The sequence below is a fragment of the Cinclus cinclus genome, unplaced genomic scaffold, assembly GCF_963662255.1.
Source record: "Cinclus cinclus unplaced genomic scaffold, bCinCin1.1 SCAFFOLD_44, whole genome shotgun sequence".
Lineage (NCBI taxonomy): Eukaryota > Metazoa > Chordata > Aves > Passeriformes > Cinclidae > Cinclus > Cinclus cinclus.
This window is the reverse complement of record NW_026912222.1, coordinates 1,252,987-1,397,165: the sequence shown is the minus strand read 5'-3', so window position 1 is coordinate 1,397,165 and position 144,179 is coordinate 1,252,987.

Below are 144,179 nucleotides of genomic sequence, written 5' to 3'. Positions count from 1 at the left end.
CCCTTTTTATACCCCATGGTGCCACAAGGGATCATTAGATTGTTAGCCTGCATTGGGTCACAATGGTTCCTTGCTTCTCTTAACCTCTGTGGTGTCACAATGCATTCCAAGCCCTTTTAGGCCACTTGGTCTTACAATGAACCATTTGATTCTTGGCCTTCATGGTGTCATAATGGTTCCTTGTTTCTATTGGTCCCCATGCTGTCACAATTCATCCCTGGCCCTTTTACGCCCCCTGGTGTCAAATGGGATCCTGGGATTATTAGCCTCCATTGGGTCACAATGGATCCTTGCTTCTCTGAACCCCTGTGGTGTCACAATGCATCCCATGCCCTTTTAGGCCACTTGATGTCACAATGAATCATTTGATTCTTGGCCTCCATGGTGGCATAATAGATCCTTGCTTCTATTGGTCCCCGTGCTGTAACAATCCATCCCTGGCCATTTTAGGCCCCCTGGTGTCACAAGGGATCATTAGATTGTTAGCCTGCATTGGGTCACAATGGTTCCTTGCTTCTCTTAACCCCTGTGGTGTCACAATGCATCCCATGCCCTTTTAGGCCACTGGATGTCACAATGAATCATTTGATTTTTGGCCTCCATGGTGGCATAATTGTACCAGGTTTTAATTGGGCCCCATGCTTTCACAATCCATCCCTGGCCCTTTTAGGCCCATTGGTGTCACAAGAGACCATTAGATTGTTAGCCTCCATGGGGTAACAATGGTTCCTTGTTGTCTTAACCTCTGTGGTGTCACAATGCATCCCATGCCATTTTAGGCCACTTGATGTCACAATGAATCATTTGATTCTTGGCCTCCATGGTGTCATAATGGTTCCTTGTTTCTATTGGGCCCCATGCTGTCACAATTCATCCCTGGCCCTTTTACGTCCCTTGGTGCCAAATGGGATCCTGGGATTATTAGCCTGCATTGGGTCATAATGGTTCCTTGCTTCTCTTAACCTCTGTGGTGTCACAATGCATCCCATGCCCTTTTAGGCCACTTGATGTCACAATGAATCATTTGATTCTTGGCCTCCATGGTGGCATAATAGATCCTTGCTTCTATTGGTCCCCGTGCTGTAACAATCCATCCCTGGCCATTTTAGGCCCCCTGGTGTCACAAGGGATCATTAGATTGTTAGCCTGCATTGGGTCACAATGGTTCCTACTTCTCTTAACCTCTGTGGTGTCACAATGCATCCCATGCCCTTTTAGGCCACTTGATTTCACAATGAATCATTTGATTCTTGGCCTCCATGGTGACATAATAGATCCTTGCTTCTATTGGTCCCCGTGCTGTAACAATTCATCCCTGGCCCTTTTTATACCCCATGGTGCCACAAGGGATCATTAGATTGTTAGCCTGCATTGGGTCACAATGGTTCCTTGCTTCTCTTAACCTCTGTGGTGTCACAATGCATTCCAAGCCCTTTTAGGCCACTTGGTCTTACAATGAACCATTTGATTCTAGGCCTTCATGGTGTCATAATGGTTCCTTGTTTCTATTGGTCCCCATGCTGTCACAATTCATCCCTGGCCCTTTTACGCCCCCTGGTGTCAAATGGGATCCTGGGATTATTAGCCTCCATTGGGTCACAATGGATCCTTGCTTCTCTTAACCCCTGTGGTGTCACAATGCATCCCATGCCCTTTTAGGCCACTTGATGTCACAATGAATCATTAGATTCTTGGCCTCCATGGTGGCATAATAGATCCTTGCTTCTATTGGTCCCCGTGCTGTAACAATCCATCCCTGGCCATTTTAGGCCCCCTGGTGTCACAAGGGATCATTAGATTGTTAGCCTGCATTGGGTCACAATGGTTCCTTGCTTCTCTTAACCCCTGTGGTGTCACAATGCATCCCATGCCCTTTTAGGCCACTGGATGTCACAATGAATCATTTGATTTTTGGCCTCCATGGTGGCATAATTGTACCAGGTTTTAATTGGGCCCCATGCTTTCACAATTCATCCCTGGCCCTTTTAGGCCCATTGGTGTCACAAGAGACCATTAGATTGTTAGCCTCCATGGGGTAACAATGGTTCCTTGTTGTCTTAACCTCTGTGGTGTCACAATGCATTCCATGCCATTTTAGGCCACTTGATGTCACAATGAATCATTTGATTCTTGGCGTCCATGGTGGCATAAAAATCCTTGCTTCTATTGGTCCCCGTGCTGTAACAATCCATCCCTGGCCCTTTTACGTCCCTTGGTGCCAAATGGGATCCTGGGATTATTAGCCTGCATTGGGTCACAATGGATCCTTGCTTCTCTTAACCCCTGTGGTGTCACAATGCATCCCATGCCCTTTTAGGCCACTTGATGTCACAATGAATCATTTGATTCTTGGCGTCCATGGTGGCATAAAAATCCTTGCTTCTATTGGTCCCCGTGCTGTAACAATCCATCCCTGGCCATTTTAGGCCCCCTGGTGTCACAAGGGATCATTAGATGGTTAGCCTGCATTGGGTCACAATGGTTCCTTGCTTCTCTTAACCTCTGTGGTGTCACAATGCATCCCATGCCCTTTTAGGCCACTGGATGTCACAATGAATCATTTGATTCTTGGCCTCCATGGTGACATAATAGACCCTTGCTTCTATTGGTCCCCGTGCTGTAACAATTCATCCCTGGCCCTTTTTATACCCCCTGGTGCCACAAGGGATCATTAGATTGTTAGCCTGCATTGGGTCACAATGGTTCCTTGCTTGTCTTAACCTCTGTGGTGTCACAATGCATTCCAAGCCCTTTTAGGCCACTTGGTCTTACAATGAACCATTTGATTCTTGGCCTCCATGGTGTCATAATGGTTCCTTGTTTCTATTGGTCCCCATGCTGTCACAATTCATCCCTGGCCCTTTTACGCCCCCTGGTGTCAAATGGGATCCTGGGATTATTAGCCTCCATTGGGTCACAATGGATCCTTGCTTCTCTTAACCCCTGTGGTGTCACAATGCATCCCATGCCCTTTTAGGCCACTTGATGTCACAATGAATCATTAGATTCTTGGCGTCCATGGTGGCATAATAGATCCTTGCTTCTATTGGTCCCCGTGCTGTAACCATCCATCCCTGGCCCTTTTACGCCCCCTGGTGTCACAAGGGATCATTAGATTGTTAGCCTGCATTGGGTCACAATGGTTCCTTGCTTCTCTTAGCCCCTGTGGTGTCACAATGCATCCCATGCCATTTTAGGCCACTTGATTTCACAATGAATCATTTGATTCTTGGCCTCCATGGTGACATAATAGATCCTTGCTTCTATTGGTCCCCGTGCTGTAACAATTCATCCCTGGCCCTTTTTATACCCCCTGGTGCCACAAGGGATCATTAGATTGTTAGCCTGCATTGGGTCACAATGGTTCCTTGCTTCTCTTAACCTCTGTGGTGTCACAATGCATTCCAAGCCCTTTTAGGCCACTTGGTCTTACAATGAACAATTTGATTCTTGGCCTTCATGGTGTCATAATGGTTCCTTGTTTCTATTGGTCCCCGTGCTGTCACAATTCATCCCTGGCCCTTTTACGCCCCCTGGTGTCAAATGGGATCCTGGGATAATTAGCCTCCATTGGGTCACAATGGTTCCTTGCTTCTCTTAACCCCTGTGGTGTCACAATGCATCCCATGCCCTTTTAGGCCACTTGATGTCACAATGAATCATTTGATTTTTGGCCTCCATGGTGGCATAATTTTACCCTGTTTTAATTGGGCCCCATGCTTTCACAATTCATCCCTGGCCGTTTTAGGCCCATTGGTGTCACAAGGGACCATTAGATTGTTAGCCTCCATTGGGTAACAATGGTTCCTTGCTTGTCTTATCCTCCGTGGTGTCACGATGCATTCCATGCCATTTTAGGCCACTTGATGTCACAATGAATCATTTGATTCTTGGCCTCCATGGTGTCATAATAGATCCTTGTTTCTATTGGTCCCCATGCTGTCACAATTCATCCCTGGCCCTTTTACGCCCCCTGGTGCCAAATGGGATCCTGGGATTATTAGCCTCCATTGGGTCACAATGGATCCTTGCTTCTCTTAACCCCTGTGGTGTCACAATGCATCTCATGCCATTTTAGGCCACTTGATGTCACAATGAATCATTTGATTCTTGGCCTCCATGGTGTCATAATGGTTCCTTGTATCTATTGGTCCCCATGCTGTCACAATTAATCCCTGGCCCTTTTACGCCCCCTGGTGTCAAATGGGATCCTGGGATTATTAGCCTCCATTGGGTCACAATGGATCCTTGCTTCTCTTAACCCCTGTGGTGTCACAATGCAACCCATGCCCTTTTAGGCCACTTGATGTCACAATGAATCATTTGATTCTTGGCGTCCATGGTGGCATAATGGTTCCTTGCTTCTATTGGTCCCCGTGCTGTAACAATTCATCCCTGGCCATTTTAGCCCCCCTGGTGTCACAAGGGATCATTAGATTTTTAGCAAGCATTGGGTCACAATGGTTCCTTGCTTCTCTTAACCTCTGTGGTGTCACAAAGCATCCCATGCCCTTTTAGGCCACTTGATGTCACAATGAATCATTTGATTTTTGGCCTCCATGGTGACATAATAGATCCTTGCTTCTATTGGTCCCCGTGCTGTAACAATTCATCCCTGGCCCTTTTTATATCCCCTGGTGCCACAAGGGATCATTAGATTGTTAGCCTGCATTGGGTCACAATGGTTCCTTGCTTCTCTTAACCTCTGTGGTGTCACAATGCATTCCAAGCCCTTTTAGGCCACTTGGTCTTACAATGAACCATTTGATTCTTGGCCTTCATGGTGTCATAATGGTTCCTTGTTTCTATTGGTCCCCATGCTGTCACAATTCATCCCTGGCCCTTTTACGCCCCCTGGTGTCAAATGGGATCCTGGGATTATTAGCCTCCATTGGGTCACAATGGATCCTTGCTTCTCTTAACCCCTGTGGTGTCACAATGCATCCCATGCCCTTTTAGGCCACTGGATGTCACAATGAATCATTTGAGTCTTGGCCTCCATGGTGGCATAATTGTACCCGGTTTTAATTGGGCCCCATGCTTTCACAATTCATCCCTGGCCCTTTTAGGCCCATTGGTGTCACAAGGGACCATTAGATTGTTAGCCTCCATTGGGTAACAATGGTTCCTTGCTTCTCTTAACCTCTGTGGTGTCACAATGCATCCCATGCCATTTTAGGCCACTTGATGTCACAATGAATCATTTGATTCTTGGCCTCCATGGTGTCATAATGGTTCCTTGTTTCTATTGGTCCCCATGCTGTCACAATTAATCCCTGGCCCTTTTAGGACCCCTGGTGTCAAATGGGATCCTGGGATTATTACCTTCCATTGGGTCACAATGGATCCTTGCTTCTCTAAACCCCTGTGGTGTCACAATGCATCCCATGCCCTTTTAGGCCACTTGATGTCACAATGAATCATTTGAGTCTTGGCCTCCATGGTGACATAATAGATCCTTGCTTCTATTGGTCCCCGTGCTGTTACAATTCATCCCTGGCCCTTTTTATAGCCCCTGGTGCCACAAGGGATCATTAGATTGTTAGCCTGCATTGGGTCATAATGGTTCCTTGCTTCTCTTAACCTCTGTGGTGTCACAATGCATCCCATGCCCTTTTAGGCCACTTGATGTCACAATGAATCATTTGATTCTTGGCCTCCATGGTGGCCTAATTGATCGTTGCTTCTATTGGTCCCAGTGCTATAACAATCCATCCCTGGCCATTTTAGGCCCCCTGGTGTCACAAAGGATCATTAGATTGTTAGCCTGCATTGGGTCACAATGGTTCCTTGCTTCTCTTAGCCCCTGTGGTGTCACAATGCATCCCATGCCCTTTTAGGCCACTTGATGTCACAATGAATCATTTGATTCTTGGCCTCCATGGTGACATAATAGATCCTTGCTTCCATTGGTCCCCGTGCTGTTACAATCCATCCCTGGCCATTTTAGGCCCCCTGGTGTCACAAGGGATCATTAGATTGTTAGCCTGCATTGGGTCACAATGGTTCCTTGCTTCTCTTAACCTCTGTGGTGTCACAATGCATCCCATGCCATTTTAGGCCACTTGATGTCACAATGAATCATTTGATTCTTGGCCTCCATGGTGACATAATAGACCGTTGCTTCTATTGGTCCCCGTGCTGTAACAATTCATCCCTGGCCCTTTTTATACCCCCTGGTGCCACAAGGGATCATTAGATTGTTAGCCTGCATTGGGTCACAATGGTTCCTTGCTTCTCTTAACCTCTGTGGTGTCACAATGCATTCCAAGCCCTTTTAGGCCACTTGGTCTTACAATGAACCATTTGATTCTTGGCCTTCATGGTGTCATAATGGTTCCTTGTTTCTATTGGTCCCCATGCTGTCACATTTCATCCCTGGCCCTTTTACGCCCCCTGGTGTCAAATGGGATCCTGGGATTATTAGCCTCCATTGGGTCACAATGGATCCTTGCTTCTCTTAACCCCTGTGGTGTCACAATGCATCCCATGCCCTTTTAGGCCACTTGATGTCACAATGAATCATTTGATTCTTGGCCTCCATGGTGGCATAATAGATCCTTGATTCTATTGGTCCCCGTGCTGTAACAATCCATCCCTGGCCATTTTAGGCCCCCTGGTGTCACAAGGGATCATTAGATTGTTAGCCTGCATTGGGTCACAATGGTTCCTTGCTTCCCTTAGCCCCTGTGGTGTCACAATGCATCCCATGCCCTTTTAGGCCACTTGATGTCACAATGAATCATTTGATTCTTGGCCACCATGGTGACATAATAGATCCTTGCTTCTATTGGTCCCCGTGCTGTAACAATCCATCCCTGGCCATTTTAGGCCCCCTGGTGTCACAAGGGATCATTAGATTGTTAGCCTGCATTGGGTCACAATGGTTCCTTGCTTCTCTTAACCTCTGTGGTGTCACAATGCATCCCATGCCCTTTTAGGCCACTGGATGTCACAATGAATCATTTGATTCTTGGCCTCCATGGTGACATAATAGACCCTTGCTTCTATTGGTCCCCGTGCTTTCACAATTCATCCCTGGCCATTTTTATACCCCCTGGTGCCACAAGGGATCATTAGATTGTTAGCCTGCATTGGGTCACAATGGTTCCTTGCTTCTCTTAACCTCTGTGGTGTCACAATGCATTCCAAGCCCTTTTAGGCCACTTGGTCTTACAATGAACCATTTGATTCTTGGCCTCCATGGTGTCATAATGGTTCCTTGTTTCTATTGGTCCCCATGCTGTCACAATTCATCCCTGGCCCTTTTACGCCCCCTGGTGTCAAATGGGATCCTGGGATTATTAGCCTCCATTGGGTCACAATGGATCCTTGCTTCTCTGAACCCCTGTGGTGTCACAATGCATCCCATGCCCTTTTAGGCCACTTGATGTCACAATGAATCATTAGATTCTTGGCGTCCATGGTGGCATAATAGATCCTTGCTTCTATTGGTCCCCGTGCTGTAACCATCCATCCCTGGCCCTTTTACGCCCCCTGGTGTCACAAGGGATCATTAGATTGTTAGCCTGCATTGGGTCACAATGGTTCCTTGCTTCTCTTAACCTCTGTGGTGTCACAATGCATCCCATGCCATTTTAGGCCACTTGATGTCACAATGAATCATTTGATTCTTGGCCTCCATGGTGACATAATAGACCGTTGCTTCTATTGGTCCCCGTGCTGTAACAATTCATCCCTGGCCCTTTTTATACCCCCTGGTGCCACAAGGGATCATTAGATTGTTAGCCTGCATTGGGTCACAATGGTTCCTTGCTTCTCTTAACCTCTGTGGTGTCACAATGCATTCCAAGCCCTTTTAGGCCACTTGGTCTTACAATGAACCATTTGATTCTTGGCCTTCATGGTGTCATAATGGTTCCTTGTTTCTATTGGTCCCCATGCTGTCACATTTCATCCCTGGCCCTTTTACGCCCCCTGGTGTCAAATGGGATCCTGGGATTATTAGCCTCCATTGGGTCACAATGGATCCTTGCTTCTCTTAACCCCTGTGGTGTCACAATGCATCCCATGCCCTTTTAGGCCACTTGATGTCACAATGAATCATTTGATTCTTGGCCTCCATGGTGGCATAATAGATCCTTGATTCTATTGGTCCCCGTGCTGTAACAATCCATCCCTGGCCATTTTAGGCCCCCTGGTGTCACAAGGGATCATTAGATTGTTAGCCTGCATTGGGTCACAATGGTTCCTTGCTTCCCTTAGCCCCTGTGGTGTCACAATGCATCCCATGCCCTTTTAGGCCACTTGATGTCACAATGAATCATTTGATTCTTGGCCACCATGGTGACATAATAGATCCTTGCTTCTATTGGTCCCCGTGCTGTAACAATCCATCCCTGGCCATTTTAGGCCCCCTGGTGTCACAAGGGATCATTAGATTGTTAGCCTGCATTGGGTCACAATGGTTCCTTGCTTCTCTTAACCTCTGTGGTGTCACAATGCATCCCATGCCCTTTTAGGCCACTGGATGTCACAATGAATCATTTGATTCTTGGCCTCCATGGTGACATAATAGACCCTTGCTTCTATTGGTCCCCGTGCTTTCACAATTCATCCCTGGCCCTTTTTATACCCCCTGGTGCCACAAGGGATCATTAGATTGTTAGCCTGCATTGGGTCACAATGGTTCCTTGCTTCTCTTAACCTCTGTGGTGTCACAATGCATTCCAAGTCCTTTTAGGCCACATGGTCTTACAATGAACCATTTGATTCTTGGCCTCCATGGTGTCATAATGGTTCCTTGTTTCTATTGGTCCCCATGCTGTCACAATTCATCCCTGGCCCTTTTACGCCCCCTGGTGTCAAATGGGATCCTGGGATTATTAGCCTCCATTGGGTCACAATGGATCCTTGCTTCTCTGAACCCCTGTGGTGTCACAATGCATCCCATGCCCTTTTAGGCCACTTGATGTCACAATGAATCATTAGATTCTTGGCGTCCATGGTGGCATAATAGATCCTTGCTTCTATTGGTCCCCGTGCTGTAACCATCCATCCCTGGCCCTTTTACGCCCCCTGGTGTCACAAGGGATCATTAGATTGTTAGCCTGCATTGGGTCACAATGGTTCCTTGCTTCTCTTAGCCCCTGTGGTGTCACAATGCATCCCATGCCATTTTAGGCCACTTGATTTCACAATGAATCATTTGATTCTTGGCCTCCATGGTGACATAATAGATCCTTGCTTCTATTGGTCCCCGTGCTGTAACAATTCATCCCTGGCCCTTTTTATACCCCCTGGTGCCACAAGGGATCATTAGATTGTTAGCCTGCATTGGGTCACAATGGTTCCTTGCTTCTCTTAACCTCTGTGGTGTCACAATGCATTCCAAGCCCTTTTAGGCCACTTGGTCTTACAATGAACCATTTGATTCTTGGCCTTCATGGTGTCATAATGGTTCCTTGTTTCTATTGGTCCCCATGCTGTCACAATTCATCCCTGGCCCTTTTACGCCCCCTGGTGTCAAATGGGATCCTGGGATTATTAGCCTCCATTGGGTCACAATGGATCCTTGCTTCTCTTAACCCCTGTGGTGTCACAATGCATCCCATGCCATTTTAGGCCACTTGATGTCACAATGAATCATTTGATTCTTGGCCTCCATGGTGTCATAATGGTTCCTTGTTTCTATTGGTCCCCATGCTGTCACAATTAATCCCTGGCCCTTTTACGCCCCCTGGTGTCAAATGGGATCCTGGGATTATTAGCCTCCATTGGGTCACAATGGATCCTTGCTTCTCTTAACCCCTGTGGTGTCACAATGCATCCCATGCCCTTTTAGGCCACTTGATGTCACAATGAATCATTTGATTCTTGGCGTCCATGGTGGCATAATGGTTCCTTGCTTCTATTGGTCCCCCTGCTGTAACAATCCATCCCTGGCCATTTTAGCCCCCCTGGTGTCACAAGGGATCATTAGATTTTTAGCAAGCATTGGGTCACAATGGTTCCTTGCTTCTCTTAACCTCTGTGGTGTCACAATGCATCCCATGCCCTTTTAGGCCACTTGATGTCACAATGAATCATTTGATTCTTGGCCTCCATGGTGACATAATAGATCCTTGCTTCTATTGGTCCCCGTGCTGTAACAATTCATCCCTGGCCCTTTTTATATCCCCTGGTGCCACAAGGGATCATTAGATTGTTAGCCTGCATTGGGTCACAATGGTTCCTTGCTTCTCTTAACCTCTGTGGTGTCACAATGCATTCCAAGCCCTTTTAGGCCACTTGGTCTTACAATGAACCATTTGATTCTTGGCCTTCATGGTGTCATAATGGTTCCTTGTTTCTATTGGTCCCCATGCTGTCACAATTCATCCCTGGCCCTTTTACGCCCCCTGGTGTCAAATGGGATCCTGGGATTATTAGCCTCCATTGGGTCACAATGGATCCTTGCTTCTCTTAACCCCTGTGGTGTCACAATGCATCCCATGCCCTTTTAGGCCACTGGATGTCACAATGAATCATTTGAGTCTTGGCCTCCATGGTGGCATAATTGTACCAGTTTTTAATTGGGCCCCATGCTTTCACAATTCATCCCTGGCCCTTTTAGGCCCATTGGTGTCACAAGGGACCATTAGATTGTTAGCCTCCATTGGGTAACAATGGTTCCTTGCTTCTCTTAACCTCTGTGGTGTCACAATGCATCCCATGCCATTTTAGGCCACTTGATGTCACAATGAATCATTTGATTCTTGGCCTCCATGGTGTCATAATGGTTCCTTGTTTCTATTGGTCCCCATGCTGTCACAATTAATCCCTGGCCCTTTTAGGACCCCTGGTGTCAAATGGGATCCTGGGATTATTACCTTCCATTGGGTCACAATGGATCCTTGCTTCTCTAAACCCCTGTGGTGTCACAATGCATCCCATGCCCTTTTAGGCCACTTGATGTCACAATGAATCATTTGAGTCTTGGCCTCCATGGTGACATAATAGATCCTTGCTTCTATTGGTCCCCGTGCTGTTACAATTCATCCCTGGCCCTTTTTATAGCCCCTGGTGCCACAAGGGATCATTAGATTGTTAGCCTGCATTGGGTCATAATGGTTCCTTGCTTCTCTTAACCTCTGTGGTGTCACAATGCATCCCATGCCCTTTTAGGCCACTTGATGTCACAATGAATCATTTGATTCTTGGCCTCCATGGTGGCCTAATAGATCCTTGCTTCTATTGGTCCCAGTGCTATAACAATCCATCCCTGGCCATTTTAGGCCCCCTGGTGTCACAAAGGATCATTAGATTGTTAGCCTGCATTGGGTCACAATGGTTCCTACTTCTCTTAACCCCTGTGGTGTCACAATGCATCCCATGACCTTTTAGGCCACTTGATGTCACAATGAATCATTTGATTCTTGGCCTCCATGGTGACATAATAGATCCTTGCTTCCATTGGTCCCCGTGCTGTTACAATCCATCCCTGGCCATTTTAGGCCCCCTGGTGTCACAAGGGATCATTAGATTGTTAGCCTGCATTGGGTCACAATGGTTCCTTGCTTCCCTTAGCCCCTGTGGTGTCACAATGCATCCCATGCCCTTTTAGGCCACTTGATGTCACAATGAATCATTTGATTCTTGGCCACCATGGTGACATAATAGATCCTTGCTTCTATTCGTCCCCGTGCTGTAACAATCCATCCCTGGCCATTTTAGGCCCCCTGGTGTCACAAGGGATCATTAGATTGTTAGCCTGCATTGGGTCACAATGGTTCCTTGCTTCTCTTAACCCCTGTGGTGTCACAATGCATCCCATGCCCTTTTAGGCCACTTGATGTCACAATGAATCATTTGATTTTTGGCCTCCATGGTGGCATAATTGTACCCGGTTTTAATTGGGCCCCATGCTTTCACAATTCATCCCTGGCCCTTTTAGGCCCATTGGTGTCACAAGGGACCATTAGATTGTTAGCCTCCATTGGGTAACAATGGTTCCTTGCTTCTCTTAACCTCTGTGGTGTCACAATGCATTCCATGCCCTTTTAGGCCACTTGATGTCACAATGAATCATTTGATTCTTGGCCTCCATGGTGTCATAATGGTTCCTTCTTTCTATTGGTCCCCATGCTGTCACAATTCATCCCTGGCCCTTTTACGCCCCCTGGTGCCAAATGGGATCCTGGGATTATTATCCTCCATTGGGTCACAATGGATCCTTGCTTCTCTTAACCCCTGTGGTGTCACAATGCATCCCATGCCATTTTAGGCCACTTGATGTCACAATGAATCATTTGATTCTTGGCCTCCATGGTGTCATAATGGTTCCTTGTTTCTATTGGGCCCCATGCGGTCACAATTAATCCCTGGGCCTTTTACGACCCCTGGTGTCACAAGGGATCATTAGATTTTTAGCAAGCATTGGGTCACAATGGTTCCTTGCTTCTCTTAGCCCCTGTGGTGTCACAATGCATCCCATGCCCTTTTAGGCCACTTGATGTCACAATGAATCATTTGATTCTTGGCGTCCATGGTGGCATAATAGGTCCTTGCTTCCATTGGTCCCCGTGCTGTAACAATCCATCCCTGGTCATTTTAGGCCCCCTGGTGTCACAAGGGATCATTAGATTTTTAGCAAGCATTGGGTCACAATGGTTCCTTGCTTCTCTTAGCCCCTGTGGTGTCACAATGCATCCCATGCCCTTTTAGGCCACTTGATGTCACAATGAATCATTTGATTCTTGGCCTCCATGGTGACATAATAGATCCTTGCTTCTATTGGTCCCCGTGCTGTAACAATTCATCCCTGGCCATTTTTATACCCCCTGGTGCCACAAGGAATCATTAGATTGTTAGCCTGCATTGGGTCACAATGGTTCCTTGCTTCTCTTAACCTCTGTGGTGTCACAATGCATCCCATGCCCTTTTAGGCCACTTGGTCTTACAATGAACCATTTGAATCTTGGCCTTCATGGTGTCATAATGGTTCCTTGTTTCTATTGGTCCCCATGCTGTCACAATTCATCCCTGGCCATTTTACGACCCCTGGTGTCAAATGGGATCCTGGGATTATTAGCCTCCATCGGGTCACAATGGATCCTTGCTTCTCTTAACCCCTGTGGTGTCACAATGCATCCCATGCCCTTTTAGGCCACTTGATGTCACAATGAATCATTTGATTCTTGGCCTCCATGGTGACATAATAGATCCTTGCTTCTATTGCTCCCCGTGCTGTAACAATCCATCCCTGGCCATTTTAGGCCCCCTGGTGTCACAAGGGATCATTAGATTGTGAGCCTCCATTGGGTAACAATGGTTCCTTGTTTCTCTTAACCTCTGTGGCGTCACAATGCATTCCATGCCATTTTAGGCCACTTGATGTCACAATGAATCATTTGATTCTTGGCCTCCATGGTGTCATAATGGTTCCTTGTTTCTATTGGTCCCCATGCTGTCACAATTCATCCCTGGCCCTTTTACGCCCCCTGGTGCCAAATGGGATCCTGGGATTATTAGCCTCCATTGGGTCACAATGGATCCTTGCTTCTCTTAACCCCTGTGGTGTCACAATGCATCCCATGCCATTTTAGGCCACTTGATGTCACAATGAATCATTTGATTCTTGGCCTCCATGGTGTCATAATGGTTCCTTGTTTCTATTGGGCCCCAGGCTGTCACAATTTATCCCTGGGCCTTTTACGACCCCTGGTGTCAAATGGGATCCTGGGATTATTAGCCTCCATTGGGTCACAATGGATCCTTGCTTCTCTTAACCCCTGTGGTGTCACAATGCATCCCATGCCATTTTAGGCCACTTGATGTCACAATGAATCATTTGATTCTTGGCCTCCATGGTGTCATAATGGTTCCTTGTTTCTATTGGTCCCCATGCTGTCACAATTAATCCCTGGCCCTTTTACGCCCCCTGGTGTCAAATGGGATCCTGGGATTATTAGCCTCCATTGGGTCACAATGGATCCTTGCTTCTCTTAACCCCTGTGGTGTCACAATGCATCCCATGCCCTTTTAGGCCACTTGATGTCACAATGAATCATTTGATTCTTGGCGTCCATGGTGGCATAATGGTTCCTTGCTTCTATTGGTCCCCCTGCTGTAACAATCCATCCCTGGCCATTTTAGCCCCCCTGGTGTCACAAGGGATCATTAGATTTTTAGCAAGCATTGGGTCACAATGGTTCCTTGCTTCTCTTAACCTCTGTGGTGTCACAATGCATCCCATGCCCTTTTAGGCCACTTGATGTCACAATGAATCATTTGATTCTTGGCCTCCATGGTGACATAATAGATCCTTGCTTCTATTGGTCCCCGTGCTGTAACAATTCATCCCTGGCCCTTTTTATATCCCCTGGTGCCACAAGGGATCATTAGATTGTTAGCCTGCATTGGGTCACAATGGTTCCTTGCTTCTCTTAACCTCTGTGGTGTCACAATGCATTCCAAGCCCTTTTAGGCCACTTGGTCTTACAATGAACCATTTGATTCTTGGCCTTCATGGTGTCATAATGGTTCCTTGTTTCTATTGGTCCCCATGCTGTCACAATTCATCCCTGGCCCTTTTACGCCCCCTGGTGTCAAATGGGATCCTGGGATTATTAGCCTCCATTGGGTCACAATGGATCCTTGCTTCTCTTAACCCCTGTGGTGTCACAATGCATCCCATGCCCTTTTAGGCCACTGGATGTCACAATGAATCATTTGAGTCTTGGCCTCCATGGTGGCATAATTGTACCAGTTTTTAATTGGGCCCCATGCTTTCACAATTCATCCCTGGCCCTTTTAGGCCCATTGGTGTCACAAGGGACCATTAGATTGTTAGCCTCCATTGGGTAACAATGGTTCCTTGCTTCTCTTAACCTCTGTGGTGTCACAATGCATCCCATGCCATTTTAGGCCACTTGATGTCACAATGAATCATTTGATTCTTGGCCTCCATGGTGTCATAATGGTTCCTTGTTTCTATTGGTCCCCATGCTGTCACAATTAATCCCTGGCCCTTTTAGGACCCCTGGTGCCAAATGGGATCCTGGGATTATTAGCCTCCATTGGGTCACAATGGATCCTTGCTTCTCTAAACCCCTGTGGTGTCACAATGCATCCCATGCCCTTTTAGGCCACTTGATGTCACAATGAATCATTTGAGTCTTGGCCTCCATGGTGACATAATAGATCCTTGCTTCTATTGGTCCCCGTGCTGTTACAATTCATCCCTGGCCCTTTTTATAGCCCCTGGTGCCACAAGGGATCATTAGATTGTTAGCCTGCATTGGGTCATAATGGTTCCTTGCTTCTCTTAACCTCTGTGGTGTCACAATGCATCCCATGCCCTTTTAGGCCACTTGATGTCACAATGAATCATTTGATTCTTGGCCTCCATGGTGGCCTAATAGATCCTTGCTTCTATTGGTCCCAGTGCTATAACAATCCATCCCTGGCCATTTTAGGCCCCCTGGTGTCACAAAGGATCATTAGATTGTTAGCCTGCATTGGGTCACAATGGTTCCTACTTCTCTTAACCCCTGTGGTGTCACAATGCATCCCATGACCTTTTAGGCCACTTGATGTCACAATGAATCATTTGATTCTTGGCCTCCATGGTGACATAATAGATCCTTGCTTCCATTGGTCCCCGTGCTGTTACAATCCATCCCTGGCCATTTTAGGCCCCCTGGTGTCACAAGGGATCATTAGATTGTTAGCCTGCATTGGGTCACAATGGTTCCTTGCTTCCCTTAGCCCCTGTGGTGTCACAATGCATCCCATGCCCTTTTAGGCCACTTGATGTCACAATGAATCATTTGATTCTTGGCCACCATGGTGACATAATAGATCCTTGCTTCTATTCGTCCCCGTGCTGTAACAATCCATCCCTGGCCATTTTAGGCCCCCTGGTGTCACAAGGGATCATTAGATTGTTAGCCTGCATTGGGTCACAATGGTTCCTTGCTTCTCTTAACCCCTGTGGTGTCACAATGCATCCCATGCCCTTTTAGGCCACTTGATGTCACAATGAATCATTTGATTTTTGGCCTCCATGGTGGCATAATTGTACCCGGTTTTAATTGGGCCCCATGCTTTCACAATTCATCCCTGGCCCTTTTAGGCCCATTGGTGTCACAAGGGACCATTAGATTGTTAGCCTCCATTGGGTAACAATGGTTCCTTGCTTCTCTTAACCTCTGTGGTGTCACAATGCATTCCATGCCCTTTTAGGCCACTTGATGTCACAATGAATCATTTGATTCTTGGCCTCCATGGTGTCATAATGGTTCCTTCTTTCTATTGGTCCCCATGCTGTCACAATTCATCCCTGGCCCTTTTACGCCCCCTGGTGCCAAATGGGATCCTGGGATTATTATCCTCCATTGGGTCACAATGGATCCTTGCTTCTCTTAACCCCTGTGGTGTCACAATGCATCCCATGCCATTTTAGGCCACTTGATGTCACAATGAATCATTTGATTCTTGGCCTCCATGGTGTCATAATGGTTCCTTGTTTCTATTGGGCCCCATGCGGTCACAATTAATCCCTGGGCCTTTTACGACCCCTGGTGTCACAAGGGATCATTAGATTTTTAGCAAGCATTGGGTCACAATGGTTCCTTGCTTCTCTTAGCCCCTGTGGTGTCACAATGCATCCCATGCCCTTTTAGGCCACTTGATGTCACAATGAATCATTTGATTCTTGGCGTCCATGGTGGCATAATAGGTCCTTGCTTCCATTGGTCCCCGTGCTGTAACAATCCATCCCTGGTCATTTTAGGCCCCCTGGTGTCACAAGGGATCATTAGATTTTTAGCAAGCATTGGGTCACAATGGTTCCTTGCTTCTCTTAGCCCCTGTGGTGTCACAATGCATCCCATGCCCTTTTAGGCCACTTGATGTCACAATGAATCATTTGATTCTTGGCCTCCATGGTGACATAATAGATCCTTGCTTCTATTGGTCCCCGTGCTGTAACAATTCATCCCTGGCCATTTTTATACCCCCTGGTGCCACAAGGAATCATTAGATTGTTAGCCTGCATTGGGTCACAATGGTTCCTTGCTTCTCTTAACCTCTGTGGTGTCACAATGCATCCCATGCCCTTTTAGGCCACTTGGTCTTACAATGAACCATTTGAATCTTGGCCTTCATGGTGTCATAATGGTTCCTTGTTTCTATTGGTCCCCATGCTGTCACAATTCATCCCTGGCCATTTTACGACCCCTGGTGTCAAATGGGATCCTGGGATTATTAGCCTCCATCGGGTCACAATGGATCCTTGCTTCTCTTAACCCCTGTGGTGTCACAATGCATCCCATGCCCTTTTAGGCCACTTGATGTCACAATGAATCATTTGATTCTTGGCCTCCATGGTGACATAATAGATCCTTGCTTCTATTGCTCCCCGTGCTGTAACAATCCATCCCTGGCCATTTTAGGCCCCCTGGTGTCACAAGGGATCATTAGATTGTGAGCCTCCATTGGGTAACAATGGTTCCTTGTTTCTCTTAACCTCTGTGGCGTCACAATGCATTCCATGCCATTTTAGGCCACTTGATGTCACAATGAATCATTTGATTCTTGGCCTCCATGGTGTCATAATGGTTCCTTGTTTCTATTGGTCCCCATGCTGTCACAATTCATCCCTGGCCCTTTTACGCCCCCTGGTGCCAAATGGGATCCTGGGATTATTAGCCTCCATTGGGTCACAATGGATCCTTGCTTCTCTTAACCCCTGTGGTGTCACAATGCATCCCATGCCATTTTAGGCCACTTGATGTCACAATGAATCATTTGATTCTTGGCCTCCATGGTGTCATAATGGTTCCTTGTTTCTATTGGGCCCCAGGCTGTCACAATTTATCCCTGGGCCTTTTACGACCCCTGGTGTCAAATGGGATCCTGGGATTATTAGCCTCCATTGGGTCACAATGGATCCTTGCTTCTCTTAACCCCTGTGGTGTCACAATGCATCCCATGCCCTTTTAGGCCACTTGATGTCACAATGAATCATTTGATTCTTGGCCTCCATGGTGACATAATAGATCCTTGCTTCTATTGGTCCCCGTGCTGTAACAATTCATCCCTGGCCCTTTTTATAGCCCCTGGTGCCACAAGGGATAATTAGATTGTTAGCCTGCATTGGGTCATAATGGTTCCTGGCTTCTCTTAACCTCTGTGGTGTCACAATGCCTCCCATGCCCTTTTAGGCCACTTGATGTCACAATGAATCATTTGATTCTTGGCCTCCATGGTGGCATAATAGATCCTTGCTTCCATTGGTCCCCGTGCTGTTACAATCCATCCCTGGCCATTTTAGGCCCCCTGGTGTCACAAGGGATCATTAGATTTTTAGCAAGCATTGGGTCACAATGGTTCCTTGCTTCTCTTAACCTCTGTGGTGTCACAATGCATCCCATGCCCTTTTAGGCCACTTGATGTCACAATGAATCATTTGATTCTTGGCCTCCATGGTGACATAATAGATCCTTGCTTCTATTGGTCCCCGTGCTGTAACAATTCATCCCTGGCCATTTTTATACCCCCTGGTGCCACAAGGAATCATTAGATTGTTAGCCTGCATTGGGTCACAATGGTTCCTTGCTTCTCTTAACCTCTGTGGTGTCACAATGCATCCCATGCCCTTTTAGGCCACTTGGTCTTACAATGAACCATTTGAATCTTGGCCTTCATGGTGTCATAATGGTTCCTTGTTTCTATTGGTCCCCATGCTGTCACAATTAATCCCTGGCCCTTTTAGGACCCCTGGTGTCAAATGGGATCCTGGGATTATTACCTTCCATTGGGTCACAATGGATCCTTGCTTCTCTAAACCCCTGTGGTGTCACAATGCATCCCATGCCCTTTTAGGCCACTTGATGTCACAATGAATCATTTGAGTCTTGGCCTCCATGGTGACATAATAGATCCTTGCTTCTATTGGTCCCCGTGCTGTTACAATTCATCCCTGGCCCTTTTTATAGCCCCTGGTGCCACAAGGGATCATTAGATTGTTAGCCTGCATTGGGTCATAATGGTTCCTTGCTTCTCTTAACCTCTGTGGTGTCACAATGCATCCCATGCCCTTTTAGGCCACTTGATGTCACAATGAATCATTTGATTCTTGGCCTCCATGGTGGCCTAATAGATCCTTGCTTCTATTGGTCCCCGTGCTATAACAATCCATCCCTGGCCATTTTAGGCCCCCTGGTGTCACAAAGGATCATTAGATTGTTAGCCTGCATTGGGTCACAATGGTTCCTACTTCACTTAACCCCTGTGGTGTCACAATGCATCCCATGCCCTTTTAGGCCACTTGATGTCACAATGAATCATTTGATTCTTGGCCTCCATGGTGACATAATAGATCCTTGCTTCCATTGGTCCCCGTGCTGTTACAATCCATCCCTGGCCATTTTAGGCCCCCTGGTGTCACAAGGGATCATTAGATTTTTAGCAAGCATTGGGTCACAATGGTTCCTTGCTTCTCTTAACCTCTGTGGTGTCACAATGCATCCCATGCCATTTTAGGCCACTTGATGTCACAATGAATCATTTGATTCTTGGCCTCCATGGTGACATAATAGACCGTTGCTTCTATTGGTCCCCGTGCTGTAACAATTCATCTCTGGCCCTTTTTATACCCCCTGGTGCCACAAGGGATCATTAGATTGTTAGCCTGCATTGGGTCACAATGGTTCCTTGCTTCTCTTAACCTCTGTGGTGTCACAATGCATTCCAAGCCCTTTTAGGCCACTTGGTCTTACAATGAACCATTTGATTCTTGGCCTTCATGGTGTCATAATGGTTCCTTGTTTCTATTGGTCCCCATGCTGTCACAATTCATCCCTGGCCCTTTTACGCCCCCTGGTGTCAAATGGGATCCTGGGATTATTAGCCTCCATTGGGTCACAATGGATCCTTGCTTCTCTTAACCCCTGTGGTGTCACAATGCATCCCATGCCCTTTTAGGCCACTTGATGTCACAATGAATCATTTGATTCTTGGCCTCCATGGTGGCATAATAGATCCTTGATTCTATTGGTCCCCGTGCTGTAACAATCCATCCCTGGCCATTTTAGGCCCCCTGGTGTCACAAGGGATCATTAGATTGTTAGCCTGCATTGGGTCACAATGGTTCCTTGCTTCCCTTAGCCCCTGTGGTGTCACAATGCATCCCATGCCCTTTTAGGCCACTTGATGTCACAATGAATCATTTGATTCTTGGCCACCATGGTGACATAATAGATCCTTGCTTCTATTGGTCCCCGTGCTGTAACAATCCATCCCTGGCCATTTTAGGCCCCCTGGTGTCACAAGGGATCATTAGATTGTTAGCCTGCATTGGGTCACAATGGTTCCTTGCTTCTCTTAACCTCTGTGGTGTCACAATGCATCCCATGCCCTTTTAGGCCACTGGATGTCACAATGAATCATTTGATTCTTGGCCTCCATGGTGACATAATAGACCCTTGCTTCTATTGGTCCCCGTGCTGTAACAATTCATCCCTGGCCCTTTTTATACCCCCTGGTGCCACAAGGGATCATTAGATTGTTAGCCTGCATTGGGTCACAATGATTCCTTGCTTCTCTTAACCTCTGTGGTGTCACAATGCATTCCAAGTCCTTTTAGGCCACATGGTCTTACAATGAACCATTTGATTCTTGGCCTCCATGGTGTCATAATGGTTCCTTGTTTCTATTGGTCCCCATGCTGTCACAATTCATCCCTGGCCCTTTTACGCCCCCTGGTGTCAAATGGGATCCTGGGATTATTAGCCTCCATTGGGTCACAATGGATCCTTGCTTCTCTGAACCCCTGTGGTGTCACAATGCATCCCATGCCCTTTTAGGCCACTTGATGTCACAATGAATCATTAGATTCTTGGCGTCCATGGTGGCATAATAGATCCTTGCTTCTATTGGTCCCCGTGCTGTAACCATCCATCCCTGGCCCTTTTACGCCCCCTGGTGTCACAAGGGATCATTAGATTGTTAGCCTGCATTGGGTCACAATGGTTCCTTGCTTCTCTTAGCCCCTGTGGTGTCACAATGCATCCCATGCCATTTTAGGCCACTTGATTTCACAATGAATCATTTGATTCTTGGCCTCCATGGTGACATAATAGATCCTTGCTTCTATTGGTCCCCGTGCTGTAACAATTCATCCCTGGCCCTTTTTATACCCCATGGTGCCACAAGGGATCATTAGATTGTTAGCCTGCATTGGGTCACAATGGTTCCTTGCTTCTCTTAACCTCTGTGGTGTCACAATGCATTCCAAGCCCTTTTAGGCCACTTGGTCTTACAATGAACCATTTGATTCTTGGCCTTCATGGTGTCATAATGGTTCCTTGTTTCTATTGGTCCCCATGCTGTCACAATTCATCCCTGGCCCTTTTACGCCCCCTGGTGTCAAATGGGATCCTGGGATAATTAGCCTCCATTGGGTCACAATGGTTCCTTGCTTCTCTTTACCCCTGTGGTGTCACAATGCATCCCATGCCCTTTTAGGCCACTTGATGTCACAATGAATCATTTGATTCTTGGCCTCCATGGTGGCATAATTTTACCCTGTTTTAATTGGGCCCCATGCTTTCACAATTCATCCCTGGCCGTTTTAGGCCCATTGGTGTCACAAGGGACCATTAGATTGTTAGCCTCCATTGGGTAACAATGGTTCCTTGCTTGTCTTATCCTCCGTGGTGTCACGATGCATTCCATGCCATTTTAGGCCACTTGATGTCACAATGAATCATTTGATTCTTGGCCTCCATGGTGTCATAATAGATCCTTGTTTCTATTGGTCCCCATGCTGTCACAATTCATCCCTGGCCCTTTTACGCCCCCTGGTGCCAAATGGGATCCTGGGATTATTAGCCTCCATTGGGTCACAATGGATCCTTGCTTCTCTTAACCCCTGTGGTGTCACAATGCATCCCATGCCATTTTAGGCCACTTGATGTCACAATGAATCATTTGATTCTTGGCCTCCATGGTGTCATAATGGTTCCTTGTTTCTATTGGTCCCCATGCTGTCACAATTAATCCCTGGCCCTTTTACGCCCCCTGGTGTCAAATGGGATCCTGGGATTATTAGCCTCCATTGGGTCACAATGGATCCTTGCTTCTCTTAACCCCTGTGGTGTCACAATGCATCCCATGCCCTTTTAGGCCACTTGATGTCACAATGAATCATTTGATTCTTGGCGTCCATGGTGGCATAATGGTTCCTTGCTTCTATTGGTCCCCCTGCTGTAACAATCCATCCCTGGCCATTTTAGCCCCCCTGGTGTCACAAGGGATCATTAGATTTTTAGCAAGCATTGGGTCACAATGGTTCCTTGCTTCTCTTAACCTCTGTGGTGTCACAATGCATCCCATGCCCTTTTAGGCCACTTGATGTCACAATGAATCATTTGATTCTTGGCCTCCATGGTGACATAATAGATCCTTGCTTCTATTGGTCCCCGTGCTGTAACAATTCATCCCTGGCCCTTTTTATATCCCCTGGTGCCACAAGGGATCATTAGATTGTTAGCCTGCATTGGGTCACAATGGTTCCTTGCTTCTCTTAACCTCTGTGGTGTCACAATGCATTCCAAGCCCTTTTAGGCCACTTGGTCTTACAATGAACCATTTGATTCTTGGCCTTCATGGTGTCATAATGGTTCCTTGTTTCTATTGGTCCCCATGCTGTCACAATTCATCCCTGGCCCTTTTACGCCCCCTGGTGTCAAATGGGATCCTGGGATTATTAGCCTCCATTGGGTCACAATGGTTCCTTGCTTCTCTTAACCCCTGTGGTGTCACAATGCATCCCATGCCCTTTTAGGCCACTGGATGTCACAATGAATCATTTGAGTCTTGGCCTCCATGGTGGCATAATTGTACCAGTTTTTAATTGGGCCCCATGCTTTCACAATTCATCCCTGGCCCTTTTAGGCCCATTGGTGTCACAAGGGACCATTAGATTGTTAGCCTCCATTGGGTAACAATGGTTCCTTGCTTCTCTTAACCTCTGTGGTGTCACAATGCATCCCATGCCATTTTAGGCCACTTGATGTCACAATGAATCATTTGATTCTTGGCCTCCATGGTGTCATAATGGTTCCTTGTTTCTATTGGGCCCCAGGCTGTCACAATTAATCCCTGGGCCTTTTACGACCCCTGGTGTCAAATGGGATCCTGGGATTATTACCTTCCATTGGGTCACAATGGATCCTTGCTTCTCTAAACCCCTGTGGTGTCACAATGCATCCCATGCCCTTTTAGGCCACTTGATGTCACAATGAATCATTTGAGTCTTGGCCTCCATGGTGACATAATAGATCCTTGCTTCTATTGGTCCCCGTGCTGTTACAATTCATCCCTGGCCCTTTTTATAGCCCCTGGTGCCACAAGGGATCATTAGATTGTTAGCCTGCATTGGGTCATAATGGTTCCTGGCTTCTCTTAACCTCTGTGGTGTCACAATGCATCCCATGCCCTTTTAGGCCACTTGATGTCACAATGAATCATTTGATTCTTGGCCTCCATGGTGGCATAATAGATCCTTGCTTCTATTGGTCCCAGTGCTATAACAATCCATCCCTGGCCATTTTAGGCCCCCTGGTGTCACAAAGGATCATTAGATTGTTAGCCTGCATTGGGTCACAATGGTTCCTACTTCTCTTAACCCCTGTGGTGTCACAATGCATCCCATGCCCTTTTAGGCCACTTGGTCTTACAATGAACCATTTGAATCTTGGCCTTCATGGTGTCATAATGGTTCCTTGTTTCTATTGGTCCCCATGCTGTCACAATTCATCCCTGGCCATTTTACGACCCCTGGTGTCAAATGGGATCCTGGGATTATTAGCCTCCATTGGGTCACAATGGATCCTTGCTTCTCTTAACCCCTGTGGTGTCACAATGCATCCCATGCCCTTTTAGGCCACTTGATGTCACAATGAATCATTTGATTCTTGGCCTCCATGGTGACATAATAGATCCTTGCTTCTATTGCTCCCCGTGCTGTAACAATCCATCCCTGGCCATTTTAGGCCCCCTGGTGTCACAAGGGATCATTAGATTGTTAGCCTGCATTGGGTCACAATGGTTCCTTGCTTCTCTTAACCCCTGTGGTGTCACAATGCATCCCATGCCCTTTTAGGCCACTTGATGTCACAATGAATCATTTGATTTTTGGCCTCCATGGCGGCATGATTTTACCAGGTTTTAATTGTGCCCCATGCTTTCACAATTCATCCCTGGCCCTTTTAGGCCCATTGGTGTCACAAGGGACCATTAGATTGTGAGCCTCCATTGGGTAACAATGGTTCCTTGTTTCTCTTAACCTCTGTGGCGTCACAATGCATTCCATGCCATTTTAGGCCACTTGATGTCACAATGAATCATTTGATTCTTGGCCTCCATGGTGTCATAATGGTTCCTTGTTTCTATTGGTCCCCATGCTGTCACAATTCATCCCTGGCCCTTTTACGCCCCCTGGTGCCAAATGGGATCCTGGGATTATTAGCCTCCATTGGGTCACAATGGATCCTTGCTTCTCTTAACCCCTGTGGTGTCACAATGCATCCCATGCCATTTTAGGCCACTTGATGTCACAATGAATCATTTGATTCTTGGCCTCCATGGTGTCATAATGGTTCCTTGTTTCTATTGGGCCCCAGGCTGTCACAATTTATCCCTGGGCCTTTTACGACCCCTGGTGTCAAATGGGATCCTGGGATTATTAGCCTCCATTGGGTCACAATGGATCCTTGCTTCTCTTAACCCCTGTGGTGTCACAATGCATCCCATGCCCTTTTAGGCCACTTGATGTCACAATGAATCATTTGATTCTTGGCCTCCATGGTGACATAATAGATCCTTGCTTCTATTGGTCCCCGTGCTGTAACAATTCATCCCTGGCCCTTTTTATAGCCCCTGGTGCCACAAGGGATAATTAGATTGTTAGCCTGCATTGGGTCATAATGGTTCCTGGCTTCTCTTAACCTCTGTGGTGTCACAATGCCTCCCATGCCCTTTTAGGCCACTTGATGTCACAATGAATCATTTGATTCTTGGCCTCCATGGTGGCATAATAGATCCTTGCTTCCATTGGTCCCCGTGCTGTTACAATCCATCCCTGGCCATTTTAGGCCCCCTGGTGTCACAAGGGATCATTAGATTGTTAGCCTGCATTGGGTCACAATGGTTCCTTGCTTCTCTTAACCTCTGTGGTGTCACAATGCATCCCATGCCCTTTTAGGCCACTTGGTCTTACAATGAACCATTTGAATCTTGGCCTTCATGGTGTCATAATGGTTCCTTGTTTCTATTGGTCCCCATGCTGTCACAATCCATCCCTGGCCATTTTACGACCCCTGGTGTCAAATGGGATCCTGGGATTATTAGCCTCCATTGGGTCACAATGGATCCTTGCTTCTCTTAACCCCTGTGGTGTCACAATGCATCCCATGCCCTTTTAGGCCACTTGATGTCACAATGAATCATTTGATTCTTGGCCTCCATGGTGACATAATAGATCCTTGCTTCTATTGCTCCCCGTGCTGTAACAATCCATCCCTGGCCATTTTAGGCCCCTGGTGTCACAAGGGATCATTAGATTGTTAGCCTGCATTGGGTCACAATGGTTCCTTGCTTCTCTTAACCCCTGTGGTGTCACAATGCATCCCATGCCCTTTTAGGCCACTTGATGTCACAATGAATCATTTGATTTTTGGCCTCCATGGCGGCATAATTTTACCAGGTTTTAATTGTGCCCCATGCTTTCACAATTCATCCCTGGCCCTTTTAGGCCCATTGGTGTCACAAGGGACCATTAGATTGTGAGCCTCCATTGGGTAACAATGGTTCCTTGTTTCTCTTAACCTCTGTGGCGTCACAATGCATTCCATGCCATTTTAGGCCACTTGATGTCACAATGAATCATTTGATTCTTGGCCTCCATGGTGTCATAATGGTTCCTTGTTTCTATTGGTCCCCATGCTGTCACAATTCATCCCTGGCCCTTTTACGCCCCCTGGTGCCAAATGGGATCCTGGGATTATTAGCCTCCATTGGGTCACAATGGATCCTTGCTTCTCTTAACCCCTGTGGTGTCACAATGCATCCCATGCCATTTTAGGCCACTTGATGTCACAATGAATCATTTGATTCTTGGCCTCCATGGTGTCATAATGGTTCCTTGTTTGTATTGGGCCCCAGGCTGTCACAATTAATCCCTGGGCCTTTTACGACCCCTGGTGTCAAATGGGATCCTGGGATTATTAGCCTCCATTGGGTCACAATGGATCCTTGCTTCTCTTAACCCCTGTGGTGTCACAATGCATCCCATGCCCTTTTAGGCCACTTGATGTCACAATCAATCATTTGATTCTTGGCCTCCATGGTGACATAATAGATCCTTGCTTCTATTGGTCCCCGTGCTGTAACAATTCATCCCTGGCCCTTTTTATAGCCCCTGGTGCCACAAGGGATAATTAGATTGTTAGCCTGCATTGGGTCATAATGGTTCCTGGCTTCTCTTAACCTCTGTGGTGTCACAATGCCTCCCATGCCCTTTTAGGCCACTTGATGTCACAATGAATCATTTGATTCTTGGCCTCCATGGTGGCATAATAGATCCTTGCTTCCATTGGTCCCCGTGCTGTTACAATCCATCCCTGGCCATTTTAGGCCCCCTGGTGTCACAAGGGATCATTAGATTTTTAGCAAGCATTGGGTCACAATGGTTCCTTGCTTCTCTTAACCTCTGTGGTGTCACAATGCATCCCATGCCCTTTTAGGCCACTTGATGTCACAATGAATCATTTGATTCTTGGCCTCCATGGTGACATAATAGACCCTTGCTTCTATTGGTCCCCGTGCTGTAACAATCCATCCCTGGCCCTTTTTATACCCCCTGGTGCCACAAGGGATCATTAGATTGTTAGCCTGCATTGGGTCACAATGGTTCCTTGATTCTCTTAACCTCTGTGGTGTCACAATGCATTCCAAGCCCTTTTAGGCCACTTGGTCTTACAATGAACCATTTGATTCTTGGCCTTCATGGTGTCATAATGGTTCCTTGTTTCTATTGGGCCCCATGCTGTCACAATTAATCCCTGGCCCTTTTACGCCCCCTGGTGCCAAATGGGATCCTGGGATTATTAGCCTCCATTGGGTCACAATGGATCCTTGCTTCTCTTAACCCCTGTGGTGTCACAATGCATCCCATGCCATTTTAGGCCACTTGATGTCACAATGAATCATTTGATTCTTGGCCTCCATGGTGTCATAATGGTTCCTTGTTTCTATTGGGCCCCATGCTGTCACAATTAATCCCTGGCCCTTTTACGACCCCTGGTGTCAAATGGGATCCTGGGATTATTAGCCTCCTTTGGGTCACAATGGATCCTTGTTTCTCTTAGCCCCTGTGGTCTCACAATGCATCCCATGCCCTTTTAGGCCACTTGATGTCACAATGAATCATTTGAGTCTTGGCCTCCATGGTGACATAATAGATCCTTGCTTCTATTGCTCCCCGTGCTGTAACAATTCATCCCTGGCCCTTTTTATACCCCATGGTGCCACAAGGGATCATTAGATTGTTAGCCTGCATTGGGTCACAATGGTTCCTTGCTTCTCTTAACCTCTGTGGTGTCACAATGCATTCCAAGCCCTTTTAGGCCACTTGGTCTTACAATGAACCATTTGATTCTTGGCCTTCATGGTGTCATAATGGTTCCTTGTTTCTATTGGTCCCCATGCTGTCACAATTCATCCCTGGCCCTTTTACGCCCCCTGGTGTCAAATGGGATCCTGGGATTATTAGCCTCCATTGGGTCACAATGGATCCTTGCTTCTCTTAACCCCTGTGGTGTCACAATGCATCCCATGCCCTTTTAGGCCACTTGATGTCACAATGAATCATTTGGTTTTTGGCCTCCATGGTGGCATAATTGTACCAGGTTTTAATTGGGCCCCATGCTTTCACAATTCATCCCTGGCCATTTTAGGCCCATTGGTGTCACAAGGGACCATTAGATTGTTAGCCTCCATTGGGTAACAATGGTTCCTTGCTTCTCTTAACCTCTGTGGTGTCACAATGAATTCCAGGCCATTTTAGGCCACTTGATGTCACAATGAATCATTTGATTCTTGGCCTCCATGGTGTCATAATGGTTCCTTGTTTCTATTGGGCCCCATGCTGTCACAATTCATCCCTGGCCCTTTTACGCCCCCTGGTGCCAAATGGGATCCTGGGATTATTAGCCTCCATTGGGTCACAATGGATCCTTGCTTCTCTTAACCCCTGTGGTGTCACAATGCATCCCATGCCATTTTAGGCCACTTGATGTCACAATGAATCATTTGATTCTTGGCCTCCATGGTGCCATAATAGATCCTTGCTTCTATTGGTCCCCGTGCTGTTACAATTCATCCCTGGCCCTTTTTATACCCCCTGGTGCCACAAGGGATCATTAGATTGTTAGCCTGCATTGGGTCATAATGGTTCCTTGCTTGTCTTAACCTCTGTGGTGTCACAATGCATCCCATGCCCTTTTAGGCCACTTGATGTCACAATGAATCATTTGATTCTTGGCCTCCATGGTGGCATAATAGATCCTTGCTTCTATTGGTCCCCGCGCTGTTACAATCCATCCCTGGCCATTTTAGGCCCCCTGGTGTCACAAGGGATCATTAGATTGTTAGCCTGCATTGGGTCACAATGGTTCCTTGCTTCTCTTAACCCCTGTGGTGTCACAATGCATCCCATGCCCTTTTAGGCCACTTGATGTCACAATGAATCATTTGATTTTTGGCCTCCATGGTGGCATAATTGTACCAGGTTTTAATTGGGCCCCATGCTTTCACAATTCATCCCTGGCCCTTTTAGGCCCATTGGTGTCACAAGGGACCATTAGATTGTTAGCCTCCATTGGGTAACAATGGTTCCTTGCTTCTCTTAACCTCTGTGGTGTCACAATGCATTCCATGCCATTTTAGGCCACTTGTTGTCACAATGAATCATTTGATTCTTGGCCTCCATGGTGTCATAATGGTTCCTTGTTTCTATTGGTCCCCATGCTGTCACAATTCATCCCTGGCCCTTTTACGCCCCCTGGTGCCAAAAGGGATCCTGGGATTATTAGCCTCCATTGGGTCACAATGGATCCTTGCTTCTCTTAACCCCTGTGGTGTCACAATGCATCCCATGCCCTTTTAGGCCACTTGATGTCACAATGAATCATTTGATTCTTGGCCTCCATGGTGACATAATAGATCCTTGCTTCTATTGGTCCCCGTGCTGTAACAATTCATCCCTGGCCCTTTTTATATCCCCTGGTGCCACAAGGGATCATTAGATTGTTAGCCTGCATTGGGTCACAATGGTTCCTTGCTTCTCTTAACCTCTGTGGTGTCACAATGCATTCCAAGCCCTTTTAGGCCACTTGGTCTTACAATGAACCATTTGATTCTTGGCCTTCATGGTGTCATAATGGTTCCTTGTTTCTATTGGTCCCCATGCTGTCACAATTCATCCCTGGCCCTTTTACGCCCCCTGGTGTCAAATGGGATCCTGGGATTATTAGCCTCCATTGGGTCACAATGGATCCTTGCTTCTCTTAACCCCTGTGGTGTCACAATGCATCCCATGCCCTTTTAGGCCACTGGATGTCACAATGAATCATTTGAGTCTTGGCCTCCATGGTGGCATAATTGTACCAGTTTTTAATTGGGCCCCATGCTTTCACAATTCATCCCTGGCCCTTTTAGGCCCATTGGTGTCACAAGGGACCATTAGATTGTGAGCCTCCATTGGGTAACAATGGTTCCTTGTTTCTCTTAACCTCTGTGGCGTCACAATGCATTCCATGCCATTTTAGGCCACTTGATGTCACAATGAATCATTTGATTCTTGGCCTCCATGGTGTCATAATGGTTCCTTGTTTCTATTGGTCCCCATGCTGTCACAATTCATCCCTGGCCCTTTTACGCCCCCTGGTGCCAAATGGGATCCTGGGATTATTAGCCTCCATTGGGTCACAATGGATCCTTGCTTCTCTTAACCCCTGTGGTGTCACAATGCATCCCATGCCATTTTAGGCCACTTGATGTCACAATGAATCATTTGATTCTTGGCCTCCATGGTGTCATAATGGTTCCTTGTTTCTATTGGGCCCCAGGCTGTCACAATTTATCCCTGGGCCTTTTACGACCCCTGGTGTCAAATGGGATCCTGGGATTATTAGCCTCCATTGGGTCACAATGGATCCTTGCTTCTCTTAACCCCTGTGGTGTCACAATGCATCCCATGCCCTTTTAGGCCACTTGATGTCACAATGAATCATTTGATTCTTGGCCTCCATGGTGACATAATAGATCCTTGCTTCTATTGGTCCCCGTGCTGTAACAATTCATCCCTGGCCCTTTTTATAGCCCCTGGTGCCACAAGGGATAATTAGATTGTTAGCCTGCATTGGGTCATAATGGTTCCTGGCTTCTCTTAACCTCTGTGGTGTCACAATGCCTCCCATGCCCTTTTAGGCCACTTGATGTCACAATGAATCATTTGATTCTTGGCCTCCATGGTGGCATAATAGATCCTTGCTTCCATTGGTCCCCGTGCTGTTACAATCCATCCCTGGCCATTTTAGGCCCCCTGGTGTCACAAGGGATCATTAGATTGTTAGCCTGCATTGGGTCACAATGGTTCCTTGCTTCTCTTAACCTCTGTGGTGTCACAATGCATCCCATGCCCTTTTAGGCCACTTGGTCTTACAATGAACCATTTGAATCTTGGCCTTCATGGTGTCATAATGGTTCCTTGTTTCTATTGGTCCCCATGCTGTCACAATCCATCCCTGGCCATTTTACGACCCCTGGTGTCAAATGGGATCCTGGGATTATTAGCCTCCATTGGGTCACAATGGATCCTTGCTTCTCTTAACCCCTGTGGTGTCACAATGCATCCCATGCCCTTTTAGGCCACTTGATGTCACAATGAATCATTTGATTCTTGGCCTCCATGGTGACATAATAGATCCTTGCTTCTATTGCTCCCCGTGCTGTAACAATCCATCCCTGGCCATTTTAGGCCCCTGGTGTCACAAGGGATCATTAGATTGTTAGCCTGCATTGGGTCACAATGGTTCCTTGCTTCTCTTAACCCCTGTGGTGTCACAATGCATCCCATGCCCTTTTAGGCCACTTGATGTCACAATGAATCATTTGATTTTTGGCCTCCATGGCGGCATAATTTTACCAGGTTTTAATTGTGCCCCATGCTTTCACAATTCATCCCTGGCCCTTTTAGGCCCATTGGTGTCACAAGGGACCATTAGATTGTGAGCCTCCATTGGGTAACAATGGTTCCTTGTTTCTCTTAACCTCTGTGGCGTCACAATGCATTCCATGCCATTTTAGGCCACTTGATGTCACAATGAATCATTTGATTCTTGGCCTCCATGGTGTCATAATGGTTCCTTGTTTCTATTGGTCCCCATGCTGTCACAATTCATCCCTGGCCCTTTTACGCCCCCTGGTGCCAAATGGGATCCTGGGATTATTAGCCTCCATTGGGTCACAATGGATCCTTGCTTCTCTTAACCCCTGTGGTGTCACAATGCATCCCATGCCATTTTAGGCCACTTGATGTCACAATGAATCATTTGATTCTTGGCCTCCATGGTGTCATAATGGTTCCTTGTTTGTATTGGGCCCCAGGCTGTCACAATTAATCCCTGGGCCTTTTACGACCCCTGGTGTCAAATGGGATCCTGGGATTATTAGCCTCCATTGGGTCACAATGGATCCTTGCTTCTCTTAACCCCTGTGGTGTCACAATGCATCCCATGCCCTTTTAGGCCACTTGATGTCACAATCAATCATTTGATTCTTGGCCTCCATGGTGACATAATAGATCCTTGCTTCTATTGGTCCCCGTGCTGTAACAATTCATCCCTGGCCCTTTTTATAGCCCCTGGTGCCACAAGGGATAATTAGATTGTTAGCCTGCATTGGGTCATAATGGTTCCTGGCTTCTCTTAACCTCTGTGGTGTCACAATGCCTCCCATGCCCTTTTAGGCCACTTGATGTCACAATGAATCATTTGATTCTTGGCCTCCATGGTGGCATAATAGATCCTTGCTTCCATTGGTCCCCGTGCTGTTACAATCCATCCCTGGCCATTTTAGGCCCCCTGGTGTCACAAGGGATCATTAGATTTTTAGCAAGCATTGGGTCACAATGGTTCCTTGCTTCTCTTAACCTCTGTGGTGTCACAATGCATCCCATGCCCTTTTAGGCCACTTGATGTCACAATGAATCATTTGATTCTTGGCCTCCATGGTGACATAATAGACCCTTGCTTCTATTGGTCCCCGTGCTGTAACAATCCATCCCTGGCCCTTTTTATACCCCCTGGTGCCACAAGGGATCATTAGATTGTTAGCCTGCATTGGGTCACAATGGTTCCTTGATTCTCTTAACCTCTGTGGTGTCACAATGCATTCCAAGCCCTTTTAGGCCACTTGGTCTTACAATGAACCATTTGATTCTTGGCCTTCATGGTGTCATAATGGTTCCTTGTTTCTATTGGTCCCCGTGCTGTAACAATTCATCCCTGGCCCTTTTACGCCCCCTGGTGTCAAATGGGATCCTGGGATTATTAGCCTCCATTGGGTCACAATGGATCCTTGCTTCTCTTAACCCCTGTGGTGTCACAATGCATCCCATGCCCTTTTAGGCCACTTGATGTCACAATGAATCATTTGATTCTTGGCCTCCATGGTGACATAATAGATCCTTGCTTCTATTGGTCCCCGTGCTGTTACAATTCATCCCTGGCCCTTTTTATACCCCCTGGTGCCACAAGGGATCATTAGATTGTTAGCCTGCATTGGGTCACAATGGTTCCTTGCTTCTCTTAACCTCTGTGGTGTCACGATGTATTCCTAGTCCTTTTAGGCCACTTGGTCTTACAATGAACCATTTGAATCTTGGCCTTCATGGTGTCATAATGGTTCCTTGTTTCTATTGGTCCCCATGCTGTCACAATTCATCCCTGGCCATTTTACGACCCCTGGTGTCAAATGGGATCCTGGGATTATTAGCCTCCATTGGGTCACAATGGATCCTTGCTTCTCTTAACCCCTGTGGTGTCACAATGCATCCCATGCACTTTTAGGCCACTTGATGTCACAATGAATCATTTGATTCTTGGCCTCCATGGTGGCATAATAGATCCTTGCTTCTATTGGTCCCCGTGCTGTAACAATCCATCCCTGGCCATTTTAGGCCCCCTGGTGTCACAAGGGATCATTAGATTGTTAGCCTGCATTGGGTCACAATGGTTCCTTGCTTCTCTTAACCCCTGTGGTGTCACAATGCATCCCATGCCCTTTTAAGCCACTTGATGTCACAATGAATCATTTGATTTTTGGCCTCCATGGTGGCATAATTGTACCAGTTTTTAATTGGGCCCCATGCTTTCACAATTCATCCCTGGCCCTTTTAGGCCCATTGGTGTCACAAGGGACCATTAGATTGTTAGCCTCCATTGGGTAACAATGGTTCCTTGCTTCTCTTAACCTCTGTGGTGTCACAATGCATTCCATGCCATTTTAGGCCACTTGATGTCACAATGAATCATTTGATTCTTGGCCTCCATGGTGTCATAATGGTTCCTTGTTTCTATTGGTCCCCATGCTGTCACAATTCATCCCTGGCCCTTTTACGCCCCCTGGTGCCAAATGGGATCCTGGGATTATTAGCCTCCATTGGGTCACAATGGATCCTTGCTTCTCTTAACCCCTGTGGTGTCACAATGCATCCCATGCCATTTTAGGCCACTTGATGTCACAATGAATCATTTGATTCTTGGCCTCCATGGTGTCATAATGGTTCCTTGTTTCTATTGGGCCCCATGCTGTCACAATTAATCCCTGGCCCTTTTACGACCCCTGGTGTCAAATGGGATCCTGGGATTATTAGCCTCCTTTGGGTCACAATGGATCCTTGTTTCTCTTAGCCCCTGTGGTCTCACAATGCATCCCATGCCCTTTTAGGCCACTTGATGTCACAATGAATCATTTGAGTCTTGGCCTCCATGGTGACATAATAGATCCTTGCTTCTATTGCTCCCCGTGCTGTAACAATTCATCCCTGGCCCTTTTCATACCCCATGGTGCCACAAGGGATCATTAGATTGTTAGCCTGCATTGGGTCACAATGGTTCCTTGCTTCTCTTAACCTCTGTGGTGTCACAATGCATTCCAAGCCCTTTTAGGCCACTTGGTCTTACAATGAACCATTTGATTCTTGGCCTTCATGGTGTCATAATGGTTCCTTGTTTCTATTGGTCCCCATGCTGTCACAATTCATCCCTGGCCCTTTTACGCCCCCTGGTGTCAAATGGGATCCTGGGATTATTAGCCTCCATTGGGTCACAATGGATCCTTGCTTCTCTTAACCCCTGTGGTGTCACAATGCATCCCATGCCCTTTTAGGCCACTTGATGTCACAATGAATCATTTGATTTTTGGCCTCCATGGTGGCATAATTGTACCAGGTTTTAATTGGGCCCCATGCTTTCACAATTCATCCCTGGCCATTTTAGGCCCATTGGTGTCACAAGGGACCATTAGATTGTTAGCCTCCATTGGGTAACAATGGTTCCTTGCTTCTCTTAACCTCTGTGGTGTCACAATGAATTCCAGGCCATTTTAGGCCACTTGATGTCACAATGAATCATTTGATTCTTGGCCTCCATGGTGTCATAATGGTTCCTTGTTTCTATTGGGCCCCATGCTGTCACAATTCATCCCTGGCCCTTTTACGCCCCCTGGTGTCAAATGGGATCCTGGGATTATTAGCCTCCATTGGGTCACAATGGATCCTTGCATCTCTTAACCCCTGTGGTGTCACAATGCATCCCATGCCCTTTTAGGCCACTTGATGTCACAATGAATCATTTGATTCTTGGCCTCCATGGTGGCATAATAGATCCTTGCTTCTATTGGTCCCCGTGCTGTAACAATCCATCCCTGGCCATTTTAGGCCCCCTGGTGTCACAAGGGATCATTAGATTGTTAGCCTGCATTGGGTCACAATGGTTCCTTGCTTCTCTTAACCCCTTTGGTGTCACAATGCATCCCATGCCCTTTTAGGCCACTTGATGTCACAATGAATCATTTGATTTTTGGCCTCCATGGTGGCATAATTGTACCAGGTTTTAATTGGGCCCCATGCTTTCACAATTCTTCCCTGGCCCTTTTAGGCCCATTGGTGTCACAAGGGACCATTAGATTGTTAGCCTCCATTTGGTAACAATGGTTCCTTGCTTGTCTTAACCTCTGTGGTGTCACGATGCATTCCATGCCATTTTAGGCCACTTGATGTCACAATGAATCATTTGATTCTTGGCCTCCATGGTGACATAATGGTTCCTTCTTTCTATTGGTCCCCATGCTGTCACAATTCATCCCTGGCCCTTTTACGCCCCCTGGTGCCAAATGGGATCCTGGGATTATTAGCCTCCATTGGGTCACAATGGATCCTTGCTTCTCTTAACCCCTGTGGTGTCACAATGCATCCCATGCCATTTTAGGCCACTTGATGTCACAATGAATCATTTGATTCTTGGCCTCCATGGTGCCATAATAGATCCTTGCTTCTATTGGTCCCCGTGCTGTTACAATTCATCCCTGGCCCTTTTTATACCCCCTGGTGCCACAAGGGATCATTAGATTGTTAGCCTGCATTGGGTCATAATGGTTCCTTGCTTGTCTTAACCTCTGTGGTGTCACAATGCATCCCATGCCCTTTTAGGCCACTTGATGTCACAATGAATCATTTGATTCTTGGCCTCCATGGTGGCATAATAGATCCTTGCTTCTATTGGTCCCCGCGCTGTTACAATCCATCCCTGGCCATTTTAGGCCCCCTGGTGTCACAAGGGATCATTAGATTGTTAGCCTGCATTGGGTCACAATGGTTCCTTGCTTCTCTTAACCCCTGTGGTGTCACAATGCATCCCATGCCCTTTTAGGCCACTTGATGTCACAATGAATCATTTGATTTTTGGCCTCCATGGTGGCATAATTGTACCAGGTTTTAATTGGGCCCCATGCTTTCACAATTCATCCCTGGCCCTTTTAGGCCCATTGGTGTCACAAGGGACCATTAGATTGTTAGCCTCCATTGGGTAACAATGGTTCCTTGCTTCTCTTAACCTCTGTGGTGTCACAATGCATTCCATGCCATTTTAGGCCACTTGTTGTCACAATGAATCATTTGATTCTTGGCCTCCATGGTGTCATAATGGTTCCTTGTTTCTATTGGTCCCCATGCTGTCACAATTCATCCCTGGCCCTTTTACGCCCCCTGGTGCCAAAAGGGATCCTGGGATTATTAGCCTCCATTGGGTCACAATGGATCCTTGCTTCTCTTAACCCCTGTGGTGTCACAATGCATCCCATGCCCTTTTAGGCCACTTGATGTCACAATGAATCATTTGATTCTTGGCCTCCATGGTGACATAATAGACCCTTGCTTCTATTGGTCCCCGTGCTGTAACAATCCGTCCCTGGCCCTTTTTATACCCCCTGGTGCCACAAGGGATCATTAGATTGTTAGCCTGCATTGGGTCACAATGGTTCCTTGCTTCTCTTAACTTCTGTGGTGTCACAATGCATTCCATGCCATTTTAGGCCACTTGGTCTTACAATGAACCATTTGATTCTTGGCCTTCATGGTGTCATAATGGTTCCTTGTTTCTATTGGTCCCCATGCTGTCACAATTCATCCCTGGCCCTTTTACGCCCCCTGGTGTCAAATGGGATCCTGGGATTATTAGCCTCCATTGGGTCACAATGGATCCTTGCTTCTCTTAACCCCTGTGGTGTCACAATGCATCCCATGCACTTTTAGGCCACTTGATGTCACAATGAATCATTTGATTCTTGGCCTCCATGGTGGCAAAATAGATCCTTGTTTCTATTGGTCCCCGTGCTGTAACAATCCATCCCTGGTCATTTTAGGCCCCCTGGTGTCACAAGGGATCATTAGATTGTTAGCCTGCATTGGGTCACAATGGTTCCTTGCTTCTCTTAGCCCCTGTGGTGTCACAATGCATCCCATGCCCTTTTAGGCCACTTGATGTCACAATGAATCATTTGAGTCTTGGCCTCCATGGTGACATAATAGATCCTTGCTTCTATTGCTCCCCGTGCTGTAACAATTCATCCCTGGCCCTTTTTATACCCCATGGTGCCACAAGGGATAATTAGATTGTTAGCCTGCATTGGGTCACAATGGTTCCTTGCTTCTCTTAACCTCTGTGGTGTCACAATGCATTCCAAGCCCTTTTAGGCCACTTGGTCTTACAATGAACCATTTGATTCTTGGCCTTCATGGTGTCATAATGGTTCCTTGTTTCTATTGGTCCCCATGCTGTCACAATTCATCCCTGGCCCTTTTACGCCCCCTGGTGTCAAATGGGATCCTGGGATTATTAGCCTCCATTGGGTCACAATGGATCCTTGCTTCTCTTAACCCCTGTGGTGTCACAATGCATCCCATGCCATTTTAGGCCACTTGATGTCACAATGAATCATTTGATTTTTGGCCTCCATGGTGGCATAATTGTACCGGGTTTTAATAGGGCCCCATGCTTTCACAATTCATCCCTGGCCCTTTTAGGCCCATTGGTGTCACAAGGGACCATTAGATTGTTAGCCTCCATTTGGTAACAATGGTTCCTTGCTTCTCTTAACCTCTGTGGTGTCACAATGCATTCCATGCCATTTTAGGCCACTTGATGTCACAATGAATCATTTGATTCTTGGCCTCCATGGTGTCATAATGGTTCCTTGTTTCTATTGGGCCCCATGCTGTCACAATTCATCCCTGGCCCTTTTACGACCCCTGGTGTCAAATGGGATCCTGGGATTATTAGCCTCCATTGGGTCACAATGGATCCTTGCATCCCTTAACCCTGTGGTGTCACAATGCATCCCATTCCCTTTTAGGCCACTTGATGTCACAATGAATCATTTGATTCTTGGCCTCCATGGTGGCATAATAGATCCTTGCTTCTATTGGTCCCCGTGCTGTAACAATCCATCCCTGGCCATTTTAGGCCCCCTGGTGTCACAAGGGATCATTAGAGTGTTAGCCTGCATTGGGTCACAATGGTTCCTTGATTCTCTTAACCCCTTTGGTGTCACAATGCATCCCATGCCCTTTTAGGCCACTTGATGTCACAATGAATCATTTGATTCTTGGCCTCCATGGTGGCATAATTGTACCAGGTTTTAATTGGGCCCCATGCTTTCACAATTCTTCCCTGGCCCTTTTAGGCCCATTGGTGTCACAAGGGACCATTAGATTGTTAGCCTCCATTTGGTAACAATGGTTCCTTGCTTGTCTTAACCTCTGTGGTGTCACGATGCATTCCATGCCATTTTAGGCCACTTGATGTCACAATGAATCATTTGATTCTTGGCCTCCATGGTGTCATAATGGTTCCTTGTTTCTATTGGTCCCCGTGCTGTCACAATTCATCCCTGGCCCTTTTACGCCCCCTGGTGCCAAATGGGATCCTGGGATTATTAGCCTCCATTGGGTCACAATGGATCCTTGCTTCTCTTAACCCCTGTGGTGTCACAATGCATCCCATGCCCTTTTAGGCCACTTGATGTCACAATGAATCATTTGATTCTTGGCCTCCATGGTGACATAATAGATCCTTGCTTCTATTGGTCCCCGTGCTGTAACAATTCATCCCTGGTCCTTTTTATACTCCCTGGTGCCACAAGGGATCATTAGATTGTTAGCCTGCATTGGGTCATAATGGTTCCTTGCTTCTCTTAACCTCTGTGGTGTCACAATGCATCCCATGCCCTTTTAGGCCACTTGATGTCACAATGAATCATTTGATTCTTGGCCTCCATGGTGGCATAATAGATCCTTGCTTCTATTGGTCCCCGTGCTGTTACAATCCATCCCTGGCCATTTTAGGCCCCCTGGTGTCACAAGGGATCATTAGATTGTTAGCCTGCATTGGGTCACAATGGTTCCTTGCTTCTCTTAACCCCTGTGGTGTCGCAATGCATCCCATGCCCTTTTAGGCCACTTGATGTCACAATGAATCATTTGATTTTTGGCCTCCATGGTGGCATAATTGTACCAGGTTTTAATTGGGCCCCATGCTTTCACAATTCATCCCTGGCCCTTTTAGGCCCATTGGTGTCACAAGGGACCATTAGATTGTTAGCCTCCATTTGGTAACAATGGTTCCTTGCTTCTCTTAACCTCTGTGGTGTCACAATGCATTCCATGCCATTTTAGGCCACTTGTTGTCACAATGAATCATTTGATTCTTGGCCTCCATGGTGTCATAATGGTTCCTGGTTTCTATTGGTCCCCATGCTGTCACAATTCATCCCTGGCCCTTTTACGCCCCCTGGTGCCAAATGGGATCCTGGGATTATTAGCCTCCATTGGGTCACAATGGATCCTTGCTTCTCTTAACCCCTGTGGTGTCACAATGCATCCCATGCCCTTTTAGGCCACTTGATGTCACAATGAATCATTTGATTCTTGGCGTCCATGGTGGCATAATAGATCCTTGCTTCTATTGGTCCCCGTGCTGTAACAATCCATCCCTGGGCATTTTAGGCCCCCTGGTGTCACAAGGGATCATTAGATTTTTAGCAAGCATTGGGTCACAATGGTTCCTTGCTTCTCTTAACCTCTGTGGTGTCACAATGCATCCCATGCCCTTTTAGGCCACTTGTTGTCACAATGAATCATTTGATTCTTGGCCTCCATGGTGTCATAATGGTTCCTTGTTTCTATTGGTCCCCATGCTGTCACAATTCATCCCTGGCCCTTTTACGCCCCCTGGTGCCAAATGGGATCCTGGGATTATTAGCCTCCATTGGGTCACAATGGATCCTTGCTTCTCTTAACCCCTGTGGTGTCACAATGCATCCCATGCCCTTTTAGGCCACTTGATGTCACAATGAATCATTTGATTCTTGGCCTCCATGGTGACATAATAGACCCTTGCTTCTATTGGTCCCCGTGCTGTAACAATCCGTCCCTGGCCCTTTTTATACCCCCTGGTGCCACAAGGGATCATTAGATTGTTAGCCTGCATTGGGTCACAATGGTTCCTTGCTTCTCTTAACTTCTGTGGTGTCACAATGCATTCCATGCCATTTTAGGCCACTTGGTCTTACAATGAACCATTTGATTCTTGGCCTTCATGGTGTCATAATGGTTCCTTGTTTCTATTGGTCCCCATGCTGTCACAATTCATCCCTGGCCCTTTTACGCCCCCTGGTGTCAAATGGGATCCTGGGATTATTAGCCTCCATTGGGTCACAATGGATCCTTGCTTCTCTTAACCCCTGTGGTGTCACAATGCATCCCATGCCCTTTTAGGCCACTTGATGTCACAATGAATCATTTGATTCTTGGCCTCCATGGTGGCAAAATAGATCCTTGTTTCTATTGGTCCCCGTGCTGTAACAATCCATCCCTGGTCATTTTAGGCCCCCTGGTGTCACAAGGGATCATTAGATTGTTAGCCTGCATTGGGTCACAATGGTTCCTTGCTTCTCTTAGCCCCTGTGGTGTCACAATGCATCCCATGCCCTTTTAGGCCACTTGATGTCACAATGAATCATTTGAGTCTTGGCCTCCATGGTGACATAATAGATCCTTGCTTCTATTGCTCCCCGTGCTGTAACAATTCATCCCTGGCCCTTTTTATACCCCATGGTGCCACAAGGGATAATTAGATTGTTAGCCTGCATTGGGTCACAATGGTTCCTTGCTTCTCTTAACCTCTGTGGTGTCACAATGCATTCCAAGCCCTTTTAGGCCACTTGGTCTTACAATGAACCATTTGATTCTTGGCCTTCATGGTGTCATAATGGTTCCTTGTTTCTATTGGTCCCCATGCTGTCACAATTCATCCCTGGCCCTTTTACGCCCCCTGGTGTCAAATGGGATCCTGGGATTATTAGCCTCCATTGGGTCACAATGGATCCTTGCTTCTCTTAACCCCTGTGGTGTCACAATGCATCCCATGCCCTTTTAGGCCACTTGATGTCACAATGAATCATTTGATTTTTGGCCTCCATGGTGGCATAATTGTACCGGGTTTTAATAGGGCCCCATGCTTTCACAATTCATCCCTGGCCCTTTTAGGCCCATTGGTGTCACAAGGGACCATTAGATTGTTAGCCTCCATTTGGTAACAATGGTTCCTTGCTTCTCTTAACCTCTGTGGTGTCACAATGCATTCCATGCCATTTTAGGCCACTTGATGTCACAATGAATCATTTGATTCTTGGCCTCCATGGTGTCATAATGGTTCCTTGTTTCTATTGGGCCCCATGCTGTCACAATTCATCCCTGGCCCTTTTACGACCCCTGGTGTCAAATGGGATCCTGGGATTATTAGCCTCCATTGGGTCACAATGGATCCTTGCTTCTCTTAACCCTGTGGTGTCACAATGCATCCCATTCCCTTTTAGGCCACTTGATGTCACAATGAATCATTTGATTCTTGGCCTCCATGGTGGCATAATAGATCCTTGCTTCTATTGGTCCCCGTGCTGTAACAATCCATCCCTGGCCATTTTAGGCCCCCTGGTGTCACAAGGGATCATTAGAGTGTTAGCCTGCATTGGGTCACAATGGTTCCTTGATTCTCTTAACCCCTTTGGTGTCACAATGCATCCCATGCCCTTTTAGGCCACTTGATGTCACAATGAATCATTTGATTCTTGGCCTCCATGGTGGCATAATTGTACCAGGTTTTAATTGGGCCCCATGCTTTCACAATTCTTCCCTGGCCCTTTTAGGCCCATTGGTGTCACAAGGGACCATTAGATTGTTAGCCTCCATTTGGTAACAATGGTTCCTTGCTTGTCTTAACCTCTGTGGTGTCACGATGCATTCCATGCCATTTTAGGCCACTTGATGTCACAATGAATCATTTGATTCTTGGCCTCCATGGTGTCATAATGGTTCCTTGTTTCTATTGGTCCCCGTGCTGTCACAATTCATCCCTGGCCCTTTTACGCCCCCTGGTGCCAAATGGGATCCTGGGATTATTAGCCTCCATTGGGTCACAATGGATCCTTGCTTCTCTTAACCCCTGTGGTGTCACAATGCATCCCATGCCCTTTTAGGCCACTTGATGTCACAATGAATCATTTGATTCTTGGCCTCCATGGTGACATAATAGATCCTTGCTTCTATTGGTCCCCGTGCTGTAACAATTCATCCCTGGTCCTTTTTATATTCCCTGGTGCCACAAGGGATCATTAGATTGTTAGCCTGCATTGGGTCATAATGGTTCCTTGCTTCTCTTAACCTCTGTGGTGTCACAATGCATCCCATGCCCTTTTAGGCCACTTGATGTCACAATGAATCATTTGATTCTTGGCCTCCATGGTGGCATAATAGATCCTTGCTTCTATTGGTCCCCGTGCTGTTACAATCCATCCCTGGCCATTTTAGGCCCCCTGGTGTCACAAGGGATCATTAGATTGTTAGCCTGCATTGGGTCACAATGGTTCCTTGCTTCTCTTAACCCCTGTGGTGTCGCAATGCATCCCATGCCCTTTTAGGCCACTTGATGTCACAATGAATCATTTGATTTTTGGCCTCCATGGTGGCATAATTGTACCAGGTTTTAATTGGGCCCCATGCTTTCACAATTCATCCCTGGCCCTTTTAGGCCCATTGGTGTCACAAGGGACCATTAGATTGTTAGCCTCCATTTGGTAACAATGGTTCCTTGCTTCTCTTAACCTCTGTGGTGTCACAATGCATTCCATGCCATTTTAGGCCACTTGTTGTCACAATGAATCATTTGATTCTTGGCCTCCATGGTGTCATAATGGTTCCTGGTTTCTATTGGTCCCCATGCTGTCACAATTCATCCCTGGCCCTTTTACGCCCCCTGGTGCCAAATGGGATCCTGGGATTATTAGCCTCCATTGGGTCACAATGGATCCTTGCTTCTCTTAACCCCTGTGGTGTCACAATGCATCCCATGCCCTTTTAGGCCACTTGATGTCACAATGAATCATTTGATTCTTGGCGTCCATGGTGGCATAATAGATCCTTGCTTCTATTGGTCCCCGTGCTGTAACAATCCATCCCTGGGCATTTTAGGCCCCCTGGTGTCACAAGGGATCATTAGATTTTTAGCAAGCATTGGGTCACAATGGTTCCTTGCTTCTCTTAACCTCTGTGGTGTCACAATGCATCCCATGCCCTTTTAGGCCACTTGATGTCACAATGAATCATTTGATTCTTGGCCTCCATGGTGACATAATAGATCCTTGCTTCTATTGGTCCCCGTGCTGTAACAATTCATCCCTGGCCCTTTTTATACCCCCTGGTGCCACAAGGGATCATTAGATTGTTAGCCTGCATTGGGTCACAATGGTTCCTTGCTTCTCTTAACCTCTGTGGTGTCACAATGCATTCCAAGCCCTTTTAGGCCACTTGGTCTTACAATGAACCATTTGATTCTTGGCCTTCATGGTGTCATAATGGTTCCTTGTTTCTATTGGTCCCCATGCTGTCACAATTCATCCCTGGCCCTTTTACGCCCCCTGGTGTCAAATGGGATCCTGGGATTATTAGCCTCCATTGGGTCACAATGGATCCTTGCTTCTCTGAACCCCTGTGGTGTCACAATGCATCCCATGCCCTTTTAGGCCACTTGATGTCACAATGAATCATTTGATTCTTGGCGTCCATGGTGGCATAATAGATCCTTGCTTCTATTGGTCCCCGTGCTGTAACAATCCATCCCTGGCCATTTTAGGCCCCCTGGTGTCACAAGGGATCATTAGATTGTTAGCCTGCATTGGGTCACAATGGTTCCTTGCTTCTCTTAGCCCCTGTGGTGTCACAATGCATCCCATGCCCTTTTAGGCCTCTTGATGTCACAATGAATCATTTGATTTTTGGCCTCCATTGTGGCATAATTTTCCAGGTTTTAATTGGGCCCCATGCTTTCACAATTCATCCCTGGCCCTTTTAGGCCCATTGGTGTCACAAGGGACCATTAGATTGTTAGCCTCCATTGGGTCATAATGGTTCCTTGCTTCTCTTAACCTCTGTGGTGTCACAATGCATTCCATGCCATTTTAGGCCACTTGATGTCACAATGAATCATTTGATTCTTGGCCTCCATGGTGTCATAATGGTTCCTTGTTTCTATTGGTCCCCATGCTGTCACAATTCATCCCTGGCCCTTTTACGCCCCCTGGTGCCAAATGGGATCCTGGGATTATTAGCCTCCATTGGGTCACAATGGATCCTTGCTTCTCTTAACCCCTGTGGTGTCACAATGCATCCCATGCCCTTTTAGGCCACTTGATGTCACAATGAATCATTTGATTCTTGGCGTCCATGGTGGCATAATAGGTCCTTGCTTCTATTGGTCCCCGTGCTGTAACAATCCATCCCTGGTCATTTTAGGCCCCCTGGTGTCACAAGGGATCATTAGATTTTTAGCAAGCATTGGGTCACAATGGTTCCTGGCTTCTCTTAACCTCTGTGGTGTCACAATGCATCCCATGCCCTTTTAGGCCACTTGATGTCACAATGAATCATTTGATTCTTGGCCTCCATGGTGGCATAATAGATCCTTGCTTCCATTGGTCCCCGTGCTGTTACAATCCATCCCTGGCCATTTTAGGCCCCCTGGTGTCACAAGGGATCATTAGATTTTTAGCAAGCATTGGGTCACAATGGTTCCTTGCTTCTCTTAACCTCTGTGGTGTCACAATGCATCCCATGCCCTTTTAGGCCACTTGATGTCACAATGAATCATTTGATTCTTGGCCTCCATGGTGACATAATAGACCCTTGCTTCTATTGGTCCCCGTGCTGTAACAATCCATCCCTGGCCCTTTTTATACCCCCTGGTGCCACAAGGGATCATTAGATTGTTAGCCTGCATTGGGTCACAATGGTTCCTTGATTCTCTTAACCTCTGTGGTGTCACAATGCATTCCAAGCCCTTTTAGGCCACTTGGTCTTACAATGAACCATTTGATTCTTGGCCTTCATGGTGTCATAATGGTTCCTTGTTTCTATTGGTCCCCGTGCTGTAACAATTCATCCCTGGCCCTTTTACGCCCCCTGGTGTCAAATGGGATCCTGGGATTATTAGCCTCCATTGGGTCACAATGGATCCTTGCTTCTCTTAACCCCTGTGGTGTCACAATGCATCCCATGCCCTTTTAGGCCACTTGATGTCACAATGAATCATTTGATTCTTGGCCTCCATGGTGACATAATAGATCCTTGCTTCTATTGGTCCCCGTGCTGTTACAATTCATCCCTGGCCCTTTTTATACCCCCTGGTGCCACAAGGGATCATTAGATTGTTAGCCTGCATTGGGTCACAATGGTTCCTTGCTTCTCTTAACCTCTGTGGTGTCACGATGTATTCCTAGTCCTTTTAGGCCACTTGGTCTTACAATGAACCATTTGAATCTTGGCCTTCATGGTGTCATAATGGTTCCTTGTTTCTATTGGTCCCCATGCTGTCACAATTCATCCCTGGCCATTTTACGACCCCTGGTGTCAAATGGGATCCTGGGATTATTAGCCTCCATTGGGTCACAATGGATCCTTGCTTCTCTTAACCCCTGTGGTGTCACAATGCATCCCATGCACTTTTAGGCCACTTGATGTCACAATGAATCATTTGATTCTTGGCCTCCATGGTGGCATAATAGATCCTTGCTTCTATTGGTCCCCGTGCTGTAACAATCCATCCCTGGCCATTTTAGGCCCCCTGGTGTCACAAGGGATCATTAGATTGTTAGCCTGCATTGGGTCACAATGGTTCCTTGCTTCTCTTAACCCCTGTGGTGTCACAATGCATCCCATGCCCTTTTAAGCCACTTGATGTCACAATGAATCATTTGATTTTTGGCCTCCATGGTGGCATAATTGTACCAGTTTTTAATTGGGCCCCATGCTTTCACAATTCATCCCTGGCCCTTTTAGGCCCATTGGTGTCACAAGGGACCATTAGATTGTTAGCCTCCATTGGGTAACAATGGTTCCTTGCTTCTCTTAACCTCTGTGGTGTCACAATGCATTCCATGCCATTTTAGGCCACTTGATGTCACAATGAATCATTTGATTCTTGGCCTCCATGGTGTCATAATGGTTCCTTGTTTCTATTGGTCCCCATGCTGTCACAATTCATCCCTGGCCCTTTTACGCCCCCTGGTGCCAAATGGGATCCTGGGATTATTAGCCTCCATTGGGTCACAATGGATCCTTGCTTCTCTTAACCCCTGTGGTGTCACAATGCATCCCATGCCATTTTAGGCCACTTGATGTCACAATGAATCATTTGATTCTTGGCCTCCATGGTGTCATAATGGTTCCTTGTTTCTATTGGGCCCCATGCTGTCACAATTAATCCCTGGCCCTTTTACGACCCCTGGTGTCAAATGGGATCCTGGGATTATTAGCCTCCTTTGGGTCACAATGGATCCTTGTTTCTCTTAGCCCCTGTGGTCTCACAATGCATCCCATGCCCTTTTAGGCCACTTGATGTCACAATGAATCATTTGAGTCTTGGCCTCCATGGTGACATAATAGATCCTTGCTTCTATTGCTCCCCGTGCTGTAACAATTCATCCCTGGCCCTTTTCATACCCCATGGTGCCACAAGGGATCATTAGATTGTTAGCCTGCATTGGGTCACAATGGTTCCTTGCTTCTCTTAACCTCTGTGGTGTCACAATGCATTCCAAGCCCTTTTAGGCCACTTGGTCTTACAATGAACCATTTGATTCTTGGCCTTCATGGTGTCATAATGGTTCCTTGTTTCTATTGGTCCCCATGCTGTCACAATTCATCCCTGGCCCTTTTACGCCCCCTGGTGTCAAATGGGATCCTGGGATTATTAGCCTCCATTGGGTCACAATGGATCCTTGCTTCTCTTAACCCCTGTGGTGTCACAATGCATCCCATGCCCTTTTAGGCCACTTGATGTCACAATGAATCATTTGATTTTTGGCCTCCATGGTGGCATAATTGTACCAGGTTTTAATTGGGCCCCATGCTTTCACAATTCATCCCTGGCCATTTTAGGCCCATTGGTGTCACAAGGGACCATTAGATTGTTAGCCTCCATTGGGTAACAATGGTTCCTTGCTTCTCTTAACCTCTGTGGTGTCACAATGAATTCCAGGCCATTTTAGGCCACTTGATGTCACAATGAATCATTTGATTCTTGGCCTCCATGGTGTCATAATGGTTCCTTGTTTCTATTGGGCCCCATGCTGTCACAATTCATCCCTGGCCCTTTTACGCCCCCTGGTGTCAAATGGGATCCTGGGATTATTAGCCTCCATTGGGTCACAATGGATCCTTGCATCTCTTAACCCCTGTGGTGTCACAATGCATCCCATGCCCTTTTAGGCCACTTGATGTCACAATGAATCATTTGATTCTTGGCCTCCATGGTGGCATAATAGATCCTTGCTTCTATTGGTCCCCGTGCTGTAACAATCCATCCCTGGCCATTTTAGGCCCCCTGGTGTCACAAGGGATCATTAGATTGTTAGCCTGCATTGGGTCACAATGGTTCCTTGCTTCTCTTAACCCCTTTGGTGTCACAATGCATCCCATGCCCTTTTAGGCCACTTGATGTCACAATGAATCATTTGATTTTTGGCCTCCATGGTGGCATAATTGTACCAGGTTTTAATTGGGCCCCATGCTTTCACAATTCTTCCCTGGCCCTTTTAGGCCCATTGGTGTCACAAGGGACCATTAGATTGTTAGCCTCCATTTGGTAACAATGGTTCCTTGCTTGTCTTAACCTCTGTGGTGTCACGATGCATTCCATGCCATTTTAGGCCACTTGATGTCACAATGAATCATTTGATTCTTGGCCTCCATGGTGACATAATGGTTCCTTCTTTCTATTGGTCCCCATGCTGTCACAATTCATCCCTGGCCCTTTTACGCCCCCTGGTGCCAAATGGGATCCTGGGATTATTAGCCTCCATTGGGTCACAATGGATCCTTGCTTCTCTTAACCCCTGTGGTGTCACAATGCATCCCATGCCATTTTAGGCCACTTGATGTCACAATGAATCATTTGATTCTTGGCCTCCATGGTGCCATAATAGATCCTTGCTTCTATTGGTCCCCGTGCTGTTACAATTCATCCCTGGCCCTTTTTATACCCCCTGGTGCCACAAGGGATCATTAGATTGTTAGCCTGCATTGGGTCATAATGGTTCCTTGCTTGTCTTAACCTCTGTGGTGTCACAATGCATCCCATGCCCTTTTAGGCCACTTGATGTCACAATGAATCATTTGATTCTTGGCCTCCATGGTGGCATAATAGATCCTTGCTTCTATTGGTCCCCGCGCTGTTACAATCCATCCCTGGCCATTTTAGGCCCCCTGGTGTCACAAGGGATCATTAGATTGTTAGCCTGCATTGGGTCACAATGGTTCCTTGCTTCTCTTAACCCCTGTGGTGTCACAATGCATCCCATGCCCTTTTAGGCCACTTGATGTCACAATGAATCATTTGATTTTTGGCCTCCATGGTGGCATAATTGTACCAGGTTTTAATTGGGCCCCATGCTTTCACAATTCATCCCTGGCCCTTTTAGGCCCATTGGTGTCACAAGGGACCATTAGATTGTTAGCCTCCATTGGGTAACAATGGTTCCTTGCTTCTCTTAACCTCTGTGGTGTCACAATGCATTCCATGCCATTTTAGGCCACTTGTTGTCACAATGAATCATTTGATTCTTGGCCTCCATGGTGTCATAATGGTTCCTTGTTTCTATTGGTCCCCATGCTGTCACAATTCATCCCTGGCCCTTTTACGCCCCCTGGTGCCAAAAGGGATCCTGGGATTATTAGCCTCCATTGGGTCACAATGGATCCTTGCTTCTCTTAACCCCTGTGGTGTCACAATGCATCCCATGCCCTTTTAGGCCACTTGATGTCACAATGAATCATTTGATTCTTGGCCTCCATGGTGACATAATAGACCCTTGCTTCTATTGGTCCCCGTGCTGTAACAATCCGTCCCTGGCCCTTTTTATACCCCCTGGTGCCACAAGGGATCATTAGATTGTTAGCCTGCATTGGGTCACAATGGTTCCTTGCTTCTCTTAACTTCTGTGGTGTCACAATGCATTCCATGCCATTTTAGGCCACTTGGTCTTACAATGAACCATTTGATTCTTGGCCTTCATGGTGTCATAATGGTTCCTTGTTTCTATTGGTCCCCATGCTGTCACAATTCATCCCTGGCCCTTTTACGCCCCCTGGTGTCAAATGGGATCCTGGGATTATTAGCCTCCATTGGGTCACAATGGATCCTTGCTTCTCTTAACCCCTGTGGTGTCACAATGCATCCCATGCCCTTTTAGGCCACTTGATGTCACAATGAATCATTTGATTCTTGGCCTCCATGGTGGCAAAATAGATCCTTGTTTCTATTGGTCCCCGTGCTGTAACAATCCATCCCTGGTCATTTTAGGCCCCCTGGTGTCACAAGGGATCATTAGATTGTTAGCCTGCATTGGGTCACAATGGTTCCTTGCTTCTCTTAGCCCCTGTGGTGTCACAATGCATCCCATGCCCTTTTAGGCCACTTGATGTCACAATGAATCATTTGAGTCTTGGCCTCCATGGTGACATAATAGATCCTTGCTTCTATTGCTCCCCGTGCTGTAACAATTCATCCCTGGCCCTTTTTATACCCCATGGTGCCACAAGGGATAATTAGATTGTTAGCCTGCATTGGGTCACAATGGTTCCTTGCTTCTCTTAACCTCTGTGGTGTCACAATGCATTCCAAGCCCTTTTAGGCCACTTGGTCTTACAATGAACCATTTGATTCTTGGCCTTCATGGTGTCATAATGGTTCCTTGTTTCTATTGGTCCCCATGCTGTCACAATTCATCCCTGGCCCTTTTACGCCCCCTGGTGTCAAATGGGATCCTGGGATTATTAGCCTCCATTGGGTCACAATGGATCCTTGCTTCTCTTAACCCCTGTGGTGTCACAATGCATCCCATGCCATTTTAGGCCACTTGATGTCACAATGAATCATTTGATTTTTGGCCTCCATGGTGGCATAATTGTACCGGGTTTTAATAGGGCCCCATGCTTTCACAATTCATCCCTGGCCCTTTTAGGCCCATTGGTGTCACAAGGGACCATTAGATTGTTAGCCTCCATTTGGTAACAATGGTTCCTTGCTTCTCTTAACCTCTGTGGTGTCACAATGCATTCCATGCCATTTTAGGCCACTTGATGTCACAATGAATCATTTGATTCTTGGCCTCCATGGTGTCATAATGGTTCCTTGTTTCTATTGGGCCCCATGCTGTCACAATTCATCCCTGGCCCTTTTACGACCCCTGGTGTCAAATGGGATCCTGGGATTATTAGCCTCCATTGGGTCACAATGGATCCTTGCATCCCTTAACCCTGTGGTGTCACAATGCATCCCATTCCCTTTTAGGCCACTTGATGTCACAATGAATCATTTGATTCTTGGCCTCCATGGTGGCATAATAGATCCTTGCTTCTATTGGTCCCCGTGCTGTAACAATCCATCCCTGGCCATTTTAGGCCCCCTGGTGTCACAAGGGATCATTAGAGTGTTAGCCTGCATTGGGTCACAATGGTTCCTTGATTCTCTTAACCCCTTTGGTGTCACAATGCATCCCATGCCCTTTTAGGCCACTTGATGTCACAATGAATCATTTGATTCTTGGCCTCCATGGTGGCATAATTGTACCAGGTTTTAATTGGGCCCCATGCTTTCACAATTCTTCCCTGGCCCTTTTAGGCCCATTGGTGTCACAAGGGACCATTAGATTGTTAGCCTCCATTTGGTAACAATGGTTCCTTGCTTGTCTTAACCTCTGTGGTGTCACGATGCATTCCATGCCATTTTAGGCCACTTGATGTCACAATGAATCATTTGATTCTTGGCCTCCATGGTGTCATAATGGTTCCTTGTTTCTATTGGTCCCCGTGCTGTCACAATTCATCCCTGGCCCTTTTACGCCCCCTGGTGCCAAATGGGATCCTGGGATTATTAGCCTCCATTGGGTCACAATGGATCCTTGCTTCTCTTAACCCCTGTGGTGTCACAATGCATCCCATGCCCTTTTAGGCCACTTGATGTCACAATGAATCATTTGATTCTTGGCCTCCATGGTGACATAATAGATCCTTGCTTCTATTGGTCCCCGTGCTGTAACAATTCATCCCTGGTCCTTTTTATACTCCCTGGTGCCACAAGGGATCATTAGATTGTTAGCCTGCATTGGGTCATAATGGTTCCTTGCTTCTCTTAACCTCTGTGGTGTCACAATGCATCCCATGCCCTTTTAGGCCACTTGATGTCACAATGAATCATTTGATTCTTGGCCTCCATGGTGGCATAATAGATCCTTGCTTCTATTGGTCCCCGTGCTGTTACAATCCATCCCTGGCCATTTTAGGCCCCCTGGTGTCACAAGGGATCATTAGATTGTTAGCCTGCATTGGGTCACAATGGTTCCTTGCTTCTCTTAACCCCTGTGGTGTCGCAATGCATCCCATGCCCTTTTAGGCCACTTGATGTCACAATGAATCATTTGATTTTTGGCCTCCATGGTGGCATAATTGTACCAGGTTTTAATTGGGCCCCATGCTTTCACAATTCATCCCTGGCCCTTTTAGGCCCATTGGTGTCACAAGGGACCATTAGATTGTTAGCCTCCATTTGGTAACAATGGTTCCTTGCTTCTCTTAACCTCTGTGGTGTCACAATGCATTCCATGCCATTTTAGGCCACTTGTTGTCACAATGAATCATTTGATTCTTGGCCTCCATGGTGTCATAATGGTTCCTGGTTTCTATTGGTCCCCATGCTGTCACAATTCATCCCTGGCCCTTTTACGCCCCCTGGTGCCAAATGGGATCCTGGGATTATTAGCCTCCATTGGGTCACAATGGATCCTTGCTTCTCTTAACCCCTGTGGTGTCACAATGCATCCCATGCCCTTTTAGGCCACTTGATGTCACAATGAATCATTTGATTCTTGGCGTCCATGGTGGCATAATAGATCCTTGCTTCTATTGGTCCCCGTGCTGTAACAATCCATCCCTGGGCATTTTAGGCCCCCTGGTGTCACAAGGGATCATTAGATTTTTAGCAAGCATTGGGTCACAATGGTTCCTTGCTTCTCTTAACCTCTGTGGTGTCACAATGCATCCCATGCCCTTTTAGGCCACTTGTTGTCACAATGAATCATTTGATTCTTGGCCTCCATGGTGTCATAATGGTTCCTTGTTTCTATTGGTCCCCATGCTGTCACAATTCATCCCTGGCCCTTTTACGCCCCCTGGTGCCAAAAGGGATCCTGGGATTATTAGCCTCCATTGGGTCACAATGGATCCTTGCTTCTCTTAACCCCTGTGGTGTCACAATGCATCCCATGCCCTTTTAGGCCACTTGATGTCACAATGAATCATTTGATTCTTGGCCTCCATGGTGACATAATAGACCCTTGCTTCTATTGGTCCCCGTGCTGTAACAATCCGTCCCTGGCCCTTTTTATACCCCCTGGTGCCACAAGGGATCATTAGATTGTTAGCCTGCATTGGGTCACAATGGTTCCTTGCTTCTCTTAACTTCTGTGGTGTCACAATGCATTCCATGCCATTTTAGGCCACTTGGTCTTACAATGAACCATTTGATTCTTGGCCTTCATGGTGTCATAATGGTTCCTTGTTTCTATTGGTCCCCATGCTGTCACAATTCATCCCTGGCCCTTTTACGCCCCCTGGTGTCAAATGGGATCCTGGGATTATTAGCCTCCATTGGGTCACAATGGATCCTTGCTTCTCTTAACCCCTGTGGTGTCACAATGCATCCCATGCCCTTTTAGGCCACTTGATGTCACAATGAATCATTTGATTCTTGGCCTCCATGGTGGCAAAATAGATCCTTGTTTCTATTGGTCCCCGTGCTGTAACAATCCATCCCTGGTCATTTTAGGCCCCCTGGTGTCACAAGGGATCATTAGATTGTTAGCCTGCATTGGGTCACAATGGTTCCTTGCTTCTCTTAGCCCCTGTGGTGTCACAATGCATCCCATGCCCTTTTAGGCCACTTGATGTCACAATGAATCATTTGAGTCTTGGCCTCCATGGTGACATAATAGATCCTTGCTTCTATTGCTCCCCGTGCTGTAACAATTCATCCCTGGCCCTTTTTATACCCCATGGTGCCACAAGGGATAATTAGATTGTTAGCCTGCATTGGGTCACAATGGTTCCTTGCTTCTCTTAACCTCTGTGGTGTCACAATGCATTCCAAGCCCTTTTAGGCCACTTGGTCTTACAATGAACCATTTGATTCTTGGCCTTCATGGTGTCATAATGGTTCCTTGTTTCTATTGGTCCCCATGCTGTCACAATTCATCCCTGGCCCTTTTACGCCCCCTGGTGTCAAATGGGATCCTGGGATTATTAGCCTCCATTGGGTCACAATGGATCCTTGCTTCTCTTAACCCCTGTGGTGTCACAATGCATCCCATGCCCTTTTAGGCCACTTGATGTCACAATGAATCATTTGATTTTTGGCCTCCATGGTGGCATAATTGTACCGGGTTTTAATAGGGCCCCATGCTTTCACAATTCATCCCTGGCCCTTTTAGGCCCATTGGTGTCACAAGGGACCATTAGATTGTTAGCCTCCATTTGGTAACAATGGTTCCTTGCTTCTCTTAACCTCTGTGGTGTCACAATGCATTCCATGCCATTTTAGGCCACTTGATGTCACAATGAATCATTTGATTCTTGGCCTCCATGGTGTCATAATGGTTCCTTGTTTCTATTGGGCCCCATGCTGTCACAATTCATCCCTGGCCCTTTTACGACCCCTGGTGTCAAATGGGATCCTGGGATTATTAGCCTCCATTGGGTCACAATGGATCCTTGCTTCTCTTAACCCTGTGGTGTCACAATGCATCCCATTCCCTTTTAGGCCACTTGATGTCACAATGAATCATTTGATTCTTGGCCTCCATGGTGGCATAATAGATCCTTGCTTCTATTGGTCCCCGTGCTGTAACAATCCATCCCTGGCCATTTTAGGCCCCCTGGTGTCACAAGGGATCATTAGAGTGTTAGCCTGCATTGGGTCACAATGGTTCCTTGATTCTCTTAACCCCTTTGGTGTCACAATGCATCCCATGCCCTTTTAGGCCACTTGATGTCACAATGAATCATTTGATTCTTGGCCTCCATGGTGGCATAATTGTACCAGGTTTTAATTGGGCCCCATGCTTTCACAATTCTTCCCTGGCCCTTTTAGGCCCATTGGTGTCACAAGGGACCATTAGATTGTTAGCCTCCATTTGGTAACAATGGTTCCTTGCTTGTCTTAACCTCTGTGGTGTCACGATGCATTCCATGCCATTTTAGGCCACTTGATGTCACAATGAATCATTTGATTCTTGGCCTCCATGGTGTCATAATGGTTCCTTGTTTCTATTGGTCCCCGTGCTGTCACAATTCATCCCTGGCCCTTTTACGCCCCCTGGTGCCAAATGGGATCCTGGGATTATTAGCCTCCATTGGGTCACAATGGATCCTTGCTTCTCTTAACCCCTGTGGTGTCACAATGCATCCCATGCCCTTTTAGGCCACTTGATGTCACAATGAATCATTTGATTCTTGGCCTCCATGGTGACATAATAGATCCTTGCTTCTATTGGTCCCCGTGCTGTAACAATTCATCCCTGGTCCTTTTTATATTCCCTGGTGCCACAAGGGATCATTAGATTGTTAGCCTGCATTGGGTCATAATGGTTCCTTGCTTCTCTTAACCTCTGTGGTGTCACAATGCATCCCATGCCCTTTTAGGCCACTTGATGTCACAATGAATCATTTGATTCTTGGCCTCCATGGTGGCATAATAGATCCTTGCTTCTATTGGTCCCCGTGCTGTTACAATCCATCCCTGGCCATTTTAGGCCCCCTGGTGTCACAAGGGATCATTAGATTGTTAGCCTGCATTGGGTCACAATGGTTCCTTGCTTCTCTTAACCCCTGTGGTGTCGCAATGCATCCCATGCCCTTTTAGGCCACTTGATGTCACAATGAATCATTTGATTTTTGGCCTCCATGGTGGCATAATTGTACCAGGTTTTAATTGGGCCCCATGCTTTCACAATTCATCCCTGGCCCTTTTAGGCCCATTGGTGTCACAAGGGACCATTAGATTGTTAGCCTCCATTTGGTAACAATGGTTCCTTGCTTCTCTTAACCTCTGTGGTGTCACAATGCATTCCATGCCATTTTAGGCCACTTGTTGTCACAATGAATCATTTGATTCTTGGCCTCCATGGTGTCATAATGGTTCCTGGTTTCTATTGGTCCCCATGCTGTCACAATTCATCCCTGGCCCTTTTACGCCCCCTGGTGCCAAATGGGATCCTGGGATTATTAGCCTCCATTGGGTCACAATGGATCCTTGCTTCTCTTAACCCCTGTGGTGTCACAATGCATCCCATGCCCTTTTAGGCCACTTGATGTCACAATGAATCATTTGATTCTTGGCGTCCATGGTGGCATAATAGATCCTTGCTTCTATTGGTCCCCGTGCTGTAACAATCCATCCCTGGGCATTTTAGGCCCCCTGGTGTCACAAGGGATCATTAGATTTTTAGCAAGCATTGGGTCACAATGGTTCCTTGCTTCTCTTAACCTCTGTGGTGTCACAATGCATCCCATGCCCTTTTAGGCCACTTGATGTCACAATGAATCATTTGATTCTTGGCCTCCATGGTGACATAATAGATCCTTGCTTCTATTGGTCCCCGTGCTGTAACAATTCATCCCTGGCCCTTTTTATACCCCCTGGTGCCACAAGGGATCATTAGATTGTTAGCCTGCATTGGGTCACAATGGTTCCTTGCTTCTCTTAACCTCTGTGGTGTCACAATGCATTCCAAGCCCTTTTAGGCCACTTGGTCTTACAATGAACCATTTGATTCTTGGCCTTCATGGTGTCATAATGGTTCCTTGTTTCTATTGGTCCCCATGCTGTCACAATTCATCCCTGGCCCTTTTACGCCCCCTGGTGTCAAATGGGATCCTGGGATTATTAGCCTCCATTGGGTCACAATGGATCCTTGCTTCTCTGAACCCCTGTGGTGTCACAATGCATCCCATGCCCTTTTAGGCCACTTGATGTCACAATGAATCATTTGATTCTTGGCGTCCATGGTGGCATAATAGATCCTTGCTTCTATTGGTCCCCGTGCTGTAACAATCCATCCCTGGCCATTTTAGGCCCCCTGGTGTCACAAGGGATCATTAGATTGTTAGCCTGCATTGGGTCACAATGGTTCCTTGCTTCTCTTAGCCCCTGTGGTGTCACAATGCATCCCATGCCCTTTTAGGCCTCTTGATGTCACAATGAATCATTTGATTTTTGGCCTCCATTGTGGCATAATTTTCCAGGTTTTAATTGGGCCCCATGCTTTCACAATTCATCCCTGGCCCTTTTAGGCCCATTGGTGTCACAAGGGACCATTAGATTGTTAGCCTCCATTGGGTCATAATGGTTCCTTGCTTCTCTTAACCTCTGTGGTGTCACAATGCATTCCATGCCATTTTAGGCCACTTGATGTCACAATGAATCATTTGATTCTTGGCCTCCATGGTGTCATAATGGTTCCTTGTTTCTATTGGTCCCCATGCTGTCACAATTCATCCCTGGCCCTTTTACGCCCCCTGGTGCCAAATGGGATCCTGGGATTATTAGCCTCCATTGGGTCACAATGGATCCTTGCTTCTCTTAACCCCTGTGGTGTCACAATGCATCCCATGCCCTTTTAGGCCACTTGATGTCACAATGAATCATTTGATTCTTGGCGTCCATGGTGGCATAATAGGTCCTTGCTTCTATTGGTCCCCGTGCTGTAACAATCCATCCCTGGTCATTTTAGGCCCCCTGGTGTCACAAGGGATCATTAGATTTTTAGCAAGCATTGGGTCACAATGGTTCCTTGCTTCTCTTAACCTCTGTGGTGTCACAATGCATCCCATGCCCTTTTAGGCCACTTGATGTCACAATGAATCATTTGATTCTTGGCCTCCATGGTGCCATAATAGATCCTTGCTTCTATTGGTCCCCGTGCTGTAACAATTCATCCCTGGCCATTTTTATACCCCCTGGTGCCACAAGGGATCATTAGATTGTTAGCCTGCATTGGGTCACAATGGTTCCTTGCTTCTCTTAACCTCTGTGGTGTCAGAATGCATTCCTAGCCCTTTTAGGCCACTTGGTCTTACAATGAACCATTTGAATCTTGGCCTTCATGGTGTCATAATGGTTCCTTGTTTCTATTGGTCCCCATGCTGTCACAATTCATCCCTGGCCCTTTTACGACCCCTGGTGTCAAATGGGATCCTGGGATTATTAGCCTCCATTGGGTCACAATGGATCCTTGCTTCTCTTAACCCCTGTGGTGTCACAATGCATCCCATGCACTTTTAGGCCACTTGATTTCACAATGAATCATTTGATTCTTGGCCTCCATGGTGACATAATAGATCCTTGTTTCTATTGGTCCCCGTGCTGTTACAATTCATCCCTGGCCCTTTTTATACCCCCTGGTGCCACAAGGGATCATTAGATTGTTAGCCTGCATTGGGTCATAATGGTTCCTTGCTTCCCTTAGCCCCTGTGGTGTCACAATGCATCCCATGCCCTTTTAGGCCACTTGATGTCACAATGAATCATTTGATTCTTGGCGTCCATGGTGGCATAATGGATCCTTGCTTCCATTGGTCCCCGTGCTGTTACAATCCATCCCTGGCCATTTTAGGCCCCCTGGTGTCACAAGGGATCATTAGATTGTTAGCCTGCATTGGGTCACAATGGTTCCTTGCTTCTCTTAACCCCTGTGGTGTCGCAATGCATCCCATGCCCTTTTAGGCCACTTGATGTCACAATGAATCATTTGATTTTTGGCCTCCATGGTGGCATAATTGTACCAGGTTTAAATTGGGCCCCATGCTTTCACAATTCATCCCTGGCCCTTTTAGGCCCATTGGTGTCACAAGGGACCATTAGATTGTTAGCCTCCATTGGGTAACAATGGTTCCTTGCTTCTCTTAACCTCTGTGGTGTCACAATGGATTCCATGCCATTTTAGGCCACTTGTTGTCACAATGAACCATTTGATTCTTGGCCTCCATGGTGTCATAATGGTTCCTTGTTTCTATTGGTCCCCATGCTGTCACAATTCATCCCTGGCCCTTTTACGCCCCCTGGTGCCAAATGGGATCCTGGGATTATTAGCCTCCATTGGGTCACAATGGATCCTTGCTTCTCTTAACCCCTGTGGTGTCACAATGCATCCCATGCCCTTTTAGGCCACATGATGTCACAATGAATCATTTGATTCTTGGCCTCCATGGTGACATATTAGATCCTTGCTTCTATTGGTCCCCGTGCTGTTACAATCCATCCCTGGCCCTTTTTATACCCCCTGGTGCCACAAGGGATCATTAGATTTTTAGCCTGCATTGGGTCATAATGGTTCCTTGCTTCTCTTAACCTCTGTGGTGTCACAATGCATCCCATGCCCTTTTAGGCCACTTGATGTCACAATGAATCATTTGATTCTTGGCCTCCATGGTGGCATAATAGATCCTTGCTTCTATTGGTCCCCGTGCTGTAACAATCCATCCCTGGCCATTTTAGGCCCCCTGGTGTCACAAGGGATCATTAGATTGTTAGCCTGCATTGGGTCACAATGGTTCCTTGCTTCTCTTAACCACTGTGGTGTCGCAATGCATCCCATGCCCTTTTAGGCCACTTGATGTCACAATGAATCATTTGATTCTTGGCCTCCATGGTGGCATAATTGTACCAGGTTTTAATTGGGCCCCATGCTTTCACAATTCATCCCTGGCCCTTTTAGGCCCATTGGTGTCACAAGGGACCATTAGATTGTTAGCCTCCATTTGGTAACAATGGTTCCTTGCTTCTCTTAACCTCTGCGGTGTCACAATGCATCCCATGCCCTTTTAGGCCACTTGATGTCACAATGAATCATTTGATTCTTGGCCTCCATGGTGACATAATAGATCCTTGCTTCTATTCGTCCCCGTGCTGTTACAATTCATCCCTGGCCCTTTTTATAGCCCCTGGTGCCACAAGGAATCATTAGATTGTTAGCCTGCATTGGGTCATAATGGTTCCTTGCTTCTCTTAACCTCTGTGGTGTCACAATGCATCCCATGCCCTTTTAGGCCACTTGATGTCACAATGAATCATTTGATTTTTGGCCTCCATGGTGTCATAATGGTTCCTTGTTTCTATTGGTCCCCATGCTGTCACAATTCATCCCTGGCCCTTTTACGCCCCCTGGTGCCAAATGGGATCCTGGGATTATTAGCCTCCATTGGGTCACAATGGATCCTTGCTTCTCTTAACCCCTGTGGTGTCACAATGCATCCCATGCCATTTTAGGCCACTTGATGTCACAATGAATCATTTGATTCTTGGCCTCCATGGTGTCATAATGGTTCCTTGTTTCTATTGGGCCCCATGCTGTCACAATTAATCCCTGGGCCTTTTACGACCCCTGGTGTCAAATGGGATCCTGGGATTATTAGCCTCCATTGGGTCACAATGGATCCTTGCTTCTCTTAACCCCTGTGGTGTCACAATGCATCCCATGCCCTTTTAGGCCACTTGATGTCACAATGAATCATTTGATTCTTGGCCTCCATGATGACATAATAGATCCTTCCTTCTATTGGTCCCCGTGCTGTTACAATTCATCCCTGGCCCTTTTTATTGCCCCTGGTGCCACAAGGGATCATTAGATTGTTAGCCTGCATTGGGTCACAATGTTTCCTTGCTTCTCTTAACCTCTGTGGTGTCACAATGCATCCCATGCCCTTTTAGGCCACTTGATGTCACAATGAATCATTTGATTCTTGGCGTCCATGGTGGCATAATAGATCCTTGCTTCCATTGGTCCCCGTGCTGTTACAATCCATCCCTGGCCATTTTAGAACGCCTGGTGTCACAAGGGATCATTAGATTTTGAGCAAGCATTGGGTCACAATGGTTCCTTGCTTCTCTTAACCTCTGTGGTGTCACAATGCATCCCATGCCCTTTTAGGCCACTTGATGTCACAATGAATCATTTGATTCTTGGCCTCCATGGTGGCATAATAGATCCTTGCTTCTATTGGTCCCCGTGCTGTAACAATTCATCCCTGGCCCTTTTTATACCCCATGGTGCCACAAGGGATCATTAGATTGTTAGCCTGCATTGGGTCACAATGGTTCCTTGCTTCTCTTAACCTCTGTGGTGTCACAATGCATTCCAAGCCCTTTTAGGCCACTTGGTCTTACAATGAACCATTTGATTCTTGGCCTTCATGGTGTCATAATGGTTCCTTTTTTCTATTGGTCCCCATGCTGTCACAATTCATCCCTGGCCCTTTTACGCCCCCTGGTGTCAAATGGGATCCTGGGATTATTAGCCTCCATTGGGTCACAATGGATCCTTGCATCTCTTAACCCCTGTGGTGTCACAATGCATCCCATGCCCTTTTAGGCCACTTGATGTCACAATGAATCATTTGATTCTTGGCCTCCATGGTGGCATAATAGATCCTTGCTTCTATTGGTCCCCGTGCTGTAACAATCCATCCCTGGCCATTTTAGGCCCCCTGGTGTCACAAGGGATCATTAGATTGTTAGCCTGCATTGGGTCACAATGGTTCCTTGCTTCTCTTAACCTCTGTGGTGTCACAATGCATCCCATGCCCTTTTAGGCCACTTGATGTCACAATGAATCATTTGATTTTTGGCCTCCATGGTGGCATAATTGTACCAGGTTTTAATTGGGCCCCATGCTTTCACAATTCTTCCCTGGCCCTTTTAGGCCCATTGGTGTCACAAGGGACCATTAGATTGTTAGCCTCCATTTGGTAACAATGGTTCCTTGCTTGTCTTAACCTCTGTGGTGTCACGATGCATTCCAGGCCATTTTAGGCCACTTGATGTCACAATGAATCATTTGATTCTTGGCCTCCATGGTGTCATAATGGTTCCTTGTTTCTATTGGTCCCCATGCTGTCACAATTCATCCCTGGCCCTTTTACGCCCCCTGGTGCCAAATGGGATCCTGGGATTATTAGCCTCCATTGGGTCACAATGGATCCTTGCTTCTCTTAACCCCTGTGGTGTCACAATGCATCCCATGCCCTTTTAGGCCACTTGATGTCACAATGAATCATTTGATTCTTGGCCACCATGGTGACATAATAGATCCTTGCTTCTATTGGTCCCCGTGCTGTTACAATTCATCCCTGGCCTTTTTATACCCCCTGGTGCCACAAGGGATCATTAGATTGTTAGCCTGCATTGGGTCATAATGGTTCCTTGCTTCTCTTAACCTCTGTGGTGTCACAATGCATCCCATGCCCTTTTAGGCCACTTGATGTCACAATGAATCATTTGATTCTTGGCCTCCATGGTGGCATAATAGATCCTTGCTTCTATTGGTCCCCGTGCTGTTACAATCCATCCCTGGCCATTTTAGGCCCCCTGGTGTCACAAGGGATCATTAGATTGTTAGCCTGCATTGGGTCACAATGGTTCCTTGCTTCTCTTAACCCCTGTGGTGTCGCAATGCATCCCATGCCCTTTTAGGCCACTTGATGTCACAATGAATCATTTGATTTTTGGCCTCCATGGTGGCATAATTGTACCAGGTTTTAATTGGGCCCCATGCTTTCACAATTCATCCCTGGCCCTTTTAGGCCCATTGGTGTCACAAGGGACCATTAGATTGTTAGCCTCCATTGGGTAACAATGGTTCCTTGCTTCTCTTAACCTCTGTGGTGTCACAATGCATTCCATGCCATTTTAGGCCACTTGTTGTCACAATGAATCATTTGATTCTTGGCCTCCATGGTGTCATAATGGTTCCTTGTTTCTATTGGTCCCCATGCTGTCACAATTCATCCCTGGCCCTTTTACGCCCCCTGGTGTCACAAGGGATCATTAGATTTTTAGCAAGCATTGGGTCACAATGGTTCCTTGCTTCTCTTAACCTCTGTGGTGTCACAATGCATCCCATGCCCTTTTAGGCCACTTGATGTCACAATGAATCATTTGATTCTTGGCCTCCATGGTGACATAATAGACCCTTGCTTCTATTGGTCCCCGTGCTGTAACAATCCATCCCTGGCCCTTTTTATACCCCCTGGTGCCACAAGGGATCATTAGATTGTTAGCCTGCATTGGGTCACAATGGTTCCTTGCTTCTCTTAACCTCTGTGGTGTCACAATGCATTCCAAGCCCTTTTAGGCCACTTGGTCTTACAATGAACCATTTGATTCTTGGCCTTCATGGTGTCATAATGGTTCCTTGTTTCTATTGGGCCCCATGCTGTCACAATTCATCCCTGGCCCTTTTACGCCCCCTGGTGTCAAATGGGATCCTGGGATTATTAGCCTCCATTGGGTCACAATGGATCCTTGCTTCTCTTAACCCCTGTGGTGTCACAATGCATCCCATGCCCTTTTAGGCCACTTGATGTCACAATGAATCATTTGATTCTTGGCCTCCATGGTGGCAAAATAGATCCTTGCTTCTATTGGTCCCCGTGCTGTAACAATTCATCCCTGGCCATTTTAGGCCCCCTGGTGTCACAAGGGATCATTAGATTGTTAGCCTGCATTGGGTCACAATGGTTCCTTGCTTCTCTTAGCCCCTGTGGTGTCACAATGCATCCCATGCCCTTTTAGGCCACTTGATGTCACAATGAATCATTTGAGTCTTGGTCTCCATGGTGACATAATAGATCCTTGTTTCTATTGCTCCCTGCGCTGTAACAATTCATCCCTGGCCCTTTTTATACCCCATGGTGCCACAAGGGATCATTAGATTGTTAGCCTGCATTGGGTCACATTGGTTCCTTGCTTCTCTTAACCCCTGTGGTGTCACAATGCATTCCAAGCCCTTTTAGGCCACTTGGTCTTACAATGAACCATTTGATTCTTGGCCTCCATGGTGTCATAATGGTTCCTTGTTTCTATTGGTCCCCATGCTGTCACAATTCATCCCTGGCCCTTTTACGCCCCCTGGTGTCAAATGGGATCCTGGGATTATTAGCCTCCATTGGGTCACAATGGATCATTGCTTCTCTTAACCCCTGTGGTGTCACAATGCATCCCATGCCCTTTTAGGCCACTTGATGTCACAATGAATCATTTGATTCTTGGCCTCCATGGTGGCATAATTGTACCGGGTTTTAATTGGGCCCCATGGTTTCACAATTCATCCCTGGCCCTTTTAGGCCCATTGGTGTCACAAGGAACCATTAGATTGTTAGCCTCCATTTGGTAGCAATGGTTCCTTGCTTGTCTTAACCTCTGTGGTGTCACGATGCATTCCATGCCATTTTAGGCCACTTGATGTCACAATGAATCATTTGATTCTTGGCCTCCATGGTGTCATAATGGTTCCTTGTTTCTATTGGTCCCCGTGCTGTCACAATTCATCCCTGGCCCTTTTACGCCCCCTGGTGCCAAATGGGATCCTGGGATTATTAGCCTCCATTGGGTCACAATGGATCCTTGCTTCTCTTAACCCCTGTGGTGTCACAATGCATCCCATGCCATTTTAGGCCACTTGATGTCACAATGAATCATTTGATTCTTGGCCTCCATGGTGTCATAATGGTTCCTTCTTTCTATTGGGCCCCATGCTGTCACAATTCATCCCTGGCCCTTTTACGCCCCCTGGTGTCAAATGGGATCCTGGGATTATTAGCCTCCATTGGGTCACAATGGATCCTTGCTTCTCTTAACCCCTGTGGTGTCACAATGCATCCCATGCCCTTTTAGGCCACTTGATGTCACAATGAATCATTTGATTCTTGGCCTCCATGGTGACATAATAGATCCTTGCTTCTATTGGTCCCCGTGCTGTTACAATTCATCCCTGGCCCTTTTTATACCCCCTGGTGCCACAGGGATCATTAGATTGTTAGCCTGCATTGGGTCACAAGGGTTCCTTGCTTCTCTTAACCTCTGTGGTGTCACAATGCATTCCAAGCCCTTTTAGGCCACTTGGTCTTACAATGAACCATTTGATTCTTGGCCTTCATGGTGTCATAATGGTTCCTTTTTTCTATTGGTCCCCATGCTGTCACAATTCATCCCTGGACCTTTTACGCCCCCTGGTGTCAAATGGGATCCTGGGATTATTAGCCTCCTTTGGGTCACAATGGATCCTTGCTTCTCTTAACCTCTGTGGTGTCACAATGCATCCCATGCCCTTTTAGGCCACTTGATGTCACAATGAATCATTTGATTTTTGGCCTCCATGGTGGCATAATTGTACCGGGTTTTAATTGGGTCCCATGCTTTCACAATTCATCCCTGGCCCTTTTAGGCCCATTGGTGTCACAAGGGACCATTAGATTGTTAGCCTCCATTGGCTAGCAATGGTTCCTTGCTTCTCTTAACCTCTGTGGTGTCACAATGCATTCCATGCCATTTTAGGCCACTTGATGTCACAATGAATCATTTGATTCTTGGCCTCCATGGTGTCATAATGGTTCCTTGTTTCTATTGGGCCCCATGCTGTCACAATTCATCCCTGGCCCTTTTACGACCCCTGGTGTCAAATGGGATCCTGGGATTATTAGCCTCCATTGGGTCACAATGGATCCTTGCATCTCTTAACCCCTGTGGTGTCACAATGCATCCCATGCCCTTTTAGGCCACTTGATGTCACAATGAATCATTTGATTCTTGGCCTCCATGGTGGCATAATAGATCCTTGCTTCTATTGGTCCCCGTGCTGTAACAATCCATCCCTGGCCATTTTAGGCCCCCTGGTATCACAAGGGATCATTAGATTGTTAGCCTGCATTGGGTCACAATGGTTCCTTGCTTCTCTTAACCCCTTTGGTGTCACAATGCATCCCATGCCCTTTTAGGCCACTTGATGTCACAATGAATCATTTGATTTTTGGCCTCCATGGTGGCATAATTGTGCCAGGTTTTAATTGGGCCCCATGCTTTCACAATTCTTCCCTGGCCCTTTTAGGCCCATTGGTGTCACAAGGGACCATTAGATTGTTAGCCTCCATTGGGTAACAATGGTTCCTTGCTTGTCTTAACCTCTGTGGTGTCACGATGCATTCCATGCCATTTTAGGCCACTTGATGTCACAATGAATCATTTGATTCTTGGCCTCCATGGTGTCATAATGGTTCCTTGTTTCTATTGGTCCCCATGCTGTCACAATTCATCCCTGGCCCTTTTACGCCCCCTGGTGCCAAATGGGATCCTGGGATTATTAGCCTCCATTGGGTCACAATGGATCCTTGCTTCTCTTAACCCCTGTGGTGTCACAATGCATCCCATGCCCTTTTAGGCCACTTGATGTCACAATGAATCATTTGATTCTTGGCCTCCATGGTGACATAATAGATCCTTGCTTCTATTGGTCCCCGTGCTGTTACAATTCATCCCTGGCCTTTTTATACCCCCTGGTGCCACAAGGGATCATTAGATTGTTAGCCTGCATTGGGTCATAATGGTTCCTTGCTTCTCTTAACCTCTGTGGTGTCACAATGCATCCCATGCCCTTTTAGGCCACTTGATGTCACAATGAATCATTTGATTCTTGGCCTCCATGGTGGCATAATAGATCCTTGCTTCTATTGGTCCCCGTGCTGTTACAATCCATCCCTGGCCATTTTAGGCCCCCTGGTGTCACAAGGGATCATTAGATTGTTAGCCTGCATTGGGTCACAATGGTTCCTTGCTTCTCTTAACCCCTGTGGTGTCGCAATGCATCCCATGCCCTTTTAGGCCACTTGATGTCACAATGAATCATTTGATTTTTGGCCTCCATGGTGGCATAATTGTACCAGGTTTTAATTGGGCCCCATGCTTTCACAATTCATCCCTGGCCCTTTTAGGCCCATTGGTGTCACAAGGGACCATTAGATTGTTAGCCTCCATTGGCTAGCAATGGTTCCTTGCTTCTCTTAACCTCTGTGGTGTCACAATGCATTCCATGCCATTTTAGGCCACTTGTTGTCACAATGAACCATTTGATTCTTGGCCTCCATGGTGTCATAATGGTTCCTTGTTTCTATTGGTCCCCATGCTGTCACAATTCATCCCTGGCCCTTTTACGCCCCCTGGTGTCACAAGGGATCATTAGATTTTTAGCAAGCATTGGGTCACAATGGTTCCTTGCTTCTCTTAACCTCTGTGGTGTCACAATGCATCCCATGCCCTTTTAGGCCACTTGATGTCACAATGAATCATTTGATTCTTGGCCTCCATGGTGACATAATAGACCCTTGCTTCTATTGGTCCCCGTGCTGTAACAATCCATCCCTGGCCCTTTTTATACCCCCTGGTGCCACAAGGGATCATTAGATTGTTAGCCTGCATTGGGTCACAATGGTTCCTTGCTTCTCTTAACCTCTGTGGTGTCACAATGCATTCCAAGCCCTTTTAGGCCACTTGGTCTTACAATGAACCATTTGATTCTTGGCCTTCATGGTGTCATAATGGTTCCTTGTTTCTATTGGTCCCCATGCTGTCACAATTCATCCCTGGCCCTTTTACGCCCCCTGGTGTCAAATGGGATCCTGGGATTATTAGCCTCCATTGGGTCACAATGGATCCTTGCTTCTCTTAACCCCTGTGGTGTCACAATGCATCCCATGCCCTTTTAGGCCACTTGATGTCACAATGAATCATTTGATTCTTGGCCTCCATGGTGGCAAAATAGATCCTTGCTTCTATTGGTCCCCGTGCTGTAACAATCCATCCCTGGCCATTTTAGGCCCCCTGGTGTCACAAGGGATCATTAGATTGTTAGCCTGCATTGGGTCACAATGGTTCCTTGCTTCTCTTAGCCCCTGTGGTGTCACAATGCATCCCATGCCCTTTTAGGCCACTTGATGTCACAATGAATCATTTGAGTCTTGGTCTCCATGGTGACATAATAGATCCTTGTTTCTATTGCTCCCTGCGCTGTAACAATTCATCCCTGGCCCTTTTTATACCCCATGGTGCCACAAGGGATCATTAGATTGTTAGCCTGCATTGGGTCACAATGGTTCCTTGCTTCTCTTAACCCCTGTGGTGTCACAATGCATTCCAAGCCCTTTTAGGCCACTTGGTCTTACAATGAACCATTTGATTCTTGGCCTCCATGGTGTCATAATGGTTCCTTGTTTCTATTGGTCCCCATGCTGTCACAATTCATCCCTGGCCCTTTTACGCCCCCTGGTGTCAAATGGGATCCTGGGATTATTAGCCTCCATTGGGTCACAATGGATCATTGCTTCTCTTAACCCCTGTGGTGTCACAATGCATCCCATGCCCTTTTAGGCCACTTGATGTCACAATGAATCATTTGATTCTTGGCCTCCATGGTGGCATAATTGTACCGGGTTTTAATTGGGCCCCATGGTTTCACAATTCATCCCTGGTCCTTTTAGGCCCATTGGTGTCACAAGGGACCATTAGATTGTTAGCCTCCATTTGGTAGCAATGGTTCCTTGCTTGTCTTAACCTCTGTGGTGTCACGATGCATTCCATGCCATTTTAGGCCACTTGATGTCACAATGAATCATTTGATTCTTGGCCTCCATGGTGTCATAATGGTTCCTTGTTTCTATTGGTCCCCATGCTGTCACAATTCATCCCTGGCCCTTTTACGCCCCCTGGTGCCAAATGGGATCCTGGGATTATTAGCCTCCATTGGGTCACAATGGATCCTTGCTTCTCTTAACCCCTGTGGTGTCACAATGCATCCCATGCCCTTTTAGGCCACTTGATGTCACAATGAATCATTTGATTCTTGGCCTCCATGGTGACATAATAGATCCTTGCTTCTATTGGTCCCCGTGCTGTTACAATTCATCCCTGGCCCTTTTTATACCCCCTGGTGCCACAAGGGATCATTAGATTGTTAGCCTGCATTGGGTCACAATGGTTCCTTGCTTCTCTTAACCTCTGTGGTGTCACAATGCATTCCAAGCCCTTTTAGGCCACTTGGTCTTACAATGAACCATTTGATTCTTGGCCTTCATGGTGTCATAATGGTTCCTTTTTTCTATTGGTCCCCATGCTGTCACAATTCATCCCTGGCCCTTTTACGCCCCCTGGTGTCAAATGGGATCCTGGGATTATTAGCCTCCTTTGGGTCACAATGGATCCTTGCTTCTCTTAACCTCTGTGGTGTCACAATGCATCCCATGCCCTTTTAGGCCACTTGATGTCACAATGAATCATTTGATTTTTGGCCTCCATGGTGGCATAATTGTACCGGGTTTTAATTGGGCCCCATGCTTTCACAATTCATCCCTGGCCCTTTTAGGCCCATTGGTGTCACAAGGGACCATTAGATTGTTAGCCTCCATTGGCTAGCAATGGTTCCTTGCTTCTCTTAACCTCTGTGGTGTCACAATGCATTCCATGCCATTTTAGGCCACTTGATGTCACAATGAATCATTTGATTCTTGGCCTCCATGGTGTCATAATGGTTCCTTGTTTCTATTGGGCCCCATGCTGTCACAATTCATCCCTGGCCCTTTTACGCCCCCTGGTGTCAAATGGGATCCTGGGATTATTAGCCTCCATTGGGTCACAATGGATCCTTGCATCTCTTAACCCCTGTGGTGTCACAATGCATCCCATGCCCTTTTAGGCCACTTGATGTCACAATGAATCATTTGATTCTTGGCCTCCATGGTGGCATAATAGATCCTTGCTTCTATTGGTCCCCGTGCTGTAACAATCCATCCCTGGCCATTTTAGGCCCCCTGGTGTCACAAGGGATCATTAGATTGTTAGCCTGCATTGGGTCACAATGGTTCCTTGCTTCTCTTAACCCCTTTGGTGTCACAATGCATCCCATGCCCTTTTAGGCCACTTGATGTCACAATGAATCATTTGATTTTTGGCCTCCATGGTGGCATAATTGTACCATGTTTTAATTGGGCCTCATGCTTTCACAATTCTTCCCTGGCCCTTTTAGGCCCATTGGTGTCACAAGGGACCATTAGATTGTTAGCCTCCATTTGGTAACAATGGTTCCTTGGTTCTCTTAACCCCTGTGGTGTCGCAATGCATCCCATGCCCTTTTAGGCCACTTGATGTCACAATGAATCATTTGATTTTTGGCCTCCATGGTGGCATAATTGTACCAGGTTTTAATTGGGCCCCATGCTTTCACAATTCATCCCTGGCCCTTTTAGGCCCATTGGTGTCACAAGGGACCATTAGATTGTTAGCCTCCATTGGGTAACAATGGTTCCTTGCTTCTCTTAACCTCTGTGGTGTCACAATGCATTCCATGCCATTTTAGGCCACTTGTTGTCACAATGAATCATTTGATTCTTGGCCTCCATGGTGTCATAATGGTTCCTTGTTTCTATTGGTCCCCATGCTGTCACAATTCATCCCTGGCCCTTTTACGCCCCCTGGTGTCACAAGGGATCATTAGATTTTTAGCAAGCATTGGGTCACAATGGTTCCTTGCTTCTCTTAACCTCTGTGGTGTCACAATGCATCCCATGCCCTTTTAGGCCACTTGATGTCACAATGAATCATTTGATTCTTGGCCTCCATGGTGACATAATAGACCCTTGCTTCTATTGGTCCCCGTGCTGTAACAATCCATCCCTGGCCCTTTTTATACCCCCTGGTGCCACAAGGGATCATTAGATTGTTAGCCTGCATTGGGTCACAATGGTTCCTTGCTTCTCTTAACCTCTGTGGTGTCACAATGCATTCCAAGCCCTTTTAGGCCACTTGGTCTTACAATGAACCATTTGATTCTTGGCCTTCATGGTGTCATAATGGTTCCTTGTTTCTATTGGTCCCCATGCTGTCACAATTCATCCCTGGCCCTTTTACGCCCCCTGGTGTCAAATGGGATCCTGGGATTATTAGCCTCCATTGGGTCACAATGGATCCTTGCTTCTCTTAACCCCTGTGGTGTCACAATGCATCCCATGCCCTTTTAGGCCACTTGATGTCACAATGAATCATTTGATTCTTGGCCTCCATGGTGGCAAAATAGATCCTTGCTTCTATTGGTCCCCGTGCTGTAACAATCCATCCCTGGCCATTTTAGGCCCCCTGGTGTCACAAGGGATCATTAGATTGTTAGCCTGCATTGGGTCACAATGGTTCCTTGCTTCTCTTAGCCCCTGTGGTGTCACAATGCATCCCATGCCCTTTTAGGCCACTTGATGTCACAATGAATCATTTGAGTCTTGGTCTCCATGGTGACATAATAGATCCTTGTTTCTATTGCTCCCTGCGCTGTAACAATTCATCCCTGGCCCTTTTTATACCCCATGGTGCCACAAGGGATCATTAGATTGTTAGCCTGCATTGGGTCACAATGGTTCCTTGCTTCTCTTAACCCCTGTGGTGTCACAATGCATTCCAAGCCCTTTTAGGCCACTTGGTCTTACAATGAACCATTTGATTCTTGGCCTCCATGGTGTCATAATGGTTCCTTGTTTCTATTGGTCCCCATGCTGTCACAATTCATCCCTGGCCCTTTTACGCCCCCTGGTGTCAAATGGGATCCTGGGATTATTAGCCTCCATTGGGTCACAATGGATCATTGCTTCTCTTAACCCCTGTGGTGTCACAATGCATCCCATGCCCTTTTAGGCCACTTGATGTCACAATGAATCATTTGATTCTTGGCCTCCATGGTGGCATAATTGTACCGGGTTTTAATTGGGCCCCATGGTTTCACAATTCATCCCTGGTCCTTTTAGGCCCATTGGTGTCACAAGGGACCATTAGATTGTTAGCCTCCATTTGGTAGCAATGGTTCCTTGCTTGTCTTAACCTCTGTGGTGTCACGATGCATTCCATGCCATTTTAGGCCACTTGATGTCACAATGAATCATTTGATTCTTGGCCTCCATGGTGTCATAATGGTTCCTTGTTTCTATTGGTCCCCATGCTGTCACAATTCATCCCTGGCCCTTTTACGCCCCCTGGTGCCAAATGGGATCCTGGGATTATTAGCCTCCATTGGGTCACAATGGATCCTTGCTTCTCTTAACCCCTGTGGTGTCACAATGCATCCCATGCCCTTTTAGGCCACTTGATGTCACAATGAATCATTTGATTCTTGGCCTCCATGGTGACATAATAGATCCTTGCTTCTATTGGTCCCCGTGCTGTTACAATTCATCCCTGGCCCTTTTTATACCCCCTGGTGCCACAAGGGATCATTAGATTGTTAGCCTGCATTGGGTCACAATGGTTCCTTGCTTCTCTTAACCTCTGTGGTGTCACAATGCATTCCAAGCCCTTTTAGGCCACTTGGTCTTACAATGAACCATTTGATTCTTGGCCTTCATGGTGTCATAATGGTTCCTTTTTTCTATTGGTCCCCATGCTGTCACAATTCATCCCTGGCCCTTTTACGCCCCCTGGTGTCAAATGGGATCCTGGGATTATTAGCCTCCTTTGGGTCACAATGGATCCTTGCTTCTCTTAACCTCTGTGGTGTCACAATGCATCCCATGCCCTTTTAGGCCACTTGATGTCACAATGAATCATTTGATTTTTGGCCTCCATGGTGGCATAATTGTACCGGGTTTTAATTGGGCCCCATGCTTTCACAATTCATCCCTGGCCCTTTTAGGCCCATTGGTGTCACAAGGGACCATTAGATTGTTAGCCTCCATTGGCTAGCAATGGTTCCTTGCTTCTCTTAACCTCTGTGGTGTCACAATGCATTCCATGCCATTTTAGGCCACTTGATGTCACAATGAATCATTTGATTCTTGGCCTCCATGGTGTCATAATGGTTCCTTGTTTCTATTGGGCCCCATGCTGTCACAATTCATCCCTGGCCCTTTTACGCCCCCTGGTGTCAAATGGGATCCTGGGATTATTAGCCTCCATTGGGTCACAATGGATCCTTGCATCTCTTAACCCCTGTGGTGTCACAATGCATCCCATGCCCTTTTAGGCCACTTGATGTCACAATGAATCATTTGATTCTTGGCCTCCATGGTGGCATAATAGATCCTTGCTTCTATTGGTCCCCGTGCTGTAACAATCCATCCCTGGCCATTTTAGGCCCCCTGGTGTCACAAGGGATCATTAGATTGTTAGCCTGCATTGGGTCACAATGGTTCCTTGCTTCTCTTAACCCCTTTGGTGTCACAATGCATCCCATGCCCTTTTAGGCCACTTGATGTCACAATGAATCATTTGATTTTTGGCCTCCATGGTGGCATAATTGTACCATGTTTTAATTGGGCCTCATGCTTTCACAATTCTTCCCTGGCCCTTTTAGGCCCATTGGTGTCACAAGGGACCATTAGATTGTTAGCCTCCATTTGGTAACAATGGTTCCTTGGTTCTCTTAACCCCTGTGGTGTCGCAATGCATCCCATGCCCTTTTAGGCCACTTGATGTCACAATGAATCATTTGATTTTTGGCCTCCATGGTGGCATAATTGTACCAGGTTTTAATTGGGCCCCATGCTTTCACAATTCATCCCTGGCCCTTTTAGGCCCATTGGTGTCACAAGGGACCATTAGATTGTTAGCCTCCATTGGGTAACAATGGTTCCTTGCTTCTCTTAACCTCTGTGGTGTCACAATGCATTCCATGCCATTTTAGGCCACTTGTTGTCACAATGAATCATTTGATTCTTGGCCTCCATGTTGTCATAATGGTTCCTTGTTTCTATTGGTCCCCATGCTGTCACAATTCATCCCTGGCCCTTTTACGCCCCCTGGTGTCACAAGGGATCATTAGATTTTTAGCAAGCATTGGGTCACAATGGTTCCTTGCTTCTCTTAACCTCTGTGGTGTCACAATGCATCCCATGCCCTTTTAGGCCACTTGATGTCACAATGAATCATTTGATTCTTGGCCTCCATGGTGACATAATAGACCCTTGCTTCTATTGGTCCCCGTGCTGTAACAATCCATCCCTGGCCCTTTTTATACCCCCTGGTGCCACAAGGGATCATTAGATTGTTAGCCTGCATTGGGTCACAATGGTTCCTTGCTTCTCTTAACCTCTGTGGTGTCACAATGCATTCCAAGCCCTTTTAGGCCACTTGGTCTTACAATGAACCATTTGATTCTTGGCCTTCATGGTGTCATAATGGTTCCTTGTTTCTATTGGTCCCCATGCTGTCACAATTCATCCCTGGCCCTTTTACGCCCCCTGGTGTCAAATGGGATCCTGGGATTATTAGCCTCCATTGGGTCACAATGGATCCTTGCTTCTCTTAACCCCTGTGGTGTCACAATGCATCCCATGCCCTTTTAGGCCACTTGATGTCACAATGAATCATTTGATTCTTGGCCTCCATGGTGGCAAAATAGATCCTTGCTTCTATTGGTCCCCGTGCTGTAACAATCCATCCCTGGCCATTTTAGGCCCCCTGGTGTCACAAGGGATCATTAGATTGTTAGCCTGCATTGGGTCACAATGGTTCCTTGCTTCTCTTAGCCCCTGTGGTGTCACAATGCATCCCATGCCCTTTTAGGCCACTTGATGTCACAATGAATCATTTGAGTCTTGGTCTCCATGGTGACATAATAGATCCTTGTTTCTATTGCTCCCTGCGCTGTAACAATTCATCCCTGGCCCTTTTTATACCCCATGGTGCCACAAGGGATCATTAGATTGTTAGCCTGCATTGGGTCACAATGGTTCCTTGCTTCTCTTAACCCCTGTGGTGTCACAATGCATTCCAAGCCCTTTTAGGCCACTTGGTCTTACAATGAACCATTTGATTCTTGGCCTCCATGGTGTCATAATGGTTCCTTGTTTCTATTGGTCCCCATGCTGTCACAATTCATCCCTGGCCCTTTTACGCCCCCTGGTGTCAAATGGGATCCTGGGATTATTAGCCTCCATTGGGTCACAATGGATCATTGCTTCTCTTAACCCCTGTGGTGTCACAATGCATCCCATGCCCTTTTAGGCCACTTGATGTCACAATGAATCATTTGATTCTTGGCCTCCATGGTGGCATAATTGTACCGGGTTTTAATTGGGCCCCATGGTTTCACAATTCATCCCTGGCCCTTTTAGGCCCATTGGTGTCACAAGGGACCATTAGATTGTTAGCCTCCATTTGGTAGCAATGGTTCCTTGCTTGTCTTAACCTCTGTGGTGTCACGATGCATTCCATGCCATTTTAGGCCACTTGATGTCACAATGAATCATTTGATTCTTGGCCTCCATGGTGTCATAATGGTTCCTTGTTTCTATTGGTCCCCGTGCTGTCACAATTCATCCCTGGCCCTTTTACGCCCCCTGGTGCCAAATGGGATCCTGGGATTATTAGCCTCCATTGGGTCACAATGGATCCTTGCTTCTCTTAACCCCTGTGGTGTCACAATGCATCCCATGCCCTTTTAGGCCACTTGATGTCACAATGAATCATTTGATTCTTGGCCTCCATGGTGACATAATAGATCCTTGCTTCTATTGGTCCCCGTGCTGTTACAATTCATCCCTGGCCCTTTTTATACCCCCTGGTGCCACAAGGGATCATTAGATTGTTAGCCTGCATTGGGTCACAATGGTTCCTTGCTTCTCTTAACCTCTGTGGTGTCACAATGCATTCCAAGCCCTTTTAGGCCACTTGGTCTTACAATGAACCATTTGATTCTTGGCCTTCATGGTGTCATAATGGTTCCTTTTTTCTATTGGTCCCCATGCTGTCACAATTCATCCCTGGCCCTTTTACGCCCCCTGGTGTCAAATGGGATCCTGGGATTATTAGCCTCCATTGGGTCACAATGGATCCTTGCTTCTCTTAACCTCTGTGGTGTCACAATGCATCCCATGCCCTTTTAGGCCACTTGATGTCACAATGAATCATTTGATTCTTGGCCTCCATGGTGGCATAATAGATCCTTGCTTCTATTGGTCCCCGTGCTGTAACAATCCATCCCTGGCCATTTTAGGCCCCCTGGTGTCACAAGGGATCATTAGATTGTTAGCCTGCATTGGGTCACAATGGTTCCTTGCTTCTCTTAACCCCTTTGGTGTCACAATGCATCCCATGCCCTTTTAGGCCACTTGATGTCACAATGAATCATTTGATTTTTGGCCTCCATGGTGGCATAATTGTACCAGGTTTTAATTGGGCCCCATGCTTTCACAATTCATCCCTGGCCCTTTTAGGCCCATTGGTGTCACAAGGGACCATTAGATTGTTAGCCTCCATTGGGTAACAATGGTTCCTTGCTTGTCTTAAACTCTGTGGTGTCACGATGCATTCCATGCCATTTTAGGCCACTTGATGACACAATGAATCATTTGATTCTTGGCCTCCATGGTGTCATAATGGTTCCTTGTTTCTATTGGTCCCCATGCTGTCACAATTCATCCCTGGCCCTTTTACGCCCCCTGGTGCCAAATGGGATCCTGGGATTATTAGCCTCCATTGGGTCACAATGGATCCTTGCTTCTCTTAACCCCTGTGGTGTCACAATGCATCCCATGCCCTTTTAGGCCACTTGATGTCACAATGAATCATTTGATTCTTGGCCTCCATGGTGACATAATAGATCCTTGCTTCTATTGGTCCCCGTGCTGTTACAATTCATCCCTGGCCTTTTTATACCCCCTGGTGCCACAAGGGATCATTAGATTGTTAGCCTGCATTGGGTCATAATGGTTCCTTGCTTCTCTTAACCTCTGTGGTGTCACAATGCATCCCATGCCCTTTTAGGCCACTTGATGTCACAATGAATCATTTGATTCTTGGCCTCCATGGTGGCATAATAGATCCTTGCTTCTATAGGTCCCCGTGCTGTTACAATCCATCCCTGGCCATTTTAGGCCCCCTGGTGTCACAAGGGATCATTAGATTGTTAGCCTGCATTGGGTCACAATGGTTCCTTGCTTCTCTTAACCCCTGTGGTGTCGCAATGCATCCCATGCCCTTTTAGGCCACTTGATGTCACAATGAATCATTTGATTTTTGGCCTCCATGGTGGCATAATTGTACCAGGTTTTAATTGGGCCCCATGCTTTCACAATTCATCCCTGGCCCTTTTAGGCCCATTGGTGTCACAAGGGACCATTAGATTGTTAGCCTCCATTGGGTAACAATGGTTCCTTGCTTCTCTTAACCTCTGTGGTGTCACAATGCATTCCATGCCATTTTAGGCCACTTGTTGTCACAATGAATCATTTGATTCATGGCCTCCATGGTGTCATAATGGTTCCTTGTTTCTATTGGTCCCCATGCTGTCACAATTCATCCCTGGCCCTTTTACGCCCCCTGGTGTCACAAGGGATCATTAGATTTTTAGCAAGCATTGGGTCACAATGGTTCCTTGCTTCTCTTAACCCCTGTGGTGTCACAATGCATCCCATGCCATTTTAGGCCACTTGATGTCACAATGAATCATTTGATTCTTGGCCTCCATGGTGTCATAATGGTTCCTTCTTTCTATTGGGCCCCATGCTGTCACAATTCATCCCTGGCCCTTTTACGCCCCCTGGTGTCAAATGGGATCCTGGGATTATTAGCCTCCATTGGGTCACAATGGATCCTTGCTTCTCTTAACCCCTGTGGTGTCACAATGCATCCCATGCCCTTTTAGGCCACTTGATGTCACAATGAATCATTTGATTCTTGGCCTCCATGGTGACATAATAGATCCTTGCTTCTATTGGTCCCCGTGCTGTAACAATCAATCCCTGGCCCTTTTTATACCCCCTGGTGCCACAAGGGATCATTAGATTGTTAGCCTGCATTGGGTCATAATGGTTCCTTGCTTCTCTTAACCTCTGTGGTGTCACAATGCATCCCATGCCCTTTTAGGCCACTTGATGTCACAATGAATCATTTGATTTTTGGCCTCCATGGTGGCATAATTGTACCAGGTTTTAATTGGGCCCCATGCTTTCACAATTCATCCCTGGCCCTTTTAGGCCCATTGGTGTCACAAGGGTCCATTAGATTGTTAGCCTCCATTGGGTAACAATGGTTCCTTGCTTCTCTTAACCTCTGTGGTGTCACAATGCATTCCATGCCATTTTAGGCCACTTGTTGTCACAATGAATCATTTGATTCTTGGCGTCCATGGTGACATAATAGATCCTTGCTTCTATTGGTCCCCGTGCTGTAACAATTCATCCCTGGCCCTTTTTATACCCCCTGGTGCCACAAGGGATCATTAGATTGTTAGCCTGCATTGGGTCACAATGGTTCCTTGCTTCTCTTAACCTCTGTGGTGTCAGAATGCATTCCTAGCCCTTTTAGGCCACTTGGTCTTACAATGAACCATTTGACTCTTGGCCTACATGGTGTCATAATGGTTCCTTGTTTCTATTGGTCCCCATGCTGTCACAATTCATCCCTGGCCCTTTTACGACCCCTGGTGTCAAATGGGATACTGGGATTATTAGCCTCCATTGGGTCACAATGGATCCTTGCTTCTCTTAACCCCTGTGGTGTCACAATGCATCCCATGCCATTTTAGGCCACTTGATGTCACAATGAATCATTTGATTCTTGGCCTCCATGGTGACATAATAGATCATTGTTTCTATTGGTCCCCGTGCTGTTACAATTCATCCCTGGCCCTTTTTATACCCCCTGGTGTCACAAGGGATCATTAGATTGTTAGCCTGCATTGGGTCACAATGGTTCCTTGCTTGTCTTAACCTCTGTGGTGTCACGATGCATTCCATGCCATTTTAGGCCACTTGATGTCACAATGAATCATTTGATTCTTGGCCTCCATGGTGTCATAATGGTTCCTTGTTTCTATTGGTCCCCATGCTGTCACAATTCATCCCTGGCCCTTTTACGCCCCCTGGTGCCAAATGGGATCCTGGGATTATTAGCCTCCATTGGGTCACAATGGATCCTTGCTTCTCTTAACCCCTGTGGTGTCACAATGCATCCCATGCCCTTTTAGGCCACTTGATGTCACAATGAATCATTTGATTCTTGGCCTCCATGGTGACATAATAGATCCTTGCTTCTATTGGTCCCCGTGCTGTTACAATCCATCCCTGGCCTTTTTATAGCCCCTGGTGCCACAAGGGATCATTAGATTGTTAGCCTGCATTGGGTCATAATGGTTCCTTGCTTCTCTTAACCTCTGTGGTGTCACAATGCATCCCATGCCCTTTTAGGCCACTTGATGTCACAATGAATCATTTGATTCTTGGCCTCCATGGTGGCATAATAGATCCTTGCTTCTATTGGTCCCCGTGCTGTTACAATCCATCCCTGGCCATTTTAGGCCCCCTGGTGTCACAAGGGATCATTAGATTGTTAGCCTGCATTGGGTCACAATGGTTCCTTGCTTCTCTTAACCCCTGTGGTGTCGCAATGCATCCCATGCCCTTTTAGGCCACTTGATGTCACAATGAATCATTTGATTTTTGGCCTCCATGGTGGCATAATTGTACCAGGTTTTAATTGGGCCCCATGCTTTCACAATTCATCCCTGGCCCTTTTAGGCCCATTGGTGTCACAAGGGACCATTAGATTGTTAGCCTCCATTGGGTAACAATGGTTCCTTGCTTCTCTTAACCTCTGTGGTGTCACAATGCATTCCATGCCATTTTAGGCCACTTGTTGTCACAATGAATCATTTGATTCTTGGCCTCCATGGTGTCATAATGGTTCCTTGTTTCTATTGGTCCCCATGCTGTCACAATTCATCCCTGGCCCTTTTACGCCCCCTGGTGTCACAAGGGATCATTAGATTTTTAGCAAGCATTGGGTCACAATGGTTCCTTGCTTCTCTTAACCCCTGTGGTGTCACAATGCATCCCATGCCATTTTAGGCCACTTGATGTCACAATGAATCATTTGATTCTTGGCCTCCATGGTGTCATAATGGTTCCTTCTTTCTATTGGGCCCCATGCTGTCACAATTCATCCCTGGCCCTTTTACGCCCCCTGGTGTCAAATGGGATCCTGGGATTATTAGCCTCCATTGGGTCACAATGGATCCTTGCTTCTCTTAACCCCTGTGGTGTCACAATGCATCCCATGCCCTTTTAGGCCACTTGATGTCACAATGAATCATTTGATTCTTGGCCTCCATGGTGACATAATAGATCCTTGCTTCTATTGGTCCCCGTGCTGTTACAATTCATCCCTGGCCCTTTTTATACCCCCTGGTGCCACAAGGGATCATTAGATTGTTAGCCTGCATTGGGTCATAATGGTTCCTTGCTTCTCTTAACCTCTGTGGTGTCACAATGCATCCCATGCCCTTTTAGGCCACTTGATGTCACAATGAATCATTTGATTTTTGGCCTCCATGGTGGCATAATTGTACCAGGTTTTAATTGGGCCCCATGCTTTCACAATTCATCCCTGGCCCTTTTAGGCCCATTGGTGTCACAAGGGTCCATTAGATTGTTAGCCTCCATTGGGTAACAATGGTTCCTTGCTTCTCTTAACCTCTGTGGTGTCACAATGCATTCCATGCCATTTTAGGCCACTTGTTGTCACAATGAATCATTTGATTCTTGGCGTCCATGGTGACATAATAGATCCTTGCTTCTATTGGTCCCCGTGCTGTAACAATTCATCCCTGGCCCTTTTTATACCCCCTGGTGCCACAAGGGATCATTAGATTGTTAGCCTGCATTGGGTCACAATGGTTCCTTGCTTCTCTTAACCTCTGTGGTGTCAGAATGCATTCCTAGCCCTTTTAGGCCACTTGGTCTTACAATGAACCATTTGACTCTTGGCCTTCATGGTGTCATAATGGTTCCTTGTTTCTATTGGTCCCCATGCTGTCACAATTCATCCCTGGCCCTTTTACGACCCCTGGTGTCAAATGGGATACTGGGATTATTAGCCTCCATTGGGTCACAATGGATCCTTGCTTCTCTTAACCCCTGTGGTGTCACAATGCATCCCATGCCATTTTAGGCCACTTGATGTCACAATGAATCATTTGATTCTTGGCCTCCATGGTGACATAATAGATCCTTGTTTCTATTGGTCCCCGTGCTGTTACAATTCATCCCTGGCCCTTTTTATACCCCCTGGTGTCACAAGGGATCATTAGATTGTTAGCCTGCATTGGGTCACAATGGTTCCTTGCTTCTCTTAACCCCTGTGGTGTCGCAATGAATCCCATGCCCTTTTAGGCCACTTGATGTCACAATGAATCATTTGATTTTTGGCCTCCATGGTGGCATAATTGTACCAGGTTTAAATTGGGCCCCATGCTTTCACAATTCATCCCTGGCCCTTTTAGGCCCATTGGTGTCACAAGGGACCATTAGATTGTTAGCCTCCATTGGGTAACAATGGTTCCTTGCTTGTCTTAACCTCTGTGGTGTCACGATGCATTCCATGCCATTTTAGGCCACTTGATGTCACAATGAATCATTTGATTCTTGGCCTCCATGGTGTCATAATGGTTCCTTGTTTCTATTGGTCCCCATGCTGTCACAATTCATCCCTGGCCCTTTTACGCCCCCTGGTGTCAAATGGGATCCTGGGATTATTAGCCTCCATTGGGTCACAATGGATCCTTGCTTCTCTTAACCCCTGTGGTGTCACAATGCATCCCATGCCCTTTTAGGCCACTTGATGTCACAATGAATCATTTGATTCTTGGCCTCCATGGTGGCATAATAGATCCTTGCTTCTATTGGTCCCCGTGCTGTAACAATCAATCCCTGGCCATTTTAGGCCCCCTGGTGTCACAAGGGATCATTAGATTTTTAGCAAGCATTGGGTCACAATGGTTCCTTGCTTCTCTTAACCCCTGTGGTGTCACAATGCATCCCATGCCCTTTTAGGCCACTTGATGTCACAATGAATCATTTGATTTTTGGCCTCCATGGTGGCATAATTGTACCAGGTTTTAATTGGGCCCCATGCTTTCACAATTCATCCCTGGCCTTTTAGGCCCATTGGTGTCACAGGGGACCATTAGATTGTTAGCCTCCATTGGCTAACAATGGTTCCTTGCTTGTCTTAACCTCTGTGGTGTCACAATGCATTCCATGCCATTTTAGGCCACTTGAGGTCACAATGAATCATTTGATTCTTGGCCTCCATGGTGTCATAATGGTTCCTTGTTTCTATTGGTCCCCATGCTGTCACAATTCATCCCTGGCCCTTTTACGCCCCCTGGTGCCAAATGGGATCCTGGGATTATTAGCCTCCATTGGGTCACAATGGATCCTTGCTTCTCTTAACCCCTGTGGTGTCACAATGCATCCCATGCCATTTTAGGCCACTTGATGTCACAATGAATCATTTGATTCTTGGCCTCCATGGTGTCATAATGGTTCCTTGTTTCTATTGGTCCCCATGGTGTCACAATTCATCCCTGGCCCTTTTACGCCCCCTGGTGTCAAATGGGATCCTGGGATTATTAGCCTCCATTGGGTCACAATGGATCCTTGCTTCGCTTAACCCCTGTGGTGTCACAATGCATCCCATGCCCTTTTAGGCCACTTGATGTCACAATGAATCATTTGATTCTTGGCCTCCATGGTGACATAATAGATCCTTGCTTCTATTGGTCCCCATGCTGTCACAATTCATCCCTGGCCCTTTTATATCCCCTGGTGCCACAAGGTATCATTAGATTGTTAGCCTCCATTGGCTAACAATGGTTCCTTGCTTCTCTTAACCTCTGTGGTGTCACAATGCATTCCATGCCATTTTAGGCCACTTGGTCTTACAATGAACCATTTGATTCTTGGCCTTCATGGTGTCATAATGGTTCCTTGTTTCTATTGGTCCCCATGCTGTCACAATTCATCCCTGGCCCTTTTACGCCCCCTGGTGTCAAATGGGATCCTGGGATTATTAGCCTCCATTGGGTCACAATGGTTCCTTGCTTCTCTGAACCCCTGTGGTGTCACAATGCATCCCATGCCCTTTTAGGCCACTTGATGTCACAATGAATCATTTGATTCTTGGCCTCCATGGTGGCATAATAGAACCTTGCTTCTATTGGTCCCCGTGCTGTAACAATCCATCCCTGGCCATTTTAGGCCCCCTGGTGTCACAAGGGATCATTAGATTGTTAGCCTGCATTGGGTCACAATGGTTCCTTGCTTCTCTTAACCTCTGTGGTGTCAGAATGCATTCCTAGCCCTTTTAGGCCACTTGTTCTTACAATGAACCATTTGACTCTTGGCCTTCATGGTGTCATAATGGTTCCTTGTTTCTATTGGTCCCCATGCTGTCACAATTCATCCCTGGCCCTTTTACGACCCCTGGTGTCAAATGGGATACTGGGATTATTAGCCTCCATTGGGTCACAATGGATCCTTGCTTCTCTTAACCCCTGTGGTGTCACAATGCATCCCATGCACTTTTAGGCCACTTGATGTCACAATGAATCATTTGATTCTTGGCCTCCATGGTGACATAATAGATCCTTGTTTCTATTGGTCCCCGTGCTGTTACAATTCATCCCTGGCCCTTTTTATACCCCCTGGTGTCACAAGGGATCATTAGATTGTTAGCCTGCATTGGGTCACAATGGTTCCTTGCTTCTCTTAACCCCTGTGGTGTCGCAATGAATCCCATGCCCTTTTAGGCCACTTGATGTCACAATGAATCATTTGATTTTTGGCCTCCATGGTGGCATAATTGTACCAGGTTTAAATTGGGCCCCATGCTTTCACAATTCATCCCTGGCCCTTTTAGGCCCATTGGTGTCACAAGGGACCATTAGATTGTTAGCCTCCATTGGGTAACAATGGTTCCTTGCTTGTCTTAACCTCTGTGGTGTCACGATGCATTCCATGCCATTTTAGGCCACTTGATGTCACAATGAATCATTTGATTCTTGGCCTCCATGGTGTCATAATGGTTCCTTGTTTCTATTGGTCCCCATGCTGTCACAATTCATCCCTGGCCCTTTTACGCCCCCTGGTGCCAAATGGGATCCTGGGATTATTAGCCTCCATTGGGTCACAATGGATCCTTGCTTCTCTTAACCCCTGTGGTGTCACAATGCATCCCATGCCATTTTAGGCCACTTGATGTCACAATGAATCATTTGATTCTTGGCCTCCATGGTGTCATAATGGTTCCTTGTTTCTATTGGGCCCCATGCTGTCACAATTCATCCCTGGCCCTTTTACGCCCCCTGGTGTCAAATGGGATCCTGGGATTATTAGCCTCCATTGGGTCACAATGGATCCTTGCTTCTCTTAACCCCTGTGGTGTCACAATGCATCCCATGCCCTTTTAGGCCACATGATGTCACAATGAATCATTTGATTCTTGGCCTCCATGGTGTCATAATGGTTCCTTCTTTCTATTGGGCCCCATGCTGTCACAATTCATCCCTGGCCCTTTTACGCCCCCTGGTGTCAAATGGGATCCTGGGATTATTAGCCTCCATTGGGTCACAATGGATCCTTGCTTCTCTTAACCCCTGTGGTGTCACAATGCATCCCATGCCCTTTTAGGCCACTTGATGTCACAATGAATCATTTGATTCTTGGCCTCCATGGTGGCATCATAGATCCTTGCTTCTATTGGTCCCCGTGCTGTAACAATTCATCCCTGGCCATTTTAGGCCCCCTGGTGTCACAAGGGATCATTAGATTGTTAGCCTGCATTGGGTCACAATGGTTCCTTGATTCTCTTAACCCCTGTGGTGTCGCAATGCATCCCATGCCCTTTTAGGCCACTTGATGTCACAATGAATCATTTGATTTTTGGCCTCCATGGTGGCATAATTGTACCAGGTTTTAATTGGGCCCCATGCTTTCACAATTCATCCCTGGCCCTTTTAGGCCCATTGGTGTCACAAGGGACCATTAGATTGTTAGCCTCCATTTGGTAACAATGGTTCCTTGCTTCTCTTAACCTCTGCGGTGTCACAATGCATCCCATGCCCTTTTAGGCCACTTGATGTCACAATGAATCATTTGATTCTTGGCCTCCATGGTGACATAATAGATCCTTGCTTCTATTGGTCCCCGTGCTGTTACAATTCATCCCTGGCCCTTTTTATAGCCCCTGGTGCCACAAGGGATCATTAGATTGTTAGCCTGCATTGGGTCACAATGGTTCCTTGCTTCTCTTAACCTCTGTGGTGTCAGAATGCATTCCTAGCCCTTTTAGGCCACTTGGTCTTACAATGAACCATTTGACTCTTGGCCTACATGGTGTCATAATGGTTCCTTGTTTCTATTGGTCCCCATGCTGTCACAATTCATCCCTGGCCCTTTTACGACCCCTGGTGTCAAATGGGATACTGGGATTATTAGCCTCCATTGGGTCACAATGGATCCTTGCTTCTCTTAACCCCTGTGGTGTCACAATGCATCCCATGCCATTTTAGGCCACTTGATGTCACAATGAATCATTTGATTCTTGGCCTCCATGGTGACATAATAGATCATTGTTTCTATTGGTCCCCGTGCTGTTACAATTCATCCCTGGCCCTTTTTATACCCCCTGGTGTCACAAGGGATCATTAGATTGTTAGCCTGCATTGGGTCACAATGGTTCCTTGCTTGTCTTAACCTCTGTGGTGTCACGATGCATTCCATGCCATTTTAGGCCACTTGATGTCACAATGAATCATTTGATTCTTGGCCTCCATGGTGTCATAATGGTTCCTTGTTTCTATTGGTCCCCATGCTGTCACAATTCATCCCTGGCCCTTTTACGCCCCCTGGTGCCAAATGGGATCCTGGGATTATTAGCCTCCATTGGGTCACAATGGATCCTTGCTTCTCTTAACCCCTGTGGTGTCACAATGCATCCCATGCCCTTTTAGGCCACTTGATGTCACAATGAATCATTTGATTCTTGGCCTCCATGGTGACATAATAGATCCTTGCTTCTATTGGTCCCCGTGCTGTTACAATCCATCCCTGGCCTTTTTATAGCCCCTGGTGCCACAAGGGATCATTAGATTGTTAGCCTGCATTGGGTCATAATGGTTCCTTGCTTCTCTTAACCTCTGTGGTGTCACAATGCATCCCATGCCCTTTTAGGCCACTTGATGTCACAATGAATCATTTGATTCTTGGCCTCCATGGTGGCATAATAGATCCTTGCTTCTATTGGTCCCCGTGCTGTTACAATCCATCCCTGGCCATTTTAGGCCCCCTGGTGTCACAAGGGATCATTAGATTGTTAGCCTGCATTGGGTCACAATGGTTCCTTGCTTCTCTTAACCCCTGTGGTGTCGCAATGCATCCCATGCCCTTTTAGGCCACTTGATGTCACAATGAATCATTTGATTTTTGGCCTCCATGGTGGCATAATTGTACCAGGTTTTAATTGGGCCCCATGCTTTCACAATTCATCCCTGGCCCTTTTAGGCCCATTGGTGTCACAAGGGACCATTAGATTGTTAGCCTCCATTGGGTAACAATGGTTCCTTGCTTCTCTTAACCTCTGTGGTGTCACAATGCATTCCATGCCATTTTAGGCCACTTGTTGTCACAATGAATCATTTGATTCTTGGCCTCCATGGTGTCATAATGGTTCCTTGTTTCTATTGGTCCCCATGCTGTCACAATTCATCCCTGGCCCTTTTACGCCCCCTGGTGTCACAAGGGATCATTAGATTTTTAGCAAGCATTGGGTCACAATGGTTCCTTGCTTCTCTTAACCCCTGTGGTGTCACAATGCATCCCATGCCATTTTAGGCCACTTGATGTCACAATGAATCATTTGATTCTTGGCCTCCATGGTGTCATAATGGTTCCTTCTTTCTATTGGGCCCCATGCTGTCACAATTCATCCCTGGCCCTTTTACGCCCCCTGGTGTCAAATGGGATCCTGGGATTATTAGCCTCCATTGGGTCACAATGGATCCTTGCTTCTCTTAACCCCTGTGGTGTCACAATGCATCCCATGCCCTTTTAGGCCACTTGATGTCACAATGAATCATTTGATTCTTGGCCTCCATGGTGACATAATAGATCCTTGCTTCTATTGGTCCCCGTGCTGTTACAATTCATCCCTGGCCCTTTTTATACCCCCTGGTGCCACAAGGGATCATTAGATTGTTAGCCTGCATTGGGTCATAATGGTTCCTTGCTTCTCTTAACCTCTGTGGTGTCACAATGCATCCCATGCCCTTTTAGGCCACTTGATGTCACAATGAATCATTTGATTTTTGGCCTCCATGGTGGCATAATTGTACCAGGTTTTAATTGGGCCCCATGCTTTCACAATTCATCCCTGGCCCTTTTAGGCCCATTGGTGTCACAAGGGTCCATTAGATTGTTAGCCTCCATTGGGTAACAATGGTTCCTTGCTTCTCTTAACCTCTGTGGTGTCACAATGCATTCCATGCCATTTTAGGCCACTTGTTGTCACAATGAATCATTTGATTCTTGGCGTCCATGGTGACATAATAGATCCTTGCTTCTATTGGTCCCCGTGCTGTAACAATTCATCCCTGGCCCTTTTTATACCCCCTGGTGCCACAAGGGATCATTAGATTGTTAGCCTGCATTGGGTCACAATGGTTCCTTGCTTCTCTTAACCTCTGTGGTGTCAGAATGCATTCCTAGCCCTTTTAGGCCACTTGGTCTTACAATGAACCATTTGACTCTTGGCCTTCATGGTGTCATAATGGTTCCTTGTTTCTATTGGTCCCCATGCTGTCACAATTCATCCCTGGCCCTTTTACGACCCCTGGTGTCAAATGGGATCCTGGGATTATTAGCCTCCATTGGGTCACAATGGATCCTTGCTTCTCTTAACCCCTGTGGTGTCACAATGCATCCCATGCCATTTTAGGCCACTTGATGTCACAATGAATCATTTGATTCTTGGCCTCCATGGTGACATAATAGATCCTTGTTTCTATTGGTCCCCGTGCTGTTACAATTCATCCCTGGCCCTTTTTATACCCCCTGGTGTCACAAGGGATCATTAGATTGTTAGCCTGCATTGGGTCACAATGGTTCCTTGCTTCTCTTAACCCCTGTGGTGTCGCAATGAATCCCATGCCCTTTTAGGCCACTTGATGTCACAATGAATCATTTGATTTTTGGCCTCCATGGTGGCATAATTGTACCAGGTTTAAATTGGGCCCCATGCTTTCACAATTCATCCCTGGCCCTTTTAGGCCCATTGGTGTCACAAGGGACCATTAGATTGTTAGCCTCCATTGGGTAACAATGGTTCCTTGCTTGTCTTAACCTCTGTGGTGTCACGATGCATTCCATGCCATTTTAGGCCACTTGATGTCACAATGAATCATTTGATTCTTGGCCTCCATGGTGTCATAATGGTTCCTTGTTTCTATTGGTCCCCATGCTGTCACAATTCATCCCTGGCCCTTTTACGCCCCCTGGTGCCAAATGGGATCCTGGGATTATTAGCCTCCATTGGGTCACAATGGATCCTTGCTTCTCTTAACCCCTGTGGTGTCACAATGCATCCCATGCCATTTTAGGCCACTTGATGTCACAATGAATCATTTGATTCTTGGCCTCCATGGTGTCATAATGGTTCCTTGTTTCTATTGGGCCCCATGCTGTCACAATTCATCCCTGGCCCTTTTACGCCCCCTGGTGTCAAATGGGATCCTGGGATTATTAGCCTCCATTGGGTCACAATGGATCCTTGCTTCTCTTAACCCCTGTGGTGTCACAATGCATCCCATGCCCTTTTAGGCCACATGATGTCACAATGAATCATTTGATTCTTGGCCTCCATGGTGACATATTAGATCCTTGCTTCTATTGGTCCCCGTGCTGTTACAATCCATCCCTGGCCCTTTTTATACCCCCTGGTGCCACAAGGGGTCATTAGATTGTTAGCCTGCATTTGGTCATAATGGTTCCTTGCTTCTCTTAACCTCTGTGGTGTCACAATGCATCCCATGCCCTTTTAGGCCACTTGATGTCACAATGAATCATTTGATTCTTGGCCTCCATGGTGGCATCATAGATCCTTGCTTCTATTGGTCCCCGTGCTGTAACAATTCATCCCTGGCCATTTTAGGCCCCCTGGTGTCACAAGGGATCATTAGATTGTTAGCCTGCATTGGGTCACAATGGTTCCTTGATTCTCTTAACCCCTGTGGTGTCGCAATGCATCCCATGCCCTTTTAGGCCACTTGATGTCACAATGAATCATTTGATTTTTGGCCTCCATGGTGGCATAATTGTACCAGGTTTTAATTGGGCCCCATGCTTTCACAATTCATCCCTGGCCCTTTTAGGCCCATTGGTGTCACAAGGGACCATTAGATTGTTAGCCTCCATTTGGTAACAATGGTTCCTTGCTTCTCTTAACCTCTGCGGTGTCACAATGCATCCCATGCCCTTTTAGGCCACTTGATGTCACAATGAATCATTTGATTCTTGGCCTCCATGGTGACATAATAGATCCTTGCTTCTATTGGTCCCCGTGCTGTTACAATTCATCCCTGGCCCTTTTTATAGCCCCTGGTGCCACAAGGGATCATTAGATTGTTAGCCTGCATTGGGTCACAATGGTTCCTTGCTTCTCTTAACCTCTGTGGTGTCACAATGCATTCCAAGCCCTTTTAGGCCACTTGGTCTTACAATGAACCATTTGATTCTTGGCCTTCATGGTGTCATAATGGTTCCTTGTTTCTATTGGTCCCCATGCTGTCACAATTCATCCCTGGCCCTTTTACGCCCCCTGGTGCCAAATGGGATCCTGGGATTATTAGCCTCCATTGGGTCACAATGGATCCTTGCTTCTCTTAACCCCTGTGGTGTCACAATGCATCCCATGCCCTTTTAGGCCACTTGATGTCACAATGAATCATTTGATTTTTGGCCTCCATGGTGGCATAATTGTACCAGGTTTTAATTGGGCCCCATGCTTTCACAATTCATCCCTGGCCCTTTTAGGCCCATTGGTGTCACAAGGGACCATTAGATTGTTAGCCTCCATTGGGTAACAATGGTTCCTTGCTTCTCTTAACCTCTGTGGTGTCACAATGCATTCCATGCCATTTTAGGCCACTTGATGTCACAATGAATCATTTGATTCTTGGCCTCCATGGTGTCATAATGGTTCCTTGTTTCTATTGGGCCCCATGCTGTCACAATTCATCCCTGGCCCTTTTACGCCCCCTGGTGTCAAATGGGATCCTGGGATTATTAGCCTCCATTGGGTCACAATGGATCCTTGCTTCTCTTAACCCCTGTGGTGTCACAATGCATCCCATGCCCTTTTAGGCCACTTGATGTCACAATGAATCATTTGATTCTTGGCCTCCATGGTGGCATAATAGATCCTTGCTTCTATTGGTCCCCGTGCTGTAACAATCAATCCCTGGCCATTTTAGGCCCCCTGGTGTCACAAGGGATCATTAGATTTTTAGCAAGCATTGGGTCACAATGGTTCCTTGCTTCTCTTAACCCCTGTGGTGTCACAATGCATCCCATGCCCTTTTAGGCCACTTGATGTCACAATGAATCATTTGATTTTTGGCCTCCATGGTGGCATAATTGTACCAGGTTTTAATTGGGCCCCATGCTTTCACAATTCATCCCTGGCCTTTTAGGCCCATTGGTGTCACAGGGGACCATTAGATTGTTAGCCTCCATTGGCTAACAATGGTTCCTTGCTTGTCTTAACCTCTGTGGTGTCACAATGCATTCCATGCCATTTTAGGCCACTTGAGGTCACAATGAATCATTTGATTCTTGGCCTCCATGGTGTCATAATGGTTCCTTGTTTCTATTGGTCCCCATGCTGTCACAATTCATCCCTGGCCCTTTTACGCCCCCTGGTGCCAAATGGGATCCTGGGATTATTAGCCTCCATTGGGTCACAATGGATCCTTGCTTCTCTTAACCCCTGTGGTGTCACAATGCATCCCATGCCATTTTAGGCCACTTGATGTCACAATGAATCATTTGATTCTTGGCCTCCATGGTGTCATAATGGTTCCTTGTTTCTATTGGTCCCCATGGTGTCACAATTCATCCCTGGCCCTTTTACGCCCCCTGGTGTCAAATGGGATCCTGGGATTATTAGCCTCCATTGGGTCACAATGGATCCTTGCTTCGCTTAACCCCTGTGGTGTCACAATGCATCCCATGCCCTTTTAGGCCACTTGATGTCACAATGAATCATTTGATTCTTGGCCTCCATGGTGACATAATAGATCCTTGCTTCTATTGGTCCCCATGCTGTCACAATTCATCCCTGGCCCTTTTATATCCCCTGGTGCCACAAGGTATCATTAGATTGTTAGCCTCCATTGGCTAACAATGGTTCCTTGCTTCTCTTAACCTCTGTGGTGTCACAATGCATTCCATGCCATTTTAGGCCACTTGGTCTTACAATGAACCATTTGATTCTTGGCCTTCATGGTGTCATAATGGTTCCTTGTTTCTATTGGTCCCCATGCTGTCACAATTCATCCCTGGCCCTTTTACGCCCCCTGGTGTCAAATGGGATCCTGGGATTATTAGCCTCCATTGGGTCACAATGGTTCCTTGCTTCTCTGAACCCCTGTGGTGTCACAATGCATCCCATGCCCTTTTAGGCCACTTGATGTCACAATGAATCATTTGATTCTTGGCCTCCATGGTGGCATAATAGAACCTTGCTTCTATTGGTCCCCGTGCTGTAACAATCCATCCCTGGCCATTTTAGGCCCCCTGGTGTCACAAGGGATCATTAGATTGTTAGCCTGCATTGGGTCACAATGGTTCCTTGCTTCTCTTAACCTCTGTGGTGTCAGAATGCATTCCTAGCCCTTTTAGGCCACTTGTTCTTACAATGAACCATTTGACTCTTGGCCTTCATGGTGTCATAATGGTTCCTTGTTTCTATTGGTCCCCATGCTGTCACAATTCATCCCTGGCCCTTTTACGACCCCTGGTGTCAAATGGGATACTGGGATTATTAGCCTCCATTGGGTCACAATGGATCCTTGCTTCTCTTAACCCCTGTGGTGTCACAATGCATCCCATGCACTTTTAGGCCACTTGATGTCACAATGAATCATTTGATTCTTGGCCTCCATGGTGACATAATAGATCCTTGTTTCTATTGGTCCCCGTGCTGTTACAATTCATCCCTGGCCCTTTTTATACCCCCTGGTGTCACAAGGGATCATTAGATTGTTAGCCTGCATTGGGTCACAATGGTTCCTTGCTTCTCTTAACCCCTGTGGTGTCGCAATGAATCCCATGCCCTTTTAGGCCACTTGATGTCACAATGAATCATTTGATTTTTGGCCTCCATGGTGGCATAATTGTACCAGGTTTAAATTGGGCCCCATGCTTTCACAATTCATCCCTGGCCCTTTTAGGCCCATTGGTGTCACAAGGGACCATTACATTGTTAGCCTCCATTGGGTAACAATGGTTCCTTGCTTGTCTTAACCTCTGTGGTGTCACGATGCATTCCATGCCATTTTAGGCCACTTGATGTCACAATGAATCATTTGATTCTTGGCCTCCATGGTGTCATAATGGTTCCTTGTTTCTATTGGTCCCCATGCTGTCACAATTCATCCCTGGCCCTTTTACGCCCCCTGGTGCCAAATGGGATCCTGGGATTATTAGCCTCCATTGGGTCACAATGGATCCTTGCTTCTCTTAACCCCTGTGGTGTCACAATGCATCCCATGCCATTTTAGGCCACTTGATGTCACAATGAATCATTTGATTCTTGGCCTCCATGGTGTCATAATGGTTCCTTGTTTCTATTGGTCCCCATGCTGTCACAATTCATCCCTGGCCCTTTTACGCCCCCTGGTGCCAAATGGGATCCTGGGATTATTAGCCTCCATTGGGTCACAATGGATCCTTGCTTCTCTTAACCCCTGTGGTGTCACAATGCATCCCATGCCATTTTAGGCCACTTGATGTCACAATGAATCATTTGATTCTTGGCCTCCATGGTGTCATAATGGTTCCTTGTTTCTATTGGGCCCCATGCTGTCACAATTCATCCCTGGCCCTTTTACGCCCCCTGGTGTCAAATGGGATCCTGGGATTATTAGCCTCCATTGGGTCACAATGGATCCTTGCTTCTCTTAACCCCTGTGGTGTCACAATGCATCCCATGCCCTTTTAGGCCACATGATGTCACAATGAATCATTTGATTCTTGGCCTCCATGGTGACATATTAGATCCTTGCTTCTATTGGTCCCCGTGCTGTTACAATCCATCCCTGGCCCTTTTTATACCCCCTGGTGCCACAAGGGGTCATTAGATTGTTAGCCTGCATTGGGTCATAATGGTTCCTTGCTTCTCTTAACCTCTGTGGTGTCACAATGCATCCCATGCCCTTTTAGGCCACTTGATGTCACAATGAATCATTTGATTCTTGGCCTCCATGGTGGCATAATAGATCCTTGCTTCCATTGGTCCCCGTGCTGTAACAATCCATCCCTGGCCATTTTAGGCCCCCTGGTGTCACAAGGGATCATTAGATTGTTAGCCTGCATTGGGTCACAATGGTTCCTTGCTTCTCTTAACCACTGTGGTGTCGCAATGCATCCCATGCCCTTTTAGGCCACTTGATGTCACAATGAATCATTTGATTTTTGGCCTCCATGGTGGCATAATTGTACCAGGTTTTAATTGGGCCCCATGCTTTCACAATTCATCCCTGGCCCTTTTAGGCCCATTGGTGTCACAAGGGACCATTAGATTGTTAGCCTCCATTTGGTAACAATGGTTCCTTGCTTCTCTTAACCTCTGCGGTGTCACAATGCATCCCATGCCCTTTTAGGCCACTTGATGTCACAATGAATCATTTGATTCTTGGCCTCCATGGTGACATAATAGATCCTTGCTTCTATTGGTCCCCGTGCTGTTACAATTCATCCCTGGCCCTTTTTATAGCCCCTGGTGCCACAAGGGATCATTAGATTGTTAGCCTGCATTGGGTCACAATGGTTCCTTGCTTCTCTTAACCTCTGTGGTGTCACAATGCATTCCAAGCCCTTTTAGGCCACTTGGTCTTACAATGAACCATTTGATTCTTGGCCTTCATGGTGTCATAATGGTTCCTTGTTTCTATTGGTCCCCATGCTGTCACAATTCATCCCTGGCCCTTTTAGGCCCCCTGGTGTCAAATGGGATCCTGGGATTATTAGCCTCCATTGGGTCACAATGGATCCTTGCTTCTCTTAACCCCTGTGGTGTCACAATGCATCCCATGCCCTTTTAGGCCACTTGATGTCACAATGAATCATTTGATTCTTGGCCTCCACGGTGGCATAATAGATCCTTGCCTCTATTGGTCCCCGTGCTGTAACAATCAATCCCTGGCCATTTTAGGCCCCCTGGTGTCACAAGGGATCATTAGATTTTTACCAAGCATTGGGTCACAATGGTTCCTTGCTTCTCTTAACCCCTGTGGTGTCACAATGCATCCCATGCCCTTTTAGGCCACTTGATGTCACAATGAATCATTTGATTTTTGGCCTCCATGGTGGCATAATTGTACCGGGTTTTAATTGGGCCCCATGCTTTCACAATTCATCCCTGGCCCTTTTATATCCCCTGGTGCCACAAGGTATCATTAGATTGTTAGCCTGCATTGGGTCATAATGGTTCCTTGCTTCTCTTAACCTCTGTGGTGTCACAATGCATTCCAAGCCCTTTTAGGCCACTTGGTCTTACAATGAACCATTTGATTCTTGGCCTTCATGGTGTCATAATGGTTCCTTGTTTCTATTGGTCCCCATGCTGTCACAATTCATCCCTGGCCCTTTTACGCCCCCTGGTGTCAAATGGGATCCTGGGATTATTAGCCTCCATTGGGTCACAATGGATCCTTGGTTCTCTTAACCCCTGTGGTGTCACAATGCATCCCATGCCCTTTTAGGCCACTTGATGTCACAATGAATCATTTGATTTTTGGCCTCCATGGTGGCATAATTGTACCGGGTTTTAATTGGGCCCCATGCTTTCACAATTCATCCCTGGCCCTTTTAGGCCCATTGGTGTCACAAGGGACCATTAGATTGTTAGCCTCCATTGGCTAACAATGGTTCCTTGCTTCTCTTAACCTCTGTGGTGTCACAATGCATTCCATGCCATTTTAGGCCACTTGATGTCACAATGAATCATTTGATTCTTGGCCTCCATGGTGTCATAATGGTTCCTTGTTTCTATTGGTCCCCATGCTGTCACAATTCATCCCTGGCCCTTTTACGCCCCCTGGTGTCAAATGGGATCCTGGGATTATTAGCCTCCATTGGGTCACAATGGATCCTTGCATCTCTTAACCCCTGTGGTGTCACAATGCATCCCATGCCCTTTTAGGCCACTTGATGTCACAATGAATCATTTGATTCTTGGCCTCCATGGTGGCATAATAGATCCTTGCTTCTATTGGTCCCCGTGCTGTAACAATCCATCCCTGGCCATTTTAGGCCCCCTGGTGTCACAAGGGATCATTAGATTGTTAGCCTGCATTGGGTCACAATGGTTCCTTGCTTCTCTTAACCCCTTTGGTGTCACAATGCATCCCATGCCCTTTTAGGCCACTTGATGTCACAATGAATCATTTGATTTTTGGCCTCCATGGTGGCATAACTGTACCAGGTTTTAATTGGGCCCCATGCTTTCACAATTCTTCCCTGGCCCTTTTAGGCCCATTGGTGTCACAAGGGACCATTAGATTGTTAGCCTCCATTGGCTAACAATGGTTCCTTGCTTCTCTTAACCTCTGTGGTGTCACAATGCATTCCATGCCATTTTAGGCCACTTGGTCTTACAATGAACCATTTGATTCTTGGCCTTCATGGTGTCATAATGGTTCCTTGTTTCTATTGGTCCCCATGCTGTCACAATTCATCCCTGGCCCTTTTAGGCCCATTGGTGTCACAAGGAACCATTAGATTGTTAGCCTCCATTTGGTAACAATGGTTCCTTGCTTCTCTTAACCTCTGCGGTGTCACAATGCATCCCATGCCCTTTTAGGCCACTTGATGTCACAATGAATCATTTGATTCTTGGCCTCCATGGTGACATAATAGATCCTTGCTTCTATTGGTCCCCGTGCTGTTACAATTCATCCCTGGCCCTTTTTATAGCCCCTGGTGCCACAAGGGATCATTAGATTGTTAGCCTGCATTGGGTCACAATGGTTCCTTGCTTCTCTTAACCTCTGTGGTGTCACAATGCATTCCAAGCCCTTTTAGGCCACTTGGTCTTACAATGAACCATTTGATTCTTGGCCTTCATGGTGTCATAATGGTTCCTTGTTTCTATTGGTCCCCATGCTGTCACAATTCATCCCTGGCCCTTTTACGACCCCTGGTGTCAAATGGGATCCTGGGATTATTAGCCTCCATTGGGTCACAATGGATCCTTGCTTCTCTTAACCCCTGTGGTGTCACAATGCATCCCATGCCCTTTTAGGCCACTTGATGTCACAATGAATCATTTGATTCTTGGCCTCCATGGTGGCATAATAGATCCTTGCTTCTATTGGTCCCCGTGCTGTAACAATCAATCCCTGGCCATTTTAGGCCCCCTGGTGTCACAAGGGATCATTAGATTTTTACCAAGCATTGGGTCACAATGGTTCCTTGCTTCTCTTAACCCCTGTGGTGTCACAATGCATCCCATGCCCTTTTAGGCCACTTGATGTCACAATGAATCATTTGATTTTTGGCCTCCATGGTGGCATAATTGTACCGGGTTTTAATTGGGCCCCATGCTTTCACAATTCATCCCTGGCCCTTTTATATCCCCTGGTGCCACAAGGTATCATTAGATTGTTAGCCTGCATTGGGTCATAATGGTTCCTTGCTTCTCTTAACCTCTGTGGTGTCACAATGCATTCCAAGCCCTTTTAGGCCACTTGGTCTTACAATGAACCATTTGATTCTTGGCCTTCATGGTGTCATAATGGTTCCTTGTTTCTATTGGTCCCCATGCTGTCACAATTCATCCCTGGCCCTTTTACGCCCCCTGGTGTCAAATGGGATCCTGGGATTATTAGCCTCCATTGGGTCACAATGGATCCTTGGTTCTCTTAACCCCTGTGGTGTCACAATGCATCCCATGCCCTTTTAGGCCACTTGATGTCACAATGAATCATTTGATTTTTGGCCTCCATGGTGGCATAATTGTACCGGGTTTTAATTGGTCCCCATGCTTTCACAATTCATCCCTGGCCCTTTTAGGCCCATTGGTGTCACAAGGGACCATTAGATTGTTAGCCTCCATTGGCTAACAATGGTTCCTTGCTTCTCTTAACCTCTGTGGTGTCACAATGCATTCCATGCCATTTTAGGCCACTTGATGTCACAATGAATCATTTGATTCTTGGCCTCCATGGTGTCATAATGGTTCCTTGTTTCTATTGGGCCCCATGCTGTCACAATTCATCCCTGGCCCTTTTACGACCCCTGGTGTCAAATGGGATCCTGGGATTATTAGCCTCCATTGGGTCACAATGGATCCTTGCATCTCTTAACCCCTGTGGTGTCACAATGCATCCCATGCCCTTTTAGGCCACTTGATGTCACAATGAATCATTTGATTCTTGGCCTCCATGGTGGCATAATAGATCCTTGCTTCTATTGGTCCCCGTGCTGTAACAATCCATCCCTGGCCATTTTAGGCCCCCTGGTGTCACAAGGGATCATTAGATTGTTAGCCTGCATTGGGTCACAATGGTTCCTTGCTTCTCTTAACCTCTGCGGTGTCACAATGCATCCCATGCCCTTTTAGGCCACTTGATGTCACAATGAATCATTTGATTTTTGGCCTCCATGGTGGCATAACTGTACCAGGTTTTAATTGGGCCCCATGCTTTCACAATTCTTCCCTGGCCCTTTTAGGCCCATTGGTGTCACAAGGGACCATTAGATTGTTAGCCTCCATTGGCTAACAATGGTTCCTTGCTTCTCTTAACCTCTGTGGTGTCACAATGCATTCCATGCCATTTTAGGCCACTTGGTCTTACAATGAACCATTTGATTCTTGGCCTTCATGGTGTCATAATGGTTCCTTGTTTCTATTGGTCCCCATGCTGTCACAATTCATCCCTGGCCCTTTTACGCCCCCTGGTGTCAAATGGGATCCTGGGATTATTAGCCTCCATTGGGTCACAATGGATCCTTGCTTCTCTGAACCCCTGTGGTGTCACAATGCATCCCATGCCCTTTTAGGCCACTTGATGTCACAATGAATCATTTGATTCTTGGCCTCCATGGTGGCATAATAGATCCTTGCTTCTATTGGTCCCCGTGCTGTAACAATCCATCCCTGGCCATTTTAGGCCCCCTGGTGTCACAAGGGATCATTAGATTGTTAGCCTGCATTGGGTCACAATGGTTCCTTGCTTCTCTTAGCCCCTGTGGTGTCACAATGCATCCCATGCCCTTTTAGGCCTCTTGATGTCACAATGAATCATTTGATTCTTGGCCTCCATGGTGACATAATAGATCCTTGCTTCTATTGGTCCCCGTGCTGTAACAATTCATCCCTGGCCCTTTTTATACCCCATGGTGCCACAAGGGATCATTAGATTGTTAGCCTGCATTGGGTCACAATGGTTCCTTGCTTCTCTTAACCCCTGTGGTGTCACAATGCATCCCATGCCCTTTTAGGCCACTTGATGTCACAATGAATCATTTCATTTTTGGCCTCCATGGTGGCATAATTTTCCAGGTTTTAATTGGGCCCCATTCTTTCACAATTCATCCCTGGCCCTTTTAGGCCCATTGGTGTCACAAGGGACCATTAGATTGTTAGCCTCCATTGGGTAACAATGGTTCCTTGCTTGTCTTAACCTCTGTGGTGTCACGATGCATTCTATGCCAATTTAGGCCACTTGATGTCACAATGAATCATTTGATTCTTGGCCTCCATGGTGTCATAATGGTTCCTTGTTTCTATTGGTCCCCATGCTGTCACAATTCATCCCTGGCCCTTTTACGCCCCCTGGTGCCAAATGGGATCCTGGGATTATTAGCCTCCATTGGGTCACAATGGATCCTTGCTTCTCTTAACCCCTGTCGTGTCACAATGCATCCCATGCCATTTTAGGCCACTTGATGTCACAATGAATCATTTGATTCTTGGCCTCCATGGTGTCATAATGGTTCCTTGTTTCTATTGGGCCCCATGCTGTCACAATTCATCCCTGGCCCTTTTACGCCCCCTGGTGTCAAATTGGATCCTGGGATTATTAGCCTCCATTGGGTCACAATGGATCCTTGCTTCTCTTAACCCCTGTGGTGTCACAATGCATCCCATGCCCTTTTAGGCCACATGATGTCACAATGAATCATTTGATTCTTGGCCTCCATGGTGACATATTAGATCCTTGCTTCTATTGGTCCCCGTGCTGTTACAATCCATCCCTGGCCCTTTTTATACCCCCTGGTGCCACAAGGGGTCATTAGATTGTTAGCCTGCATTGGGTCATAATGTTTCCTTGCTTCTCTTAACCTCGGTGGTGTCACAATGCATCCCATGCCCTTTTAGGCCACTTGATGTCACAATGAATCATTTGATTCTTGGCCTCCATGGTGGCATAATAGATCCTTGCTTCTATTGGTCCCCGTGCTGTAACAATCCATCCCTGGCCATTTTAGGCCCCCTGGTGTCACAAGGGATCATTAGATTGTTAGCCTGCATTGGGTCACAATGGTTCCTTGCTTCTCTTAACCACTGTGGTGTCGCAATGCATCCCATGCCCTTTTAGGCCACTTGATGTCACAATGAATCATTTGATTTTTGGCCTCCATGGTGGCATAATTGTACCAGGTTTTAATTGGGCCCCATGCTTTCACAATTCATCCCTGGCCCTTTTAGGCCCATTGGTGTCACAAGGGACCATTAGATTGTTAGCCTCCATTTGGTAACAATGGTTCCTTGCTTCTCTTAACCTCTGCGGTGTCACAATGCATCCCATGCCCTTTTAGGCCACTTGATGTCACAATGAATCATTTGATTCTTGGCCTCCATGGTGACATAATAGATCCTTGCTTCTATTGGTCCCCGTGCTGTTACAATTCATCCCTGGCCCTTTTTATAGCCCCTGGTGCCACAAGGGATCATTAGATTGTTAGCCTGCATTGGGTCACAATGGTTCCTTGCTTCTCTTAACCTCTGTGGTGTCACAATGCATTCCAAGCCCTTTTAGGCCACTTGGTCTTACAATGAACCATTTGATTCTTGGCCTTCATGGTGTCATAATGGTTCCTTGTTTCTATTGGTCCCCATGCTGTCACAATTCATCCCTGGCCCTTTTACGCCCCCTGGTGTCAAATGGGATCCTGGGATTATTAGCCTCCATTGGGTCACAATGGATCCTTGCTTCTCTTAACCCCTGTGGTGTCACAATGCATCCCATGCCCTTTTAGGCCACTTGATGTCACAATGAATCATTTGATTTTTGGCCTCCATGGTGGCATAATTGTACCGGGTTTTAATTGGGCCCCATGCTTTCACAATTCATCCCTGGCCCTTTTAGGCCCATTGGTGTCACAAGGGACCATTAGATTGTTAGCCTCCATTGGCTAACAATGGTTCCTTGCTTCTCTTAACCTCTGTGGTGTCACAATGCATTCCATGCCATTTTAGGCCACTTGATGTCACAATGAATCATTTGATTCTTGGCCTCCATGGTGTCATAATGGTTCCTTGTTTCTATTGGGCCCCATGCTGTCACAATTCATCCCTGGCCCTTTTACGCCCCCTGGTGTCAAATGGGATCCTGGGATTATTAGCCTCCATTGGGTCACAATGGATCCTTGCTTCTCTTAACCCCTGTGGTGTCACAATGCATCCCATGCCCTTTTAGGCCACTTGATGTCACAATGAATCATTTGATTCTTGGCCTCCATGGTGGCATAATAGATCCTTGCTTCTATTGGTCCCCGTGCTGTAACAATCAATCCCTGGCCATTTTAGGCCCCCTGGTGTCACAAGGGATCATTAGATTTTTACCAAGCATTGGGTCACAATGGTTCCTTGCTTCTCTTAACCCCTGTGGTGTCACAATGCATCCCATGCCCTTTTAGGCCACTTGATGTCACAATGAATCATTTGATTTTTGGCCTCCATGGTGGCATAATTGTACCAGGTTTTAATTGGGCCCCATGCTTTCACAATTCATCCCTGGCCTTTTAGGCCCATTGGTGTCACAAGGGACCATTAGATTGTTAGCCTCCATTGGCTAACAATGGTTCCTTGCTTCTCTTAACCTCTGTGGTGTCACAATGCATTCCATGCCATTTTAGGCCACTTGAGGTCACAATGAATCATTTGATTCTTGGCCTCCATGGTGTCATAATGGTTCCTTGTTTCTATTGGTCCCCATGCTGTCACAATTCATCCCTGGCCCTTTTACGCCCCCTGGTGCCAAATGGGATCCTGGGATTATTAGCCTCCATTGGGTCACAATGGATCCTTGCTTCTCTTAACCCCTGTGGTGTCACAATGCATCCCATGCCCTTTTAGGCCACTTGATGTCACAATGAATCATTTGATTCTTGGCCTCCATGGTGGCATAATAGATCCTTGCTTCTATTGGTCCCCGTGCTGTAACAATCAATCCCTGGCCATTTTAGGCCCCCTGGTGTCACAAGGGATCATTAGATTTTTACCAAGCATTGGGTCACAATGGTTCCTTGCTTCTCTTAACCCCTGTGGTGTCACAATGCATCCCATGCCCTTTTAGGCCACTTGATGTCACAATGAATCATTTGATTTTTGGCCTCCATGGTGGCATAATTGTACCAGGTTTTAATTGGGCCCCATGCTTTCACAATTCATCCCTGGCCTTTTAGGCCCATTGGTGTCACAAGGGACCATTAGATTGTTAGCCTCCATTGGGTAACAATGGTTCCTTGCTTGTCTTAACCTCTGTGGTGTCACAATGCATTCCATGCCATTTTAGGCCACTTGAGGTCACAATGAATCATTTGATTCTTGGCCTCCATGGTGTCATAATGGTTCCTTGTTTCTATTGGTCCCCATGCTGTCACAATTCATCCCTGGCCCTTTTACGCCCCCTGGTGCCAAATGGGATCCTGGGATTATTAGCCTCCATTGGGTCACAATGGATCCTTGCTTCTCTTAACCCCTGTGGTGTCACAATGCATCCCATGCCATTTTAGGCCACTTGATGTCACAATGAATCATTTGATTCTTGGCCTCCATGGTGTCATAATGGTTCCTTGTTTCTATTGGTCCCCATGCTGTCACAATTCATCCCTGGCCCTTTTACGCCCCCTGGTGTCAAATGGGATGCTGGGATTATTAGCCTCCATTGGGTCACAATGGATCCTTGCTTCGCTTAACCCCTGTGGTGTCACAATGCATCCCATGCCCTTTTAGGCCACTTGATGTCACAATGAATCATTTGATTCTTGGCCTCCATGGTGGCATAATAGATCCTTGCTTCTATTGGTCCCCGTGCTGTAACAATCCATCCCTGGCCATTTTAGGCCCCCTGGTGTCACAAGGGATCATTAGATTGTTAGCCTGCATTGGGTCACAATGGTTCCTTGCTTCTCTTAACCCCTTTGGTGTCACAATGCATCCCATGCCCTTTTAGGCCACTTGATGTCACAATGAATCATTTGATTTTTGGCCTCCATGGTGGCATAACTGTACCGGGTTTTAATTGGGCCCCATGCTTTCACAATTCATCCCTGGCCCTTTTAGGCCCATTGGTGTCACAAGGGACCATTAGATTGTTAGCCTCCATTGGCTAACAATGGTTCCTTGCTTCTCTTAACCTCTGTGGTGTCACAATGCATTCCATGCCATTTTAGGCCACTTGGTCTTACAATGAACCATTTGATTCTTGGCCTTCATGGTGTCATAATGGTTCCTTGTTTCTATTGGTCCCCATGCTGTCACAATTCATCCCTGGCCCTTTTACGCCCCCTGGTGTCAAATGGGATCCTGGGATTATTAGCCTCCATTGGGTCACAATGGATCCTTGCTTCTCTGAACCCCTGTGGTGTCACAATGCATCCCATGCCCTTTTAGGCCACTTGATGTCACAATGAATCATTTGATTCTTGGCCTCCATGGTGTCATAATGGTTCCTTGTTTCTATTGGTCCCCATGCTGTCACAATTCATCCCTGGCCCTTTTACGCCCCCTGGTGCCAAATGGGATCCTGGGATTATTAGCCTCCATTGGGTCACAATGGATCCTTGCTTCTCTTAACCCCTGTGGTGTCACAATGCATCCCATGCCATTTTAGGCCACTTGATGTCACAATGAATCATTTGATTCTTGGCCTCCATGGTGTCATAATGGTTCCTTGTTTCTATTGGTCCCCATGCTGTCACAATTCATCCCTGGCCCTTTTACGCCCCCTGGTGTCAAATGGGATCCTGGGATTATTAGCCTCCATTGGGTCACAATGGATCCTTGCTTCGCTTAACCCCTGTGGTGTCACAATGCATCCCATGCCCTTTTAGGCCACTTGATGTCACAATGAATCATTTGATTCTTGGCCTCCATGGTGGCATAATAGATCCTTGCTTCTATTGGTCCCCGTGCTGTGACAATCCATCCCTGGCCATTTTAGGCCCCCTGGTGTCACAAGGGATCATTAGATTGTTAGCCTGCATTGGGTCACAATGGTTCCTTGCTTCTCTTAACCCCTTTTGTGTCACAATGCATCCCATGCCCTTTTAGGCCACTTGATGTCACAATGAATCATTTGATTTTTGGCCTCCATGGTGGCATAACTGTACCGGGTTTTAATTGGGCCCCATGCTTTCACAATTCATCCCTGGCCCTTTTAGGCCCATTGGTGTCACAAGGGACCATTAGATTGTTAGCCTCCATTGGCTAACAATGGTTCCTTGCTTCTCTTAACCTCTGTGGTGTCACAATGCATTCCATGCCATTTTAGGCCACTTGGTCTTACAATGAACCATTTGATTCTTGGCCTTCATGGTGTCATAATGGTTCCTTGTTTCTATTGGTCCCCATGCTGTCACAATTCATCCCTGGCCCTTTTACGCCCCCTGGTGTCAAATGGGATCCTGGGATTATTAGCCTCCATTGGGTCACAATGGATCCTTGCTTCTCTGAACCCCTGTGGTGTCACAATGCATCCCATGCCCTTTTAGGCCACTTGATGTCACAATGAATCATTTGATTCTTGGCCTCCATGGTGGCATAATAGATCCTTGCTTCTATTGGTCCCCGTGCTGTAACAATCCATCCCTGGCCATTTTAGGCCCCCTGGTGTCACAAGGGATCATTAGATTGTTAGCCTGCATTGGGTCACAATGGTTCCTTGCTTCTCTTAGCCCCTGTGGTGTCACAATGCATCCCATGCCCTTTTTGGCCTCTTGATGTCACAATGAATCATTTGATTCTTGGCCTCCATGGTGACATAATAGATCCTTGCTTCTATTGGTCCCCGTGCTGGAACAATTCATCCCTGGCCCTTTTTATACCCCCTGGTGCCACAAGGGATCATTAGATTGTTAGCCTGCATTGGGTCACAATGGTTCCTTGCTTCTCTTAACCCCTGTGGTGTCACGATGCATCCCATGCCCTTTTAGGCCACTTGATGTCACAATGAATCATTTCATTTTTGGCCTCCATGGTGGCATAATAGATCCTTGCTTCTATTGGTCCCCGTGCTGTAACAATCCATCCCTGGCCATTTTAGGCCCCCTGGTGTCACAAGGGATTATTAGATTGTTAGCCTGCATTGGGTCACAATGGTTCCTTGCTTCTCTTAACCCCTTTGGTGTCACAATGCATCCCATGCCCTTTTAGGCCACTTGATGTCACAATGAATCATTTGATTTTTGGCCTCCATGGTGGCATAATTGTACCAGGTTTTAATTGGGCCCCATGCTTTCACAATTCTTCCCTGGCCCTTTTAGGCCCATTGGTGTCACAAGGGACCATTAGATTGTTAGCCTCCATTGGCTAACAATGGTTCCTTGCTTCTCTTAACCTCTGTGGTGTCACAATGCATTCCATGCCATTTTAGGCCACTTGATGTCACAATGAATCATTTGATTCTTGGCCTCCATGGTGTCATAATGGTTCCTTGTTTCTATTGGGCCCCATGCTGTCACAATTCATCCCTGGCCCTTTTACGCCCCCTGGTGTCAAATGGGATCCTGGGATTATTAGCCTCCATTGGGTCACAATGGATCCTTGCTTCGCTTAACCCCTGTGGTGTCACAATGCATCCCATGCCCTTTTAGGCCACTTGATGTCACAATGAATCATTTGATTCTTGGCCTCCATGGTGACATAATAGATCCTTGCTTCTATTGGTCCCCGTGCTGTAACAATTCATCCCTGGCCCTTTTATATCCCCTGGTGCCACAAGGGATCATTAGATTGTTAGCCTGCATTGGGTCATAATGGTTCCTTGCTTCTCTTAACCTCTGTGGTGTCACAATGCATTCCAAGCCCTTTTAGGCCACTTGGTCTTACAATGAACCATTTGATTCTTGGCCTTCATGGTGTCATATTGGTTCCTTGTTTCTATTGGTCCCCATGCTGTCACAATTCATCCCTGGCCCTTTTACGCCCCCTGGTGTCAAATGGGATCCTGGGATTATTAGCCTCCATTGGGTCACAATGGATCCTTGCTTCTCTTAACCCCTTTTGTGTCACAATGCATCCCATGCCCTTTTAGGCCACTTGATGTCACAATGAATCATTTGATTTTTGGCCTCCATGGTGGCATAATTGTACCGGGTTTTAATTGGGCCCCATGCTTTCACAATTCATCCCTGGCCCTTTTAGGCCCATTGGTGTCACAAGGGACCATTAGATTGTTAGCCTCCATTGGCTAACAATGGTTCCTTGCTTCTCTTAACCTCTGTGGTGTCACAATGCATTCCATGCCATTTTAGGCCACTTGATGTCACAATGAATCATTTGATTCTTGGCCTCCATGGTGTCATAATGGTTCCTTGTTTCTATTGGCCCCATGCTGTCACAATTCATCCCTGGCCCTTTTACGACCCCTGGTGTCAAATGGGATCCTGGGATTATTAGCCTCCATTGGGTCACAATGGATCCTTGCTTCGCTTAACCCCTGTGGTGTCACAATGCATCCCATGCCCTTTTAGGCCACTTGATGTCACAATGAATCATTTGATTCTTGGCCTCCATGGTGGCATAATAGATCCTTGCTTCTATTGGTCCCCGTGCTGTAACAATCAATCCCTGGCCATTTTAGGCCCCCTGGTGTCACAAGGGATCATTAGATTGTTAGCCTGCATTGGGTCACAATGGTTCCTTGCTTCTCTTAACCCCTTTTGTGTCACAATGCATCCCATGCCCTTTTAGGCCACTTGATGTCACAATGAATCATTTGATTTTTGGCCTCCATGGTGGCATAACTGTACCGGGTTTTAATTGGGCCCCATGCTTTCACAATTCATCCCTGGCCCTTTTAGGCCCATTGGTGTCACAAGGGACCATTAGATTGTTAGCCTCCATTGGCTAACAATGGTTCCTTGCTTCTCTTAACCTCTGTGGTGTCACAATGCATTCCATGCCATTTTAGGCCACTTGGTCTTACAATGAACCATTTGATTCTTGGCCTTCATGGTGTCATAATGGTTCCTTGTTTCTATTGGTCCCCATGCTGTCACAATTCATCCCTGGCCCTTTTACGCCCCCTGGTGTCAAATGGGATCCTGGGATTATTAGCCTCCATTGGGTCACAATGGATCCTTGCTTCTCTGAACCCCTGTGGTGTCACAATGCATCCCATGCCCTTTTAGGCCACTTGATGTCACAATGAATCATTTGATTCTTGGCCTCCATGGTGGCATAATAGATCCTTGCTTCTATTGGTCCCCGTGCTGTAACAATCCATCCCTGGCCATTTTAGGCCCCCTGGTGTCACAAGGGATCATTAGATTGTTAGCCTGCATTGGGTCACAATGGTTCCTTGCTTCTCTTAGCCCCTGTGGTGTCACAATGCATCCCATGCCCTTTTTGGCCTCTTGATGTCACAATGAATCATTTGATTCTTGGCCTCCATGGTGACATAATAGATCCTTGCTTCTATTGGTCCCCGTGCTGTAACAATTCATCCCTGGCCCTTTTTATACCCCATGGTGCCACAAGGGATCATTAGATTGTTAGCCTGCATTGGGTCACAATGGTTCCTTGCTTCTCTTAACCCCTGTGGTGTCACGATGCATCCCATGCCCTTTTAGGCCACTTGATGTCACAATGAATCATTTCATTTTTGGCCTCCATGGTGGCATAATAGATCCTTGCTTCTATTGGTCCCCGTGCTGTAACAATCCATCCCTGGCCATTTTAGGCCCCCTGGTGTCACAAGGGATTATTAGATTGTTAGCCTGCATTGGGTCACAATGGTTCCTTGCTTCTCTTAACCCCTTTGGTGTCACAATGCATCCCATGCCCTTTTAGGCCACTTGATGTCACAATGAATCATTTGATTTTTGGCCTCCATGGTGGCATAATTGTACCAGGTTTTAATTGGGCCCCATGCTTTCACAATTCTTCCCTGGCCCTTTTAGGCCCATTGGTGTCACAAGGGACCATTAGATTGTTAGCCTCCATTGGCTAACAATGGTTCCTTGCTTCTCTTAACCTCTGTGGTGTCACAATGCATTCCATGCCATTTTAGGCCACTTGATGTCACAATGAATCATTTGATTCTTGGCCTCCATGGTGTCATAATGGTTCCTTGTTTCTATTGGGCCCCATGCTGTCACAATTCATCCCTGGCCCTTTTACGCCCCCTGGTGTCAAATGGGATCCTGGGATTATTAGACTCCATTGGGTCACAATGGATCCTTGCTTCGCTTAACCCCTGTGGTGTCACAATGCATCCCATGCCCTTTTAGGCCACTTGATGTCACAATGAATCATTTGATTCTTGGCCTCCATGGTGACATAATAGATCCTTGCTTCTATTGGTCCCCGTGCTGTAACAATTCATCCCTGGCCCTTTTATATCCCCTGGTGCCACAGGGGATCATTAGATTGTTAGCCTGCATTGGGTCATAATGGTTCCTTGCTTCTCTTAACCTCTGTGGTGTCACAATGCATTCCAAGCCCTTTTAGGCCACTTGGTCTTACAATGAACCATTTGATTCTTGGCCTTCATGGTGTCATAATGGTTCCTTGTTTCTATTGGTCCCCATGCTGTCACAATTCATCCCTGGCCCTTTTACGCCCCCTGGTGTCAAATGGGATCCTGGGATTATTAGCCTCCATTGGGTCACAATGGATCCTTGCTTCTCTTAACCCCTGTGGTGTCACAATGCATCCCATGCCCTTTTAGGCCACTTGATGTCACAATGAATCATTTGATTTTTGGCCTCCATGGTGGCATAATTGTACCGGGTTTTAATTGGGCCCCATGCTTTCACAATTCATCCCTGGCCCTTTTAGGCCCATTGGTGTCACAAGGGACCATTAGATTGTTAGCCTCCATTGGCTAACAATGGTTCCTTGCTTCTCTTAACCTCTGTGGTGTCACAATGCATTCCATGCCATTTTAGGCCACTTGATGTCACAATGAATCATTTGATTCTTGGCCTCCATGGTGTCATAATGGTTCCTTGTTTCTATTGGGCCCCATGCTGTCACAATTCATCCCTGGCCCTTTTACGACCCCTGGTGTCAAATGGGATCCTGGGATTATTAGCCTCCATTGGGTCACAATGGATCCTTGCATCTCTTAACCCCTGTGATGTCACAATGCATCCCATGCCCTTTTAGGCCACTTGATGTCACAATGAATCATTTGATTCTTGGCCTCCATGGTGGCATAATAGATCCTTGCTTCTATTGGTCCCCGTGCTGTAACAATCCATCCCTGGCCATTTTAGGCCCCCTGGTGTCACAAGGGATCATTAGATTGTTAGCCTGCATTGGGTCACAATGGTTCCTTGCTTCTCTTAACCCCTTTGGTGTCACAATGCATCCCATGCCCTTTTAGGCCACTTGATGTCACAATGAATCATTTGATTTTTGGCCTCCATGGTGGCATAATTGTACCGGGTTTTAATTGGGCCCCATGCTTTCACAATTCATCCCTGGCCCTTTTAGGCCCATTGGTGTCACAAGGGACCATTAGATTGTTAGCCTCCATTGGCTAACAATGGTTCCTTGCTTCTCTTAACCTCTGTGGTGTCACAATGCATCCCATGCCATTTTAGGCCACTTGATGTCACAATGAATCATTTGATTCTTGGCCTCCATGGTGTCATAATGGTTCCTTGTTTCTATTGGGCCCCATGCTGTCACAATTCATCCCTGGCCCTTTTACGCCCCCTGGTGTCAAATGGGATCCTGGGATTATTAGCCTCCATTGGGTCACAATGGATCCTTGCTTCTCTTAACCCCTGTGGTGTCACAATGCATCCCATGCCCTTTTAGGCCACATGATGTCACAATGAATCATTTGATTCTTGGCCTCCATGGTGACATATTAGATCCTTGCTTCTATTGGTCCCCGTGCTGTTACAATTCATCCCTGGCCCTTTTTATACCCCCTGGTGCCACAAGGGGTCATTAGATTGTTAGCCTGCATTGGGTCATAATGGTTCCTTGCTTCTCTTAACCTCTGTGGTGTCACAATGCATCCCATGCCCTTTTAGGCCACTTGATGTCACAATGAATCATTTGATTCTTGGCCTCCATGGTGGCATAATAGATCCTTGCTTCTATTGGTCCCCGTGCTGTAACAATCCATCCCTGGCCATTTTAGGCCCATTGGTGTCACAAGGGATCATTAGATTGTTAGCCTGCATTGGGTCACAATGGTTCCTTGCTTCTCTTAACCACTGTGGTGTCGCAATGCATCCCATGCCCTTTTAGGCCACTTGATGTCACAATGAATCATTTGATTTTTGGCCTCCATGGTGGCATAATTGTACCAGGTTTTAATTGGGCCCCATGCTTTCACAATTCATCCCTGGCCCTTTTAGGCCCATTGGTGTCACAAGGGACCATTAGATTGTTAGCCTCCATTTGGTAACAATGGTTCCTTGCTTCTCTTAACCTCTGCGGTGTCACAATGCATCCCATGCCCTTTTAGGCCACTTGATGTCACAATGAATCATTTGATTCTTGGCCTCCATGGTGACATAATAGATCCTTGCTTCTATTGGTCCCCGTGCTGTTACAATTCATCCCTGGCCCTTTTTATAGCCCCTGGTGCCACAAGGGATCATTAGATTGTTAGCCTGCATTGGGTCACAATGGTTCCTTGCTTCTCTTAACCTCTGTGGTGTCACAATGCATTCCAAGCCCTTTTAGGCCACTTGGTCTTACAATGAACCATTTGATTCTTGGCCTTCATGGTGTCATAATGGTTCCTTGTTTCTATTGGTCCCCATGCTGTCACAATTCATCCCTGGCCCTTTTACGCCCCCTGGTGTCAAATGGGATCCTGGGATTATTAGCCTCCATTGGGTCACAATGGATCCTTGCTTCTCTTAACCCCTGTGGTGTCACAATGCATCCCATGCCCTTTTAGGCCACTTGATGTCACAATGAATCATTTGATTTTTGGCCTCCATGGTGGCATAATTGTACCGGGTTTTAATTGGGCCCCATGCTTTCACAATTCATCCCTGGCCCTTTTAGGCCCATTGGTGTCACAAGGGACCATTAGATTGTTAGCCTCCATTGGGTAACAATGGTTCCTTGCTTCTCTTAACCTCTGTGGTGTCACAATGCATTCCATGCCATTTTAGGCCACTTGATGTCACAATGAATCATTTGATTCTTGGCCTCCATGGTGTCATAATGGTTCCTTGTTTCTATTGGGCCCCATGCTGTCACAATTCATCCCTGGCCCTTTTACGCCCCCTGGTGTCAAATGGGATCCTGGGATTATTAGCCTCCATTGGGTCACAATGGATCCTTGCTTCTCTTAACCCCTGTGGTGTCACAATGCATCCCATGCCTTTTTAGGCCACTTGATGTCACAATGAATCATTTGATTCTTGGCCTCCATGGTGGCATAATAGATCCTTGCTTCTATTGGTCCCCATGCTGTAACAATCCATCCCTGGCCATTTTAGGCCCCCTGGTGTCACAAGGGATCATTAGATTTTTACCAAGCATTGGGTCACAATGGTTCCTTGCTTCTCTTAACCCCTGTGGTGTCACAATGCATCCCATGCCCTTTTAGGCCACTTGATGTCACAATGAATCATTTGATTTTTGGCCTCCATGGTGGCATAATTGTACCAGGTTTTAATTGGGCCCCATGCTTTCACAATTCATCCCTGGCCTTTTAGGCCCATTGGTGTCACAAGGGACCATTAGATTGTTAGCCTCCATTGGCTAACAATGGTTCCTTGCTTCTCTTAACCTCTGTGGTGTCACAATGCATTCCATGCCATTTTAGGCCACTTGAGGTCACAATGAATCATTTGATTCTTGGCCTCCATGGTGTCATAATGGTTCCTTGTTTCTATTGGTCCCCATGCTGTCACAATTCATCCCTGTCCCTTTTACGCCCCCTGGTGCCAAATGGGATCCTGGGATTATTAGCCTCCATTGGGTCACAATGGATCCTTGCTTCTCTTAACCCCTGTGGTGTCACAATGCATCCCATGCCCTTTTAGGCCACTTGATGTCACAATGAATCATTTGATTCTTGGCCTCCATGGTGGCATAATAGATCCTTGCTTCTATTGGTCCCCGTGCTGTAACAATCAATCCCTGGCCATTTTAGGCCCCCTGGTGTCACAAGGGATCATTAGATTTTTACCAAGCATTGGGTCACAATGGTTCCTTGCTTCTCTTAACCCCTGTGGTGTCACAATGCATCCCATGCCCTTTTAGGCCACTTGATGTCACAATGAATCATTTGATTTTTGGCCTCCATGGTGGCATAATTGTACCAGGTTTTAATTGGGCCCCATGCTTTCACAATTCATACCTGGCCTTTTAGGCCCATTGGTGTCACAAGGGACCATTAGATTGTTAGCCTCCATTGGGTAACAATGGTTCCTTGCTTGTCTTAACCTCTGTGGTGTCACAATGCATTCCATGCCATTTTAGGCCACTTGAGGTCACAATGAATCATTTGATTCTTGGCCTCCATGGTGTCATAATGGTTCCTTGTTTCTATTGGTCCCCATGCTGTCACAATTCATCCCTGGCCCTTTTACGCCCCCTGGTGCCAAATGGGATCCTGGGATTATTAGCCTCCATTGGGTCACAATGGATCCTTGCTTCTCTTAACCCCTGTGGTGTCACAATGCATCCCATGCCATTTTAGGCCACTTGATGTCACAATGAATCATTTGATTCTTGGCCTCCATGGTGTCATAATGGTTCCTTGTTTCTATTGGTCCCCATGCTGTCACAATTCATCCCTGGCCCTTTTACGCCCCCTGGTGTCAAATGGGATCCTGGGATTATTAGCCTCCATTGGGTCACAATGGATCCTTGCTTCGCTTAACCCCTGTGGTGTCACAATGCATCCCATGCCCTTTTAGGCCACTTGATGTCACAATGAATCATTTGATTCTTGGCCTCCATGGTGGCATAATAGATCCTTGCTTCTATTGGTCCCCGTGCTGTAACAATCCATCCCTGGCCATTTTAGGTCCCCTGGTGTCACAAGGGATCATTAGATTGTTAGCCTGCATTGGGTCACAATGGTTCCTTGCTTCTCTTAACCCCTTTGGTGTCACAATGCATCCCATGCCCTTTTAGGCCACTTGATGTCACAATGAATCATTTGATTTTTGGCCTCCATGGTGGCATAACTGTACCGGGTTTTAATTGGGCCCCATGCTTTCACAATTCATCCCTGGCCCTTTTAGGCCCATTGGTGTCACAAGGGACCATTAGATTGTTAGCCTCCATTGGCTAACAATGGTTCCTTGCTTCTCTTAACCTCTGTGGTGTCACAATGCATTCCATGCCATTTTAGGCCACTTGGTCTTACAATGAACCATTTGATTCTTGGCCTTCATGGTGTCATAATGGTTCCTTGTTTCTATTGGTCCCCATGCTGTCACAATTCATCCCTGGCCCTTTTACGCCCCCTGGTGTCAAATGGGATCCTGGGATTATTAGCCTCCATTGGGTCACAATGGATCCTTGCTTCTCTGAACCCCTGTGGTGTCACAATGCATCCCATGCCCTTTTAGGCCACTTGATGTCACAATGAATCATTTGATTCTTGGCCTCCATGGTGTCATAATGGTTCCTTGTTTCTATTGGTCCCCATGCTGTCACAATTCATCCCTGGCCCTTTTACGCCCCCTGGTGCCAAATGGGATCCTGGGATTATTAGCCTCCATTGGGTCACAATGGATCCTTGCTTCTCTTAACCCCTGTGGTGTCACAATGCATCCCATGCCATTTTAGGCCACTTGATGTCACAATGAATCATTTGATTCTTGGCCTCCATGGTGTCATAATGGTTCCTTGTTTCTATTGGTCCCCATGCTGTCACAATTCATCCCTGGCCCTTTTACGCCCCCTGGTGTCAAATGGGATCCTGGGATTATTAGCCTCCATTGGGTCACAATGGATCCTTGCTTCGCTTAACCCCTGTGGTGTCACAATGCATCCCATGCCCTTTTAGGCCACTTGATGTCACAATGAATCATTTGATTCTTGGCCTCCATGGTGGCATAATAGATCCTTGCTTCTATTGGTCCCCGTGCTGTAACAATCCATCCCTGGCCATTTTAGGCCCCCTGGTGTCACAAGGGATCATTAGATTGTTAGCCTGCATTGGGTCACAATGGTTCCTTGCTTCTCTTAACCCCTTTTGTGTCACAATGCATCCCATGCCCTTTTAGGCCACTTGATGTCACAATGAATCATTTGATTTTTGGCCTCCATGGTGGCATAACTGTACCGGGTTTTAATTGGGCCCCATGCTTTCACAATTCATCCCTGGCCCTTTTAGGCCCATTGGTGTCACAAGGGACCATTAGATTGTTAGCCTCCATTGGCTAACAATGGTTCCTTGCTTCTCTTAACCTCTGTGGTGTCACAATGCATTCCATGCCATTTTAGGCCACTTGGTCTTACAATGAACCATTTGATTCTTGGCCTTCATGGTGTCATAATGGTTCCTTGTTTCTATTGGTCCCCATGCTGTCACAATTCATCCCTGGCCCTTTTACGCCCCCTGGTGTCAAATGGGATCCTGGGATTATTAGCCTCCATTGGGTCACAATGGATCCTTGCTTCTCTGAACCCCTGTGGTGTCACAATGCATCCCATGCCCTTTTAGGCCACTTGATGTCACAATGAATCATTTGATTCTTGGCCTCCATGGTGACATAATAGATCCTTGCTTCTATTGGTCCCCGTGCTGTAACAATCCATCCCTGGCCATTTTAGGCCCCCTGGTGTCACAAGGGATCATTAGATTGTTAGCCTGCATTGGGTCACAATGGTTCCTTGCTTCTCTTAGCCCCTGTGGTGTCACAATGCATCCCATGCCCTTTTTGGCCTCTTGATGTCACAATGAATCATTTGATTCTTGGCCTCCATGGTGACATAATAGATCCTTGCTTCTATTGGTCCCCGTGCTGTAACAATTCATCCCTGGCCCTTTTTATACCCCATGGTGCCACAAGGGATCATTAGATTGTTAGCCTGCATTGGGTCACAATGGTTCCTTGCTTCTCTTAACCCCTGTGGTGTCACGATGCATCCCATGCCCTTTTAGGCCACTTGATGTCACAATGAATCATTTCATTTTTGGCCTCCATGGTGGCATAATAGATCCTTGCTTCTATTGGTCCCCGTGCTGTAACAATCCATCCCTGGCCATTTTAGGCCCCCTGGTGTCACAAGGGATTATTAGATTGTTAGCCTGCATTGGGTCACAATGGTTCCTTGCTTCTCTTAACCCCTTTGGTGTCACAATGCATCCCATGCCCTTTTAGGCCACTTGATGTCACAATGAATCATTTGATTTTTGGCCTCCATGGTGGCATAATTGTACCAGGTTTTAATTGGGCCCCATGCTTTCACAATTCTTCCCTGGCCCTTTTAGGCCCATTGGTGTCACAAGGGACCATTAGATTGTTAGCCTCCATTGGCTAACAATGGTTCCTTGCTTCTCTTAACCTCTGTGGTGTCACAATGCATTCCATGCCATTTTAGGCCACTTGATGTCACAATGAATCATTTGATTCTTGGCCTCCATGGTGTCATAATGGTTCCTTGTTTCTATTGGGCCCCATGCTGTCACAATTCATCCCTGGCCCTTTTACGCCCCCTGGTGTCAAATGGGATCCTGGGATTATTAGCCTCCATTGGGTCACAATGGATCCTTGCTTCGCTTAACCCCTGTGGTGTCACAATGCATCCCATGCCCTTTTAGGCCACTTGATGTCACAATGAATCATTTGATTCTTGGCCTCCATGGTGACATAATAGATCCTTGCTTCTATTGGTCCCCGTGCTGTAACAATTCATCCCTGGCCCTTTTATATCCCCTGGTGCCACAAGGGATCATTAGATTGTTAGCCTGCATTGGGTCATAATGGTTCCTTGCTTCTCTTAACCTCTGTGGTGTCACAATGCATTCCAAGCCCTTTTAGGCCACTTGGTCTTACAATGAACCATTTGATTCTTGGCCTTCATGGTATCATATTGGTTCCTTGTTTCTATTGGTCCCCATGCTGTCACAATTCATCCCTGGCCCTTTTACGCCCCCTGGTGTCAAATGGGATCCTGGGATTATTAGCCTCCATTGGGTCACAATGGATCCTTGCTTCTCTTAACCCCTGTGGTGTCACAATGCATCCCATGCCCTTTTAGGCCACTTGATGTCACAATGAATCATTTGATTTTTGGCCTCCATGGTGGCATAATTGTACCGGGTTTTAATTGGGCCCCATGCTTTCACAATTCATCCCTGGCCCTTTTAGGCCCATTGGTGTCACAAGGGACCATTAGATTGTTAGCCTCCATTGGCTAACAATGGTTCCTTGCTTCTCTTAACCTCTGTGGTGTCACAATGCATTCCATGCCATTTTAGGCCACTTGATGTCACAATGAATCATTTGATTCTTGGCCTCCATGGTGTCATAATGGTTCCTTGTTTCTATTGGGCCCCATGATGTCACAATTCATCCCTGGCCCTTTTACGACCCCTGGTGTCAAATGGGATCCTGGGATTATTAGCCTCCATTGGGTCACAATGGATCCGTGCATCTCTTAACCCCTGTGATGTCACAATGCATCCCATGCCCTTTTAGGCCACTTGATGTCACAATGAATCATTTGATTCTTGGCCTCCATGGTGGCATAATAGATCCTTGCTTCTATTGGTCCCCGTGCTGTAACAATCCATCCCTGGCCATTTTAGGCCCCCTGGTGTCACAAGGGATCATTAGATTGTTAGCCTGCATTGGGTCACAATGGTTCCTTGCTTCTCTTAACCCCTTTGGTGTCACAATGCATCCCATGCCCTTTTAGGCCACTTGATGTCACAATGAATCATTTGATTTTTGGCCTCCATGGTGGCATAATTGTACCGGGTTTTAATTGGGCCCCATGCTTTCACAATTCATCCCTGGCCCTTTTAGGCCCATTGGTGTCACAAGGGACCATTAGATTGTTAGCCTCCATTGGCTAACAATGGTTCCTTGCTTCTCTTAACCTCTGTGGTGTCACAATGCATCCCATGCCATTTTAGGCCACTTGATGTCACAATGAATCATTTGATTCTTGGCCTCCATGGTGTCATAATGGTTCCTTGTTTCTATTGGGCCCCATGCTGTCACAATTCATCCCTGGCCCTTTTACGCCCCCTGGTGTCAAATGGGATCCTGGGATTATTAGCCTCCATTGGGTCACAATGGATCCTTGCTTCTCTTAACCCCTGTGGTGTCACAATGCATCCCATGCCCTTTTAGGCCACATGATGTCACAATGAATCATTTGATTCTTGGCCTCCATGGTGACATATTAGATCCTTGCTTCTATTGGTCCCCGTGCTGTTACAATTCATCCCTGGCCCTTTTTATACCCCCTGGTGCCACAAGGGGTCATTAGATTGTTAGCCTGCATTGGGTCATAATGGTTCCTTGCTTCTCTTAACCTCTGTGGTGTCACAATGCATCCCATGCCCTTTTAGGCCACTTGATGTCACAATGAATCATTTGATTCTTGGCCTCCATGGTGGCATAATAGATCCTTGCTTCTATTGGTCCCCGTGCTGTAACAATCCATCCCTGGCCATTTTAGGCCCATTGGTGTCACAAGGGATCATTAGATTGTTAGCCTGCATTGGGTCACAATGGTTCCTTGCTTCTCTTAACCACTGTGGTGTCGCAATGCATCCCATGCCCTTTTAGGCCACTTGATGTCACAATGAATCATTTGATTTTTGGCCTCCATGGTGGCATAATTGTACCAGGTTTTAATTGGGCCCCATGCTTTCACAATTCATCCCTGGCCCTTTTAGGCCCATTGGTGTCACAAGGGACCATTAGATTGTTAGCCTCCATTTGGTAACAATGGTTCCTTGCTTCTCTTAACCTCTGCGGTGTCACAATGCATCCCATGCCCTTTTAGGCCAATTGATGTCACAATGAATCATTTGATTCTTGGCCTCCATGGTGACATAATAGATCCTTGCTTCTATTGGTCCCCGTGCTGTTACAATTCATCCCTGGCCCTTTTTATAGCCCCTGGTGCCACAAGGGATCATTAGATTGTTAGCCTGCATTGGGTCACAATGGTTCCTTGCTTCTCTTAACCTCTGTGGTGTCACAATGCATTCCAAGCCCTTTTAGGCCACTTGGTCTTACAATGAACCATTTGATTCTTGGCCTTCATGGTGTCATAATGGTTCCTTGTTTCTATTGGGCCCCATGCTGTCACAATTCATCCCTGGCCCTTTTACGCCCCCTGGTGTCAAATGGGATCCTGGGATTATTAGCCTCCATTGGGTCACAATGGATCCTTGCTTCTCTTAACCCCTGTGGTGTCACAATGCATCCCATGCCCTTTTAGGCCACTTGATGTCACAATGAATCATTTGATTTTTGGCCTCCATGGTGGCATAATTGTACCAGGTTTTAATTGGGCCCCATGCTTTCACAATTCATCCCTGGCCTTTTAGGCCCATTGGTGTCACAAGGGACCATTAGATTGTTAGCCTCCATTGGGTAACAATGGTTCCTTGCTTGTCTTAACCTCTGTGGTGTCACAATGCATTCCATGCCATTTTAGGCCACTTGAGGTCACAATGAATCATTTGATTCTTGGCCTCCATGGTGTCATAATGGTTCCTTGTTTCTATTGGGCCCCATGCTGTCACAATTCATCCCTGGCCCTTTTACGCCCCCTGGTGCCAAATGGGATCCTGGGATTATTAGCCTCCATTGGGTCACAATGGATCCTTGCTTCTCTGAACCCCTGTGGTGTCACAATGCATCCCATGCCCTTTTAGGCCACTTGATGTCACAATGAATCATTTGATTCTTGGCCTCCATGGTGGCATAATAGATCCTTGCTTCTATTGGTCCCCGTGCTGTAACAATCCATCCCTGGCCATTTTAGGCCCCCTGGTGTCACAAGGGATCATTAGATTGTTAGCCTGCATTGGGTCACAATGGTTCCTTGCTTCTCTTAACCCCTTTGGTGTCACAATGCATCCCATGCCCTTTTAGGCCACTTGATGTCACAATGAATCATTTGATTTTTGGCCTCCATGGTGGCATAACTGTACCGGGTTTTAATTGGGCCCCATGCTTTCACAATTCATCCCTGGCCCTTTTAGGCCCATTGGTGTCACAAGGGACCATTAGATTGTTAGCCTCCATTGGCTAACAATGGTTCCTTGCTTCTCTTAACCTCTGTGGTGTCACAATGCATTCCATGCCATTTTAGGCCACTTGGTCTTACAATGAACCATTTGATTCTTGGCCTTCATGGTGTCATAATGGTTCCTTGTTTCTATTGGTCCCCATGCTGTCACAATTCATCCCTGGCCCTTTTACGCCCCCTGGTGTCAAATGGGATCCTGGGATTATTAGCCTCCATTGGGTCACAATGGATCCTTGCTTCTCTGAACCCCTGTGGTGTCACAATGCATCCCATGCCCTTTTAGGCCACTTGATGTCACAATGAATCATTTGATTCTTGGCCTCCATGGTGGCATAATAGATCCTTGCTTCTATTGGTCCCCGTGCTGTAACAATCCATCCCTGGCCATTTTAGGCCCCCTGGTGTCACAAGGGATCATTAGATTGTTAGCCTGCATTGGGTCACAATGGTTCCTTGCTTCTCTTAGCCCCTGTGGTGTCACAATGCATCCCATGCCCTTTTTGGCCTCTTGATGTCACAATGAATCATTTGATTCTTGGCCTCCATGGTGACATAATAGATCCTTGCTTCTATTGGTCCCCGTGCTGTAACAATTCATCCCTGGCCCTTTTTATACCCCATGGTGCCACAAGGGATCATTAGATTGTTAGCCTGCATTGGGTCACAATGGTTCCTTGCTTCTCTTAACCCCTCTGGTGTCACGATGCATCCCATGCCCTTTTAGGCCACTTGATGTCACAATGAATCATTTCATTTTTGGCCTCCATGGTGGCATAATAGATCCTTGTTTCTATTGGTCCCCGTGCTGTAACAATCCATCCCTGGCCATTTTAGGCCCCCTGGTGTCACAAGGGATCATTAGATTGTTAGCCTGCATTGGGTCACAATGGTTCCTTGCTTCTCTTAACCCCTTTGGTGTCACAATGCATCCCATGCCCTTTTAGGCCACTTGATGTCACAATGAATCATTTGATTTTTGGCCTCCATGGTGGCATAACTGTACCAGGTTTTAATTGGGCCCCATGCTTTCACAATTCTTCCCTGGCCCTTTTAGGCCCATTGGTGTCACAAGGGACCATTAGATTGTTAGCCTCCATTGGCTAACAATGGTTCCTTGCTTCTCTTAACCTCTGTGGTGTCACAATGCATTCCATGCCATTTTAGGCCACTTGATGTCACAATGAATCATTTGATTCTTGGCCTCCATGGTGTCATAATGGTTCCTTGTTTCTATTGGGCCCCATGCTGTCACAATTCATCCCTGGCCCTTTTACGCCCCCTGGTGTCAAATGGGATCCTGGGATTATTAGCCTCCATTGGGTCACAATGGATCCTTGCTTCGCTTAACCCCTGTGGTGTCACAATGCATCCCATGCCCTTTTAGGCCACTTGATGTCACAATGAATCATTTGATTCTTGGCCTCCATGGTGACATAATAGATCCTTGCTTCTATTGGTCCCCGTGCTGTAACAATTCATCCCTGGCCCTTTTATATCCCCTGGTGCCACAAGGGATCATTAGATTGTTAGCCTGCATTGGGTCATAATGGTTCCTTGCTTCTCTTAACCTCTGTGGTGTCACAATGCATTCCAAGCCCTTTTAGGCCACTTGGTCTTACAATGAATCATTTGATTCTTGGCCTCCATGGTGGCATAATAGATCCTTGCTTCTATTGGTCCCCGTGCTGTAACAATGAATCCCTGGCCATTTTAGGCCCCCTGGTGTCACAAGGGATCATTAGATTTTTACCAAGCATTGGGTCACAATGGTTCCTTGCTTCTCTTAACCTCTGTGGTGTCACAATGCATTCCATGCCATTTTAGGCCACTTGGTCTTACAATGAACCATTTGATTCTTGGCCTTCATGGTGTCATAATGGTTCCTTGTTTCTATTGGTCCCCATGCTGTCACAATTCATCCCTGGCCCTTTTACGCCCCCTGGTGTCAAATGGGATCCTGGGATTATTAGCCTCCATTGGGTCACAATGGATCCTTGCTTCTCTGAACCCCTGTGGTGTCACAATGCATCCCATGCCCTTTTAGGCCACTTGATGTCACAATGAATCATTTGATTCTTGGCCTCCATGGTGGCATAATAGATCCTTGCTTCTATTGGTCCCCGTGCTGTAACAATCCATCCCTGGCCATTTTAGGCCCCCTGGTGTCACAAGGGATCATTAGATTGTTAGCCTGCATTGGGTCACAATGGTTCCTTGCTTCTCTTAGCCCCTGTGGTGTCACAATGCATCCCATGCCCTTTTTGGCCTCTTGATGTCACAATGAATCATTTGATTCTTGGCCTCCATGGTGACATAATAGATCCTTGCTTCTATTGGTCCCCGTGCTGTAACAATCCATCCCTGGCCCTTTTTATACCCCATGGTGCCACAAGGGATCATTAGATTGTTAGCCTGCATTGGGTCACAATGGTTCCTTGCTTCTCTTAACCCCTGTGGTGTCACGATGCATCCCATGCCCTTTTAGGCCACTTGATGTCACAATGAATCATTTCATTTTTGGCCTCCATGGTGGCATAATAGATCCTTGCTTCTATTGGTCCCCGTGCTGTAACAATCCATCCCTGGCCATTTTAGGCCCCCTGGTGTCACAAGGGATCATTAGATTGTTAGCCTGCATTGGGTCACAATGGTTCCTTGCTTCTCTTAACCCCTTTGGTGTCACAATGCATCCCATGCCCTTTTAGGCCACTTGATGTCACAATGAATCATTTGATTTTTGGCCTCCATGGTGGCATAACTGTACCAGGTTTTAATTGGGCCCCATGCTTTCACAATTCTTCCCTGGCCCTTTTAGGCCCATTGGTGTCACAAGGGACCATTAGATTGTTAGCCTCCATTGGCTAACAATGGTTCCTTGCTTCTCTTAACCTCTGTGGTGTCACAATGCATTCCATGCCATTTTAGGCCACTTGATGTCACAATGAATCATTTGATTCTTGGCCTCCATGGTGTCATAATGGTTCCTTGTTTCTATTGGGCCCCATGCTGTCACAATTCATCCCTGGCCCTTTTACGCCCCCTGGTGTCAAATGGGATCCTGGGATTATTAGCCTCCATTGGGTCACAATGGATCCTTGCTTCGCTTAACCCCTGTGGTGTCACAATGCATCCCATGCCCTTTTAGGCCACTTGATGTCACAATGAATCATTTGATTCTTGGCCTCCATGGTGACATAATAGATCCTTGCTTCTATTGGTCCCCGTGCTGTAACAATTCATCCCTGGCCCTTTTATATCCCCTGGTGCCACAAGGGATCATTAGATTGTTAGCTTGCATTGGGTCATAATGGTTCCTTGCTTCTCTTAACCTCTGTGGTGTCACAATGCATTCCAAGCCCTTTTAGGCCACTTGGTCTTACAATGAATCATTTGATTCTTGGCCTCCATGGTGGCATAATAGATCCTTGCTTCTATTGGTCCCCGTGCTGTAACAATGAATCCCTGGCCATTTTAGGCCCCCTGGTGTCACAAGGGATCATTAGATTTTTACCAAGCATTGGGTCACAATGGTTCCTTGCCTCTCTTAACCTCTGTGGTGTCACAATGCATCCCATGCCCTTTTAGGCCACTTGATGTCACAATGAATCATTTGATTTTTGGCCTCCATGGTGGCATAAATGTACCAGGTTTTAATTGGGCCCCATGCTTTCATAATTCATCCCTGGCCTTTTAGGCCCATTGGTGTCACAAGGGACCATTAGATTGTTAGCCTCCATTGGGTAACAATGGTTCCTTGCTTGTCTTAACCTCTGTGGTGTCACAATGCATTCCATGCCATTTTAGGCCACTTGGTCTTACAATGAACCATTTGATTCTTGGCCTTCATGGTGTCATAATGGTTCCTTGTTTCTATTGGTCCCCATGCTGTCACAATTCATCCCTGGCCCTTTTACGCCCCCTGGTGTCAAATGGGATCCTGGGATTATTAGCCTCCATTGGGTCACAATGGATCCTTGCTTCTCTTAACCCCTGTGGTGTCACAATGCATCCCATGCCCTTTTAGGCCACTTGATGTCACAATGAATCATTTGATTTTTGGCCTCCATGGTGGCATAATTGTACCGGGTTTTAATTGGGCCCCATGCTTTCACAATTCATCCCTGGCCCTTTTAGGCCCATTGGTGTCACAAGGGACCATTAGATTGTTAGCCTCCATTGGGTAACAATGGTTCCTTGCTTCTCTTAACCTCTGTGGTGTCACAATGCATTCCATGCCATTTTAGGCCACTTGATGTCACAATGAATCATTTGATTCTTGGCCTCCATGGTGTCATAATGGTTCCTTGTTTCTATTGGGCCCCATGCTGTCACAATTCATCCCTGGCCCTTTTACGCCCCCTGGTGTCAAATGGGATCCTGGGATTATTAGCCTCCATTGGGTCACAATGGATCCTTGCTTCTCTTAACCCCTGTGGTGTCACAATGCATCCCATGCCCTTTTAGGCCACTTGATGTCACAATGAATCATTTGATTCTTGGCCTCCATGGTGGCATAATAGATCCTTGCTTCTATTGGTCCCCGTGCTGTAACAATCAATCCCTGGCCATTTTAGGCCCCCTGGTGTCACAAGGGATCATTAGATTTTTACCAAGCATTGGGTCACAATGGTTCCTTGCTTCTCTTAACCCCTGTGGTGTCACAATGCATCCCATGCCCTTTTAGGCCACTTGATGTCACAATGAATCATTTGATTTTTGGCCTCCATGGTGGCATAATTGTACCAGGTTTTAATTGGGCCCCATGCTTTCACAATTCATCCCTGGCCTTTTAGGCCCATTGGTGTCACAAGGGACCATTAGATTGTTAGCCTGCATTGGGTAACAATGGTTCCTTGCTTGTCTTAACCTCTGTGGTGTCACAATGCATTCCATGCCATTTTAGGCCACTTGAGGTCACAATGAATCATTTGATTCTTGGCCTCCATGGTGTCATAATGGTTCCTTGTTTCTATTGGTCCCCATGCTGTCACAATTCATCCCTGGCCCTTTTACGCCCCCTGGTGCCAAATGGGATCCTGGGATTATTAGCCTCCATTGGGTCACAATGGATCCTTGCTTCTCTGAACCCCTGTGGTGTCACTATGCATCCCATGCCCTTTTAGGCCACTTGATGTCACAATGAATCATTTGATTCTTGGCCTCCATGGTGGCATAATAGATCCTTGCTTCTATTGGTCCCCGTGCTGTAACAATCAATCCCTGGCCATTTTAGGCCCCCTGGTGTCACAAGGGATCATTAGATTTTTACCAAGCATTGGGTTACAATGGTTCCTTGCTTCTCTTAACCCCTGTGGTGTCACAATGCATCCCATGCCCTTTTAGGCCACTTGATGTCACAATGAATCATTTGATTTTTGGCCTCCATGGTGGCATAATTGTACCAGGTTTTAATTGGGCCCCATGCTTTCACAATTCATCCCTGGCCTTTTAGGCCCATTGGTGTCACAAGGGACCATTAGATTGTTAGCCTCCATTGGGTAACAATGGTTCCTTGCTTGTCTTAACCTCTGTGGTGTCACAATGCATTCCATGCCATTTTAGGCCACTTGAGGTCACAATGAATCATTTGATTCTTGGCCTCCATGGTGTCATAATGGTTCCTTGTTTCTATTGGTCCCCATGCTCTCACAATTCATCCCTGGCCCTTTTACACGCCCTGGTGCCAAATGGGATCCTGGGATTATTAGCCTCCATTGGGTCACAATGGATCCTTGCTTCTCTTAACCCCTGTGGTGTCACAATGCATCCCATGCCATTTTAGGCCACTTGATGTCACAATGAATCATTTGATCCTTGGCCTCCATGGTGTCATAATGGTTCCTTGTTTCTATTGGTCCCCATGCTGTCACAATTCATCCCTGGCCCTTTTACGCCCCCTGGTGTCAAATGGGATCCTGGGATTATTAGCCTCCATTGGGTCACAATGGATCCTTGCTTCGCTTTACCCCTGTGGTGTCACAATGCATCCCATGCCCTTTTAGGCCACTTGATGTCACAATGAATCATTTGATTCTTGGCCTCCATGGTGGCATAATAGATCCTTGCTTCTATTGGTCCCCGTGCTGTAACAATCCATCCCTGGCCATTTTAGGCCCCCTGGTGTCACAAGGGATCATTAGATTGTTAGCCTGCATTGGGTCACAATGGTTCCTTGCTTCTCTTAACCCCTTTGGTGTCACAATGCATCCCATGCCCTTTTAGGCCACTTGATGTCACAATGAATCATTTGATTCTTGGCCTCCATGGTGACATAATAGATCCTTGCTTCTATTGGTCCCCGTGCTGTAACAATTCATCCCTGGCCCTTTTATATCCCCTGGTGCCACAAGGTATCATTAGATTGTTAGCCTGCATTGGGTCATAATGGTTCCTTGCTTCTCTTAACCTCTGTGGTGTCACAATGCATTCCAAGCCCTTTTAGGCCACTTGGTCTTACAATGAACCATTTGATTCTTGGCCTCCATGGTGTCATAATGGTTCCTTGTTTCTATTGGGCCCCATGCTGTCACAATTCATCCCTGGCCCTTTTACGCCCCCTGGTGTCAAATGGGATCCTGGGATTATTAGCCTCCATTGGGTCACAATGGATCCTTGCTTCGCTTAACCCCTGTGGTGTCACAATGCATCCCATGCCCTTTTAGGCCACTTGATGTCACAATGAATCATTTGATTCTTGGCCTCCATGGTGACATAATAGATCCTTGCTTCTATTGGTCCCCGTGCTGTAACAATTCATCCCTGGCCCTTTTATATCCCCTGGTGCCCCAAGGGATCATTAGATTGTTAGCCTGCATTGGGTCATAATGGTTCCTTGCTTCTCTTAACCTCTGTGGTGTCACAATGCATTCCAAGCCCTTTTAGGCCACTTGGTCTTACAATGAATCATTTGATTCTTGGCCTCCATGGTGGCATAATAGATCCTTGCTTCTATTGGTCCCCGTGCTGTAACAATGAATCCCTGGCCATTTTAGGCCCCCTGGTGTCACAAGGGATCATTAGATTTTTACCAAGCATTGGGTCACAATGGTTCCTTGCTTCTCTTAACCTCTGTGGTGTCACAATGCATCCCATGCCCTTTTAGGCCACTTGATGTCACAATGAATCATTTGATTTTTGGCCTCCATGGTGGCATAAATGTACCAGGTTTTAATTGGGCCCCATGCTTTCATAATTCATCCCTGGCCTTTTAGGCCCATTGGTGTCACAAGGGACCATTAGATTGTTAGCCTCCATTGGGTAACAATGGTTCCTTGCTTGTCTTAACCTCTGTGGTGTCACAATGCATTCCATGCCATTTTAGGCCACTTGAGGTCACAATGAATCATTTGATTCTTGGCCTCCATGGTGTCATAATAGTTCCTTGTTTCTATTGGTCCCCATGCTGTCACAATTCATCCCTGGCCCTTTTACGCCCCCTGGTGCCAAATGGGATCCTGGGATTATTAGCCTCCATTGGGTCACAATGGATCCTTGCTTCTCTTAACCCCTGTGGTGTCACAATGCATCCCATGCCATTTTAGGCCACTTGATGTCACAATGAATCATTTGATTCTTGGCCTCCATGGTGTCATAATGGTTCCTTGTTTCTATTGGTCCCCATGCTGTCACAATTCATCTCTGGCCCTTTTACGCCCCCTGGTGTCAAATGGGATCCTGGGATTATTAGCCTCCATTGGGTCACAATGGATCCTTGCTTCGCTTAACCCCTGTGGTGTCACAATGCATCCCATGCCCTTTTAGGCCACTTGATGTCACAATGAATCATTTGATTCTTGGCCTCCATGGTGACATAATAGATCCTTGCTTCTATTGGTCCCCGTGCTGTAACAATTCATCCCTGGCCCTTTTATATCCCCTGGTGCCACAAGGTATCATTAGATTGTTAGCCTGCATTGGGTCATAATGGTTCCTTGCTTCTCTTAACCTCTGTGGTGTCACAATGCATTCCAAGCCCTTTTAGGCCACTTGGTCTTACAATGAACCATTTGATTCTTGGCCTTCATGGTGTCATAATGGTTCCTTGTTTCTATTGGTCCCCATGCTGTCACAATTCATCCCTGGCCCTTTTACGCCCCCTGGTGTCAAATGGGATCCTGGGATTATTAGCCTCCATTGGGTCACAATGGATCCTTGCTTCTCTTAACCCCTGTGGTGTCACAATGCATCCCATGCCCTTTTAGGCCACTTGATGTCACAATGAATCATTTGATTTTTGGCCTCCATGGTGGCATAATTGTACCGGGTTTTAATTGGGCCCCATGCTTTCACAATTCATCCCTGGCCTTTTAGGCCCATTGGTGTCACAAGGGACCATTAGATTGTTAGCCTCCATTGGCTAACAATGGTTCCTTGCTTCTCTTAACCTCTGTGGTGTCACAATGCATTCCATGCCATTTTAGGCCACTTGATGTCACAATGAATCATTTGATTCTTGGCCTCCATGGTGTCATAATGGTTCCTTGTTTCTATTGGGCCCCATGCTGTCACAATTCATCCCTGGCCCTTTTACGACCCCTGGTGCCAAATGGGATCCTGGGATTATTAGCCTCCATTGGGTCACAATGGATCCTTGCTTCTCTTAACCCCTGTGGTGTCACAATGCATCCCATGCCCTTTTAGGCCACTTGATGTCACAATGAATCATTTGATTCTTGGCCTCCATGGTGGCATAATAGATCCTTGCTTCTATTGGTCCCCGTGCTGTAACAATCCATCCCTGGCCATTTTAGGCCCCCTGGTGTCACAAGGGATCATTAGATTGTTAGCCTGCATTGGGTCACAATGGTTCCTTGCTTCTCTTAATCCCTTTGGTGTCACAATGCATCCCATGCCCTTTTAGGCCACTTGATGTCACAATGAATCATTTGATTTTTGGCCTCCATGGTGGCATAACTGTACCAGGTTTTAATTGGGCCCCATGCTTTCACAATTCTTCCCTGGCCCTTTTAGGCCCATTGGTGTCACAAGGGACCATTAGATTGTTAGCCTCCATTGGCTAAGAATGGTTCCTTGCTTCTCTTAACCTCTGTGGTGTCACAATGCATTCCATGCCATTTTAGGCCACTTGATGTCACAATGAATCATTTGATTCTTGGCCTCCATGGTGTCATAATGGTTCCTTGTTTCTATTGGGCCCCATGCTGTCACAATTCATCCCTGGCCCTTTTACGCCCCCTGGTGTCAAATGGGATCCTGGGATTATTAGCCTCCATTGGGTCACAATGGATCCTTGCATCTCTTAACCCCTGTGATGTCACAATGCATCCCATGCCCTTTTAGGCCACTTGATGTCACAATGAATCATTTGATTCTTGGCCTCCATGGTGGCATAATAGATCCTTGCTTCTATTGGTCCCCGTGCTGTAACAATCCATCCCTGGCCATTTTAGGCCCCCTGGTGTCACAAGGGATCATTAGATTGTTAGCCTGCATTGGGTCACAATGGTTCCTTGCTTCTCTTAACCCCTTTGGTGTCACAATGCATCCCATGCCCTTTTAGGCCACTTGATGTCACAATGAATCATTTGATTTTTGGCCTCCATGGTGGCATAATTGTACCAGGTTTTAATTGGGCCCCATGCTTTCACAATTCTTCCCTGGCCCTTTTAGGCCCATTGGTGTCACAAGGGACCATTAGATTGTTAGCCTCCGTTGTCTAACAATGGTTCCTTGCTTGTCTTAACCTCTGTGGTGTCACGATGCATTCCATGCCATTTTAGGCCACTTGATGTCACAATGAATCATTTGATTCTTGGCCTCCATGGTGTCATAATGGTTCCTTGTTTCTATTGGGCCCCATGCTGTCACAATTCATCCCTGGCCCTTTTACGACCCCTGGTGTCAAATGGGATCCTGGGATTATTAGCCTCCATTGGGTCACAATGGATCCTTGCATCTCTTAACCCCTGTGGTGTCACAATGCATCCCATGCCCTTTTAGGCCACTTGATGTCACAATGAATCATTTGATTCTTGGCCTCCATGGTGGCATAATAGATCCTTGCTTCTATTGGTCCCCGTGCTGTAACAATCCATCCCTGGCCATTTTATGCCCCCTGGTGTCACAAGGGATCATTAGATTGTTAGCCTGCATTGGGTCACAATGGTTCCTTGCTTCTCTTAACCCCTTTGGTGTCACAATGCATCCCATGCCCTTTTAGGCCACTTGATGTCACAATGAATCATTTGATTCTTGGCCTCCATGGTGGCATAATTGTACCAGGTTTTAATTGGGCCCCATGCTTTCACAATTCTTCCCTGGCCATTTTAGGCCCATTGGTGTCACAAGGGACCATTAGATTGTTAGCCTCCATTGGGTAACAATGGTTCCTTGCTTCTCTTAACCTCTGTGGTGTCACAATGCATTCCATGCCATTTTAGGCCACTTGTTGTCACAATGAATCATTTGATTCTTGGCCTCCATGGTGTCATAATGGTTCCTTGTTTCTATTGGTCCCCATGCTGTCACAATTCATCCCTGGCCCTTTTACGCCCCCTGGTGCCAAATGGGATCCTGGGATTATTAGCCTCCATTGGGTCACAATGGATCCTTGCTTCTCTTAACCCCTGTGGTGTCACAATGCATCCCATGCCCTTTTAGGCCACTTGATGTCACAATGAATCATTTGATTCTTGGCCTCCATGGTGACATAATAGACCCTTGCTTCTATTGGTCCCCGTGCTGTAACAATCCATCCCTGGCCCTTTTTATACCCCCTGGTGCCACAAGGGATCATTAGATTGTTAGCCTGCATTGGGTCACAATGGTTCCTTGCTTCTCTTAGCCCCTGTGGTGTCACAATGCATCCCATGCACTTTTAGGCCACTTGATGTCACAATGAATCATTTGAGTCTTGGCCTCCATGGTGACATAATAGATCCTTGCTTCTATTGCTCCCCGTGCTGTAACAATTCATCCCTGGCCCTTTTTATACCCCATGGTGCCACAAGGGATCATTAGATTGTTAGCCTGCATTGGGTCACAATGGTTCCTTGCTTCTCTTAACCTCTGTGGTGTCACAATGCATTCCAAGCCCTTTTAGGCCACTTGGTCTTACAATGAACCATTTGATTCTTGGCCTTCATGGTGTCATAATGGTTCCTTGTTTCTATTGGTCCCCATGCTGTCACAATTCATCCCTGGCCCTTTTACGCCCCCTGGTGTCAAATGGGATCCTGGGATTATTAGCCTCCATTGGGTCACAATGGATCCTTGCTTCTCTTAACCCCTGTGGTGTCACAATGCATCCCATGCCCTTTTAGGCCACTTGATGTCACAATGAATCATTTGATTCTTGGCCTCCATGGTGGCATAATAGATCCTTGCTTCTATTGGTCCCCGTGCTGTTACAATCCATCCCTGGCCATTTTAGGCCCCCTGGTGTCGCAAGGGATCATTAGATTGTTAGCCTGCATTGGGTCACAATGGTTCCTTGCTTCTCTTAACCCCTTTGGTGTCACAATGCATCCCATGCCCTTTTAGGCCACTTGATGTCACAATGAATCATTTGATTTTTGGCCTCCATGGTGGCATAATTGTACCAGGTTTTAATTGGGCCCCATGCTTTCACAATTCTTCCCTGGCCCTTTTGGGCCCATTGGTGTCACAAGGGACCATTAGATTGTTAGCCTCCATTTGGTAACAATGGTTCCTTGCTTGTCTTAACCTCTGTGGTGTCACGATGCATTCCATGCCATTTTAGGCCACTTGATGTCACAATGAATCATTTGATTCTTGGCCTCCATGGTGTCATAATGGTTCCTTGTTTCTATTGGTCCCCGTGCTGTCACAATTCATCCCTGGCCCTTTTACGCCCCCTGGTGCCAAATGGGATCCTGGGATTATTAGCCTCCATTGGGTCACAATGGATCCTTGCTTCTCTTAACCACTGTGGTGTCACAATGCATCCCATGCCCTTTTAGGCCACTTGATGTCACAATGAATCATTTGATTCTTGGCCTCCATGGTGACATAATAGATCCTTGCTTCTATTGGTCCCCGTGCTGTTACAATCCATCCCTGGCCCTTTTTATACCCCCTGGTGCCACAAGGGATCATTAGATAGTTAGCCTGCATTGGGTCATAATGGTTCCTTGCTTCTCTTAACCTCTGTGGTGTCACAATGCATCCCATGCCCTTTTAGGCCACTTGATGTCACAATGAATCATTTGATTCTTGGCCTCCATGGTGGCATAATAGATCCTTGCTTCTATTGGTCCCCGTGCTGTTACAATCCATCCCTGGCAATTTTAGGCCCCCTGGTGTCACAAGGGATCATTAGATTGTTAGCCTGCATTGGGTCACAATGGTTCCTTGCTTCTCTTAACCCCTGTGGTGTCGCAATGCATCCCATGCCCTTTTAGGCCACTTGATGTCACAATGAATCATTTGATTTTTGGCCTCCATGGTAGCATAATTTTACCGGGTTTTAATTGGGCCCCATGCTTTCACAATTCATCCCTGGCCCTTTTAGGCCCATTGGTGTCACAAGGGACCATTAGATTGTTAGCCTCCATTGGGTAACAATGGTTCCTTGCTTCTCTTAACCTCTGTGGTGTCACAATGCATTCCATGCCATTTTAGGCCACTTGTTGTCACAATGAATCATTTGATTCTTGGCCTCCATGGTGTCATAATGGTTCCTTGTTTCTATTGGTCCCCATGCTGTCACAATTCATCCCTGGCCCTTTTACGCCCCCTGGTGCCAAATGGGATCCTGGGATTATTAGTCTCCATTGGGTCACAATGGATCCTTGCTTCTCTTAACCCCTGTGGTGTCACAATGCATCCCATGCCCTTTTAGGCCACTTGATGTCACAATGAATCATTTGATTCTTGGCCTCCATGGTGACATAATAGATCCTTGATTCTATTGGTCCCCGTGCTGTTACAATCCATCCCTGGCCCTTTTTATACCCCCTGGTGCCACAAGGGATCATTAGATAGTTAGCCTGCATTGGGTCATAATGGTTCCTTGCTTCTCTTAACCTCTGTGGTGTCACAATGCATCCCATGCCCTTTTAGGCCACTTGATGTCACAATGAATCATTTGATTCTTGGCCTCCATGGTGGCATAATAGATCCTTGCTTCTATTGGTCCCCGTGCTGTTACAATCCATCCCTGGCAATTTTAGGCCCCCTGGTGTCACAAGGGATCATTAGATTGTTAGCCTGCATTGGGTCACAATGGTTCCTTGCTTCTCTTAACCCCTGTGGTGTCGCAATGCATCCCATGCCCTTTTAGGCCACTTGATGTCACAATGAATCATTTGATTTTTGGCCTCCATGGTGGCATAATTGTACCGGGTTTTAATTGGGCCCCATGCTTTCACAATTCATCCCTGGCCCTTTTAGGCCCATTGGTGTCACAAGGGACCATTAGATTGTTAGCCTCCATTGGGTAACAATGGTTACTTGCTTCTCTTAACCTCTGTGGTGTCACAATGCATTCCATGCCATTTTAGGCCACTTGTTGTCACAATGAATCATTTGATTCTTGGCCTCCATGGTGTCATAATGGTTCCTTGTTTCTATTGGTCCCCATGCTGTCACAATTCATCCCTGGCCCTTTTACGCCCCCTGGTGCCAAATGGGATCCTGGGATTATTAGTCTCCATTGGGTCACAATGGATCCTTGCTTCTCTTAACCCCTGTGGTGTCACAATGCATCCCATGCCCTTTTAGGCCACTTGATGTCACAATGAATCATTTGATTCTTGGCCTCCATGGTGGCATAATAGGTCCTTGCTTCTATTGGTCCCCGTGCTGTAACAATCCATCCCTGGTCATTTTAGGCCCCCTGGTGTCACAAGGGATCATTAGATTTTTAGCAAGCATTGGGTCACAATGGTTCCTTGCTTCTCTTAACCTCTGTGGTGTCACAATGCATCCCATGCCCTTTTAGGCCACTTGATGTCACAATGAATCATTTGATTCTTGGCCTCCATGGTGACATAATAGATCCTTGCTTCTATTGGTCCCCGTGCTGTAACAATTCATCCCTGGCCCTTTTTATACCCCCTGGTGCCACAAGGGATCATTAGATTGTTAGCCTGCATTGGGTCACAATGGTTCCTTGCTTCTCTTAACCTCTGTGGTGTCAGAATGCATTCCTAGCACTTTTAGGCCACTTGGTCTTACAATGAACCATTTGAATCTTGGCCTTCATGGTGTCATAATGGTTCCTTGTTTCTATTGGTCCCCGTGCTGTTACAATTCATCCCTGGCCCTTTTACGACCCCTGGTGTCAAATGGGATCCTGGGATTATTAGCCTCCATTGGGTCACAATGGATCCTTGCTTCTCTTAACCACTGTGGTGTCACAATGCATCCCATGCACTTTTAGGCCACTTGATGTCACAATGAATCATTTGATTCTTGGCGTCCATGGTGGCATAATGGATCCTTGCTTCCATTGGTCCCCGTGCTGTTACAATCCATCCCTGGCCATTTTAGGCCCCCTGGTGTCACAAGGGATCATTAGATTGTTAGCCTGCATTGGGTCACAATGGTTCCTTGCTTCTCTTAACCACTGTGGTGTCGCAATGCATCCCATGCCCTTTTAGGCCACTTGATGTCACAATGAATCATTTGATTTTTGGCCTCCATGGTGGCATAATTGTACCAGGTTTAAATTGGGCCCCATGCTTTCACAATTCATCCCTGGCCCTTTTAGGCCCATTGGTGTCACAAGGGACCATTAGATTGTTAGCCTCCATTGGGTAACAATGGTTCCTTGCTTCTCTTAACCTCTGTGGTGTCACAATGCATTCCATGCCATTTTAGGCCACTTGATGTCACAATGAATCATTTGATTCTTGGCCTCCATGGTGTCATAATGGTTCCTTGTTTCTATTGGTCCCCATGCTGTCACAATTCATCCCTGGCCCTTTTACGCCCCCTCGTGCCAAATGGGATCCTGGGATTATTAGTCTCCATTGGGTCACAATGGATCCTTGCTTCTCTTAACCCCTGTGGTGTCACAATGCATCCCATGCCCTTTTAGGCCACTTGATGTCACAATGAATCATTTGATTCTTGGCGTCCATGGTGGCATAATAGATCCTTGCTTCTATTGGTCCCCGTGCTGTAACAATCCATCCCTGGCCATTTTAGGCCCCCTGGTGTCACAAGGGATCATTAGATTTTTAGCAAGCATTGGGTCACAATGGTTCCTTGCTTCTCTTAACCTCTGTGGTGTCACAATGCATCCCATGCCCTTTTAGGCCACTTGATGTCACAATGAATCATTTGATTCTTGGCCTCCGTGGTGACATAATAGATCCTTGCTTCTATTGGTCCCGGTGCTGTAACAATTCATCCCTCGCCCTTTTTATACCCCCTGGTGCCACAAGGGATCATTAGATTGTTAGCCTGCATTGGGTCACAATGGTTCCTTGCTTCTCTTAACCTCTGTGGTGTCACAATGCATTCCAAGCCCTTTTAGGCCACTTGGTCTTACAATGAACCATTTGATTCTTGGCCTTCATGGTGTCATAATGGTTCCTTGTTTCTATTGGTCCCCATGCTGTCATAATTCATCCCTGGCCCTTTTACGCCCCCTGGTGTCAAATGGGATCCTGGGATTATTAGCCTCCATTGGGTCACAATGGATCCTTGCTTCTCTGAACCCCTGTGGTGTCACAATGCATCCCATGCCCTTTTAGGCCACTTGATGTCACAATGAATCATTTGATTCTTGGCCTCCATGGTGGCATAATAGATCCTTGCTTCTATTGGTCCCCGTGCTGTAACAATACATCCCTGGCCATTTTAGGCCCCCTGGTGTCACAAGGGATCATTAGATTGTTAGCCTCCATTGGGTCACAATGGTTCCTTGCTTCTCTTAGCCCCTGTGGTGTCACAATGCATCCCATGCCCTTTTAGGCCTCTTGATGTCACAATGAATCATTTGATTCTTGGCCTCCATGGTGGCATAATAGATCCTTGCTTCTATTGGTCCCCGTGCTGTAGCAATCCATCCCTGGCCATTTTAGGCCCCCTGGTGTCACAAGGGATCATTAGATTGTTAGCCTGCATTGGGTCACAATGGTTCCTTGCTTCTCTTAACCACTGTGGTGTCGCAATGCATCCCATGCACTTTTAGGCCACTTGATGTCACAATGAATCATTTGATTTTTGGCCTCCATGGTGGCATAATTGTACCAGGTTTAAATTGGGCCCCATGCTTTCACAATTCATCCCTGGCCCTTTTAGGCCCATTGGTGTCACAAGGGACCATTAGATTGTTAGCCTCCATTTGGTAACAATGGTTCCTTGCTTGTCTTAACCTCTGTGGTGTCACAATGCATCCCATGCCCTTTTAGGCCACTTGATGTCACAATGAATCATTTGATTCTTGGCCTCCATGGTGACATAATAGATCCTTGCTTCTATTGGTCCCCGTGCTGTTACAATTCATCCCTGGCCCTTTTTATAGCCCCTGGTGCCACAAGGGATCATTAGATTGTTAGCCTGCATTGGGTCATAATGGTTCCTTGCTTCTCTTAACCTCTGTGGTGTCACAATGCATCCCATGCCCTTTTAGGCCACTTGATGTCACAATGAATCATTTGATTCTTGGCGTCCATGGTGGCATAATAGATCCTTGCTTCCATTGGTCCCCGTGCTGTTACAATTCATCCCTGGCCATTTTAGGCCCCCTGGTGTCACAAGGGATCATTAGATTGTTAGCCTGCATTGGGTCACAATGGTTCCTTGCTTCTCTTAGCCCCTGTGGTGTCACAATGCATCCCATGCCCTTTTAGGCCACTTGATGTCACAATGAATCATTTGAGTCTTGGCCTCCATGGTGACATAATAGATCCTTGCTTCTATTGGTCCCCGTGCTGTAACAATTCATCCCTGGCCCTTTTTATACCCCATGGTGCCACAAGGGATCATTAGATTGTTAGCCTGCATTGGGTCACAATGGTTCCTTGCTTCTCTTAACCTCTGTGGTGTCACAATGCATTCCAAGCCCTTTTAGGCCACTTGGTCTTACAATGAACCATTTGATTCTTGGCCTTCATGGTGTCATAATGGTTCCTTGTTTCTATTGGTCCCCATGCTGTCACAATTCATCCCTGGCCCTTTTACGCCCCCTGGTGTCAAATGGGATCCTGGGATTATTAGCCTCCATTGGGTCACAATGGATCCTTGCTTCTCTTAACCCCTGTGGTGTCACAATGCATCCCATGCCCTTTTAGGCCACTTGATGTCACAATGAATCATTTGATTTTTGGCCTCCATGGTGGCATAATTGTACCGGGTTTTAATTGGTCCCCATGCTTTCACAATTCATCCCTGGCCCTTTTAGGCCCATTGGTGTCACAAGGAACCATTAGATTGTTAGCCTCCATTGGGTAACAATGGTTCCTTGCTTCTCTTAACCTCTGTGGTGTCACAATGCATTCCATGCCATTTTAGGCCACTTGATGTCACAATGAATCATTTGATTCTTGGCCTCCATGGTGTCAGAATGGTTCCTTGTTTCTATTGGGCCCCATGCTGCCACAATTCATCCCTGGCCCTTTTACGCCCCCTGGTGTCAAATGGGATCCTGGGATTATTAGCCTCCATTGGGTCACAATGGATCCTTGCTTCGCTTAACCCCTGTGGTGTCACAATGCATCCCATGCCCTTTTAGGCCACTTGATGTCACAATGAATCATTTGATTCTTGGCCTCCATGGTGACATAATAGATCCTTGCTTCTATTGGTCCCCGTGCTGTAACAATTCATCCCTGGCCCTTTTATATCCCCTGGTGCCACAAGGGATCATTAGATTGTTAGCCTGCATTGGGTCATAATGGTTCCTTGCTTCTCTTAACCTCTGTGGTGTCACAATGCATTCCAAGCCCTTTTAGGCCACTTGGTCTTACAATGAACCATTTGATTCTTGGCCTTCATGGTGTCATAATGGTTCCTTGTTTCTATTGGTCCCCATGCTGTCACAATTCATCCCTGGCCCTTTTACGCCCCCTGGTGTCAAATGGGATCCTGGGATTATTAGCATCCATTGGGTCACAATGGATCCTTGCTTCTCTTAACCCCTGTGGTGTCACAATGCATCCCATGCCCTTTTAGGCCACTTGATGTCACAATGAATCATTTGAAACTTGGCCTCCATGGTGGCATAATAGATCCTTGCTTCTATTGGTCCCCGTGCTGTAACAATCCATCCCTGGCCATTTTAGGCCCCCTGGTGTCACAAGGGATCATTAGATTGTTAGCCTGCATTGGGTCACAATGGTTCCTTGCTTCTCTTAACCCCTTTGGTGTCACAATGCATCCCATGCCCTTTTAGGCCACTTGATGTCACAATGAATCATTTGATTTTTGGCCTCCATGGTGGCATAATTGTACCAGGTTTTAATTGGGCCCCATGCTTTCACAATTCTTCCCTGGCCCTTTTAGGCCCATTGGTGTCACAAGGGACCATTAGATTGTTAGCCTCCATTGGCTAAGAATGGTTCCTTGCTTCTCTTAACCTCTGTGGTGTCACAATGCATTCCATGCCATTTTAGGCCACTTGATGTCACAATGAATCATTTGATTCTTGGCCTCCATGGTGTCATAATGGTTCCTTGTTTCTATTGGGCCCCATGCTGTCACAATTCATCCCTGGCCCTTTTACGACCCCTGGTGTCAAATGGGATCCTGGGATTATTAGCCTCCATTGGGTCACAATGGATCCTTGCATCTCTTAACCCCTGTGGTGTCACAATGCATCCCATGCCCTTTTAGGCCACTTGATGTCACAATGAATCATTTGAAACTTGGCCTCCATGGTGGCATAATAGATCCTTGCTTCTATTGGTCCCCGTGCTGTAACAATCCATCCCTGGCCATTTTAGGCCCCCTGGTGTCACAAGGGATCATTAGATTGTTAGCCTGCATTGGGTCATAATGGTTCCTTGCTTCTCTTAACCCCTTTGGTGTCACAATGCATCCCATGCCCTTTTAGGCCACTTGATGTCACAATGAATCATTTGATTCTTGGCCTCCATGGTGGCATAATTGTACCAGGTTTTAATTGGGCCCCATGCTTTCACAATTCATCCCTGGCCCTTTTAGGCCCATTGGTGTCACAAGGGACCATTAGATTGTTAGCCTCCATTGGGTAACAATGGTTCCTTGCTTCTCTTAACCTCTGTGGTGTCACAATGCATTCCATGCCATTTTAGGCCACTTGTTGTCACAATGAATCATTTGATTCTTGGCCTCCATGGTGTCATAATGGTTCCTTGTTTCTATTGGTCCCCATGCTGTCACAATTCATCCCTGGCCCTTTTACGCCCCCTGGTGCCAAATGGGATCCTGGGATTATTAGCCTCCATTGGGTCACAATGGATCCTTGCTTCTCTTAACCCCTGTGGTGTCACAATGCATCCCATGCCCTTTTAGGCCACTTGATGTCACAATGAATCATTTGATTCTTGGCCTCCATGGTGTCATAATGGTTCCTTTTTTCTATTGGGCCCCATGCTGTCACAATTCATCCCTGGCCCTTTTACGCCCCCTGGTGTCAAATGGGATCCTGGGATTATTAGCCTCCATTGGGTCACAATGGATCCTTGCTTCGCTTAACCCCTGTGGTGTCACAATGCATCCCATGCCCTTTTAGGCCACTTGATGTCACAATGAATCATTTGATTCTTGGCCTCCATGGTGACATAATAGATCCTTGCTTCTATTGGTCCCCGTGCTGTAACAATTCATCCCTGGCCCTTTTATATCCCCTGGTGCCACAAGGGATCATTAGATTGTTAGCCTGCATTGGGTCATAATGGTTCCTTGCTTCTCTTAACCTCTGTGGTGTCACAATGCATTCCAAGCCCTTTTAGGCCACTTGGTCTTACAATGAACCATTTGATTCTTGGCCTTCATGGTGTCATAATGGTTCCTTGTTTCTATTGGTCCCCATGCTGTCACAATTCATCCCTGGCCCTTTTACGCCCCCTGGTGTCAAATGGGATCCTGGGATTATTAGCATCCATTGGGTCACAATGGATCCTTGCTTCTCTTAACCCCTGTGGTGTCACAATGCATCCCATGCCCTTTTAGGCCACTTGATGTCATAATGAATCATTTGAAACTTGGCCTCCATGGTGGCATAATAGATCCTTGCTTCTATTGGTCCCCGTGCTGTAACAATCCATCCTTGGCCATTTTAGGCCCCCTGGTATCACAAGGGATCATTAGATTGTTAGCCTGCATTGGGTCATAATGGTTCCTTGCTTCTCTTAACCCCTTTGGTGTCACAATGCATCCCATGCCCTTTTAGGCCACTTGATGTCACAATGAATCATTTGATTTTTGGCCTCCATGGTGGCATAATTGTACCAGGTTTTAATTGGGCCCCATGCATTCACAATTCTTCCCTGGCCCTTTTAGGCCCATTGGTGTCACAAGGGATCATTAGATTGTTAGCCTCCATTGGCTAACAATGGTTCCTTGCTTCTCTTAACCTCTGTGGTGTCACAATGCATTCCATGCCCTTTTAGGCCACTTGATGTCACAATGAATCATTTGATTCTTGGCCTCCATGGTGTCATAATGGTTCCTTGTTTCTATTGGGCCCCATGCTGTCACAATTCATCCCTGGCCATTTTACGACCCCTGGTGTCAAATGGGATCCTGGGATTATTAGCCTCCATTGGGTCACAATGGATCTTTGCATCTCTTAAACCCTGTGGTGTCACAATGCATCCCATGCCCTTTTAGGCCACTTGATGTCACAATGAATCATTTGATTCTTGGCCTCCATGGTGGCATAATAGATCCTTGCTTCTATTGGTCCCTGTGCTGTTACAATCCATCCCTGGCCATTTTAGGCCCCCTGGTGTCACAAGGGATCATTAGATTGTTAGCCTGCATTGGGTCACAATGGTTCCTTGCTTCTCTTAACCCCTGTGGTGTCGCAATGCATCCCATGCCCTTTTAGGCCACTTGATGTCACAATGAATCATTTGATTTTTGGCCTCCATGGTGGCATAATTGTACCAGGTTTTAATTGGGCCCCATGCTTTCACAATTCATCCCTGGCCCTTTTAGGCCCATTGGTGTCACAAGGGACCATTAGATTGTTAGCCTGCATTGGGTCACAATGGTTCCTTGCTTCTCTTAACCTCTGTGGTGTCACAATGCATTCCAAGCCCTTTTAGGCCACTTGGTCTTACAATGAACCATTTGATTCTTGGCCTTCATGGTGTCATAATGGTTCCTTGTTTCTATTGGTCCCCATGCTGTCACAATTCATCCCTGGCCCTTTTACGCCCCCTGGTGTCAAATGGGATCCTGGGATTATTAGCCTCCATTGGGTCACAATGGATCCTTGCTTCTCTTAACCCCTGTGGTGTCACAATGCATCCCATGCCCTTTTAGGCCACTTGATGTCACAATGAATCATTTGATTCTTGGCGTCCATGGTGGCATAATAGATCCTTGCTTCTATTGGTCCCCGTGCTGTAACAATCCATCCCTGGCCATTTTAGGCCCCCTGGTGTCACAAGGGATCATTAGATTGTTAGCCTGCATTGGGTCACAATGGTTCCTTGCTTCTCTTAGCCCCTGTGGTGTCACAATGCATCCCATGCCCTTTTAGGCCACTTGATGTCACAATGAATCATTTGAGTCTTGGCCTCCATGGTGACATAATAGATCCTTGCTTCTATTGCTCCCCGTGCTGTAACAATTCATCCCTGGCCCTTTTTATACCCCATGGTGCCACAAGGGATCATTAGATTGTTAGCCTGCATTGGGTCACAATGGTTCCTTGCTTCTCTTAACCTCTGTGGTGTCACAATGCATTCCAAGCCCTTTTAGGCCACTTGGTATTACAATGAACCATTTGATTCTTGGCCTTCATGGTGTCATAATGGTTCCTTGTTTCTATTGGTCCCCATGCTGTCACAATTCATCCCTGGCCCTTTTACGCCCCCTGGTGCCAAATGGGATCCTGGGATTATTAGCCTCCATTGGGTCACAATGGATCCTTGCTTCTCTGAACCCCTGTGGTGTCACAATGCATCCCATGCCCTTTTAGGCCACTTGATGTCACAATGAATCATTTGATTCTTGGCCTCCATGGTGGCATAATAGATCCTTGCTTCTATTGGTCCCCGTGCTGTAACAATCCATCCCTGGCCATTTTAGGCCCCCTGGTGTCACAAGGGATCATTAGATTGTTAGCCTGCATTGGGTCACAATGGTTCCTTGCTTCTCTTAACCCCTTTGGTGTCACAATGCATCCCATGCCCTTTTAGGCCACTTGATGTCACAATGCATCATTTGATTTTTGGCCTCCATGGTGGCATAATTGTACCAGGTTTTAATTGGGCCCCATGCTTTCACAATTCATCCCTGGCCCTTTTAGGCCCATTGGTGTCACAAGGGACCATTAGATTGTTAGCCTCCATTTGGTAACAATGGTTCCTTGCTTGTCTTAACCTCTGTGGTGTCACGATGCATTCCATGCCATTTTAGGCCACTTGATGTCACAATGAATCATTTGATTCTTGGCCTCCATGGTGTCATAATGGTTCCTTGTTTCTATTGGTCCCCGTGCTGTCACAATTCATCCCTGGCCCTTTTACGCCCCCTGGTGCCAAATGGGATCCTGGGATTATTAGCCTCCATTGGGTCACAATGGATCCTTGCTTCTCTTAACCCCTGTGGTGTCACAATGCATCCCATGCCATTTTAGGCCACTTGATGTCACAATGAATCATTTGATTCTTGGCCTCCATGGTGTCATAATGGTTCCTTGTTTCTATTGGGCCCCATGCTGTCACAATTCATCCCTGGCCCTTTTACGCCCCCTGGTGTCAAATGGGATCCTGGGATTATTAGCCTCCATTGGGTCACAATGGATCCTTGCTTCTCTTAACCCCTGTGGTGTCACAATGCATCCCATGCCCTTTTAGGCCACTTGATGTCACAATGAATCATTTGATTCTTGGCCTCCATGGTGGCATAATAGATCCTTGCTTCTATTGGTCCCCGTGCTGTTACAATTCATCCCTGGCCCTTTTTATACCCCCTGGTGCCACAAGGGATCATTAGATTGTTAGCCTGCATTGGGTCATAATGGTTCCTTGCTTCTCTTAACCTCTGTGGTGTCACAATGCATCCCATGCCATTTTAGGCCACTTGATGTCACAATGAATCATTTGATTCTTGGCCTCCATGGTGGCATAATAGATCCTTGCTTCTATTGGTCCCCGTGCTGTTACAATCCATCCCTGGCCATTTTAGGCCCCCTGGTGTCACAAGGGATCATTAGATTGTTAGCCTGCATTGGGTCACAATGGTTCCTTGCTTCTCTTAACCCCTGTGGTGTCACAATGCATCCCATGCCCTTTTAGGCCACTTGATGTCACAATGAATCATTTGATTTTTGGCCTCCATGGTGGCATAATTGTACCAGGTTTTAATTGGGCCCCATGCTTTCACAATTCATCCCTGGCCCTTTTAGGCCCATTGGTGTCACAAGGGACCATTAGATTGTTAGCCTCCATTGGCTAACAATGGTTCCTTGCTTCTCTTAACCTCTGTGGTGTCACAATGCATTCCATGCCCTTTTAGGCCACTTGATGTCACAATGAATCATTTGATTCTTGGCCTCCATGGTGTCATAATGGTTCCTTGTTTCTATTGGGCCCCATGCTGTCACAATTCATCCCTGGCCCTTTTACGACCCCTGGTGTCAAATGGGATCCTGGGATTATTAGCCTCCATTGGGTCACAATGGATCCTTGCATCTCTTAACCCCTGTGGTGTCACAATGCATCCCATGCCCTTTTAGGCCACTTGATGTCACAATGAATCATTTGATTCTTGGCCTCCATGGTGGCATAATAGATCCTTGCTTCTATTGGTCCCCGTGCTGTAACAATCCATCCCTGTCCATTTTAGGCCCCCTGGTGTCACAAGGGATCATTAGATTGTTAGCCTGCATTGGGTCACAATGGTTCCTTGCTTCTCTTAACCCCTGTGGTGTCACAATGCATCCCATGCCCTTTTAGGCCACTTGATGTCACAATGAATCATTTGATTTTTGGCCTCCATGGTGGCATAATTGTACCAGGTTTTAATTGGGCCCCATGCATTCACAATTCTTCCCTGGCCCTTTTAGGCCCATTGGTGTCACAAGGGACCATTAGATTGTTAGCCTCCATTGGCTAAGAATGGTTCCTTGCTTCTCTTAACCTCTGTGGTGTCACAATGCATTCCATGCCATTTTAGGCCACTTGATGTCACAATGAATCATTTGATTCTTGGCCTCCATGGTGTCATAATGGTTCCTTGCTTCTATTGGGCCCCATGCTGTCACAATTCATCCCTGGCCCTTTTACGACCCCTGGTGTCAAATGGGATCCTGGGATTATTAGCCTCCATTGGGTCACAATGGATCCTTGCATCTCTTAACCCCTGTGGTGTCACAATGCATCCCATGCCCTTTTAGGCCACTTGATGTCACAATGAATCATTTGAAACTTGGCCTCCATGGTGGCATAATAGATCCTTGCTTCTATTGGTCCCCGTGCTGTAACAATCCATCCCTGGCCATTTTAGGCCCCCTGGTGTCACAAGGGATCATTAGATTGTTAGCCTGCATTGGGTCACAATGGTTCCTTGCTTCTCTTAACCCCTTTGGTGTCACAATGCATCCCATGCCCTTTTAGGCCACTTGATGTCACAATGAATCATTTGATTCTTGGCCTCCATGGTGGCATAATTGTACCAGGTTTTAATTGGGCCCCATGCTTTCACAATTCATCCCTGGCCCTTTTTGGCCCATTGGTGTCACAAGGGACCATTAGATTGTTAGCCTCCATTGGGTAACAATGGTTCCTTGCTTCTCTTAACCTCTGTGGTGTCACAATGCATTCCATGCCCTTTTAGGCCACTTGATGTCACAATGAATCATTTGATTCTTGGCCTCCATGGTGTCATAATGGTTCTTTGTTTCTATTGGTCCCCATGCTGTCACAATTCATCCCTGGCCCTTTTACGCCCCCTGGTGCCAAATGGGATCCTGGGATTATTAGCCTCCATTGGGTCACAATGGATCCTTGCTTCTCTTAACCCCTGTGGTGTCACAATGCATCCCATGCCATTTTAGGCCACTTGATGTCACAATGAATCATTTGATTCTTGGCCTCCATGGTGTCATAATGGTTCCTTGTTTCTATTGGGCCCCATGCTGTCACAATTCATCCCTGGCCCTTTTACGCCCCCTGGTGTCAAATGGGATCCTGGGATTATTAGCCTCCATTGGGTCACAATGGATCCTTGCTTCGCTTAACCCCTGTGGTGTCACAATGCATCCCATGCCCTTTTAGGCCACTTGATGTCACAATGAATCATTTGATTCTTGGCCTCCATGGTGACATAATAGATCCTTGCTTCTATTGGTCCCCGTGCTGTCACAATTCATCCCTGGCCCTTTTATATCCCCTGGTGCCACAAGGGATCATTAGATTGTTAGCCTGCATTGGGTCATAATGGTTCCTTGCTTCTCTTAACCTCTGTGGTGTCACAATGCATTCCAAGCCCTTTTAGGCCACTTGGTCTTACAATGAACCATTTGATTCTTGGCCTTCATGGTGTCATAATGGTTCCTTGTTTCTATTGGTCCCCATGCTGTCACAATTCATCCCTGGCCCTTTTACGCCCCCTGGTGTCAAATGGGATCCTGGGATTATTAGCATCCATTGGGTCACAATGGATCCTTGCATCTCTTAACCCCTGTGGTGTCACAATGCATCCCATGCCCTTTTAGGCCACTTGATGTCACAATGAATCATTTGATTTTTGGCCTCCATGGTGGCATAATTGTACCAGGTTTTAATTGGGCCCCATGCATTCACAATTCTTCCCTGGCCCTTTTAGGCCCATTGGTGTCACAAGGGACCATTAGATTGTTAGCCTCCATTGGGTCACAATGGTTCCTTGCTTCTCTTAACCTCTGTGGTGTCACAATGCATTCCATGCCATTTTAGGCCACTTGATGTCACAATGAATCATTTGATTCTTGGCCTCCATGGTGTCATAATGGTTCCTTGTTTCTATTGGGCCCCATGCTGTTACAATTCATCCCTGGCCATTTTAGGCCCCCTGGTATCACAAGGGATCATTAGATTGTTAGCCTGCATTGGGTCACAATGGTTCCTTGCTTCTCTTAACCCCTGTGGTGTCACAATGCATCCCATGCCCTTTTAGGCCACTTGATGTCACAATGAATCATTTGATTTTTGGCCTCCATGGTGGCATAATTGTACCAGGTTTTAATTGGGCCCCATGCATTCACAATTCTTCCCT